The sequence below is a fragment of the Physella acuta genome, unplaced genomic scaffold, assembly GCF_028476545.2.
Source record: "Physella acuta isolate Inbredline_101_S28 unplaced genomic scaffold, ASM2847654v3 ptg001429l, whole genome shotgun sequence".
Taxonomy (NCBI): Eukaryota; Metazoa; Mollusca; class Gastropoda; family Physidae; genus Physella; species Physella acuta.
The window spans coordinates 1-116,340 of NW_026732944.1; the positions used below are offsets into that span (position 1 = coordinate 1).

Below are 116,340 nucleotides of genomic sequence, written 5' to 3' on the forward strand. Positions count from 1 at the left end.
GGGGGGGGTTCCAATTTCTACCCGGGGACAAACTTTCGATTGGCAGCCCCCCCCCCCTCCCGCCCCCAGACTTTTGATTTCCATGCACCCCCCCCCCTCAAACTTTCGATTTTAACCCCCCCCCCCCTCCCCCCCTCAAACTTTCGATTTGCACCCCCCTCTCATACTTTATATATATATATATATATATATATATATATATATATTATATATATATATATATATATATATATATACCGAGGGGTTTATGGGTGCCTACGCCACTGATCGTGGTGTTACCCACAGTGCGGTGCAGTTTCAACCCCCCCCCCCCCAATTTCTCCCCCACCCCACCCCTATATGACTATTGTGACGATACGGCTCCTACGCGATGGATAGCTGGTGGGAAAAGAACAAATTTAAATACAATAAACATAATGCCTGTGGATATTGTGTCATATAGATAGGCCTAAATATTGATCTATATATACTGGATATTTTTCAAACATTTACTAGGCCTATCGTGATATCATATCAATAATATCATGTATCAATCATTCTACTAACACACCTTTCCCGGCTCGAAGCGTCCATCACAACGCCAAATGAGCTGTCACGTGACCTAAATATTATTGACATCTGCTAGGCCTACGTCGCACCGGTTGTCGCTTCAACCGAGTGTGTGGAAAGAGACGCTTTGGAAAAATTGCTTTGTTGTTCTTTTTCTTTTAGGATGAAACTTGTGTAACATGAGTCTAGATCTAGATCCAACTTTGTAGAATGTAAGTAGATAGATCTAGAATTCTACCTAGATCTAGATTCTAGTCTTTTTAATTTTTATCATTTTAAAATAAAAATATTAATTTTAATTTAAATTTTCGCCGTAATTCGTCCTTTTTGTTTACTAATACTGTTAGATCTATTTTTTTTAAATTTTTACGGATCACAGAGTAATAACTATCTATAGATCTAATAGTTCAATAATACTACCTAGGCCCTAGATCTAGATCTAGAAATCTAGATGTAGTCTAGATAATAGGCCCCTAGCTCTAAAAATCGAGGCTAACATGTTGAATTTTCAGAATTCGTTTTTCATGCTCGTGAACGTAGTGTTACCAGATGACTCATGTGTGAATCGATGAAAAATGATTCATGGATCCAGAAATCTAAATCTATTTTTCTATAGAATCTAGATCTAGACTAGAGTAGATATCTAGATCCCGACGTTTAACAAAATTCTTTGACAAAAATAATAAAAATTTGGATTTAGATTTTAGATTCTAGATCTAATTAATTACTAATAGATTCTATATGGCAGGAAACAGATTCAACCCTCAAGCATCTACTTTTAGGGTCGATTTTCGCCAATTTTCAAAGTAACAATTATTGACATATTATATATCAATTTTGTTGCTTAACAATCGAGGAATTCAAAAATATAAAAATTAATAGCACTAGACATTTACATCACGTTCAAAATGTAGATTAACCACACTCACTCAACTGAGATTTTTTTTTACATCTAAATGTAGTGAGGTCTAAAAATCCACGAAATTCACAAAATTAACAATATAATTACACAGAAATGTCACTTAGGCATACATTTATTTGTAAATGTGTCAAACTTTACAAAATATACCAGTTTATAGCTTATTTCTATAATTATTCTTGAGAAAAAAAAACGACCGCCCTCCCCTTTAAAATTCTGGCTTTTAGAAACACTCTGGGGAAGAAAAAAATAACAGAGTTAAATATAGAAGGTCTATATAAAAAACATAATTAATAAAATATGTCTATATGCCAATTTTTAATATAGTTGCAGCATTTACATGGCTAATTATAATTGTTTAGTACTTTAAACATTAATTTAAAGTTACGACTCTCTGTGGCGTCTTTCAAGTGTAGTGTCAGTGTAGGAGTGTAGGTGAACAGGGTGTTAGGGCCTGATACGATTTCATTAGAATTGGTAATGAACAGAATGTATAATTAGAACTGGCATATAAAAACAATGTTGATAATAGATGCAGTTGTTTTAATGCTACTTATAATAGATCAAAATGACAAACATAATTAAAACCCAAGAATCTGGAAGCGCTGACCTCATTTTACTGACACGGTTGTCAAATAGTAAGTAGATCTAGATCTAAAAAATAGATCTAGATTTACGTAATTTTGAAAATACGCTAGATCTAGATGCAAAATCACTTTTAAAAACTGAAGTTAGTGATTAGATCTATAATGAAATTGAAATCAACAACTGATATGTAAGTAATAGTAAGTATCTTTTGATTTTAAAAAAAATACGCTTAGTTCTAAGAAAAAAAAAATTCTATGGTGTACTCGATCCCTATCCCAAAACGTGCGTAGTCAGCTACTCAGCTGCTTATCAAATCGATGAATTTTAAAATTATATAATAAAAGTAGGTCACCCTAAAAAAAAAGAGTAAATTGGCTCCCGTTTTCACGACAGCCGTCACTCGATTCATAATTTACAGAGTTATAAAGTTCTACTTTCTTTTGGCTATAGATTTAATGAAATATTAATTTGTTATTTCTCATGCGTTCCAACAATTGTACCTAATTTTAATAAACATTGGATTAGTAAGGACTCGATTCTTTTTAGAATTAGCCCTCGACATTATACAGACTATTGCGAAGAAACAGACTCGCGCAAATGTCGTGCGTAAGCTGGTTCAGTGGGCGAAGATTAGAACCCAATCAGACGGAAAATTTTTACTTTGAAATAATTACATTATCAATTAATTTCGATTTAAAACAAATGGCTTAAAGTCAAAAGTAAACTAAAATTTAAAAACTTTGTTATTCGCAGTGTACTCAAGATTCTCGTGTTTTAAAGATAAGTCTAGTTTTACTACGCGTGCGTGCATGGTGCGAATATCGATTTTCCCCGACAGAAAATCATAGAAAAAATTTTTTAAAGTATCTACGGCAAAATAATACTTATATTTTACAGAATTAAATACATTTAACTAAACTGTTATTTAAGTACATGCCTCGGAGGAAAAAAATACAATTTTATATCCGTAAAAAATTAACTGAAATCCCCGCTTTCAACGACGCCGATGTGTCGTAATTATGGCCATTCACTTTGTTCAAATTAAAGTAAAAAACACATTCAAATATACTTTTTTTTACTTTCATAATTTACAGCAATCATTTCTAATGAAAAATCCATAAAAATAATAGTTATTTTTACAAAATAGTATTTCTTACCTTATTAGTGCAGTACACGTACTTTTCCAAGTAGATCCATTCCGTCCAGATTTGCATACTTCGCATCCTTCGCCGCGGCACAAAATGTCATAAAAAACGTATTCCACAAAAATGTTGCTAACGAAGCTTGTAAAAACCTTGCTCTATTTATCAGTATAAACAAAATCCCCGAACGATGTCTGGTTAGAAAGTTTATGAACGGCGAAGATCGAATATGCATTTTCCGGTACTAATCTGTTTCCTGCCATATTCAATATATATATTCAATCTCAATATGTATCATTTCATAATATTTCATATTCATATGAGACATGAGATCTAGATCTAGTCTAGTATTAAAGATCTAGAGTATTCTAAAATCCAGATCTCTAATTCAGTTTTCAAAAGGGTTTTTGTGGGGGTGTGGTATTGTGTATTTTGCAAAAGTAAAATTTACATTAAGCCTCATTAACTTTAAGCCAAGGGTCATTATGGATGACATGCTATATTAGTATATTTTTGTCAGATTTTTCCACTACCTATTTCCAATCATTGTAACTAACAGTCAAAATGTCACACTTGTCAACCTCCCCCTCCCCCACACACACCCCCAGTTACAATTTTTCTATTTAAAACTGATTTTGTCTTGTATGTGTGGCAAGATGAGGTAGACATACACTGATCAATTCTTATTACAATCAACACAAAAGGTTAAATAACTGCTAAAATACACTACCTTAGTGTGAAGCAGAGGCGTAGCGAGGGGAGGGGGGCGGGGGTGCGGACCGCACTTGGTGACACCATTTAGGGGGTGACACCAAGGCAAAAAATAGCAAAATATATAGAGAAAAACTTGAGGGGGGTGGGTGCAAATCAAAAGTTTTAGGGGGGTGCAAATTGAAAATTTGAAAGTTTATCCCCGGGAAGGGTCGCTACGCCTCTGGGGGGGGGGGGTGACACCATTAAGTGCCGCACCGGGTGACACCCGACCTTGCTACGCCACTGGTGTAAAGTCACTCTATCTTAACCCAAACCTCATCCCACACTGAAAAAATCAACCCCCCTACTCCTAGTTGATGTTGTCTTTTATGGATGGTCAGCCCTAAAATAATTTTAAAATAGTTACAGTTGAAATATTTTACCAAATGACAGTTCATTTTTATAGTATTTGAAATAGGATTGAGATTAGAAACAAGCTATAAAATTAAATGTTGGATTATGTGTCCAATAAAGGAATTGGAATGTGCAGATTTTTACCCCAGTAGTTCTGTGCCTCACTTCATTGCATGCTCCAGTTTTCAAAAGTCCTCTTTAGACCTTGTGGAGAGAAAGGCCTAAACCATAACCCCCCCCCCCCTTTGCCTAGTCCACTGCTGTGAAGTTTGCAGTCTCCCCAAGACATCCATCCTGTCTTTAGATTTTCAAGTAGACTCCCCCTACACATGTGTCTTGGGCGCACTATCTTTCGCCTCTTCTTGGGGTTCCACCCAAGCTCCTGACCTGTCACATTTGTTTGCGCCTTTCACAATGTCTGCCCCACCCAGCACCACTTCCTCCTTAGGGGTCATCCATTTATGACGTCCACACGCGGGGGGGGGGGGGGTGTCCAAAAAAAAACTGACTTTTGTGGACGCATATGGACTTGTATAAAGAAATAAAGTGGATTTTTGTGGACAGGGGGGGGGGGGGGGTCCAAAATCCAAAAAAATTGTGGACGTCATAAATGGATGACCCCTTATCTCCAATGTCTTGGTCTTCTGTCTTGTACTTCTCCACAGTTCTATTTAATTCATTTTGTCCTGCCACCTTTATTTCAGAATCTGTCTGAGAAATGTGTCAATTGTATGTTGTCTGTGCTGGTCTTGGAGTTTCTCCATGTCTCTGGTCCATATAACAAGACCACCATAACATTGTAATTTAGAATAATAAAGTTTTGTTGTATTGAAGAAGTAAGAGATGAGTTTTTAACCCGCCTTACTTGACTCATTTAAAGTTCAATCTGTAAGAGTTCTGGTGAATTTAATTACTTTATTAGTCACACACTACCCATGTTTTCTTCTACTTTTTCTAATAAAAAAACCACCTTGCAAAAAAAAAATGTAGTGAAATGTTACAAAGCTGATACATTTTTATTTTTTTTATTTTTGTAGACTAATGATTCAATACTCAGCCACCCTCATAAAAAAAAAATTTCAATTTTTTTATAAAGCAAATTACCAAACAGACTGCTTCATTACATAAAAAAAGAATTTGAAAAACATGTACACATGTGTTGTATTGCTAAACTTAAGTATTCTTGTCAGAAACAGCATATCATCATTAGCATATAACAGAGCTGGACACACACAAAAATCATGTTCCCTACATTTTTTAACCAGCATTTTGTTAATTGCTTGAAACTATGTTTCAAGCTAATTACCACTTTTAATTGCAAAACTTGACACACAATCAATGATGATTACAGGTCTTTGCAAACTTTGTTTTGTCTACTATCTCTCAAGATGGATTCTTGAATTCATCCATGGTTTTGATGTAAGGTTGTATTTTTAGCAAAATGCATATGTCATAAAATTAATGACACATTAAACCTAGTGGAAGCTGTTCAGTGCTCATGTTCATGCCACACAGTTTAAAAAAATTCACCACTAATATTAGTTTTATTATAAATTAGTTATGAAATTTTATTATTTTAAGCTGATATTAGATCATTATAAATTGTTAAGAAAAATGTGAATGTGTTGCTTGTAAGGGTCTAAGACTTAGCCCCATCCCCATGGTCTATGACCCCTTTGCCTAGGTGAATTATGCCTGTCAATTACTCACAACACCCGTTGAGAATGCATATTATACCGGATATTTTGGCTAATAGAGTACATAATAAATTGTATTTTGTACATTGCCTAGGTGTTCTATGGAATACAACAACGGCCAACAAAAAGTGCAGAACAGAGGCGTAACAAAGAGGGGGGTGGGTACATATGTCCTCAGGCGTGACCCTAGGGGCACCAAAATGGGTTGGGAAAAAAATTAAAAGCTCATGTTAGCTGTAGTTTTGAATTAAAAACAAATAATATATAGGTGGGGCGCCAAATTGAAAGTTTGTCCCCAGGCGCCTGGAGGGGTTGCTACGCCTCTGGTGCAGAATAAGCTTATTCCATCTCAAACAATTATTAGCTTATTACTATCCCTATCCTTAACACTGTTCACAACCAATCATTATCCATTTCTCTAGCTCTAACTGGTAGGGAGGGGTTTATCTAGTTGTTTTTTACTAGTGGGGGGGGGGGGGGGGGAATGACAAATAACCAGAGGGGAAATGTTCTGCTCCTACCTCTTGTACAGCAAAACATGCCCCTTGCACAGATTTACTAGTGTATAATTTCCCCATTTTGCATTTGGTGTAGATTACATTAGATTACCTGTGTCACTTTCTATTGATCCAGCAAAAGGCTTTACCATTGGAGCTCTTTTCTGTGGAGTCTATAGATTCCCTACCTCCCTCAAGGATAGACTTATTGTTTTCATTATATAACAGATTAGCATCTTAGCACAAAAAATACATTTTCTTGTTGAACTGGTGCTAGAATATTTCCTTGATTTTATAGTTTTTTCTACTTTTTTTTGGTGACAGATTGTTAGTCCATCTGTTGAGATGCTAAGTTATAGTAGTAAAGAACCCTTTAAGGCTGCCAATAGAGCAGATGGGTGAAGTAGAGTTCATGTCTGTGTGACTCAGTGTGTGTGTATGGTCAGAGTCATGCCCAGCCACCTTTACCAACACAGTTAATGTCTGTGTGACTCAGTGTGTGTGTATGGTCAGCACCATGCCCAGCCACCTTTACCAACACAGTTCATGTCTGTGTGACTCAGTGTGGGTGTATGGTCAGCACCATGCCCAGCCACCTTTACCAACACAGTTAATGTCTGTGTGACTCAGTGTGTGTGTGTGTGGTCAGCACCATGCCCAGCCACCTTTACCAACACAGTTCATGTCTGTGTGACTTAGTGTGTGTGTGTGGTCAGCATCATGCCCAGCCACATTTCCAACACAGTTAATGTCTGTGTGACTCAGTGTGGGTGTATGGTCAGCATCATGCCCAGCCACCTTTACCAACACAGTTAATGTCTGTGTGACTCAGTGTGTGTGTATGGTCAGCACCATGCCCAGCCACCTTTACCAACACAGTTCATGTCTGTGTGACTCAGTGTGTGTGTATGGTCAGCATCATGCCCAGCCACCTTTACCAACACAGTTCATGTCTGTGTGACTCAGTGTGTGTGTATGGTCAGCACCATGCCCAGCCACCTTTACCAACACAGTTCATGTCTGTGGGACTCAGTGTGTGTGTATGGTCAGCACCATGCCCAGCCACCTTTACCAACACAGTTCATGTCTGTGTGACTCAGTGTGTGTGTATGGTCAGCACCATGCCCAGCCACCTTTACCAACACAGTTCATGTCTGTGTGACTCAGTGTGTGTGTATGGTCAGCACCATGCCCAGCCACCTTTACCAACACAGTTCATGTCTGTGGGACTCAGTGTGTGTGTATGGTCAGCACCATGCCCAGCCACCTTTACCAACACAGTTCATGTCTGTGTGACTCAGTGTGTGTGTATGGTCAGCACCATGCCCAGCCACCTTTACCAACACAGTTCATGTCTGTGTGACTCAGTGTGTGTGTATGGTCAGCACCATGCCCAGCCACCTTTACCAACACAGTTCATGTCTGTGTGACTCAGTGTGTGTGTGTGTATGGTCAGCACCATGCCCAGCCACCTTTACCAACACAGTTCATGTCTGGGTGTCTCAGTGTGTGTGTGTGGTCAGCATCATGCCCAGCCACATTTCCAACACAGTTCATGTCTGTGTGACTCAGTGTGTGTGTATGGTCAGCACCATGCCCAGCCACCTTTACCAACACAGTTCATGTCTGTGTGACTCAGTGTGTGTGTATGGTCAGCACCATGCCCAGCCACCTTTACCAACACAGTTCATGTCTGTGTGACTCAGTGTGTGTGTGTGTGTATGGTCAGCACCATGCCCAGCCACCTTTACCAACACAGTTCATGTCTGTGTGACTTAGTGTGGGAATATGGTCAGCACCATGCCCAGCCACCTTTACCAACACAGTTCATGTCTGGGTGTCTCAGTGTGTGTGTGGTCAGCATCATGCCCAGCCACATTTCCAACACAGTTCATGTCTGTGTGACTCAGTGTGTGTGTATGGTCAGCATCATGCCCAGCCACCTTTACCAACACAGTTCATGTCTGTGTGACTCAGTGTGTGTGTATGGTCAGCACCATGCCCAGCCACCTTTACCAACACAGTTCATGTCTGTGTGACTCAGTGTGTGTGTGTGTGTATGGTCAGCACCATGCCCAGCCACCTTTACCAACACAGTTCATGTCTGTGTGACTTAGTGTTGGTGTATGGTCAGCACCATGCCCAGCCACCTTTACCAACACAGTTCATGTCTGTGTGACTCAGTGTGTGTGTATGGTCAGCACCATGCCCAGCCACCTTTACCAACACAGTTCATGTCTGTGTGACTCAGTGTGTGTGTGTGGTCAGCATCATGCCCAGCCACCTTTACCAACACAGTTCATGTCTGTGTGACTTAGTGTTGGTGTATGGTCAGCACCATGCCCAGCCACCTTTACCAACACAGTTAATGTCTGTGTGACTCAGTGTGTGTGTGCTCAGCATCATGCCCAGCCACCTTTACCAACACAGTTAATGTCTGTGTGACTCAGTGTGTGTGTGCTCAGCACCATGCCCAGCCACCTTTACCAACACAGTTCATGTCTGTGTGACTCAGTGTGTGTGTATGGTCAGCACCATGCCCAGCCACCTTTACCAACACAGTTCTTGTCTGTGTGACTCAGTGTGGGTGTATGGTCAGCACCATGCCCAGCCACCTTTACCAACACAGTTCATGTCTGTGTGACTCAGTGTGTGTGTATGGTCAGCACCATGCCCAGCCACCTTTACCAACACAGTTCATGTCTGTGTGACTCAGTGTGTGTGTGGTCAGCATCATGCCCAGCCACCTTTACCAACACAGTTCATGTCTGTGTGACTCAGTGTGTGTGTGGTCAGCATCATGCCCAGCCACCTTTACCAACACAGTTCATGTCTGTGTGACTCAGTGTGTGTGTGTGTGGTCAGCACCATGCCCAGCCACCTTTACCAACACAGTTCATGTCTGTGTGACTCAGTGTGTGTGTGTGTGTGTATGGTCAGCACCATGCCCAGCCACCTTTACCAACACAGTTCATGTCTGTGTGACTCAGTGTGTGTGTATGGTCAGCACCATGCCCAGCCACCTTTACCAACACAGTTAATGTCTGTGTGACTCAGTGTGGGTGTATGGTCAGCACCATGCCCAGCCACCTTTACCAACACAGTTAATGTCTGTGTGACTCAGTGTGTGGGTGTATGGTCAGCACCATGCCCAGCCACCTTTACCAACACAGTTAATGTATGTGTGACTCAGTGTGTGTGTGTGTGTGTATGGTCAGCACCATGCCCAGCCACCTTTACCAACACAGTTAATGTTTGTGTGACTCAGTGTGTGTGTATGGTCAGCACCATGCCCAGCCACCTTTACCAACACAGATGCCCATCACGTGGACACCCCAGTTACATAAACATGAGAACCAAACTCTGAAACTGCAGGCTTCCAGTCATGCTGTCTACCTGTCTCCCACCCTCCCTGACTCAATAGCAAGATGTGTCTCTTGAGTTAGAAACGTGTGCTCACTCTTCATGTGTTTCTTTTCAGGCATTCATTTTAAAGCCTTTTACTTGCACCACTAAATAGAGTTTCACTATTCACTTCACTATAATAAACTCAACTGCTTTCCTCAGTCCATTTTAAAGTATATATAGCATACAATTTTATATAATAAAGCCAAGACCCCTCCCCAGTGATGTCAAAAAATCTCCACAAATATAACAAAATTGCTACATTTCAATTTTTAGCCCCACACCATACCCTTTGGAATTCAGAACCATCCTACTCCCCCTCTCCCCCCATGCCCTTATCCAGTTGTATGATGACATTTATGTACAGCCTCCTGATTGAGTTAAATCACTTTAGATAAAACACTTTTGTTAATTATGTTCAATGTTGTAAATAAGGAACTGTAAAAATAGTTAATGTTCACAGTAAATATACAATGTTAAACTAACACAATTGTAAGTCTTCAAGCAAATATTGACCTAGGTTCTGACATTAACTTCATCTAAAATCTCTGTTTGCTTAGCTTATAAACTATTGGTCTCAAAACTATGTGGGCGTTGGTAAATTTATTATTACAAAAAAGTACCTAGATTGTGATCAATAAAGGTTTTCATAGACTGAATTTATAACATCAGTCCTTAAATAAACAGTGTAAATCATGAAAACTGACTATGAAATTATATTTTGGTGTCATTAGTAAACAAGCAATTATAAGGCAGGGGTTAATGCAAGAAAGAAAGAATGGTAGCTGCGAGACTGTGGAAGGTATAATTGGCATTTAGTGGCAAGCTTGAAGTGTGTGAGAATTGCTGCTGTACCCTACCGTGCTGGAACCAGTACTAATCAATAAAATGATCTCATGTCCTGCCTGCCTCTCCCTTCTCTAGCCCCAACCACGTGAGATCATCTCAGGCAGTCCGAGCCTGACTAGCATAGAGAGAAGCCAACATGGCAGCATTGTTACCAGGACTTGTTTCTCTGGCCATCTTTCTACTTGTTGATTCCAGGCCTCAGGATTTGGTGAGTTGATTTATTTTTATATTTTACACACCCCTTCCCACCGCACCCATATAACTCTTTTTGTCAACATTTTTTTCATTTTGTGATGTCCCTTGACAATGGATAAAAAGCCTTTGTTGTTCCTCTATGGGTCCCCCCCCCCCCCCACAGGCTCACCTTGTTGTGTACCCAATCAATAGCTAGCTAGTTGTCTGTGTGTAAATTTAGACATTGATCATACCAGTCTTGGTTAGATGTTGATCCATTAGTGAAATGGATATTGCCTGAATACTAAATGGAGCTAATTTACTGGTTATCAAAAACCAGTAAGTTGAGTACATTTTAATGACTGTCTAAACTATTTGTTGAACTATGTTTTGATTACATTTTATTTGGCTATTGTGTGAAGTCTATAGCTGTATCTAAACAAAATTAATATTTTCTAAATGTGTCATTATACTTCATTAATCACTGACATTAAGACTAGTTGCCTTTTTAAAAATACACCACTAAAATGTTTTTCTTTTTGTGAAAAAAAAATAAGGTTGACTGCTTAAAATAATCTTACTGGACATTATTTGCCAACTTAATCAGTAATGGAAGATTACCTTACCATTTATAATGGCAATAAAATTTAGATGGTCAACCTTGGCATCAAGATTGACTTGGCCACCTATAGCATTACCAGCGGGTAATGATTGGCCAACATAAACACCACTATGATATGCTTGGCCAATTATAATATTAGGCTACTGGAATATACATGGCTACTCACAACACAACAGCAATAAACTTGGCCAGTCATTACAAAACTGGGATTTTTTTGGCCAGCACTAGCTACTGGAATATACTTTTATATATTATTTTTTATATTAATAACTGCACTGGGATACAATTGGCCAACAGTATCTGCACTGGGATAAAATCGGCCAACAATAACTGCACTGGGATACAAATGGCCAACAATAACTGCACTGAGTTACAACTGGCCAACAATAACTGCACTGGGATATAACTGGCCAACAATAACTGCACTGGGATATAAGTGGCCAACAATAACTGCACTGGGATATAATTGGCCAACAATAACTGCACTGGGATATAATAATTGGCCAACAATAACTGCACTGGGATATAATTGGCCAACAATAACTGCACTGGGATATAATTGGCCAACAATAACTTCACTTGGATATAATTGGCCAACAATAACTGCACTGGGATATAATTGGCCAACAATAGCTGCACTGGGATAGAACTGGCCAACAATAACTGCACTGGGATATAATTGGCCAACAATAACTGCACTGGGATATAATTGGCCAACAATAACTGCACTGGGATATAATTGGCCAACAATAACTGCACTGGGATATAAGTGGCCAACAATAACTGTACTGGGATAGAACTGGCCAACAATAACTGCACTGGGATATAAGTGGCCAACAATAACTGTACTGGGATATAACTGGCCAACAATAACTGCAGTGGGATATAATTGGCCAACAATAACTGCACTGGGATATAACTGGCCAACAATAACTGCACTGGGATATAACTGGCCAACAATAACTCCACTGGGATATAACTGGCCAACAATAACTGCCCTGGGATATAATTGGCCACCAGAACTGCAATTAACCTGATTAAACTGTAGTTGTAGAAAACATTGCATCTTCAACTTGGATTAGATATGTCTGCCTTTTTCAGATAATTAAAACTTAACAATTTTTTTTGTACTAACAGTGATTATTTTTATGTGTCTAAACCATTATTAATAGGTTAAGCCATACATCTTTAGTGGATAGCAATGAAGGCAATGATTTGAATGCTAACCTTAATGTAGGCAACCTTCTGAATGTTAACCTTAATGAAGGCAATGATCTGAATGTTAACCTTTATATTGACAACCATCTGAATGTTAACCATAATGTAGGCAACCATCTGAATGTTAACCTTAATGTAGTTAACCATCTGAATGTTAACCTTAATGCAAGCAACTATATACTGTCAACCATAATGTAGGCAACTATCAGATCAGATCATGGGCAACCACCATCCCAGAACAGGGACCTTAAAATGGGCAACCACCATCCCAGAACAGGGACCTTAAAATGGGCAACCACCATCCCAGAACAGGGACCTTAAAATGGGCAACCACCATCCCAGAACAGGGACCTTAAAATGGGCAACCACCATCCCAGAACTGGGACCTTAAAATGGGCAACCACCATCCCAGAATAGGGACCTTAAATTGGGCAACCACCATCCCAGAACAGGGAGCTTAAATTGGGCAACCACCACCCCATAGCAGGGAGCTTAAATTGGGCAACCACCATCCCAGAACAGGGACCTTAAAATGGGCAACCACCATCCCAGAATAGGGACCTTAAATTGGGCAACCACCATCCCAGAACAGGGAGCTTAAATTGGGCAACCACCATCCCAGAACAGGGAGCTTAAATTGGGCAACCACCATCCCAGAACAGGGAGCTTAAATTGGGCAACCACCATCCCAGAACAGGGACCTTAAAATGGGCAACCACCATCCCAGAACAGGGACCTTAAAATGGGCAACCACCATCCCAGAACAGGGACCTTAAAATGGGCAACCACCATCCCATAGCAGGGAGCTTAAAATGAGCAACCACCATCCCAGAACAGGGAGCTTAAAATGGGCAACCACCACCCCAGAACAGGGAGCTTAAAATGGGCAACCACCATCCCAGAACAGGGATCTTAAAATGAGCAACCACCATCCTAGAACAGGGACCCTAAAATGGGCAACCACCATCTGATAACAGAGACCTTAAATTGGGCAACCACCATCCCAGAACAGGGACCTTAAATTGGGCAACCACCATTAAAGAACAATAACCTAAAATGTGCAACCACCATTAAAGAACAATAACCTAAAATGAGCAACCACCATCCCAGAACAGGGACCTTAAAATGTGCAACCACCATCCCAGAACAGGGACCTTAAATTGGGCAACCACCATCCCAAAACAGGGAGCTTAAAATGAGCAACCACCCTCCCAGAACAGGGAGCTTAAAATGAGCAACCACCATCCCGGTACAGGGAGCTTAAAATGGGCAACCACCAACCCAGAACAGGGAGCTTAAAATGAGCAACCACCATCCCGGTACAGGGAGCTTAAAATGAGCAACCACCATCCCACAGCAGGGAGCTTAAAATGGGCAACCACCATCCCAGAACAGGGACCTTAAAATGGGCAACCACCATCCCAGAACAGGGAGCTTAAATTGGGCAGCCGTCAGTAAACCTGATATGACCATGCCTCACAATGACGCGTGGCTGACTCACGCGGCGACACGGCGTTAAATCGATCGCAGCATTCCTAGACCGCTACAGACAGACACGGTGTTGTACACCCCTGCGCCAAAAAAAAAACACCTCATTATAATCACATTGACCTTTACACAGCCTCGCCTCTAAAACAATCTGTCAGCTCAAACAACGGCTTATGCTAATCTAAAACTGGCTGGCGGCAGTTACTAAAACTCTGCTGTTGGTAAATGTTGGCGTGTGTACCACAGACATACTGATGCACACACGGCGTAACTGTGAAACTGAACCATCCGCGTCGCACCTTCTCTCTACCCCTCGTCCCCCGCTCCCCGGTGAAAAATATTGAATTATTAAACCTCTTTGATTGACGCCGAGACTCAGCCAGCTCGATGTTGTTATTACTACAGTGTTTGGCGTTGGGCTGTGTCTACGTGATGTTGTGGGGAAGATGTGGTGTGTGGTGGTTGGCGTTGGGCAGCAGTCTATTGGATGTTGTGGGGAAGATGTGGTGTGTGGTGGTTGGCGTTGGGCAGCAGTCTACTGGATGTTGTGGGGAAGATGTGGTGTGTGGTGGTTGGCGTTGGGCAGCAGTCTACTGGATGTTGTGGGGAAGATGTGGTGTGTGGTGGTTGGCGTTGGGCTAAGTCTACGGGATGTTGTGGGGAAGATGTGGTGTGTGGTGGTTGGCATTGGGCAGCAGTCTACGTGATGTTGTGGGGAAGATGTGGTGGTTGGCGTTGGGCAGCATTCTACGGGATGTTGTGGGGAAGATGTGATGTATAGAGGTTGGCGTTGGCAGCAGTCTACTGGATGTTGTGGGGAAGATGTGGTGTGTGGTGGTTGGCGTTGAGCAGCATTCTACTGGATGTTGTGGGGAAGATGTGATGTATAGAGGTTGGCGTTGGGCAGCAGTCTACTGGATGTTGTGTGGAAGATGTGGTGTGTGATGGTTGGCGTTGGGCTAAGTCTACGGGATGTTGTGGGGAAGATGTGGTGTGTGGTGGTTGGCATTGGGCAGCAGTCTACGTGATGTTGTGGGGAAGATGTGGTTGTTGGCGTTGGGCAGCATTCTACGGGATGTTGTGGGGAAGATGTGATGTATAGAGGTTGGCGTTGGCAGCAGTCTACTGGATGTTGTGGGGAAGATGTGGTGTGTGGTAGTTGGCGTTGGGCTAAGTCTACGGGATGTTGTGGGGAAGATGTGGTGTGTGGTGATTGGCATTGGGCTTAGTCTACGGGATGTTGTGGGGAAGATGTGGTGTGTGGTGGTTGGTGTTGGGCAGCAGTCTACGTGATGTTGTGGGGAAGATGTGGTGGTTGGCGTTGGGCAGCATTCTACGTGATGTTGTGGGGAAGATGTGGTGGTTGGCGTTGGGCAGCAGTCTACGTGATATTGTGGGGAAGATGTGGTAGTTGGCGTTGGGCAGCAGTCTACGTGATATTGTGGGGAAGATGTGGTGTGTGGTGGATGGCGTTGGGCAGCAGTCTACAGGATGTTGTGGGGAAGATGTGGTGGTTGGCGTTGGGCAGCAGTCTACGTGATGTTGTGGGGAAGATGTGGTAGTTGGCGTTGGGCTGAGTCTACGTGATATTGTGGGGAAGATGTGGTGGTTGGCGTTGGGCAGCAGTCTACGTGATGTTGTGGGGAAGATGTGGTAGTTGGCGGTGGGCTGAGTCTACGTGATGTTGTGGGGAAGATGAGGTTGTGGTGGTTGGCGTTGGACAGCAGTCTACGGATGTTGTGGGCAAGATGTGGCTGGCGTTGGGCTGAGTCTACGTGATGTTGTGGGGAAGATGAGGTGTGTGGGGGGTTGCGTTGGGCGACAGTCTATGGGATGTTGCGGGGAAGATGAGGTGTGTGGTGGTTGGCGTTGGACAGCAGTCTACGGATGTTGTGGGCAAGATGTGGTTGGCGTTGGGCAACAGTCTATGGGATGTTGTGGGGAAGATGAGGTGTGTGGTGGTTGGCGTTGGGCAGCAGACTATGGGATGTTGTGGGGAAGACGAGGTATGTGGTGGTTGGCGTTGGGCAGCAGACTATGGGATGTTGTTGGCAAGATGAGGTGTGTGGTGGTTGGTGTTGGGCGTAGTCTACTTGATGTTGTGCTGTGTGGTTGAGATATCGAGTACAATGACAGAGCAACAGTGTGCCCTTTAACGGTGGGCCTGTCCAATATTATCATAACACAATTGATCCTTCCCGCGGCAGGGCTAGTCTAGCGAGAGACTGGCGGCTGCCATTGACAGCTACCCAAGGGCTGGGGGGAAGGGGGGTTAAATTTCTAGTAATGCTAAGGAGCTATTCATCCGGTATGACTGGTGATATATCTGTATGTGACGGCTGGAACAAATTAGAGATAACACTTAAACTTGAGATTGGAAATATTTAACAAGACAGTAGCAACACTTTACACGGCAGTAGCAACACTTCAGTAGCAACACTTTACACGACAGTAGCAACACTTTACCCATCATGACAATAGCGATACAGAGCGGCCTCTGGTTCTAAAGGTTTCAAGCTACGAACATGGTATAGATTCCCCAAGTTACTTATTGATCGTTCACATATTATAGCATGGTTTATCATTGTGTTGTTTGGGGTAGAATGTTGGTATAGCGCTATGTTTTAGAACACTGCTTATTATTTATTTATGTGTAAGTTGCCGGAGGAATCAGTGGACAAACATTTTTGCTTTCTTTCTTTTAACACAATCTAAGTCTTTTAAAATTTGTGCAGTCAAGTCATAAGAAGAACCCTTTTTTTTACCGTCTCGTATACGTAGTATAGAGGAAGTATTGAAATCGTGCAAAAAAATCGAAATCGAGATTTTCAGAAATCTCGACGTTTTTACACCTCCATGAGTCGGGAAAACTTACTTTTGCAATTTTGTCCGTATGTCTGTCTGTGTCTGTGAACACGATAACTGAAGTACCGTTACAGCTAGGCTGTGGAAATTTCATATTTAAGTATTATATCAAATTTGTAGTTCTGTATCACCTTTTCACAGATTTCCGGTAACCGGAAGTGGATCTTATTCTACTATTAGTTTTTCAAAAGCCTATAACTTTAGTACTCTTTCAGATAGATAGACTCAATTTCTTATATTAGTAAAAGATCTAATTTTCTGCCTTCTTTCAAATTTTGAGTAATTTCCGCTGACCGGAAGTAGTACTTAACGCTATTTTCAATTTTTCAGAAAAAAACGCATATGAATATGTAACGTACTAATATTCAGCACTTTTATACACACAATATTTGCTGTTCACTTGATGCGCAATTCATTTTTCTACCATATTCTATTTTATAATTTTAAGTAATTAAAATTAGTCTATATCCCAGGACATAGACGCCTGGAAAGCTCTGTCTTGTCAGCGGCCTATGTCCCAGGAGGGGCGACAGGCAAACCTAACCTAACGTATACCCTGAGTTGCCATCCCCCATTGTCTGATCTAAGTATGTTCGAGAAAGTTTAGAGGAGATCACTCCCGCTTTTTTCTTCTAAAAATGATCTGATTTCCAAGATGTTTTAATCTAGTATTTATTGTGTCGTGTTTTATTAGCGGGGTGTTGGGCAGGGGGTAGGGGGTGTGATAACGTTTTGATTGAGGGGCTGTGAACTATAGAAATACTCTACAAGCATATTCGGGCAGAGTGTTGGTAAAAAGAGTTAAATTTGTGAACATGCCACACAGTGTGCGCATGATCCTTAAGGATACAAACAATGCCTCGGGTTACGAACAGCACAGCCTATCGATTGTGAAGACATTGTAATTGAAGGCGTCTCGTTTAGAAAACAATCGTCAGCACGAGAACAATAGCTGGGCTAGGGAAAGTTAAATATTTGTCGTCACTTGTTACGAAATCTATCCGTTTGTGGTGGTAAATTTGTAATCACCTGACCCTAGTTAAATCCTCAGTGATACTCTTCGGTCATCGTCTGTAAAGCTTATGATTGCTAAACCGTAATGTCCCGAGTTCGAACCCCGTTCAGATTAGGCTAGATTGCAGGGGACAGCAACACATCTAGGGGAGGAAAACAAAACTAAGCAACTGCTTTTTTTTTTTTGGATTGACATAGGCTATAGATCTAGAAACAAATCCAAAATAGAAAAGCAGGCTGAAATCGGAGTCAACGGCTTCTATGGCGCATAACAGGTTGACACGTAGTACTTGATTGTATTGGAGAAAATCACGTCCAACATTACAATTAAGACCGCAGAAGACTTAAAATTAGAACACACCTGCTGACCAGAAAGCCAGTTCGGTTCCCAGACCCCCGGGCTGATGACACAGGGTGACTAAAGACCGTCTAAGCATCATGCGAAGTCGGACACCACGGGTCATAAGGCGCATAACATGCTGGCACGCAATACTTTATGACGTCGTAGGCTAAACAAAGTTGTAGGACATGTACTTTGATCCAATGTTACCCTGAAGAAGAAATAAGAGGATAGACTTACCCTGTTGTACAGCTACAACATGAGGTCTGCTGTGCTAAACGGAATGTGTACATATTATTTTAGCAACAGCCTCGGTTTCATTGTTGTAACATTTATCGATTTGTTGAAACAAAACGTGCTTTTTACTTTTTAAGCTTTCCAAGTGTAATAAACACGTTCTAAAATTCATGTTGTAAAAAAAAAATATTTTCTAAACTTCGCGCGCGTGCCAAAGAAAAACACGTGCATAAATAACTTAATATTGTTTTCATTTCTCTGCCGACATGCAGGCCCGTGAGAGTATAATTGTGTCCATGCTGTGAACATAATGTAATGATCCAGACATTTTTGCCGTGTCCGTGTAATTGAATCCTACATCAGCAAACATCACATTAACAACCCACCCACTGCTTTATGTCACTTGTTGAATGGACAACTTCAGATAACAGACCATGTTTTAGTCAGGGTTACCCTAATATCAATCCATTGAGTTGTACATGTCACTTACTGAATGGGCAACTTCAGATTACAGAACATGTTTTAGCCAGGGTTACCCTAATATCAATCCATTGAGTTGTACATGTCACTTGTTGAATGGACAACTTCAGATAACAGACCATGTTTTAGTCAGGGTTACCCTAATATCAATCCATTGAGTTGTACATGTCACTTGTTGAATGGACAACTTCAGATTACAGACCATGTTTTAGTCAGGGTTACCCTAATATCAATCCATTGAGTTGTACATGTCACTTACTGAATGGGCAACTTCAGATTACAGAACATGTTTTAGCCAGGGTTACCCTAATATCAATCCATTGAGTTGTACATGTCACTTGTTGAATGGACAACTTCAGATAACAGACCATGTTTTAGTCAGGGTTACCCTAATATCAATCCATTGAGTTGTACATGTCACTTGTTGAATGGACAACTTCAGATTACAGACCATGTTTAAGCCAGGGTTACCCTAATAGCAATCCATTGAGTTGTACATTCACTTGTTGAATGGACAACTTCAGATTACAGACCATGTTTTAGCCAGGGTTACCCTAATGTCAATCCACGAGGGGGATCGGGGTGGTCAATTCGATAAAGCTCATGGTTGTTAAACCGAAAAGTCTCGAGTTCGAACCCTTGTAGTTTGTTCTTGACTGAACAAAACCTATGGAAGCAAATCCACAAAGAAAAGCAGGCTGAAATCAGATCAATGGCCTAAATGGCGCATAACCAGTTGACACGTTAATTGTGTTAGAGTGGATCCCTTCCAACACTAGAATTAAAAACGAAGAAGAAAGAAGACTCTACGAGAGTTACCATAATATCAATGTACCAGGGTTACCCTAATATCCACTAAATGTCAATGTGTTAAATGAACTACAACCAACAGTGTCACAAGCCCGAGGGGCTAAGAGTGTAGAAGATGTCACAGTTTGAGACTGAAATGAAATGTAAATGTTTAATGCATTTGGGCTAGTAACTAATAGTTAAATATAGCTTCAAATGATCAAGCACCCCCCCCCCCCCCCCCTCCGGTGTTGTAGACACGTTTACCCTAACAACTTCATCCCTCTGTTAAATGTCACTATATTGAATGAACAACTTGATAGACTACACAAGCACTTATGTAAATCACCAAATTTTTTAATATCCACCCTCCGGCCGTGTACTTATAACACAGTACGTTCTAAGATTTAAAAAGCCACGATTTATAATACCCACGTTGTATGCAGTACCATTAACATCTAGAATAGAACGTTTTAAGCGGCTTGTTCTAAATTCTACTCCAAATTTCAACAGCTACGATACCCACAATGCATGCAGTACCATTTACATCTAGATATTTTTAAGCAGCTTGTCCCGAATTCTACTCCAATTTAACAGCTATAATACCCACAATGCTTGCAGTACCATTAACATCTAGAATAGAACGTTTTAAGCGACTTGTTCTAAATTCTACTCCACAATTCAACAGCTATAATACCCATGATGCATGCAGTACCATTAACATCTAGAAAGTTTTAAGCGGCTTGTTCTAAATTCTACCCCACAATTCAACAGCTATAATACCCACGATGCATGCAGTACCATTAACATCTAGAAAGTTTTAAGCGGCTTGTTCTAAATTCTACCCCACAATTCAACAGCTATAATACCCATGATGCATGCAGTACCATTAACATCTAGAAAGTTTTAAGCGGCTTGTTCTAAATTCTACCCCACAATTCAACAGCTATAATACCCACGATGCATGCAGTACCATTAACATCTAGAATAGAACGTTTTAAGCGGCTTGTTCTAAATTCTACTCCAAATTTCAACAGCTACGATACCCACAATGCATGCAGTACCATTTACATCTAGATATTTTTAAGCAGCTTGTCCCGAATTCTACTCCAATTTAACAGCTATAATACCCACAATGCTTGCAGTACCATTAACATCTAGAATAGAACGTTTTAAGCGACTTGTTCTAAATTCTACTCCACAATTCAACAGCTATAATACCCATGATGCATGCAGTACCATTAACATCTAGAAAGTTTTAAGCGGCTTGTTCTAAATTCTACCCCACAATTCAACAGCTATAATACCCACGATGCATGCAGTACCATTAACATCTAGAAAGTTTTAAGCGGCTTGTTCTAAATTCTACTCCATAATTCAACAGCTATAATACCCACGATGCATGCAGTACCATTAACATCTAGAATAGAACGTTTTAAGCGGCTTGTTCTAAATTCTACTCCACAATTCAACAGCTATAATACCCACGATGCATGCAGTACCATTAACATCTAGAAAGTTTTAAGCGGTTTGTTCTAAATTCTACTCCATAATTCTACAGCTATAATACCCAAGATGCATGCAGTACCATTAACACCTAGAAAGTTTTAAGCGGCTTGTTCTAAATTCTACTCCACAATTCAACAGCTATAATACCCATGATGCATGCAGTACCATTAACATCTAGAAATTTTAAGCGGCTTGTTCTAAATTCTACTTCACAATTCAACAGCTATAATACCCATGATGCATGCAGTACCATTAACATCTAGAAAGTTTTAAGCGGCTTGTTCTAAATTCTACTCCACAATTCAACAGCTATCGCTTCTGGGATATTTTTTTTTTCTCCCTGAGTGCCGATGACGTAATACGCTGACTGCCTCGCAGGTCGCAAACGTGACAACAGAGTTGGCGTCGGATTCAATTCACTGGTGGCAGCCAGGGTGTCAGTACCCGCCGAAGGGGATAAGCTAATCTAGACTAATCCAGTGGGCTGTGCTCAATTAAGTAGAGGATTTTAATTACTGCTGCGGACTAACGAGGGGGGAGGGGGTCTAAATACTCCAACACTTATTGATACGTTTAAATTAAGGTCATACATTTGGAACGTTTTGTTGGGGGGGGGGGTTGTATAACGAAACACAAAGGGTAAAAATAATAATAAAAAAACACTCGCCATATTCATTCAAAATCGCGGCAATTCTATTTCCAACTGTCTTATTTTTTTATTTTATTTTTTTTTAATTAAAGCTTCTAGTTTCCTTTTTTTTCTGATAATGTATGCTTAGTATTTAGATTTAATCAAATTTAATTAAGTAAATGTTCGTGTATAAATAGTATTACCAGCAGCGAAAGACTTGCGAGAGGAAAAAAATAGTAGCCTACGTCCTAAAAAATTTTTTGTTCTCAAAGCGCTACCATAGACGTCAAAAGCTGGGCCGACTGTTCTTAGATAATCTGTGTGTCTGTTGTTTAAGCTACCGTCATTATTTGCATTAGCATAAACTAACCGTAAAACCTAGTTTTTTTAGTAGAAATGAACAGTCTTCGGTCGTCTTTTGAGCTTTATTATTGAAATTATGAATCTAGCCCGTTCAGCTTTAAGTTCTACGGAACAGAAAAAAAAAATTGCTGCTAGAAAATCTAATCTTCAACGATGATGTAAATGTGTTCTAGATTTACGAAGAAGAAAAAAACCATGGGGAAAGTAGAGATCAGATTCCGCTCGATGGACGCCGATTTACCTAAGCGGTTTTAACATTGATAAACTGCAGCTAATGAAGCGATATATTCTTATGATCTGGACAGCCATCAACATTTACTGCCACTGGCTTCTTCCGCTATTCATCCTCCCCGCTTGTAATTTAATAAGCCAAAACTGCAAATAACACAAACATTTGAAACGGACGAGATGAAGTTTATTAGACAAGTTTAAACTTTTTTTTTTAAGTCCATAGTTAGAATGTTAAATAGGCTTTTTTCTGATGCGTTATTTTCGCTAACTTCTAAATACATTTTTTTTTCTATTGACGAGAAAATGTCTTCAACATAGCCCAGAAGTTTAAAGATGTTTAATATTGTGTAATCACTTGGGTCGGTGTAGTTAGCAGAATTAGGATAATTACCCGAGTTCATTTTTTAGTATCTCATCAGGCCTGTGCACAGGTGGTGTAGTATTAGACATGGGGTTGTTAGTTGTTTTTGTGTTGTTGTTGTTTTGTTTTGTTTTTGTTGTTGTTGTTTTTTTTTTCATATTAAGCCCGAATAACTATCAGTTCTTTTGCTTTTTGTTGTTAAAGAAATCTTTAATACTCTCTTCGAAGAAAATTCTCCACACAAAAATTGTGATAAGAACGCTTAGTCTAGTAATATTTTTTAAAAATTAATTTCCGCCTGGAAATACCTTTGTTTCAGGAGGCTTAACGTCGTGTTTCCGGAAACGGATTTTTGTTTTGGCCACTTAGGCCCTTCATCTGCTTTGGTTTATAGTGATGATTAGGTTTGCCAGTAACGAATTGATTTAGTTGTACATCAATAATTTCAGTATCAGCCTTACGGACAAACACATTGATAGTTTCAATATTAGCACAACAAACACGTACATTTGGTGAACCGCTGTATTAGATCAGAGCTTAACATGTTCTTTGTATTTCACGTGAATTAATTTTATATTAGCCCGTGACATTTTCTTTGTGTGTTTTATATGAGCCCCTACATTAGCCCTTCACATATTCTTTGTTTTTATTTCATATGAGCCCCAACATTAGCCCTTAACATATTATTTGTTTATTTATTCTTTGTGTGTATCTTGTGTGACCCGCTGTATTAGCCCTTGAATTATTCTTTGCTTTTTCGAATGAGCCCTTATATTAGACCTTGGCATATTCTTTGTGTGTGTTTCACAAGAGCCCCAACCTTGACATATTCTGTGTGTGTGTGTGTTTTGTGTGACCCTGACATATTCTTTGTTATTCGTATGAGCCCCAACATTAGCCCCTAACATATTAGCCCTTGGCATATTCTTTGTGTGTAGCCCTTGGCATATTCTTTGTGTTTAGTATGAGCCCCAACATTAGCCCCTAACATAAAAGCCCTTGACATATTCTCTGTGTTCCGTATGAGCCCCTACATTAGCCCTTGACATATTAGCCCCTGACATATTAGCCCCTGACATATTCTTTGTGTTCCGTATGAGCCCCTACATTAGCCCCTGACATATTAGCCCTTGACATATTCTTTGTGTTCCGTATGAGCCCTTACATTAGCCCTTGACATATTCTTTGTGTCCCGTATGAGCCCTTACATTAGCCCCTGACATATGGCCCTGTGAACGGACAGCAACCTCTGCCGTGTACATGCCTTGGCTACTGGCTAGATCAATGAAGAAATAAACAGCTCTCTGTTCTTGTTGCTACTCGATCGATTTTCTGCTCGCTATTCACCCTGCCCTGGCTTACGGCAGGGGGGAACTCTGACCTTGTGCTCTCCATCTTCGTATCGTGCCGTGTGCGGTGAATACGTCTCCCAGGTTGACTCAATCACTGGTCACGGTCCTAGCCTGGGTGGTACCAGCACGTGTCCGGTGTGTGTGTGGGTGGGAGCAGGGGGGGGGGGGGGGGTAACATGCTGGTGCAAGTCTTGAAATAGCGGGGCGTTGATAAGAGTGTCTGAATCGATAGTCGTATATATTCATTTATTTTTTTTCTACTCCCATCGTGAGGGTTAATGTATATTCTATGCTTGAGCCAATAGAATAATGTATGCTACCCGGAAATTTTTTTTTTATCTCTCTTCCATATTCCAACTTGGGGAAAATGTCCCCCGCCCGTTGAAACAAAAGCGGATGTATGATGTAAGACCGCCGTCTTGCTGGTCCGAGCATCGATCCGCCCCCCTAATCTCCCCATACACCATCACGCAATCTAACCATCTATACCCCGGGGGGCCGGCAGCCTTTTAAAAAACGCCCAGGCGTACTGAAACTAATGCTTGAGCTATACACTTATCAGGCCCTAAGTATCTTCCATACTCCGGGGGTAAAATGATCAAAGATTTTTTTTTCCTCCTCGCATTTATAGGCTAACATCTTTTTAGGATCACACAGTTAAAATTGTTGTAGAGAAATTTTCTTTTAAAGTAGTACATACAATCTTAAGTTATTTTTTTTTGTGAATAACAGTTTTTAGTTTATTGGTTTATATTTTTTAATTAAGGGAAATACCGGCGAGTCCTCAGACGGGCTGTAAGTTCCTGTTCGCTCTCCCCGCGTTTAATTTAGAAAAGGTCATCTCGTTAGTGGACAGTCAGCTGATATCATAGACGTCATCTCTTGACGTTAATTGTGAAACCTACACTGTCACCTGACACTGGTGCTGTCTCTCTGACGGCTAGAGGCGGACGGACGTTGGCACTGTGCCGTCTGCTGCTGTCTCTCTGACGGCTAGAGGCGGACGGACGTTGGCACTGTACCGTCTGGTGCTGTCTCTCTGACGGCTAGAGGCGGACGGACGTTGGCACTGTACCGTCTGGTGCTGGCCAATCAGTGTGAGGCCGAACACCCAGTTTATGATGTCTATGTGTACAGTGCAGAATTTACTAAGGCATTCTACCCTGTTTACATTTCTGAATATACCAAGGCCAACCACCCTGTTTATGATGTTTCTGTGTATATTGCTAAATATACAAAGCCTTCCACCCTGTTTACGATGTTTCTGTGTACATTGCTGAATATACCAAGGCCCTCCACCCTGTTTATGATGTTTCTGTGTATATTGCTAAATATACAAAGCCTTCCACCCTGTTTATGATGTTTCTGTGTACATTGCTGAATATACCAAGACCTTCCACCCTGTTTACGATGTTTCTGTGTACATTGCTGAATATACCAATATAAACACTGATGATCTTATGCTGGGTATAGATTTGAACTGAGTAGACATTGATGATCTTATGCTGGGTATAGATTTGAACTGAGTAGACACTGATGATCTTATGCTGGGTATTGATTTGAACTGAGTAGACATTGATGATCTTATGCTGGGTATAGATTTGAACTGAGTAGACACTGATGATCTTATGCTGGGTATTGATTTGAACTGAGTAGACACTGATGATCATGCTGGGTATTGATTTGAACTGAGTAGACACTGATGATCATGCTGGGTATTGATTTGAACTGAGTAGACACTGATGATCTTATACTGGGTTCAGATTTGTACTGAGTAGACACTGATGATCTTATGCTGGGTACAAATTTGAACTGAGTAGACACTGATGATCTTATGCTAGGTACATATTTGAACTGAGTAGACACTGTTGATCTTATACTGGGAGTAGACATGAACTGAGAAGACATTGATGACCTTATGGTATTGTAACACAGAAATCTAAACCAGCTGAGTTAAACTCATGTGGCAGCCACATTTGCTAAAGTTGGAGTTTTATTTAATAAGTTTTCCAGCCAGTGTATTTGCCTGCTTGCTGTGCAACTAGTGGATTTGAACCACAAGTACACCACTCTCCCACAGTCACATACAGGAGAGTGGATCTGATTCTAGTAAATGATAACAGTTGGCTTGTAGACTCTCACTATTTTGAAGTATATTTGTGAAATTCATACAATTGATGTTAACTGTTTGTTTGTTTTTATTTATTTATTTTAGAGTTCAAATCCAACCAAAACAGAAAATGAGTTGTGGTGGAAACCTACATCAGACAAGGACAAGTGGAGGGCTTTTGAACCCATAGTAAGTTGATTATATGTTGACTACTTATAGCAAGTCATAACATAATGTTGTCATCATTTTGACTACTTATGGCAAGTCAGTACATAATGTTGACTGTATATAACAAGTCAGAACATAATGTTGACGGTATATAACAAGTCAGAACATAATGTTGACTGTATATAACAAGTCAGAACATAATGTTGACTACCTATTGTAAATCAGAACATAAATCATAATGTTCACTACCCAATGTATTAATACAATTTGTAGCTACTGATTCATTTAGTAAGTTAGAATGTAATGGTGCCTACTTTTAGTAAGTTTGATTATTGATTGTTTCAAATTACTTTGGAATATTTTTACATGTGGTGTTATTGAAATTACTTGTAACTGCTTACTGCTATAAGTATAAAGTGGGATTAACTTTGCAACATCCAATGTGTACAAATACTTTTTTTCTTAGCCTGAAGTCAGCACCACAAAATGGTGGGAGCAAAAGTTGGATGATAATTTATGGGACCCAAAGGCTGCTGACTCCAAAGAAGACAGCAGTGAGGAATCAGAAGGTGAGGATGATTCTGTAGTCACTAACATAGTTACCAGCACCACTACTCAGGCCCCAGTCACTGAGACCAGCACTGAGAAAACAACCAGTGCCACCACGCGTGCTGCAGACTTCTCTGGGGGCCTCTACAGGCACGATGAGATGAACGCTTTTGTGGAGACGGATAACAGGATTTACTACAGTCCTGATGACGCGTTGGATACACGGATAGACGACAGCTCGGAGGAAACTCTGGAGAGTAAGAGCACGGAAGCGAAGCCTGAGAAAGTTAAAGGGACTGAGCAGGGGAAGGATGGGCCGGAGGTTAAAGCTGATGAGCAGGTACAGAAACAGGAACCTGATCTGGTGAAGGATGTTCAGGAGGCTAAGTCAGAGGAGGAGAAGCCACAAGGTGACATGCCTCAGGAGGAGAAGCCTAAGGAGGATAATTCACAGGTGGTCAAGCCACAGGAGGTCAAGCCTCAGGAGGTCAAAGTTCAGGAGGTCAAGCCTCAGGAAACAAAACCAGAAGAGGTCAAGTTACCTGAGGACCAGCCACAGGACTCAGCTGAGAATGTGGCCATGGTGAAGGAGGTGGGGAGCATCAAGCTAACAGAACCGGCCAGCACCTCCTCCACCCCCGGCTTGACCAGCACCCCCAAGGCCGAGCCCCCCGTCACACACAAACTGGACTCCATCTACGGCAAGGGGGAGAGCATCGCCAACCCGTCCATCATCACCACCCCAGGTAAGGTTGACACAGCCTCAAGCACTCAGGCCACGCCGGACAGCACAGAGAAGAAGGTGGACTTTGTCGACTGGCCAGACTGGAACAGCACTGTGTTTGAAAATTACGATGAAGACGATGAGAATGATGAGAAGAGTGCGGAGGTGGAGAAAAAGGAGGAGAAAAAAATTGAGGTTAAAATAACAGACGAGGTGATCGTTGAAGAGAAAGTAAAACCTGTTGATGTAAATATTGATGATATTGATGATGATGGCGATGATGATGATGACGAAGAAGATGAATACTATTCCGATGTAGGTGATGAGTGGGATGATGATTTGGATGATAAGATAACTAAAAATGAAGAGAACTATGAGGTCGTCGAGTCTCAGGATGGAGCCATCACCATTTCACCTCTGAAGAACACAGTCTCACCAGTAAAGAACACCGCCTCACCAATAAAAAACACCGTCTCACTATTAAAAACCCCCCTCGCACCAGTGAAGAAAACAAAGGTCAAGTCCAAGTCCAAAGAAAATAAGAAAAAACAAGTGACCCCACTGACCATGCAGGCCGACGACCCCAGCAACCACATTGACAACTCCCACTACAGCAAGGGTGTCATCTACGACTCCAGCGCGCCAGCACACAAGCCATCGGTCAAGAAAGACTTGACCAACCCAGCTGACAACAAGGCCAAGTTCATGGACACTGAGGAGGTCAAGGTGACCAAGCCGGCCGAGGTGGTCAAAAAACAGGCGGACGTCCAAATCTCTAAGAAAGAGGTGACCCACTACGAACCCAGCCAGCTGAACACAGAGTCTGATGTGTCGACCAGCCCCAACCCACCCCCTCCAGGGTCCTCGTCTTCATGGGACAGCACCACCACCACCCCTGGGCCTAGCATGCAAGATTCCACCAGCACTAAGGCTGTCGAAGATGATGGATATATCGTGTCATTGCCAATAGGTATTTTCATCCTTGATGTTGTCCATTGATGTTTTCCAGTGAACGTAGCTGTCTGTTGATGTTGCTCCACTGATATAAATGTTTGGTGATTTTAATTTTTTTTAACACTGCTTTTTTACTTTCTCGTATATACGTAGTATAGAGAAAGTATTGTAATCGTGCAAAAAAAAAAAAATCGAGATTTTTACAAATCTCGACGTTTTACACCTCACTGATACGGAAAAACATAATTTTGCAATCTTGTCCGTATGTCTGTGTGTGTGTGTGTCTGTCCGTGTGTGTGTCTGTGTGTAAACACGATAACTTGAGTACCGTTACAGCTAGGTTGATGAAATTTCATATATAAGTATTTTATCAAAATCGTAGATCCGTATCAACTTTTGAGCGATTTCCGATAACCGGAAGTGGTACTTTTCCTACTTTGAATTTTTTAAAAGCCTATAACTTGAGTACTATTTCAGATAGATAAATGAAATTTCACATGTAAGTAAAAGATCTAATTCTCTACCTTCTGTTAAATTTTGAGTAATTTCCGTTGACTGGAAGTAGTAATTTACGCTACTTCCGATTTCTCAAAAAACTAATGTAAATTTTAAAAGTACTAATAATATTGCGCACTATTATGCGCTTTTTTTTATTTGCGTTCACTTGGTGTGCAATTAATTTGTCTACGAGATTTTATTCTATTTTTAAAACTTTAAGTATTTAAAATGGATTAAAAATCATGTCTATATTCCGAGTTCCCATCCCCTGTTATTTTATATAAGAATATTCGAGAAAGTTTAGGGGAGATCACTCCCGGTTTTTTTTATTTTTATTGATCTCACTCCAGTTACACACTACATGGCTGATTGATTAGTTTCTTTGAATTTTAGATCTTCATTAATGTTTATTTATACTAGATTTTATGTAGAGTTATTACTTTAAACTTAGACAGCTATTGATGTTATCTTATTTTTATTTGATGTTATCTAGTGTCTTTGAATTTATTGTTTTTACTGTATTTATATTAGGTGTTATATAGTTTTTGTCTCTGAATATAAATATTTATTTTATTTATCTTATCTGTTAATAGTTTTGTGTCTTTGAATATAGATGTTTAATTGATGTTTTCTCATATGCTACATGTTTGATAGCTCTGCTTCTTTAAAGATTTATTGATGTTTCTCTACTTGCTTGATAGTTAGCTCCCTTATATCTAAGCTCCATTAATAATAGCTGTGGTGCAGCTTCATTGAGCATTAGACTATTTTCTCTTTGCATGCTATTTTGGTTAGATCAATTATTGTTTTTGATGGATGTATTATTTTTTAGGATTTTATATAGTCTGTGTTAGAAAGATGTTTAGCTGTATGAATTCATAAGTAAATGGTATTATTGATATCAATGAAAACAATGTAGATGAAGGAGGTGGAATTTATAGTGGAAACCCAAACATATTGTTTTACATTCAGCATTGTTTTTTGTTATCACTGGTAATCTAGGTTAGGATTTAAATTTAATGAGTGAAAAAATATCTAGGTAGCTGGTACAAATTTATTTTAGCTAAAGGTTATGTGTTGACCTGCTTGGTTTTAACATTGTTTTCTAAAGCGAGCAGCATCCCAGTTATTGGAGTGTAAAAAACAAAACTGGGAACTTTAAGGAAACAAAGTGCTCATTATCCAGATTTAAGTTTTCTCTGAGGTAGGATTATCACTAAAGCTGGTGGACTGTGTGGAAGTCTAAAAACATTTTTTTTTACTTTTTTTATTGAGATTTCTGGTTCCATGTGTAAAAATAATGTGTTTTCTTGACCTGATTTAAGCATAACAAAGTAATAAGGAAAAATTCTAAAAAAGCTGCCTTGCTAAAAATAGTTACATGGTCTTTTAAAAAACACAACACGAGTAAACCAAAATGAAAAAAGTGATCTTTGATCTGTTACTTTTCAAGTGAACCAGCTACATTTACATAGTGTATTGCTAGAACTGAAATGTGTGCAGTGCTGTGAAAACAGTGGAAAGCTCTATAACTTAATTGCTTCTGTCTTGTCAGATTACACAAAAATTATCAGTCTATAAAGACTACTAAATTGTAAAATGAAAGTTTCCTCTGCAATTAAATTATTTGTCTCATATTATTTATTTATTTGAAATAAAATAATTTTTAAAAAGCATCAGTAACAAAACCACTTGTATATACTTGTAGTTTACTGTTGTTGTTTCCTCCTAATTTCCTCCTAATTTTTATATTAAGTGTCATGTATTTTTTTATATAGAACTCAGGCTGAAGTTGGTGAAGCTAAGTGCACATTTTTTGTGAGAACTTGCTCAATAAATTTTTTAACATTTTGTTGTTTCTTGTTGTATTTTGTTATTGTTGAAAATGTTAATTTCATTACAATGTTTACAGATTTCTAAAATAAGTTGTGTTTTTAATTTCATATTGTAATTAGTTCAATAAAAACTTTAGTTATTCCTTGTATATTTTTAACTTCTTCAGAATAATATTTTTATAAAGCACAGACTTATTTAATTATTAGAATAAGACACTTAAAACTGTTTAATATTATACTACAACAATTCAGTTATATTTGAAACTTTTATAATTGTAAAGATTCCTATTAACTTATAAGGGGAAAAATTATTGTGAGAAAAATAAATTTTATTTTAAATATCATTTTTTTTTTACCTTCAATACAAAACCCCTAGTTTATCTGTTTAAAAAATAGTTTTTTTATAATTACATCTTGTTAATTTCATGTCTATAACTTGCTTACAGAGTTGTGTAAAGTTGACTTTGAGTGCCGTGCTGGCCGTATCTGTGTGAGTGGCATGTGCAAGTGTGTACCCCAGGAAGCCTGCGCTGGTCACCACAGGCCAATCTGTGGCTCTGACGGCGTCCAGTACCCATCCCACTGCCAGCTGCACCGGACTGCCTGCATCAACAGAGTCCACATCAGGGTGGACAGGCTAGGCAGGTGCTTCAAGAAGAACATCCAAGAGAAAGGTAGGCCCTACTTATGTTTTGTAATGGTTTTGTTGAATCTTGTTTGGTTGTATGGGATTTAACAAAAAAACTATCATGGTGGGTTGGAACTTAAAGAAGTTATTTTTTAATATTGAGTATATTATTGTGGGAGCAATACACTTTTTCACCAATAAATGCCACTCAAAATAATTACCCCTGAACATAACCTCTGCACCCCCCTCCCCTCAAAGTAAAACTCCCAGGCATATATAGATAGGGATAGGTTAAAGTAAGGAATATGGAGATGGGTAGGAGTAGGGGTCAGGAGCTGAATAAAGAATTATATTGATAATTATTCTGGGGGTGGGGGATTAATTACCCATTGGGGTATTATGCAATGATGAGAGGTAATTTCCTAGACCCTAGTTTATAAAACTGTTTTTGTTTTTTTTACTGTTGTACCATGTTGGAAATAGAAACCCAAGAGAACAAATAAAGAACTATTCATTTTTACTTTGTAGTGGATCATGACTGTTTCATTATTGAGAAAACCAAAAACTTTATTATTGTAACCCACAGAGAAAATGTGGCTGGCTGAACAAGAGAAAGAAAAAGTCAACATCCCCTCCAAAGAGATTTATCAATTTCCCCAGGACATTCAAAAGGGTAAAGATAACCATATTGATGTTTTAATTCCCACATACTCTTAACATTTATATAGAGAAATGCCATTTCAAAACTGGCTTCTTTTTTTGTTTCACTTCCATTACTAAATGATATACTACTAAATGGGATGGCGTGGCCTAGCAGTAGACTGCTATACTGCTAACCCAAAAATCTCGAGTTTGATGGGTACTTAACTTACATTAAGGAAAGTAAAGGCTGCTGGGCATAGGGCTGACCAAACCATCCCTTTATATGCCAAGGTCACAGAAACAGGTGAACTCTACTTCGCTTGCCATAAGGACCGTCAGAATCAAAAAGGGAACTTTAACTAAATGATCATACTTTGATGTGACCCTTGCGTGTTTCCCCTCTCAGCTGCTGAAATGACCCACTATGTGAAGAAAGCCCAGCCCCCAGTCAACCAATCTTCTTCCACCACTAAATCTTGTTCATCTTTTTTTACTGTGTGTCTTGCATGTTTTCAGCTGGTGAAGTGACCCAGGATGTGAAGAAATCCCAGCCCCCAAACAACCAAGCCCCTGCTTTGAAGAAAGCCCAGCCTGCAGTGATCCAAGCCCCTGTCGTGAATAAAACAGAGAGCGCCCCAGCCCCCAAGGTGAACTGCACCTGGGAGGAGATGAGTGCATTCAAAGAGCAGCTGCTCCTGTACTACTGCCAGAAGTTTGTTGAGCCCAACTGTAAGCTGGAGGTCAAGACAGGTAACTACACCTTGTCTGTTTCATCTGCTAAAAGTATAGTATGTGGGTCAGGGGTCAAAATAGGTAACTATACCTTGGCTGTTTCATCTGCTAAATGTATAGTATGTGGGTCAGGGGTCAAAATAGGTAACTATACCTTGGCTGTTTCATCTGCTAAATAATATATATGTAGGTCAGAGGTCTAAACAGGTAACTACACCTTTGTTGTTTCATCTGCTAAATGTTAAATATGTAGGTCAGGGGTCTAAACAGGTAACTATACCTTGGCTGTTTCATCTGCTAAGTGTATAGTATGTAGGTCAGAGGTCAAAACAGGTAACTATACCTTGGCTGTTTCATCTGCAAAATTAATAGTATGTTGGTCAAGAGGTCAAAACAGGTAACTTCTTCTTACTGTTCTAAATATGGGTTGTATAACATGACCAGGAGGTTGACACAAGAAAGATGGGTTTCCACTGGAGACATTAAGAGTTGCCTGGAATATCTTGTCAGCCTGTCATCCCACTAGAACACTAGGCTATTTAACTACTATTTATACTTGAGTAGTTCCCAGTCTTGAGTCTGTTTCAGTTCCCCTTATTAAAGTCCATGAAAAATGTGGCCACACAATCTCATCATATGCTGAGATTAAAGTAATAAATGAACTTTACTCCATCTGCCCTATGGTGGACTGAAAGATAACTTTATAAAACTAGAAATGTTATAAATCTAATAAAATGTTGTTTATGCCTGAGTGCTGTGTATGACATAAACCCTCCCCTCCCCAGATCGTGAGTACCTGTCCATGTTGATGTTCAGCTACTATGACCAGAACTTCGACTACTTCCTCACTGCCAATGAGTTGGATGACAAGGAGAGGGAGGAGCATTTCTCCAGCAAGATAATCAAAGCCTGCCACCTGCATGACTTCATCGGCTACGCGGACACATCAGATGCTGATGGGAAGATTACAGTCTCAGAGTTCACTCATGCTTTTGGTAGGTCACGCATGTGTCAGGTTGTGTGAGGTTTTTGGTAGGTCAAGCATGTGTGAGGCTGGTTTGTATGAGGTTTTTGGTAGGTCATATTTCAGATGTGTGAGGTTTTTGGTAGGTCATACATGTGTGAGGTTTTTGGTATGTCATACATGTGTGATACTGTCTGTGTGAGGTTTTTGGTAGGTCTTACATGTGTGAGGTTTTTGGTAGGTCATATTTCAGATGTGTGAGGTATTTGGTAGGTCTTACATGTGAGGTTGTGTGAGGTTTTTGGTAGGTCATACATGTGTGAGGTTGTTTGAGGTTTTTGGTAGGTCACGCATGTGTGAGGTATTTGGTAGGTCTTACATGTGAGGTTGTGTGAGGTTTTTGGTAGGTCATACATGTGTGATACTGTCTGTGTGAGGTTTTTGGTAGGTCATGCATGTGTGAGGTATTTGGTAGGTCTTACATGTGAGGTTGTTTGTGTGAGGTTTTTGGTAGGTCATACATGTGTGATACTGTCTGTGTGAGGTTTCTTTTAGGTCATGCATGTGTGAGGTTGTTTGTGTGAGGTTTTCGGTTGGTCATATTTCAGATGTGTGAAACTTGATGTCACATTCAAATAATTGTGAATTTCAGTAGGTTACATTTAAAATGTGTAAATCTGTCTACTGCTATGGTATTTCACACTAAATAATGTTAATAGTAGATTAGCTTATTTAACACTAGTAAACATATATTTTATAATATTTTACAACCATTTTTAAAAATAAATTAAATGTGATATGTACACCATTATAAGCGTCATGAGATAATGTCATTAAAATGTCACTATGTTAACAGAACTGCCAGCAGCAACAAGCAGCCCTAAGGAGGAGGTAGAAGTGATCTCCACCCTGGCATCAGCAGGAAATGGTCTGGAGCTCAAGTGTGGCATTGCTGCAGAAAACATTGTGTGGAAGAGACATGGCGCCCAGTTGGCTGATGATAAACACAGTCACCAGCTCATGGTACAACATTTTATTTTTACATTCCCTTTTTCACTGTGTCATTTTGGTAGCCTTTTCATCTGTTTGATTGCTACACCTACCTGTTGATTTGCTAAGTTGTTGACATAACTTCAACTTTCTTGTGATATTTTCCAAGCTGGCTTAATCATTTTAACAAAATATCACTCTACGAAAAGATTTTTCTTGTCCAGTTATAAATGTCATCCAACAAAAGCATTGAATCTTTGCCCACTCTGTTTATCAGATATTTGATGACGGAGCTTTGTTCTTCAGTAAAGTTGGCCTGCACCATGTTGGAAATTACACCTGTGTTGATGCTGAAAATGAAACTAAAATGCAACTTCATCGCCTGCGAGTACAAAGTAAGTTGCTGAAAATTCAAAGTAAAACTCTTAGTAACAGAAAAATTTTTAATTTTGCTAGAGGTATTACAGCCCTGCCTTATGCAACATTGAACCCAGTAACACAGTTGTGGAACTCAATTAACTAATGTATATCTACTGTCAGCCAACTAACCTAACACAAACTGTTGGTGTCCCCAGCCCTGCCTGTTGTGACAGTGAACCCAGTAACACAGACCCATCAAAGTGGCTCAGATGTGGAACTCAAATGCCATGCTGATGGTGTACCAAGGCCCAACATCTCATGGAAGCTTGGAGGAGAGTCCATCGACACGTCTTCTCATGTCACACACTACTGTAAGCCCTAGCATACAGACATATTTCTTTTATTATGGGAATCATATTGTACATTTTATCCAGCCACTTTTTTTTATCAACATAGTATAAAGGGATTTATATATTGAGAAAAAATGACATTCTATTACCACAGTCACAAGTCAGATACTGAACCACAATGTAGCAGTAAAAAGTATATTATTCGTGTATATACACGATCAATGCACACCTGTAATGGTGGTTTTGACACAATTTGCTGTATGTATGTCATGACATCTAGATTTCCCCGATACAGAAATTTAACAATACCAATGTGTGTTATCTATCTCTGTCACACTTTATTACCATGTTGTGCTGTCATATTTCAACTGGCGTCAGCCACGGTCGCTAGTTCTAAATCCAATCTCAAACATATATGTCAACTGTGTGTCTCGAACCCCTGACTCACCAAACCCCTGGGGTTCAATTGAAACCCAAGTTAAGAACCACTGACTTGGTCCATACACTGCAGCATTTTACCTTCCTTATTTTATTTATATTTATTGCACTTTTGGTTATCTAATTTAATGAAATTTATATATACAATTTGTATGTAAACAATTTTATAAGATGGTATGGTCTAATGTCAGTTTCAACTTCCACAGCTGGAGGTGGCCACATAGTGATCCACAATGCTCAGTTTGATTCTGATGCTGGGACTTACACATGCAGCGCTCACAACCAGGCCGGGACTACAGAGAAGTCCGTCTCAGTGTCTATACTGCCTCCATTGTCCCCATCATGTGAGTTTTATTTGTTGGGACAGAGAAGTCTGTCTCAGTGTCTATACTGCCTCCATTATCCCCATCATGTGAGTTTGGTTTGTTGGGACAGAGAAGTCTGTCTCAGTGTCTATACTGCCTCCATTGTCCCCATCATGTGAGTTTTGTTTGTTGGGACAGAGAAGTCTGTCTCAGTGTCTATACTGCCTCCATTGTCCCCATCATGTGAGTTTTGTTTGTTGGGACAGAGAAGTCTGTCTAAGTGTCTATACTGCCTCCATTATCCCCATTATGTGAGTTGCATTTATAGAGTCTATACTGCCTCCATTATCCCCATTATGTGAGTTGCATTTATAGAGTCTATACTGCCTCCATTATCCCCATCATGTGAGTTGCATTCATAGTGTCTATACTGCCTCCATTATCCCCATCATGTGAGTTGCATTCATAGAGTCTATACTGCCTCCATTATCCCCATCATGTGAGTTGCATTCATAGAGTCTATACTGCCTCCATTATCCCCATCATGTGAGTTGCATTCATAGAGTCTATAGTGCCTCCATTATCCCCATCATGTGAGTTTTGTTTGTTGGGACAGAGAAGTCTGTCTCAGTGTCTATACTGCCTCCATTATCCCCATTATGTGAGTTGCATTTATAGAGTCTATACTGCCTCCATTATCCCCATCATGTGAGTTGCATTCATAGAGTCTATACTGCCTCCATTATCGCCATCATGTGAGTTTTGTTTGTTGGGACAGAGAAGTCTGTCTCAGTGTCTATACTGCCTCCATTATCCCCATCATGTGAGTTGCATTCATAGAGTCTATACTGCCTCCATTATCCCCATCATGTGAGTTGCATTCATAGAGTCTATACTGCCTCCATTATCGCCATCATGTGAGTTTTGTTTGTTGGGACAGAGAAGTCTGTCTCAGTGTCTATACTGCCTCCATTATCCCCATTATGTGAGTTGCATTTATAGAGTCTATACTGCCTCCATTATCCCCATCATGTGAGTTTTGTTTGTTGGGACAGAGAAGTCTGTCTCAGTGTCTGTACTGCCTCCATTATCCCCATTATGTGAGTTGCATTTATAGAGTCTATACTGCCTCCATTATCCCCATCATGTGAGTTGCATTCATAGAGTCTATACTGCCTCCATTATCCCCATCATGTGAGTTGCATTCATAGAGTCTATACTGCCTCCATTATCCCCATCATGTGAGTTGCATTCATAGTGTCTATACTGCCTCCATTATCCCCATCATGTGAGTTGCATTCATAGGGTCTATACTGCCTCCATTATCCCCATCATGTGAGTTGCATTCATAGTGTCTATACTGCCTCCATTATCCCCATCATGTGAGTTGCATTTATAGAGTCTATACTGCCTCCATTATCCCCATCATGTGAGTTGCATTCATAGAGTCTATACTGCCTCCATTATCCCCATCATGTGAGTTGCATTCATAGAGTCTATACTGCCTCCATTATCCCCATCATGTGAGTTGCATTCATAGAGTCTATACTGCCTCCATTATCCCCATCATGTGAGTTTTGTTCATTCAGATGGAGAAATCTGTCTTATCTATACAGCGCCCATCTCATAAGTTACTTTCATTTAAACAAAGAAATCTATCTCAAAAGTATTAGCCACCATGTAAATTTCTTTCTTCGCCCTACACCCAAAGCATCTTTTACAACAAGAATCATGCAACTACTGATTTTACACCAAAGCATGATAAAAAAAAATACACCCCATACACTCTAAGTAAAAAATAAAAATTATTTATTTACACTGTAGCCACACCTTTTGACTACTAGTGATGTTACAATTACAGTACTCTCTACATGATAACACGACTATAAAGTAAAACTTTTAGAATGCTACTGATATTAACATGAGTAATTTATAGAGAAGTCTGCACAACAAAATGAGTACCTGTTGTTGAATTTCCATTTTGTGAAACCTGTTATAATAACCTTTTAAATCGTTAATTTATTTTAGTCATAATAATCACTATAATTACTGCATGTTTATAACTCCCGTAATGTTAATTTAGCCAAAGATACAAGAAAAGAAACAGGAACATTCTTAATGTTCAACGCCAACGGTATCTACGCCTACGACCCCCTCCACTGTCTTCTCCGCCACCACATCCCAACAGACTTTGGTAATTTTAAATTCATCCCTGATGCCCTGGACGCTCCAATGACACTATGTGTGGGTGGCAAGGACTGTCAGTGGGGCGGGGCTGTCCAGGTGGGCACCAAGTTTATCTACGTCAGTCAGCCAGATCAGAACAGAGTTGTCATCATAGATGCTGATAACGCATGGAACCCTCTCCAGGTTAATCCCTTTTCTTTATCATTAACTTGGATTTAATCCTTTCCAGGTTAATCCCTTACCTTTAAGCTAGATTTAACTATCTCCTGGTTAATCTCTTTTCTATATCTTTAAGCTAGATTTAACCATCTCCTGCTTAATCCCTTTTCTTTATCTTTCACTTGGATTTAACTATCTCCTGGTTAATCCCTTTTCTTTATCTTTAAGCTAGATTTAACTATCTCCTGCTTAATTCATTTTTATTTCTTTTTAACTTTGATATAACCCTCTCCAGGTTAAATTAAATTGCTCAAATAAAATGATATAAAAATGTCTTAAGCCAGAAGGTACATTTTAAGCCCAGATCTGGTAATGTGAATGTAAAATTTGACCTGCCCAGGTGGTAGAGACAGACAAAAAGCCAGAGAAACTGTGGTATGTGAAGCACCTGGACCAGGTGTGGGTGCTGTGTGCTAACCAGGAGGACACAGAAGGTGGCAAGACAATTGTGGTGATCAGGGACGCTTCACAGCAGATCCAACACAGAGCTGTACACACTAGACCTGTGGGCAATCATTTTGATACAGTCAGTTGAACTTTATTTTATATGAACCTATACTGAACTTTTAGAAATCATTTTGATACAGTCAGTTGAACTTATTTATTTTATATGAACCTATACTGAACTTTTAGAAATCATTTCGATACAGTCAGTTGCACTTATTTATTTTATTTGATATGAACCTATACTGAACTTTTAGAAATCATTTTGATACAGTCATTTGCACTTATTTATTTTATTTTATATGAACCTATACTGAACTTTTAGAAATCATTTTTGATACAGTCAGTTGAACTTATTTTATTTTATATGAACCTATACTGAACTTTTAGAAATCATTTTTGATACAGTCAGTTGAACTTATTTTGTTTTATATGAACCTATACTGAACTTTTAGAAATCATTTTGATACAGTCAGTTGAACTTATTTATTTTATTTTATATGAACCTATACTGAACTTTTAGAAATCATTTTTGATACAGTCAGTTGAACTTATTTTATTTTATATGAACCTATACTGAACTTTTAGAAATCATTTTGATACAGTCAGTTGCACTTATTTATTTTATTTTATATGAACCTATACTGAACTTTTAGAAATCATTTTGATACAGTCAGTTGCACTTATTTATTTTATTTTATATGAACCTATACTGAACTTTTAGAAATCATTTTGATACAGTCAGTTGCACTTATTTATTTTATTTTATATGAACCTATACTGAACTTTTAGAAATCATTTTTGATACAGTCAGTTGAACTTATTTTATTCTATATGAACCTATACTGAACTTTTAGAAATCATTTTGATACAGTCAGTTGCACTTATTTATTTTATTTTATATGAACCTATACTGAAACTTTTAGAAATCATTTTGATACAGTCAGTTGAACTTATTTTATTTTATATAAACCTACATTGAGCTTTTAGAAATTATTTTGTTACAGGCTAATATTTTAATTTATATGAACCTACATTGACCTGTTAGAAATCATTTTGATCCAAACAGTTGAACATAGTTAAACATTAAATATTGAAAATAAGTTAAACTGTCTGTATTAAAAAAATGTATTTTATATGAACCAACATTGACCTATTGAGAATCATTTTGATACAGGCAGTTTATCATATATCAATATTTTATTTTATATTTAGTCCCTAGCCTGTTGATTAAGAGTTGCTTGTTGGCAATGACAGCTGAGTTTTTAAATGTGCTTAAATGGAATAAAATATTTGAGGATAAGGTTAAATTAAAAGAAATTAGTTTACTAACATTATGAAATACTAAGTGGCTTTGTACAAAACACTATGCACTGTATCTAACACTGCTTTCGTATGTGTGATCCTTGCCAGTTATAATATGGAATAAAAATGTGTCTACAGGTTCAGGATTTGTTTATTCCTCAAGTCAATGACCTGGAGCATGAGTTTGACTTTGGTTACGTGACCCACGCTGCATTGAATGGGTTGTTCAAGTTGAGCCTGGAGGACATGAGCTACACCAAAGCCATTGATCTCACTGCTTATGCCTGTGTACCCAAAAATATAGACTTTGTATCCATTGGTCAGTAACATTATTTTCTTTGAGGTTTTTTTAAATTTCAGTTTCAGCTATAAATAAGCTAGATATAAGTTTCCCTTTCAGAGCAAATTATCCATAGAGCAGATGAAGTAGAGTTCTTGTTTTTTTTTACCTCGATATATGAAGGGATGGTGTGATCAGCACAATGGTTTGTGAGTCAGAGCTGTGTTGATGCATGGATATCCTGCAGTCCCGAGTCTAGGCCGAGATCCAAAATTTAGACCTTTGGGCTAGCAGTCAAACACTCAACCATGCACATGCTAGATATTCATCATCATCATTTTTCCTTTGTAGCCCCTGAGGGCTGCAGTTTTTCAGCAGACTCGGTTTTGAACTGCTCCCTTTATCTGTGCCCACATGAGCCCAGCTGTCTTAGCCTATTCCTCTACCGTTCTTCTTCTTTGGCCGACCAACTTTCCTTTTTCCCCGAGGATTCCAGTCCGTAGCATTTTTTTTTGCAATATTTCCTTCTTCCCTTCTTAGCGTGTGACCAATCCATCCCCATTTACGGGCCTTGATATCCTTCTTTATTGGCTGCTGTTTTGTATTTTGCCACAGGTCTTTGTTTGATATTACATTGTTTAAAAGAAAATATTAAAATCTTCTAATAAATTGTGTTTTGTTAATATATTTTTTGCAGATAATAAAAGTACATTTATATGTTATTTTATGTTTAAAAAATGTAATAGATGGCTGTAATAAACTGCTTGTGTTTGTATCTTCAGGTGGTCACATTGTGATCCAGTGCGTCTCTGACCACCACACTGTCCAGCTGATCATGGACTGCCTCACTGACACAATCATATCAACAGCCTCTGTTTCTGGACAGCCAATGACCTCACCAGACTCAAGGCACCTGGTCACTGTGGACAACTTGACTGGCAAGGTCACGGTCACATCCATCTCAGAAGAAGGTAAGGTTTAGTACACATGCCACGGGCAACTGGGTGGAGTTATTGATGTTGTTTACATTTTATAGGCAGTTTATTGCTTAGCTGATTGTAAAATATAATCTGTTTGAGTTGTATACAGAGTATGACACCTCAATAAATAAAAAGTTAAGATTCTGCTGTGACCCTATGGTTTATAAATTGATCTGTTTCTGTGCTAATAGTATTATAAGAGTGACTAAACTATCACAGTTAAAAATCTTATGCTAAATAAATTTATGTACGCAAAATGTTGAGTACGGTAGAACTAATAAACTTTCCTTTTAAATAGCTAAATTTTTAATGTGTACTAGTAGGTATTGTAGGACAGTGTGGTTGCCAACCCTAAGTCTAGAGTTCAGATACTGGGCTTAACTCTACAGGATGTCCAATAAACTCTGATGGGTACCTGATTCTCTTTATAGAAAGCAAAGGTGGCTGGGTATAGAACTTACCACACTATCCCTTCATATCCAGAAGAAAATAGATGAATACTTTATCTGTGGTATCTCCAGCATTTATTACTCTTTTTTATTTACTATATTTTTCATCATTCCGCAGGTGTCCTAGAAACTACCTATGAGGTGACAGTCAGTGCTAGCATTAGTGATGTAGCCTTCATCCCAGCCAATTCACACCAAGGCTATGACTTGGCCTTGACCTCTGCAGATGATGATGATGTTATTTTGATGAATCTAGTCACAGGAAAAGTTGAAAAAATTGCAGGTAAAATTTGACATTCATAAAATGTTTAAAAACTTTTTTTTTTAATTTTACATCATCGGTGATCTTAGATATTGCCTTTTACGTGAATGGCTAATATATGTTTAGTCTCTTCTCATATATTTATTACTGAAATTTAATTTTAATTTCAAACAATTTACTAATTAAACAAACTTTGGTTTAAAATGTTTATATTTTTCATTATAATTTTATATAGAGACCTGCATTGTTTCTATGGTTATGTATAGACATGTATTCTATCTATAGCTATTTATAGACCTTCAATATGTCTGGTCACATATAGACCTTCAATGTGTCTGGTCACATATAGACCTTCATTATGTGTAGTCGCATATAGACCTTCAATGTGTCTGGTCACATATAGACCTTCATTATGTGTAGTCGCATATAGACCTTCATTATGTCTGGTCACATATAGACCTTCATTATGTCTGGTCACATATAGACCTTCATTATATATAGACCTTCATTATGTCTGGTCACATATAGACCTTCAATATGTCTGGTCACATATAGACCTTTGATATGTCTGGTCTCATATAGACCTTCAATATGTCTCTTCACATATAGACCTTCAATATGTCTGGTTACATAATAGACATTCAATATGTCTGGTCCTATAGATCTATATTCTCTATCTGCAGGCTCACACTCAACTGAATCCTCCAAGAAAAGAAACTCCACAGATATCAAGCGTACAATCGCCCCAGCCAACACCATGAACAGCTACCTGATGACACCTTCCAGGACATCCCTGGCCATTCTGGACGTGAAATACAAGCAGGTGCAGTGTGAATTTGCAGACTTAGCAGGAAGCTCCGTCATGCTGTACGTGGCCAGCTCAAAGACCAGCTAACTGGTCAACCAGGAACTGACTTCTTCATACCATCGTCAGACTGAAAGTGCCTGAGTGAGATATAACAGTTAGCATACAGCGTGTGGGCTACTTACCTAGGTCTCATTGATTGTAGTCGGAAAATAAAATTCACTTTTTTTTTTAATTAGTACCCGGTAGTAATTAATTTCAACTGTATTATGCGTAATTTTAATCCCGGACCATATAGCAAAGTCTGACATGTTTGTTCTCAAGCAAGTGAACAAAGCCAATTAAGATATTACCTGATGGTTCATTTTGCTACTGAAAAACTCCATGCTAAACTTGACATCCACCAACATTACCATAGTGTCTGAATGCTTTAAACAAAGGTGTGTGCGAGGGATGCGAGTGTGGGGAGTGGCTACTTAGTTTCTGCATGCTGCTTAAATGCTGTTTGAGTTTAAGTGAATGCTCAACCATCTCATTGTGTGGCATTCAATCCTTGTTATGTGTAGCCTTGTCTGATTATCTTTCCTACTGTCTTAGTCATGTGCTCTTTCTAATGACACATCTTTTTTTTTTTAACTCATCTCAATCATCACACAGGGGTTTGAATACACTACAGTTGTGTGCATAGAAACTCCTGCAAAAAAAAAAATTGTGGTGGTATCTTTCAAATAAATATGTACATAGAGCAACTTGTTACACTATAAATGTCTGCCTAATCTTATGTGGCTGGTATGTTTTTTTTTCTTTCTGGTTATTCTTTGTGATATTACAACTTGAAGCAACTCCCGTTTAGAGTTAGTCTTGTCCAGCTTTAGGTGGTTATATTTTTTTCTTTCAGGCATTGGTTTCTCAACTGTGCCTTTCTATTCCAACCCACACAGGCTCCTGCTGTTTACATCAACTTGAATCTCTGTCCCAGCTTTACATGTGCTCCGTCTAAAGCTAAAAATTCACGAACAAATTAATTTTTTTTTCTGTGGTAATATTCGTTATCTTAATTATTGTACTGGATCACGCTATTTAACTCTAACATAACAGAATTAAACTGTTGGTAGTATGGCACTGCCTAAGGTTTGTTCGACAAAGAAATGTGTAGATGGAATACTGAGGCATATATTTACTAATGTAACAGCTGAAGGATATGGTTGGGGCTAGGGTGCTGTGAAGGAGGATTTGCTGTAGTGATGTTGAATGTCATTCATTTTTTTAGCTCTCTGTGAGGTTATCATATAACTGTGATATGTTTGATGTAGCATGTGTCTACCCAACCATCAACTCAAAGATCACAGTCCACATGTGTTTTATTTATTTTTCTTGTAGCTATATTGTGCACCGGTTTAACCCTCATGATTTCCAATGCATTTATTTCCAGTCAGCTTATGTTGTTGCGCTTGCATATATTTTGTTTATGTTTCAACCTAGTGAACTGTTGTACAATCACCCTGTGTTAGACTGGAGCTACGCAGGTTTTTTTGTAGAGGTTTTTTTCTTCTGCTTTTTTTACTCCATGCATTTTTTGTTCCATCTGATAGCTTCAGACCATAGACTGCATTTTTTTTTAAAGAATTTTTTTTTTCAAAGACTGAAGAGTCTACAGCTGGTTGTGTGTATTCTAACATTTAATGAGAGTAATTAACGAGGACAAAGCTGGTAAGAAATTATGATGCCCTTTGATACATTTCATTTCAGAAATCTCTCGGCTTTTGTGACAACATTTCTACCAATAGCTGTATAGTTTTTTCATCACATAAACATTCCAATAGTTTAGGTAAATGGATCGACTTCTATTTTTGATTATTGTAATTTTGTTTGTTTTTTTGCCCATTGATGTATCACTTGATGTTTAGTCTTTGATTATAAACAAAATTGTTCAATCCAAATGGGCTTCAGTGTTCCTATATTTTCCAAATGCAGTTTCGATATTAAAATAATACACATTACTTTTTTTGTTTTTCTTTCTTTCATTGGTGTTGTTTTTATTGCAAACATTTTTAGATTAGAACTTCACTTTAGGGGAACTTTATAGCACAATCTATAAATACAAATAAAGATCTTGCAGGCTAAATTGGAAACATGCCTTAGGCTATAGAAACAGATTAGACAGATTTTGAAATTGATGTGGCAGGACAAAGTGCAGAACATAGAATTATGGAGAAAAGCAAGGCAGGAGCCTATGACTGTGCAAATAAGGAGGAAGTGAAGCTGGGTAGGACACACTGGGAAAGGCTCATTGTAATGTGAGTGGCACCCCCAGGGAAAGAGAGTGCGCCCAAGACAGACCTGGAGGCGGAGTCTTCTCAAAGAACTGAAGCCAACATGGATGTCTTGGGAGATTGCGAAATTAATAGCCGGGGATCGAAGGTAATGGTGGTTCATCACGGAGCAAAGAGTACTAAATCAAGGTTATAGAATCAAAGTAAGCATACAGGCCATCTTTACAACTGAGAACCCGAAGTTACATTGACAAACTGCATGTTTAAATTGGAGTATGGTGTGTCTAACTTAAGTATGATAAAAAAAAATGTCACATCTTTAACAAAAAATTGCCATTGTATACATGGGGGGGGGGGGGGGGGGGGGGCTTATTTCCAAGTGTTTTCAACATGAGGCATCGCGTAAGACTTCACTTTCTTTAAAGATGTCTGCTTGGATTATAAGAAAGGAGAACAAAAACGCTTTCATACTTCGTTGCATATTTCAAAAATATTTATAAACTTTTGGAATGATGCAGTTACAAAAGTTATTGATTACATTGATCATTATTTTCCAATAAAATAACATCATGCTTTAAACAGCTTTCAATTGTTTCCTTGTTTTAGCTTTAGGAAAATAACATTCACTCATAACTTAACGGATGCAAAGGTAATGTATTCGAATATAGTGAAGATAACATTAAAATAGATAAGAGTAACTTTTGTTTAACGTTAAGAAAACCGGTAGAAAATGTAATTGCATTCTTAAAGTAAATCATCGGTTCTCAGAAATTTTTTTAAAAAATGCGCTGAAACAAAAGGCGTAACGGAAAATTTGGCAAACAGAAATGTGCTCAAACAGATAATATACAAAAAGGAAAAATGCTCACACAGACAAATGCGCACATAAAAATATGCGCACACAGAAGAGGCCCTATTTAGGGATACTGTGAGCTACAAACGATGACTAAATCGAACCCCTGCGGTAGTTTAATCAGTGGCGTGTATATAATAAACATATCTGGGTGGGGGGGGGGGGGACTCGCTGCAAGTTAATGTTATTATATGAAAAACTATTTCCCGCGGAACATATATACTAACTTACTGCGAGTGGTTTTTTCTCCTCTAGACATGTGGAGGATCTATGTTCCATAAGGACCAAAGAGGACTAAATCAAGGTTATAGAAACAAAGTAGGCATACAAGTCATTCTTTACATTCTGAGAACCCGAAGTTACATTGTATAGTATACATGTTGCAAGTGTGAACGCGGTATTATATTCACTCCGGAGATCTAAATGCTGACAGCCATACAACCCGTTTTGATAATTAGTGAATTGGTTATGATTTACCATAAGAGCTCTGGAAAACCCCAGTTTTTCAGAAAATGAGCTTTAAAAATGGGGGAGGGGGGTGCACAATGAAATTTTATGACAGGGTGCTGGGCCAGGTCGCATATATCCAAAACACTTGGACAAAGCCATTTGACTGAAAGTTGACGACATAGTCTCCGAACCCCCACGGACGGGATGTGTATCATGCTCTCCACTCGGCAATGACGTCAAGTATCAATTTGTCAAAATTTAGTATTTATATCGCGAGGCGGCTTCATCACGACCAGTGTTTTTCCAGACTTTTTTCTTGGGGGGGGGGGGGGGGGGGGGGCTAAAATTTCCGGGGGGGGGGGGCGGCGGGCATTGTTAAAAGTATATATTTTGTATGTAAATTCCATTTCGTTCGGGGGGGGGGGGGGGTAGACTTTCTTCGGGGAGGGGGGGGGGGGGAAGAAACTGTTCACAACTCGACGAGTTAAGTTATGAGTTAAGTACTCTCAATGGAAACCAAAATGCACTGGAAAACTCGCATGCAACGTGGCACAGAAGACAAAATAGCTTTAAGACAAGTGGTGCAGCCTGCAAGGGACCCAACGCATGGCTCCTGGTTCCTACCCCAACGCAAGACTGACCAGCGCAAGACTGACCAACGCATGGCTCCTGGTCCCTACACCAACGCAAGACTGACCAACACAAGACTCCTGGTCCCTAGACCAACGCAAGACTGACCAATGCAAGACTTTTGGTCCCTAAACCAACGCAAGACTTCTTGTCCAAAGACCAACGCAAGACTCCTGGTTCCACCCCCCTCCCCCGAAAAGATGCCTGGAAGTAACTCTGCCAGGCCAACACAAGACACCTGGTCCCCAGACCAACACAAGACTCCTGGTCCCCAGACCAACACAAGACTCCTGGTCCCCAGACCAACACAAGACTCCTGGTCCCCAGACCAACACAAGACTCCTGGTCCCCAGACCAACACAAGACTCCTGGTCCTGGTCCCCAGACCAACACAAGACTCCTGATCCCCAGACCAACACAAGACTCCTGGTCCTGGTCTCCAGACCAACACAAGACTCTTGGTCCTGGTCCCCAGACCAACACAAGACTCCTGGTCCTGGTCCCCAGACCAACACAAGACTCCTGGTCCCCAGACCAACACAAGACTCCTGGTCCCCAGACCAACACAAGACTCCTGGTCCCCAGACCAACACAAGACCCATGGACCCAGACCAACACAAGACTCTTGGTCCTGGTCCCCAGACAAACACAAGACTCCTGGTCCCCAGACCAACACAAGACTCCTGGTCCTGGCCCCCAGACCAACACAACACTCCTGGTCCCCAGACCAACACAAGACTCTTGGTCCTGGTCCCCAGACCAACTCAAGACTCCTGGTCCCCAGACCAACACAAGACTCCTGGTCCCCAGACCAACACAAGACTCATGGTCCTGGTCCCCAGACCAACACAAGACCCATGGACCCAGACCAACACAAGACTCTTGGTCCTGGTCCCCAGACAAACACAAGACTCCTGGTCCCCAGACCAACACAAGACTCCTGGTCCTGGTCCCCAGACCAACACAAGACTTCTGGTCCCCAGACCAACACAAGACTCCTGGTCCCCAGACCACTTGTAGAATGGACAGTAGCGTAGCGAGGGGGGGGGGGGGCGGGGGGACATATGTCCCCGGGCGCCGACCTTAGGGGCGCCAAAATGGGTTGGAAAAATAAATTGAAAGGTTGAGGGGGGTGCAAATAGAAAGTTTGAGGGGGGGGGGGGTGCAAATGGAAATCTCGAGGGGGTGGGGTGCAAATCGAAAGTTTGAGGGGGGGGGGGTGTAAATGGAAATCTCGAGGGGGGGGTGCAAATCAAAATCTCGAGGGGGGTGCAAATCGAAAAGTTTGTCCCCGGGCGCCGGGAAGGGTCGCTACGCCTCTGAGAATGGATGAGACTATAATTAAATTGGCTTGTCAACGACAGGTGGAAGGCTGGAGAGACTGCTAAAATGTTCATCAAATGAGGAGATGCAAGACGTACTTTTCACCAGCGCTTTTCAAAAATCCTAAAACGCCTCTTTAGAATTCTATGTTTAAATATCGTTGGGAAAAAAAATTGATTACTGCTTACTAGATCTAGTTGTCTGCATAAACCCATTTCAGATATCAATTTGGTGGTTATTATCTTTGGTTAAAATTAAGGAAATATATTCATTTATAGTTTAATGCATTCCTGAAAATTGTACATTGATAGAGAGCGATCTGCGTGGCATTAGATAAATGTGCAGCCTAGATTTTTCTATTCTTGGCGTTTAGCCATGTCTGCAATATTTTATCCTTCCTTTTCTTTCCCCACCCTTATTTTAACAATAAGTTTCTATCCAATGTTAATTCATATCTTTATCCCGTAAGAATTAAGCTATTTGGGGACAAATATATAATTCCTCGTATAAACTAATTATTTCAGTTTATTAATTTTTTTTAAAGTTCACGGATCTGTTCGCCCATAAATGAAAATATCTTCAAAACGACATTATTATTATCCATGCCTATGGAACTCCCTGGGCTATTTTCGACTGCCGGAAATTCTGTTTGCGCATGTCCATTTTAAAAATAAAAAGTTCGATACAAAATTTGTAAAATAGGAGAACGATTCTTGGATTATGTAAAAAGAAATAACGGTATATATTATTCTTTATAAATTTAAACAACATATAATTAATAATGTTTAGAAATACTTAAACATTTTAGTATATCATTTTATTTATCCATTTTATTATAGTATATAATATATAATATCGATACTTAACCGGGATAACAGACATCTACGATACTTCATTTCTAAAATTAGATTTCTTCAGGGCTGTTTAGAGACCACTGGTAGAGGAAATATCCAGAACTTTTAATTCATAATGGCAATGAAAAGGATCCAGAAGGTACATAAACTTTAGAATAAATATGTACACTACTTCGGAATGTCTTGTATTGTGCGTACCATCGCCTTAATTCATTCGGAAATGTAATTAATTGTAATTCCCAGCACCCAATCTAGCCTGATTTTGACTTCTTGTTCTTTCTATCCTGTTCTCCACTGATACTAGAAGATCTAGAATCTAGATCTAGATCTAGATCTATTACCAAACCCACCAGCCAGTCAAGTCACTAGATCTAGAATCTAGATTAGAATTTAGAAGGATCACGAGATTAGATTCTAGAATCTATATTATCTTTCTCTCTTCTCTTCTTAGAATTATCTCATGAATCTTTTACTAGATCTAGATTCTATGTCAAAATCAGCGAGCATCCAAGATTAAACAAGTGTTTTTGATTTTGAAGTCATTTTAATTTTAAGATTTTAGTAAATTTAGTCAAGTACTAGTACTAGTAGGGATTTAGGTAAAAACACAAATTTCATCATATTAAAATAAAAATTATATGTTCTTGTAGATCTCTCTCAGGAGAAAACAAAACAGAAAAAAATTTCTTTCTATCCCAAATAGTTTTTTTTTTATGAATTTTTTCGTGGGGGGTACAAAACCCTCTTCTTAACATTGGCCACTTGTGACAAGTCATCATAGGGTATCTATAAATGAGTATAGTTTGGTTAATTTCAGTTGGATTTTGTTCATATTTGCAGAGTTTGTCTACAATGTTATAGGGAAGATATATACATGGTAAAACTGAAGAAAAAAAAAGAGATAGTATACTTTTGATGAAATATCTACCCTTACATTAAAAAACGCACTATGTTCTTTTACATTAATTTATAGGTATTGTTATTTTTAGAGTAATGTTTGATATACATATATAATAGATAAAGGTATTTCATTCTAAATATTTGTATTTTAAATATCCAAATATGAAAAAAGGTTAGTAGAATTAGTAGACCGTTAAACTCAACCGAAACTGCATGCACAGAATACTTACCTCAACTGCGGAAATGCATTTTACTAAAACTGCATTAGCCTTATCTTATACTTACAGGGTATTTCAAAATACAACTTATTTATTTTTTAACTTCTAGTAGAACATAAACTACTTAGCAAAGAAGATGCATGCACCAAAGATAAATTGATACTTTTATGATCAACAAGCAGGGTTGTATCAATTTTATTTGTATCGTTACCCACAACAGTGAAACTCCTCCGGCTGGAGAAAACTAGATCCCATACTTTAATAATAATACCCTGCCTGTGATCATATAAATAACAATCTGAAATAAACAATAAATCAATTGTTTTGACAAGCAAATCAAGATTTTTTTATAATCATCATCACAATTTTTTCCATTTTAGTAATTGATTGGGTTTCCATTCATGATTGGTTTGATTTTGTTTTCATTCACAGGACATTATTTTGTGGAATGTACTTCTTACCCAGACATTTAAAGAATACTCAGTCGAAGAACTCAATATCTAATTGTTCACATCAAATTTATATTTACACAATTTACAACTTTATAACTGAAGTCATCAATGTTTCAATTATAAAAATAAAAAGATTCATAAGAATACAAATATTTACAGACAGCTTGAGATATAAATGTTTAAATTAACATTAGATCATGTAAAATTAGATCAGTTAAAAAATCTGTCAAAATGATGTTGTAATCAACAGATTCATCTTCTACTTCATCTGGCTTCCAGTAGGACACTGTCAGATATTTCTCAGGATTCTTCTGCCCTTTGAAATATACATCAACAATTCTTCCATTATACAAGACATCTTTGCCTTCAACATCCCATAAATGATTAATTTGTTGGCCAATTAAAAATGTCGGCAGCTCAGAAGTTTTTGCAGTTATCAAATTAAACTGATTGGCTATTTCAAGAGAACTTCTTTTAAAAATTTCTGAGGAAAAATCATTAGTTTTCAAAGCTTTCTTAATTTGTTTATTTATCATTTTTCTATTTTTCTTATCAAACAGCTTTTCTGTTTCAACTTGTCTCTCCAACGCTTCTTTCTCATTGGCCTTCATTTTTAGATGATTCAATTTTCTTAATTTGTAAGCTTCTTTCATTGAAAAGTTGATGGTCTTTTTAAGCTCATCCTCTGGTTTTTTTAACAGCCATGACATGGTGTCATTAAACCTGCTCTTAACTTTTCCAGAAATAAACATAAATGTGGAATTTGGTGCCCGTCTCCACAGGTAATCTGTCAAACCTAGAGCTCTTTCAGAGGCCATGTTATGTGCTGGTGCTGATGAGGCTTGTTCCATCATTTCGCTACTAGGGTTTGACAAATTTCCTTCAATGTAATTGTACAATTGCCTCTTAAAAACTAAATAAATACTCTGTACTGCAATTGGAATGATGTTTTTAATTAATACTGTTGTTTCAGGGTCTAAATTGCTTATAAGTGATTTTAATACAGGATCAATTTCTTGATTAATAGGCTCACCAAAAATATTTGATTTAAGAGTAAGAACTTCTAAAGGGCTTGAAACAAAACGTTCAAATTCAGACTGGCAGCCTTGAATAACAGGAACTAATCCTAAATTTGATTGATTTGAATAAAATTTGGTCATCCAAGGCCCAGTAATTGATTTTCCAATTAGAGCAAGGGTAGTGAGTTGTGCTACAACAATTGGGTCTTCTAGATAACTTTTGATGTTTCTTTTTAAATTTGAAGCTTGATTTTTGGATACATATGTGAGCAGATTTTTTCTATAAAAAATAATAATACCAGATAAGTGGAACAAAATATGCATTCTGTTTCCTACGTATCTCATGAACATTCCAATAGGAATGTCAAATTTTTTACAAAATAATTTAAAACCAGGTGGATCTCCAGTCTTCATTGAGTAACGTAATTTGGAGACATCCATTAAACAGTGAACAGCTTTTGGGTGTAAAGATGTGGATGAAGATAAGCCAGATGATTTTTCGTATTCTAAAATGGATTTCCTTGCAGCAGATGCAAAGCCATCAAGGGGATGTACATTGCAATTCAGCTCTAAAATTTGAGTGTCAAATAAAATATTTAATTGTTGGACAACGCAGTGGTTAACTGGAGCTCTGTCAGTTACTGTTGAAGAAATTTTCTGGATCAATGATTTACAAAATATGGAAACATTGGCCTCTGGAATTTTTTTATGATTAGCATATAAAGATGTAACATGTTGTAAAGACTGAAAAATGTGTTGTGCATAGTCACTAGCCTTAGCACCAGGCAATTCTCTGACATCCAAAATTAGGGGTTTATCTGGAGCTGTTGAAATATGTATTTCATTGACATGGGCTCCATCTACTGGGGTGGCATCCCAAGACAAAGTAACATTTTTATTTAACATCAGTGCTTCACCTATTTGGATATCTGCTAAGATGCCCAGTTCTAGAGACATTTGGGCTACAGTTGTTTGACTAGGCACAGATGAAAGCTTTTGACCGGTCATTGTTTCAATAAAAAATTCTAGCAGGTCACCAGCTGATGCCACAGACACATTACAGAGCAGGGACTTGTACATGCAAAGTCTGGTGTCTGTGTCAAATTCTTTGCCTTTTTTTGTAATTATACGTTCTTTATTTGTAATTTCTTCAAAGCGACAAGTTAAATCATCTATCACTTGATTTAAGGACACAATTTCTTTAGATTGGTTTGAAATCATCAGTTTATTATTTTTCAAAGTAAGTGTATTAGAATCAATTTTAGACTTCAAAATTTTATTTCTTCTCTTTATGTATTTAATTTTTTGCTTTTGTTGAACATAATTATGTACAGGAAGAGCCTTGATTGTATGTTTTAAACTTATGATCTCTTGCTTCTTTTTATGCAGACGTTGTGTCATTCTTTTTAATTTTTGATTTATTTTTCTTACTTGGTAGAGCCTTTTTAATGCTGCATGTGCTTTCAGGAGTGAAAGTTTTTCTTGTTTTAGCTTTTTATTTTCTTTCAAAAGATTCTCATTTGATATTCTTTTGAATACACAATTGGCACAATCTGAACGAAGTTCTTTGTCAAATGTTTGAACTTGAGCATGTTTAACAGGTGACGGTTTTGAAGGTCCAGGAATAGAAGGATACATTTCAACTTCAACAGATGTTTGCTTCCTATCTAAGGGATAACGATAAGCTTCATTTAAAAAACTTGATATTGCACTCCAGTTGCTGCTAATGCTTTTTTTCAGGCCTTTAAATTTCTTTTCAGCATTGAAAATTGCGATCTTTAGTGCTTTAACTTCTATGTCACAATATCGAGAGGTCAATACATCACTATTCTTTATTTCTTTTAAAAGTGACAGTGCTGCTTGATGATTATTGTTACTAATTTTAGAAAACCAGATTAAATTACCAACTTTAATAAAATCTTGTAAACATTTATAAGAATCAATTAGATTATTGAGTTCTTCTAAAGAATGAGTAATTTCAGTAGGTCTATCCATAGCTGGGAGAAACAAAATAAGCAAATAGTTATTAGGCCTACTATTATTACTCATTTTAATAATTGTCATTCTTATTGTTCTATTGATTTTGACTACTTACAAATGTTTGCTTATACAATACATTGTATAGTTTTGTATACTGAATTATAGTATAGCAACAGACAGGTTCAGATAATCAATGTCTGATGTCTTATGGCTATGCAGTAGTGAGGTCTAGTCTAACGAAATTACAATCAGGGCTAATCAGGGGGAAAACAAATGAAACATATTAGGAAAAATATAAATCTTCAAGCAAAACTAAATTTAGAGCTGAAAAGGGAAAGATAGTTCTATAAAATTATTTTTAAAACAACAATTAGGAGAGTTGTTTACATAGTACTATTACACAAGAGTGTATTGTGTATCAAGACTAAAAGCCGGCAGATCGGGATGAAAAAATATAACAATGGTGGCACCGCGACCTACATACAGTGACTACTTTCAAATGAGTATATCTAATTTCCAAGTCAGAATATCCAAAAACAAATATCATATCTATAAAATAGAGATGTATCTGCTTTGGAAACTTTCTTTAACTAAATGGAAACTTTTCAAAAATCGAGTTTTTGAAGCATTTGAAACTAACCTTTATACAGGGGTGAGACCAAAGCAGAGACAGCATGCAAACAGATCGTAAAACCATTAAAACAAAGGGAAAAGCATCCAACTTTTTAATTAACATTAGGAAATGACCTTTTAAACTTAATTAATTACCATAAATTAAAAACTTATTAGTATGCAAAACCAAATCTCGTTTGCCCGGTATCAGAAAGTAATGGGCGATTTCGGGTCATGTTTTTACCGCGAACTCGGCCGATGCCGACAACCCTAGTACTAGCCTACATAGTTTACTGTTTACTAATTTATTTAGACCTCTATACCAGTGTCCGATAATAGAATCTTGTTAAAAAATAGGTGTTAGGTTACTGGTACACATATCTGTCCGATCGATATTTCAAGTCGAATCGTTATTTCTCAAGCAGAACATCTCCCAGGCCTGGCCTCAACTAACTGGCGGGCTCTTTGCACGTGATAGTGTTATATATAAACTCAAAACATTAATATAGGCTAAACAATCTCATTTAAATAGGTCTGGCCACATACCATGATCACTTAGTGTTGAGTGTCGTGCCTTAAGCATAAACAAAAATAAATGATCTCCCTTCATTAGCGATTATTATCTAATTAGTTCCTTGATATTCATATAAAATATAGGCTTGTATAAGTAGGCTTAATCACCAATAACAATATGTTAGCTGAGAGGTTGGCTTATAATGGGGGTTGATGTCACTGTCCCTCTTTTGTCAGATATGTGGATACTAATTATTAGGGGTTGTCCATAAATGACGTCACACTCGTAGGGGGGAGGGGGTCCCTACTTTGTGATGGTGCGTGATGAGGGGGAGGGGGGGTTCAGATGGTGCGATGTCACACTTTTGCATTATAAGAAAGCAATGTTAGAAAAAAAAATTTTAGACGTTGTTTCGCGTTTTAGAAAATTATAATAGGAATTGATTTAAATACTCTATTTGACAGAGTTCAGACAAGATTTTGGAAAAAATATTGATGTTTTAAATAAATTCAACTGCAATTTTGAGGGGGGGGGGGTTGTAGGCTGAAGTGTGACATCATTTTAGGGTTTAGGAGGGGTCCGGCTTTTTTTGAGACGATGTGTGATGGAGGGGAGGTAGGAGGTAAAAATCATCAAAAAAAGCGTGACATCATTTATGGATGACCCCTTAAGCATAACAACTGCTATTTAAGTAGACTAATACAAAACTTTATCAAAATAAAAAGGTCTGCAGTGTATTTGTAAAGTTTATTTTGCCAATGAGACTATTTTCACTTTGGGAATATTTGATGATATAGGGGCCTAGCCTATTTATTTTTTACCAACTGTTTTTTTTGTGTGTTAATTTAAAAATGTTAAAATTAGCCTTTAGATTTATAAAAAAGTTTGATTTTCACTTACTTTCTCTGATTTTCAGGAATTATTAGACTTGGGCAGAGATCCACCATGTAATTGCTCAGCTGGACCAGTCGGAGATGACAGTAAGTTCTGATTTTGTTGGTTTATATAAGCCATTAGGTTAGTGTTTTTTGTCACTGTTATAATTATGGCTAATGCCTAAGGGAATTACTGCTGACATTTTAATTTGAGTAAAAAATAACTATTTTCTTTAAGTTATTTAAAAACCAACTTTTTTTTTCTAATCCTTTATTGTTTGTTTAGTTTTCCAGTGGCAAGCAACAATTCTAGGTCCTGTAAGTATTTATAATATTTATTTACTCCTATTGTTTCTTGTGAGTTTTTTGTATTTTGAAAGTGAAACTAACTAAAGAATTTTTAGATTTAGAGAAGTACCTGTAACTTGTCTGTTCTAAGATTTGTATTTAATATGAATTATATTTTACTTAATTGCAGGCAGACAGTCCTTATCAAGGTGGTGTGTTTTTTCTCACTATAACTTTTCCTTCAGATTATCCTTTCAAACCCCCTAAAGTAAGTTGATTTGCTTTATTAAAAAATGTATTTGTTTAATCAGTTTTGCCAGATTGACATTTAATTGTAGTGTTATTACAAGATACACATTTATAAAGTCCTTAGGCTCTGTATTTTCTTAAGGGAAACACTACGTAGTAATTAATTTATAGAAAAGACAATACTTCTACAGTAATCCATTTTTTTAAAACTTTCTGAATGTTAAATATTTTTTGTTAGCTTATAGTTTATAGAAACACTAACAATAAATATATTAGTATTTTATTTAAATCTTTATAAAAGATAACAGTTGTTTATAAGCAATATGTTGATATATTTCAGGTAGCTTTCTCCACCAAAATTTATCACCCAAATATCAACAGTAATGGCAGCATTTGTTTAGATATTCTAAGAAGTCAATGGTCACCTGCCCTCACAATATCAAAAGGTTTGTTCTTTTTTAAAAACACTTTTAACTTATAGTTATAGCAGATAAAATAAAATTTCCGGCTTTTAAGCTTAGCAAGTCAGCATTGGAAAACTTTAAATTTTCTTATGGTTCTTAAAATAAGATAATTCCTAAGGTTAATATGCAGGAGGTAAAACAATCAAATGGTTTTATAACGGGCTGAAATCCTATTTAGTTTTTTGTCTCCCTTTTGTAATTCCATTGTTATTCATTTATTTTGTTCTTGTTTTAAATATTTTTTGGCTGTCTGACTTCTGTGTAACTTTTTAGTTTTAAATTTACTATTTTATTTAAAATGTTGCTTGTTATTTATATTTTAAAAGTATCAAAATCAATTTATTTGGCTCCATACCATAAACCTTATACCCAAATCCTCTTAGATTACTGTTACTAGTGCTACTGCTGGTAATGACACTCCATTTTTTTTTTTTACATATATGCAGTTCTACAAATGTGGGAACCAATTGCTAATTAAAAATAATAGTGTACATTTATTTGTCTGATAACTTCACTAAGAGAAAAGAATTCCAAAAGTGTATCTATTGTAAGAGTAAAATGGGACAAAAAAAATACAATAGCCAGATACAAGTCAAGTGCTGCAGTAGGTTTTTTCTGTACAAATTCCTATAAGCTGTACAATTATCTTTCCAGTTGAATTTTCCACATTGTGTTGTGTATGGAGCTGTGTGTTGTGTATGGAGCTGTTAACTAAGGGCATTTTCAGCCATCTGTATCCATGAGCTTATTAAATGAAACAATATAACATTTACAACTTGCTACAAGATCATACTTGCTCTTGAGAAATGATAGGTTTTGTGTGTTGTTGACTTACACCTTTGAAAATAATAAGTGTTTGCATTTGCTCTACCAGGTTTTTGAGTTTGAGGATGATATAACTAAAAGGAATGTATTTTGATTAATAGCCATACACATGACCTTACAACAGCCCATCATATTTTTATTTTAAAACTATCAATTAAACTATTTTCTCCCAACTCTATTTTCAGTGTTTGCTGTTGGTCTATGCTACTGTAAAGGGAATGTATTTTGTTTAATAGCCATACGCATGACCATACAACAGCCCATCAATTTGATATTTTAAAACTACCAATTTTTAAACCATTTTCCCCAACTCTATTTTCAGTGTTGTTGTCAATCTGCTCACTACTGACAGATCCGAATCCCGATGACCCGTTGGTCCCAGAAATTGCCAGAATGTTTAAAACAAATCGCACAGAGTACAACAGACTAGCCAAAGAATGGACTGCAAAATATGCAGAGTGATGTCAGAGTGCAGCATTGTTTGTTGATGCTGCTTCAGGAAAACACACCATCTAGCATACAGCAGGACACCATCTTTTTATTTTGCTTTCCTTCCAATATTATTGATTGTACATAAAGTATAATTTGAGACAGAAAGATATTTTTCTAAAAGCTAGAGTTCTCCTACTTACACCATATTATATATCTTTCTATGTAACGTTAGGGTTTTTAAAAAAAATTATCACTTTTAAAGGATTGCAGCAGTTTGTTTTTAAAGTTTTTATTTTTAGTTCTGTTCACTTACTTTCGGTGTTGGGGTGGTGCCTAACACTTGTGTTACTGTTAACTAGTACTGAAATTGTTTCATTTAGCATCCCATAAATTTCTACTTGCTGTGTGAATACAATGAAAGCTTGACAATGGGACACAAGTCTATTCGTATGTACATTTGATTTGTGATTCATTTCATGGTCCTATTTAGCTTATTTTTTTTATGAAGGTTTGTTTCCTATTTATTGCTCTTATTAAAATGGACATTGATACAAAACTTGGCACTTGGACACTGTTTATTTGAAATCCCATTCAACCACCCATTGACTATATTTTTGTTATGGCATACAACAAACATTCTTGATTTCCTGATGATCAACAGCACACAAAGAATTTGATCAGGTTTTAAAGATGATGTGTTGGCTTTGGGCTGATGTTGATTTTCTCGACAGGTCTGCAGCTATACATTAAATCCTACGCTATGCATGAACAGATGTCGTTTATTATCTCTCCCCCATGAGAAATGTCACCTGCTTTTTCATCCTCGCATCTGAGATTTTTTGGCTCTATATTTATATAGAATTAGATAGTTAAATTGGTGTGAGAGTTGAGTGATGTGAAATTTTTTTTTCAAAGTATAGTTCTGTTAAATTAAAAGTTAAATTTAATACAAACATCTAACCTCTAGTCTGTACTAAGCTGGGCTGTTTTTATGTGTAGTTCACCACATGAACCTTTCATTAATTCCTGTACTAAATATGTTTAAATTGTCTGCAGTCACTGGAAATACTGCATAAAAATCATACTTATGGCAAGGATAAATTTATTGTGGAGAATAAAATACATGTATATAATAATATCTTTGACACTGTAAAATTCTATGGTTTTTAAAATACATATTACTCCAATGAAGAGAATGGTTTCATAACTCAATTTACAAATACAAACTGACACAATAGTGTGTAAGAATGCTTTAAAAAAAATAATGGTGTATATATTAGCATTCAGTCATGCCATTCATATTAACCAGATGTTGTTGATCAGATATAAATAATAGAGGATTAAAAACTAAAAATCTGTATAAGACTCACCAGAGGCTTGATGCACTACAATAGGATGTATACTTTGAAATCGATTGGGGTAATGTAGTTATCAGGCTAGCTCCACAACACATTTCATTAGAAACCTGAATGTTACCTAGAGTGTAATGCACAATAGCCTCACCAACCCTCCATCTACCAACCGCTGATGATAACAATTCAAAATGTTAACTCAAGGTTAAGGCAGAGCGTTGTCGGTTTGATTAGTGTGATGATTGAAAAATCCAAATCTTTAGTTTGAATCCCCTAGATGTGGAAAAAGGCAATGTAAGCAAATCTAGACAGAAAAACAGTATTTTATGTTAAGCGAAATTGATATTATGGGTTGTTAAATACTAAAGGTAGGTAGATTTTAATCCAAGCTTTAGAAGTGTTGCACAGCCAAGAAACGTTTCAAGCAATCGGTTAATCCAAACACAAATCACGGTACAGTACAATAGGCTACTTTAATATCAAGAAATGGATGCAGACATATAACTCATTACATTTGTTGTTTGAAAAGGGGGGGGGGTCTGGTTTATTTTCATGAAAGGAGAGCTAATTATGTATGGAGAATGCTAATTATGATCATGGAAGATATATATATATATAGTATACAGATCGGATCATCTGACAATGGATCGCTTGGTCTAAAAAAAAAAGGAAGATACGATCTTGAACTAGCAAGTTAACCAACAGGATTTTTCGCAACTGATTTTTCGACTATAAATATTAAATCTAAATAAATGCATATCATTGTTTTGTGAAAGGTTTGTGTTTAAATGTTAGCATAGATAGAAAAATATTTCGTGTTAAAATGGACTGTAGATGTTTGCAGCGCAGTTTATATTAAAAAAATCCGGTATAAGGCGAGACCTAGATTCTATATAATACACTATGGTAGCTGAAATGAATGCGTGAGCTTCCTGATTTAATAGCGAGAGTTGCCATATTGGTCACATTTAAAAACTCTTGCTTTTTCGGTTCAATTTTGATCCATTTATGTAATGATAAATAGATATTGATCAGTATATCATTAGACCACAACACCACAACATTTCTTATTATGGGGATCCAAATCGTGACAAATTTCGGTACTACAAATACTGGCTGTTGAAGATTCATTAGGAGAATCTCAATCTCATCATTTTGAAAGAAATAACTTTCACGGTTGCATTCACAATTTCGTGTTAAACAATAGAAATAAGTAAACCAGTTGTGCCAGTTTATTTATTCGAAATAATAAACTAGAAAAAAGGGAAGAAAATTGACGATAGAGGATGCAACCTCTCTATTCGAGAATATATCTAAAGGCCTATTATTACAATACCAAACCACATCTACTCCTTCATGTAATATAATATGAGGATGATTACCACACAATAAACAAACTAGGTTTTATTAAGGAGGCAGTATTTTAGATTAGCGTGCATTCTTTTTCTTTAGATAGAATATACTATTTTTGTACTGCATTAATTAAAAAAAAAAACTCCGAATGTACTAAGAACTGAATAGAAATACCTGACAACACAATGTCTATTTATTTTGTGACAAGTACAGACACTGCTCAAATTTATTTCTTTAAACTTTAAGCACAAAATAAGTAATGAACTTAAATTTTAACAAGAAAAATCATTCCTGAATAGTAACCAGACAATAAAGACTCAAACAGTCGCGAGTTTTGTATTAAAAATACACTATTCAATTTGAGATTGGCGGCTTGGAATTTCTTGAACCAATTTTATCTGGCAATCCAGTCAGCTATTAAAAAAAATACAGTGCTGACTTAGGCCTAGTCTCGGCTTGAAATACGCAAAGTTCACCATGGCTCAGAAGAGAATAAAAAAGGTATTTTGAATCATTTTCACAATCTATTCACCAAAAAAGTAGTGTATACTATTTTAAAAAAAGGCTATAATGATGTAGATCTACATATCTATTAGATCTAGATATCTAGATCTTTATCAAGTGGTAAAAATGAAAAAAATTTCACAGGATTTTAATAATTTTATTTTTAAAAAGAAAGCTCACAAAAAAGAAGGGGGGTGATTTTGTTTTGTATTTTATTATTTTTAGTAAGCCAACTGTTATTGACGGATTGTATTGTTTATTTTTAGACCTAATCTATAGATCTAGAGGTAAAACTCCACTTTAGCGTATTTTATTCCCCGCTTCACGTTCACCTCCAGTTGAGCGTATTTTATTATAAACACACTCACAACCAAAACACACAAAAACGTTAGGAAAACCATAGATCTAGTCTACTTATTTTTTTATGAATGTGATATTTAATTAGAAAAGAAAAAAAAATATAAAAAGCATTAGAACTGTTCCAATTAACTGTCGTGTGATCGTCAGCGGGAGAAAAATCCTTACACTGTCGCAGGTTCACCGTGAGTTCACATTAACTTTAATTATCAGCATGAGCATACATCATAGCTCAGGTAATAGCTATTTGAAATTGTGTTGGCCTCAGTTTTGGGGTCATTGTACGTTCATAAATGTTTATTTATAGTATCATGCCTGGGAGATACTTGTAATAGCTAGTCTCATAACGCGAGTTGAATTACCTCCCCTGACCCGCTTTTTTATGGCCACTTTCTAGTTCGTTTTTTTCGATCGCGTCTCGGCACTGTTGCTAAAAATAGCATTCGCGCAATACCATACGGGTAAATCTGTTTGGCGTCTGCTACACGTGATAGATCGTTGAATGGCCGACAAGCTGATATAAAAATTATTGCGACCGGATGCGATTTTCGTGGAAAGTGAGCTAGATTTAGCAAAAGACAGCTATATTTGTGTAAAATATTATTATTTATACTTCTACTTACACAGATATTTTGATAACTGCAGTTCAGCCGTCCATTTTTCTTTTAAAATGTATCTTTAGAATTTCTGTACCTTTTGGCAATCGGTCAGGAGCATTTGCGCACTAAACCCACCCCCCTACGGCAGTTCCGATTTTTTTCCCAGTGAACTCGTACTGACCTGCCACATAGCTAAGATAGTACATTGATACTGATGGGAAAGCCTCTAAATCTGTATTCCTACTAGAGATCTAGAAATAAATCTAGATCGTGGAGTTTTTATAATGACTTTTAAATTGAATGTCTCCAGTTTAAGATATTTTTTTTTCAAAACATAGCTACTTTTAGTACTATATTTAAGTATTTCAAACCCTTTTGGTAGTTTTTTCTTAAACTTAGACCTAGATCTAGTGATTAGGCCTAGATATCTATATTTTGTACTTATAACTTGCAGGCCTATTAAAATAATAATAAAACAGTTTGCTTGATAACTTCATTAGGTCATTTCATAAACACAAATGTTATAAACATATAAAAAATCACAAAACCATAGGTAATATCTGAATTCTGTAGCCTACCTTACATTTAGGCTAATACTGAATTAAAAAGAAATTACATTAAGGTTTGAAATTAATACAACTTGTAATTAAGAAAGAAAGCTTCAATTCCAAATACTACAAGATATAATAACAAACAATGAAACAAATTCAAAGCTTTTTTCAACCCATTTAGTCGAAAAGATTTTTATTTTTTCCGATATTGACCAAAATAAGTTTTTAAAGCTTAGGCCTAATGTTTTTACAAACATAACTAAATTTTATTAGGCCCCTGTAAACATTAATTAAGATTCCTCTGTAGACAAAGCAATCTATTTGGCAGATGAAGTAGAGTTCATGTTTCTTGACCTCGGCATATGAAGTGATTGTCCGTGTGGTCAGCGATATTCACAGCCGTCTTTACTTTTTACCTTTAATTTCCCCAATGTATATCAGGTACCCATCAGAAATGGGTGGACTCTAATTGAATTTTATTAAACAAACATTTTGATATAGGCCTAGATCTATAATCTATAACATTCCAAACAACATCTGTTCTGTAGAATTTACCTTTCTGCTTCCAAATGCGGTATTTTCCAATTGAAAATTCATCACAAAACATACAATAAATTATATAAATGGCATTTTATAAATTTATATAAACTATTTACTTTCACCTTGGTGTAAAAAAATGTAGGTATAAGCAAACTGATTTCAATAGTAAGAAAGAATCATGTCTTTTCTTGCTTACTAGCTTTAAAACAAGTGAATTTGACTTTTTACCTGCGTTTTTGGTCGCGTTTCTATATATTTTATTTGCGACACTAAAAAAATTATATTTAATCAACCGATTATGCTAAATTAATAAAATTGGTACTGTTGGATTGCATTTTTAAAGCTCTACAATTATATGCTATTCTTTTTATAATTTGAAGAAAATTGAATTTTTATGAGACTAACTACTTGTAACAATACAAACTTAACTGCCTTGCAACTGTGAGTTACGTTTACGTACTTCACCCATTGCCATAAAATTCCTAACTGACACACGAACATAGCACATTCAATATTCTAAATTTGGATTTTTCTCAAGTTTTGACAAAAATAAATTATCAAAATCTAAAACAAAGTCAGTCTCTTTGTTTTTTTATTCATTTTTATTATCTAGATTCAATCAGAAATAGGCCTACCATGATTCTCATTTTATTTAACCTAACATTAAATTAGGCCTACCAAATTAAATTATTAGGCCTACACACACATTAAATAAAACTAAAACATAGTAGATCTAGGTCTAGTAACATACAGTCATACATGATACTGATAGACATACTAACTACAGAACTACATACTGTGCATATATTATAGAGTTGTAGATCTTGCTTTAGTTAGAATTAGATCTAGTATTCTAGTAGAAGCTAGATTAGATTCTAGAAAGAGTAGAAATTAGAAGGTATTTTTCCAGCCTGCATCCTCAACGGTAAGAAAATAAAGATCTGTGTACTGAAAGTAGAAGTATGGCTTAATTTTTATTAAATTTTATCAATGTCTGAAATTCATCTAATAGGCCTACCATGTTTCTTTTAAAAGCACATTTTTGTGATTGAATCTGTTAGGCCAGATTTCATTCCTGAACTATTAGAACTTTGGCCTGAGGGGCATTACATCAACATCACTTCATTGCAAGTCCGGCGCTACATATAAGGCGAACTAGGCGGCAGCGAAGGGCGCTGTCTGTAGGGGGGTTCAAAATGGGCTGGAAAAACAAAATGAAAGTTTGAGGGGGGGGGGGGTGCAAATAGAAAGTTGGTCCCCGGGCATAATACGGGGAGCACGAAAAAAATTGCGGGGGGGGGGGGTGCTTTTAATAATTTTTGCCTAGGGCGCTAATTAATCTGGCGCTGGCACTGCTCATTTGAACTATACAATTTTCTACTGACTTAAAGTTTAAAAAAAAAATTGGCTGTGTGCCTGTAGTTTAGAGTTATATTTCAAGCATGGTACATTATTTAATCTAGTTTTTGAACTCTTTTTATTAACTGAGGTCAAACTTCTTTTTTGTTTCAAGGAGTTGCTTGATTTAGGTAAAGATCCACCCACAAATTGTTCAGCAGGACCTGTAGGAGATGACTGTAAGTAGTGTTTTGATGGGGACAGGTTAATGACTTTAAAAATAATTGTGGTAGTATTCTTTTAATTCATCATCGTTAATTCCTGCTTGTGCCCAAGCCAAGACACATGGGGCAGATGAAGTAGAGTTCGTCTGTTTCAGCAACCTTGGCGTAGCAGGGGAAGGTATTGTATTCAGCACTATGCCCAGTTGTCTTTTGGTTTATCAGGCAGTCATAAGCTCTACCATCCAACCATGTCATCCCTTTTTTTTTAATTACCCCAGATTCACAAATTGACAGTAAAATTGTGATTTAGTAGCATGGTATTGCACACAAATTGCTGTTTCACTACTTGATGCCTACATCTTGTTTTAGTTTCAATTAATCCAACTGTCCTGATAGTCAGTTTTTTAATGTTTATTTTCCTCTGGTGTTTAAATGCTCATTATTTCTTTCTTATATTTTTCCTCAGTGTTTCAATGGCAGGCAACTATCTTAGGACCAGTGAGTTACATGTTGTCTCAGAATAGATTGATAAATTAACTGATACTATTAACAGAACTAACTGAACTTGTACTTAGATAAGGAAATGACTAACTTGTACATACATTTTTTTTTCATTTCAACAGACAGACAGTCCTTATGCTCAAGGAGTTTTTTTCCTCACAATCAACTTCCCTACAGATTATCCATTCAAGCCTCCCAAGGTAATAATAAATTTAAAATCTTTACTGCTGATTTAACTTGTAAACTATGTCTACAAGCGCAGTTTAAAGCATAATTTTAAATTTGTTTCTTTAAGTCAGCATCATAGGATGGCTGAGAAAATACTGTTTTCAGGTTCTAAAGATGTCATTAAAAATAATTTTTTGTTAGGTGGCCTTCACCACCAGAATCTACCATCCAAACATCAACAGTAATGGTAGCATTTGTTTGGATATACTTAGGGGACAGTGGTCACCTGCACTGACCATCTCTAAAGGTGATTGAATTTTGGTTCTTTTCCTGTAATTGTAAACTAATAAGTACCAGTAACTAGCATGACTTGACCACTCTTCTAGCTGTCAAACTTAACGTTTACATTTATTTTGGTCCAGTCCTTTTGTCCATCTGCTCGCTGCTCACAGATCCAAATCCTGATGACCCTTTAGTGCCAGAGATTGCTCGCATCTACAAAACTGACAGAGACAAATATTATAAAGTGGCCAGAGAGTGGACACAGAAGTATGCGCAGTGACAAAAAGGAGTTATGAAGTTGTATGAAGATATGATCAAGTACTAGACTGCATGATTATTTCTGAAACCTTTCACTGATGTATTCAACTGTTACTCATTGACACACGCATGTAGAAATTATAAGTCATAGCTACCCATATGTAGTTGAATGTTTTGGCCTAATGCTCACTTTAAAAATTTCTAATAAAATTCTTTATTTGATCATACATTTTGTACAGGTGTATCAGTACAGGCCTAGACTTGTCTTACCTTCAGTTTTGAAAAAAACTTTTGTTATCAAGCAATAAATGTTTTTTTTTTCCCTGTAAGTTTAAAAAAAATGTTTGGGACCAAAGTCATGAGCATGACAAGTGTGGTCTGTCCATGTCTGGTCATGAGTGTATGTGGAGACTTGTAAATACAACTATGTATTATCAATGTAAAATAAACACTTCAAGAATCTAATTATCTTGCTTCTGTTTGTTTTTAAAGCATTACAATTTTTGTGTGTGTCAATTAGTGGTTTTTGAGTAGCTGTTCCATTGTTGAAATCCTGGCAGCATTTTGCAGATAATTTTAAGGAATATTGTTTTGATAGAAATCATTCTTATATCAGATTTGATTTGAACAAGTAACTCAGTATGGTCATTATTTGCCATGAGTTAAAGTGAAGAAACCCATGAACTTCATTTGCAATGTACCCAAAGGGTAACTTGTCACAAGCTTATGCATTATTAAAAAAAAAATCACATTAAAAGACAAAGAATAATTTGCTTCTCTTTTTGTATACAAAGTCAAACAAGTTTACAAATGTGAGAAAATACAATGCATTTATTACAAAAAGTATGAAACCCAAATAACAATCTACTTTGCTGATGCCTCTTGCCACAATACAAAAGACAATGTTTCATCCACTTGACTTAAACACCAATTCTGTGGGGATAAAAAAAGTCTTTTAAATAAAATTCTCTTGCCAAAAAAGGAATGAACAGAGCCTTCTTCTAACAGTGAAGTGACATTTTCCTACCTTTATGTCTGTTGCTAGATGCCCCTTCCAATGGTTCCAGTGATACAATTCAGCCATGCTTAAATTACTTGTCTGGTTCTGATTAATGAAAAATTAAAGTGAACAGCATTTATTTATTTATTAAAAATAATTCAAGGTAACTAAAATTATTTAAAAAAAAAACTAAAAATTCATCATCACTGGCACTTCTTTTTTTGTGTTGATGCTACTGTAATATAAAGACTGATTTAACAGCACAAGCATTTCAAATAGTGAAGGTTACCTTTTATGCTAATTATACTGGCTGTAATTTAGAGCTTTAAATTTTTTTTTTTTAAAAATGAGTAAAATATAAAAATTATTTAGGCATGGTGTGTTGCAGAGGATGTTCTGAACATTGGCTATCTACTGATCCAGTGCAGTTTGTTCTGTGATGTTCTTAGGACATAACAGGTTTGTTTGTCCGTTTTACTTGCTGATATTGCTAACTTTCTGCATTTAAAAACTTCCTACGTTCTAAATGTAAACACACCTGTTTGTTAGTTTTCTACGGACACTTCCTACATTCTAAATGTAAACACACCTGTTTGTTAGTTTGGCCTAGTTGACATTGCCTTTCTTCAGCAGATTTTTCCAGCTGGATTTCCTTAACGTGTGTGGGGTCACCATGACACAAACATCCAAGCTTTGAGTGGGTGTAGCACTCAGTGGTCTCGTCCAATGAAAATAGGTCCTGTAAAAACATAAAAAATGTTTTGCCTCAGTTTCTCACAGCTTTACTCGATTAAGAAAATTACCAGAAAATAAAATCACATAAATATCAGTTCTTAATGTAAGAAATGTTTAGAATCCATAAATGGTGGTCAACCTAAAATACATTGTTGTCTGATAACACTGGGGGAGGGTGGACTTAAAACATTACCTTGAGATCCTCTGGGGAGAACTGGACACTGGTCATCTTTTCATTGTCCATGACAGCCCCACTGAGTCCCTGTTTTGTTATCTGACGCTGGTAAATTTTTTCTTCTATTGTCCCCTGGTAACACACAAATGTTTTTTGTTCAAGAACAACAAGGTAAATTTGCAGACCATTTTTGAAAATCTCCATATTGTATAACAATAAAAATATCATATTTGAATATTGACATGGTATTTAATAAGTGTGGACTTTGTGGTCTGATAGTAGAGCTCATGAATGCCAAACCAAAAGTCTCAAGTTTGATCCCGGGCTCCAGTCTGTAGGATGCCCCTGATTTCACCCAGCTCTAATAAGTACCTGACTCACATCAGAGAAACTAAGGTGGCTGGAAATAGTACTGACCACACCATACCCTTGTAATGCTGTGGTCATTGTAACAGATGAAATTATTTCATCTGCCCCATGTATCTTGGGAATGAAAGGGATTGGATGATTATATAAGAACTTCCTATGACTTTTGCTGAAATATCAATGTAAACAGAAAGTGATATTCCAACGGCAAGGGTAGACAAAGGTACCTTTGTCTACCCTTGGCGTTGGAATATCACTTTCTGTTTACATTGCTATTTCAGTTACAACGCCTGCTTCCACCCCTCACCATGTTATGACTTTTGCTGAGAGTCAAGTTAAAACTAGAGAAATGATCTGAAATGAAAAAGTTGTTAAAGTGGTTAGATATTGTGTTGAATGTAAGTAAAAGCTTACTGTAGTCAACAGCCTATAGATGTGTACCCTCCTCTTCTGGCCATCTCTCCAAACACGCGCCATGGCCTAGCCAGTGAAAAAATGTATACTTTTATTACATGTGATGGGAAATATATCTGATAGGACTTATTATATGTGATAGGAGTTATTGAAGTAAATGACAATGTAGGTTTCAGATTTATTTATTTTTACAAGGGACTTACAAATTATTTTTAGCTAATAATACATTTTAAACAAATGAGTAGGGTCTCTTAACTATAGATACTTCTGTTAACAGGCCTATAGACTCACCTGTAGGTCATTAGCAGGATTCCAGTCAATATCGTAGAGTATAAGCCTGGAGGCACCAATCAGGTTGAGCCCTACCCCCCCAGCCTTGGTACTCAGAAGGAAAATTCCTGCAATGTTTCAGACATTTTCAGACACATTTCAATACTAAACACAATGTGACAATAAACACACACACTAAAGAATAAGGTAGAATTGTTCTGAGAATTGTTCAAAAGTCTCGAGTAAGGAGTTTGATTCCAGGTTTAAGTCTGTAGATATCCTTGAGCCAACCCAGCTCTGATGGATACCTAACTCGGGATAGGGAAAGTAAAGGTGGCTGGTCATTGTGCTGACCAGACTAACGCGTCATATTCAAAGGTCAAAGAAACAGTGGAACTCTACTTCACTTGCCCCATGTACCATCAGGTTCAAAAGAGAGAAGAGGAGAGAAGATATAATGAGAAGAGAAAAGGTATAAAGATGAAGACTGAAAAGAAATGGATGAGGTAGAATAAAGAGAAACAGATGTGGTAGCATAAAGAGAAAGCATAGCTATAAAGAAAAAACAACTGACTGTGGTTAGAGTACTGGTTGTTGAACTTGTTGACCAAATCCTGCCTCTGGTTGGTTGGTGTCTGGCCGTCTAGACGGACAAAACTGTAGCCAGACGTCCTGAAGAACTCTTGAAGCAGATCCAGGGTCTAGATAAAACAAGAGACACAGTGGGATGACAACAGCAGCTATGGCAACAATTATAAAGATACATTTTTCTAGCAGTAGAGTCTGGACAATCATCTCATTTAAAAATATCAAGTAAATCAATAAGTAGCATATAATTTAAACCAGGCTTATTAAGCCATGTTGCTACATAACAACTACACATTTGTAAGGCTTCAGACTAAAGACTAGCACCTTACCTTGTGTCTTAAGATTAGCACCTTGGCTTGTGTGACTAAAGACTAGCATCTTGCCTTAGTGCGACTAAAGACTAGCACCTTAAAGTGACTAAAGACTAGCACCTGACCTTGTGTGACTAAAGACTAGCACCTTACCTTAGTGTAACTAGCACCTTACCTTAGTGTAACTAGCACCTTACCTTAGTGTGACTAGCACCTTACCTTAGTGTGACTAGAACCTTACCTTAGTGTGTCAAAGACTAGCACCTTAGTGTGACTAAAGCCTAGCACCTTAGTGTGACTAAAGACTAGCACCTTACCTTAGTGTGACTAGCACCTTACCTTAGTGTGACTAGCACCTTACCTTAGTGTGACTAGCACCTTACCTTAGTGTGACTAGCACCTTACCTTTGTGTGACTAGCACCTTACCTTAGTATGACTAGCACCTTACCTATGTGTGACTAGCACCTTACCTTAGTGTGACTAACACCTTACCTTAGTGTGACTAACACCTTACCTTTGTATGACTATCACCTTACCTTAGTGTGACTAGCACCTTACCTTAGTGTGACTAGCACCTTACCTTAGTGTGACTAGCACCTTACCTTAGTGTGACTAGCACCTTACCTTAGTGTGACTAGCACCTTACCTTAGTGTGACTAGAGGCCAGCACCACCTTCTCTTGTGCTGTGTCGTGCCAGATACTAGAGAGTAGGGCAGACAGGACATGAAGTTTCCCAGAATCCTCAACACTCACTTCAAAATTTTCAGGCAAGTAGGCGGAGACACCATCATAGAGGGAGTTCTGTCAAAAACAGCAAAAGCTGTTAGATGTATGCAGTATGGCCCACCCACGAAGGCTGTTATATGTATACAGTACAGTGTGATGGCTGACCAATGAAGGCTGTTAAATATATCCAGGTATAATAGAGTGCCTTGGCCCACCCTTTGTGTGTTCACCAGAGTTTGAGGCAATCAGATTGGATTGACAGCTGTGCTATTGTGTTGGTTTAAAATGTGCTGGAAACCTCATTGTGATATTTAACAATGTTTGAGCCTTATTAGAGCTATAACATATGAATAGATAGAATATCTTTGTAGTACTGACACATCTTGTTGTACACACATTACATGTACCAGTGGCGTAGGCAGGGGGGGGGGGTCATAATCCCCCATAGACCCCTCGGTATATATATAAAGTATGAGGGGGGGGGGTGCAAATCGAAAGTTTGAGGGGGGGGGGGGGGGCGCAAATCGAAAGTTTGAGGGTGGGGGTGCAAATCAAAAGTTTGTCCCTGGGTATAAATTGGACCCCCCCCCCCCCCCTTGAGACGATCCTGGCTACGCCACTGACATGTACACATAAAATTTTTGTAGTACTGACCTGCTGGTCTGATGGCTGGCTGATCTTGTTGAATATGAGAGCTGGGTGGTTACACAACTGCTTGAGGGCGCCAATACAGACCAGGTGTGGTGAGCCGGCCACTTGCCTGCTGGACATCAACTGGCTGACCACTTTGGACTGGATCAGGTGTTTGTACAGCAACAGCTGAAGGGGTGAAGGTCGGCAGAAGAGAACTAGTTCCACTGAAATTTAGGAGGAGGAGGACACTTTAAAACAGGCCTGATATTACACCAAAAAGATGGGCTGAAGTCAGTCCAAACAGAGTTGATCTACCTCAAATACTGATTTAAAGTTTTTTTACATCCATACGGTTGATAAGTATCTCATGCTTCATAAAAGCTAAATTGTTATCTTAAGTTTTTTAAAAGGGTTGTTATATTTAATTTCAGGGTTATCATATTAATTTTTTTAATGGTAATTATAATTTTTTGAATTTCACTATTATGTATACATTTTATACTGATAATTATAGTTAGATGAATTTTAGTATTTTGTATACATTTTATACTGATTATAATTAAATGAATTTTATATAATGTATACATTTTATAATGAATATTATAATTAGTTTAATTTTAGTCAGACGTGGTCATGTGGGTAGAGTGCAGTGTTGATCAAGGGCTTACAGTTCAAACACTAGCAGTATTTTGTCTTGCATCTAATATTTCCACATGCCACCTCATGATGTTCAACAAACAGATGATATTCATAGCACCAGCTTACCTTAAAAGGGGTAAAAAGTCCTGATTCATTTCCTGGGTTCTCAGCAGGAAAAACATTTACCTTTAGGGGGTAAAAAGTCCTGATTCATTTCCTGGGTTCTCATCAGGAAAAACATTTACCTTTAGGGGGTAGAAAGTCCTGATTCATTTCCTGGGTTCTCAGCAGGAAAAACATTTACCTTTAGGGGGTAAAAAGTCCTGATTCATCTCCTGGGTTCTCAGCAGGAAAAACATTTACCTTTAGGGGGTAAAAAGTCCTGATTCATCTCCTGGGTTCTCAGGAGGAAAAACATTTACCTTTAGGGGGTAAAAAGTCCTGATTCATTTCCTGGGTTCTCAGCAGGAAAAACATTTACCTTTAGGGGGTAAAAAGTCCTGATTCATCTCCTGGGTTCTCAGGAAAAACATTTACCTTTAGGGGGTAAAAAGTCCTGATTCATCTCCTGGGTTCTAAGGAAAAACATTTACCTTTAGGGGGTAAAAAGTCCTGATTCATCTCCTGGGTTCTCAGGAAAAACATTTACCTTTAGGGGGTAAAAAGTCCTGATTCATCTCCTGGTTTCTCAGGAAAAACATTTACCTTTAGGGGGTAAAAAGTCCTGATTCATCTCCTGGGTTCTCAGGAAAAACATTTACCTTTAGGGGGTAAAAAGTCCTGATTCATCTCCTGGTTTCTCAGGAAAAACATTTACCTTTAGGGGGTAAAAAGTCCTGATTCATCTCCTGGGTTCTCAGGAAAAACATTTACCTTTAGGGGGTAAAAAGTCCTGATTCATCTCCTGTGTTCTCCTCAGCAGGAACATTTGTGTGAGCCTGGCCAGTTCCTGCGACCTCTCAGCACCAAGCTCCTCTTGTTCTGGTGTGGCGTTGGGCTGGCGGGACGCTAGGATTGTGTCCTCATACACGCGGCTAAAGGATGCACTGGTGCCTGGGTGAACACAGTCACAAAAACTATTAGAGCGCACGGAAAGTTAAGTTTCTTCACTCCAAAACAATTAAACAGCTACATACATTGTTCTTTTAAATGATAATTAGCTACAAATGAGAGTTAGAAAAATAATTTTTTGTCTAGAGGTAATTTGTCTTGTCAACCTCATAAGCCAAAGGTTAAAAACAAATGGTAGCTGCAGTGAGGTTAATGCAAGTAGTAATAAAACAGAGAGTGTTAGTTACCTCACAAGTTAAAGACTGTCTTTAACTTGTGAGGTAACTAACACTCTCTGTTTTATTATTACTAAGCCAAAGGTTAGAAAAGACTGAACAGTGATGTTGTAAAATGATGAACAGAACCCATTGAGTTTCCCAAAGGCTGCAAAAATACAGGACCAATTAGGCCTCTAATATTTCACCACTTGTTTCTAGAATATGAAACCTCACCCTACTGGTACTGCCAGTTGATGTGAGCTCTTTAAACCTTGCCTTTAGTAAGTCAGTATAATCCAGTCAAAAATGTTAACTCCATGATAGTTAACATGTCAGTGTGACATTGTGAATGGTAGAGTAATTACTTTTTTGTGAAAACAATTCTCAAAGCGGCAAGAATACAACATTTTTAAAAAGTTTTTTCCATAGGGGGATGAAAAAGCTTTTAGGCCTTTGGAATATTATAATATAAAGTTACATTATTATTTTTTTCAAGGAATCAAAATGAGGTGCTCATGTAGAGTGTATTGAAAAAGTTACTGACCCAACACACCCGGGTTACAGAAGTTGACCAGTGTGTAGAACTCTTGTAGGTCATTCTGTACTGGTGTTCCTGTCAATACAACTCTTCTTTGGCATGCTAGGTTCATCATCAGCTGGTGGGGTAAACAGAAACATTTACAGCTGGTTGGGTAAACAAAAACATGTACAGATATAGATTCATCATCAGCTGTTTGGGTAAAAAAAACAAAACCATAACACAAATTACATAATCCATTTACTGAAAACACAAAAACAAGTACAGGAATGTAAAATATAAAACATTCTTTCACTTGACAGAGAAGGGCCATAACTCACAGAAAACAAACCACAAGACAGACCAACAGACACACAGTGCAGTACACAGACCAACAGACACACAGTGTAGTAGACAGACACAGTGCACTAAACAGACACACAGTGCACAAGACAGAGCCACACTGCAGTGACTTACTGCTGTAGTTCTGGTGGCTGTGTTCTTTAGCCTGTGTCCCTCATCACAAATGACCAAGTCAAACGCCAGCTCTTCAATCAGCTGGTAGGACCTGACCAGCATCTCATACGAGATGACCAGCACAGGGTGAATTCTGGACTTGACAAAATCCTTCAGACAAAACACACTGTATCAGCAATGTTAAGTCTAGTCAATTCATTTCACTAGAATGTCTGGTATGATAAATCTAGGAGATAACTCAGTCTAGCCAGTTCTATATGGGACAGTGTGGTGGAGTGTTAGAGCATTGATAACTAATCTGACAGACTCTAATTCAGTTCCCAGGATTGAGACCTTATGACACTTCAACCCACCCAGCTCACATTGTGTAGTCCCACTTTTGAACTTGATGGTCCATGGGGTAAGTGAAGTAGAGTTCACCTGTTTCTGTGACAGATTGTCACATGGATTGTCACAGGGATTGTCTGGTCAGCACTGTGTCCAGCTACATTTACTTTCCCTGAGTAAGGTACCCATTATAGCTGGGTGGACTCAGGGTACTTGATGTAAGAAAGTAAAAATGCAGACAGCTGAGTATTGTACTGGATACAGAGGGATTATTACATCTGTCCTGGGTCTTGGACATTCATTCATGTCAATTACCCTTCCACCCCCACTTGAAGTGGACAGATAGTACAAAATAAATGCTATTTCATCCTTTGCCTAGGTATTCTATATAGTACCAAACAGGTTATCCAGCAAAGTGTGTTCCCTGGTGTAAACTTCCTTTGCCTATCCCTAATCTCAGCTTTAACACAAACTATATCCATAAGGTTAGTTAGGATTAGGGTTAATTTGCAATCAACTTGGGAAGGGGGAATGTAATACTTCAGTTTTTTGGTGGTGGGGTGGGTAATATACTAGGGGATAGGGGGGAATGTCCAGGGGTCATTGGAAAGGGGATGTCCAGCCCCTTTAGTGGCCTTTAGAGTTAGCAGTTGTGTGCTCTACCACCCAAACACACAGTCCGGTTTAAATATTGTAGAGTACTTTTACTTTCTGCATGGAGAGACTTACATCAGCCCTGTGATCAGTACTGACAGCATAGACATTCAGCCTCTCTGTGCCCAGCCATTTCTTAAACTCCTCGTACCAGTTCTGAAAAGTAATCAGTTTAATGATCATAAACACTGGCTGTTAATTTAACCTCTTTTTAATTACTTCAACCACACAGCTTACTTCACTTACAACCACAGCTTACTTCAAACACACAGCTTATTTCAACCACCTACAACCACAGCTTACTTTAACCAACTAAAACCACAGCTTACTTCAACCACCTACAACCACACAGCTTACTTTAACCACCTACAACCACAGCTTACTTTAACCACCTACAACCACAGCTTACTTTAACCACCTAAAACCACACAGCTTACTTTGACCAAACTTCCAGGTGTGACTATCAAAACTTTCTTCAGCACAGGTTTCCCTCCGTATGGACCTTGCTTTAACAGTGTCCTGTTGAAAAACACCAAATACATCTATACAGTTAACAGTCACCAAATACATCTATACAGTTAACAGTCACAGCGCTCAAGTCTTTTTTCTAAACCATTGAATCAAAATCATTTAAGTTTTACAATAAAGTGTAGCCAACCAGTTCACACAAATGTCTAGTCTTGAATCAACAAATTATGTCCATTTTTACTCAACCATGAATTAAACTACACTCTGGTTAGCTGCAGTGTATTGTGATATGATCAACAAAGCTTGTTCTAAAATGATATTAAAATGTGACTTTACCAAATGAGAGCTATACATTGAAGTGTTTTACCAAGTCCCATGTCATCTCTGAGGAAAGAATTTATAATTTAAAAAAAAGAAATTGATATAACATTCATTCACTGATGAAAAACTTTCTAGAAATGGTCTCCATAAAAAAATCTCAATAAAACACAACTAAGAAAATCTTAAATTTTTATACTTTGTACAGCCATGCTGAACTTGATATACAATGATCTTACGCAAGAATTGCTCCAAGCCCTTCATAATTCCTCATTCCCATAATGCATTCGTACAAAAAGAGAACTCCTTCCCTTTGATGTTGTCTGAGATAGGATGAGAGGTAAGGGTCAACTACAACGTCCACTATAGGCAGGCCTTGTTTATTGTGTTTCCACTGGCAAACAGGAAGTTTTCTTTTAAACACAGTATTTAATACAATAGACATTCAAGTACCATAACTCCAACCTACTAGATGGAATAACTATAAATATATATATTTATTCTATAAGCTAGCAAAATGGGACAGAGTAGTCTAGCGGTAGAGAATCCGGGTTCAAGTCAGTAGACCGTCCCTGAGTCCACCCAACTCTGATGGATACCTAACTCATGTTAGGGTAAGTAAAAGTGGCTGGGCAAAGTGCTGACCACACTATCCCTTCATATCACAGAAACCAGTGAACTCTACTTCAATTGCCTCATAGACCGTCAGGTTTGAAAGGGAACTTTACTTACTTATAAGCTAGCAAAACAGTACAATATAGTTGGCATAGCTCAATTTAAATATCTATCAGTAGAAATTAGTTACAAATAAAAAATTCTAATAAAAATTACTATGTGTATATTTATAATCACGTTGATCAGTGAAGTCATCATAGTTTAAAAGCTAAGAGCTGTGACCATATACCTGGTGTTCAGGGCTGGGGCGTGGCATGACCAGTGCTCCAGGTGTGGTGGGCTCATGTCTAGGGCACACCTTCAGTGTTTCAACAGACTCAGCTTGGGCCTGTAAGATCAGTCAATATTTATACAAGGTGCCATTACAGAAGGATACACTATAGAAGAGTAAATTACAGAAAAATAGACAGATAGAGGGATAAATCAATTTTTCCAATCAAAACCACATTTGAGATGTCATACAATTTACAAGCCATGAGAATAAGAAGATATTCTTGATAACTGTTTATCATTTGCAGTATTATAACCATAACTAAAAACAAAAATATTTACTTTTGAAAATGAATCATTTAGTGTTAAGAGTTGGTTAATTCAATATGACTGGAAATAGACCTGTACATGTATTGTAGATTCCCAGCATCCCTAATCACATTTTATTTTAAAGTTGGGTTTGTTTTAAATTACGTTCAAGCTCAGTTTTTTAAATACATTTTTTAAATATTACTTTGTGACTGTGCTAATGTTACATTTATCTCAATACTCCTCTCATCAAGTAGTTTCCATGGCAATGACACACCAACAATATGTTGACCTACAAACTCACTTTGAGGCTGCTGTTGTTGGAATGCATCAAAGGGCTGATGAAAGGTTTTGAAGCACCTGTAAAAAAAATTTAAAAAATCACATAACATTTACAACAGGTGTCTACATCAAGGTGTGATCTACTGCAAGTTATTGTTGATCCAGGCAGCAGGTTTTGCAGAAAAAAATAATATACTTTATGCTGTACTTGATTGTGTTAACTCTTAAGGTTTGCCTATACATAATGTTGTGAAAGGGGAATTTTACTATACTTTTATATTATCACTTCAGCCCCCCCCCCCCTATATTTTTTATATTTATAATGCAAAACTGCAGCTAACATGAGTTTTTAATTTTTTAAAACCCATTTTGGCGCCCCCTATGGTTGGCGCCTAGTGACATATGTACCACCTACCTCCCCAATACTGTTAGTTACAAATTCTTATCTCTTTGGTGCTTTAATTTAGGCCTAAATACATTTTTTTTTATTATTCTGCAATATTAATCTTCATCATTGACTTGATTCAACCAAAATATTTATTTGCCTTTAGATAAAAGAAGGCCAAACATGTTTTACCTAGCTTGGTTGACTTGGTGCTAACATCGCATGTTTGTTCAGCTTGTGTGGACAAAAAACACTGGCCAGATTTAAACTTGTCTTCTGCCAAAACTGACAGAATCTGACAACATAGAAATGAGACAGCGGTTAGAAGTTTTTTTTAAATAAAACATATTCAGGGGTTAAAAAATAATGAATGAACAAACCCAGCTTTATAGAAATCTCAAAGTGTAAAAAATAATGAATGAACAAACCCAACTTTATAAAAATCTTACAGGTTCAGTTGTCTATAACATAAACAGTGCAGCCTCACAATGACTCACCTGCACTTCTTTACCTCCCACAACAAGAGTTCCATCAGGTTCCAAAGCATCTAGAACAGCAGCCTTATACCCACTGCCTTTGGCTATCCTGCACATTGATAGGCAACAAAATGTAGCTTTTCTATTATTGTAAGACAATCGCATAATTCCAAATATTAAAAGGACAGCATGAACTAATCGTAGAGCATTTGATTGCTAACTTGAAAGTCTAGAGTTCTTAGGACATCATGAGTTCACATAACTCTGGTAAGTATCTGGCTCACATGGGAAAGTAAAGATGGCTGGGCATAATGTTGACTACACTATGCCTTCCTATGTCAAGGTCAATGAAATTGATAAACTCTACTTCATCTGCACAATGTTTGAAAGGGTAACTATGACTGCCCAGGCCAGCCAACTTAACTTTACAGTACTGAACACACAGGTGTAACAGAGACATACAGGTTGAATCAACCAAGTTTAAAGTACACCTTGGAATTGGACCAGCAAAGTCTTGAAAAAGTTTAAATACTTTAGAAATTTGGCTGTGTTTGTCAATGGAAAAAAAAGTTGTATGTAAATCTTAGGGCATGACTTGAAACTTGTAAATCAGTAAATCTCTGTAGAAAATGATACTTACACTTTTCCCTCGGTATCATACAGTGTCACGGACTTCCCAGAAGTCACCAATATAGCTGCAAAAGTTCAAAGTTTATGTTGCATATTTAATTAACATACAGACTCATCAACTAATTATGTTACAGTCCCAATACAGAATGATTTAAATTAGTATGTGACTAACAGACCCAACACAGACTGATTATGTGACATATAAAACCAACACAGACTGACTGATTATATGACAAACAGACCCAATACAGACTGACTGATTATGTGACATACAGACCCAATAGAGACTGCCTTGCTGAGCATGTGACGACACTTACCGTCACCTTCCCATGTTTTGTGTTTCTTCTTTGAGAGTTTGCACCAAACAACACTAAAATAGCTGGCTCCTGTTGTAGCTAGCTGACTCACTGCAGCTGACTGGTCTGTAGTTTTGTGTTTGGCTGGGGTCAGTTTCATCTAGGGTGAAAGAGTGGTAAAAGAAATGTGAACATAACATTGCCACCTGGGACATGGCTTAAAGTTAACAAAAAAAGCATTTTCTCACTAATATACCAGAGCTGGACAATGCAACTCAGCTCTGATGAGTACCTGACTCAAGTTGGGGAAAGTAAAGATGTCTTTGCATAGTGCTGACCACACTATTCATTCATTTGATGCCATTGAAACAGATCTGCCCCATCAACTATCAGGTGTAGAAGGGAATTTTAATTTTTACATAGCACAGCCAGTCAGCTCATTCCTTTACGTAGCACAGTTAGCCAACTTGTCCCTTTACATAAAACATTAGCCATATCATTCCTATACATTCCAACTCATCTCTTAGCTTTATTGCATTAAAAAACATCTTTAAAAAAAAAACAGAACAGAAATTGAACAAATCCTATGGTAAAGCATAAACACAGATTTTAACAGAACTAATGATATGTATAAGAAGAAAAATCAATACATTTTCTTTGAGGTTTGAGTGGATAGTGTGGTGGGTTGCAACTGGTCTTATCGTGGAGAAAGGTTGCTGTTCATGTCTAAAGAGAAAAAAAAATTTAAACATTAAAATTATTACTTTAATTTTTTAAGTTTTACAAAGAAAAAGATAATCAACATAAAAATCTAATCAATTTATTCAGTGTTAAAACTAGCTGCATTAACTTTACTAATATTTTTTTTTTAAAAGCATTAATAAATGTGTAGAGTTTAAATAGAACAATAAGTTATGATTTGTTCATACCTGTCAACATTTCCATCTTTTAAACTATTAGAAACTTTTGGTTGCCAGTTTGTAGAAGTGTTTTTGTGAATGGATGTTGTTACACTGTTTGAGATTATGTCAATGCTTCTATACCCTAAACTGTTTCCTGTTGGTGGCACAAAAGTTTCATTGTGTTTGGTTGGGCTGATATACTGAACATCACAAGTTTTTGAATGTGTGTCTAACATGTTTAAGTTCTGAATATTTTGTGAACTGGGAATAATACTGCCATGGTCACTTTTCAATGCTGGTAAAAGAGGGGCAGAGAATTTGGTGCGTTTCAGTGGATTTCCAGCAGCTGTTTGGCTAGGTGCGGCAGATCGTCTCATGTTGAATGATCATAAACTTGCAGACTCCAATCTCATTTTTTTTTTACTTTGCCATGTTTCTTCTTATTTCTTTTCAATATGCACGTCTGTAGATTAATATAAAGAATGCCAGTAATCAATTAAATAAAAATTGGACTATTGTAAGTAAATGACTATAAGAGTAAAGTTTCCCTTCTAAACCTGACGGTCTATGGGGCAAGTGAAGCAGAGTTCACCTGTTTCTGTGACCTTGACATATAAAGGGATAGTGTGGTCAGCACTATGCCCAGCCGCCTTTACACTCCCTAACGTGAGTTAGGTACCCATCAGAGCTGGGTGGACACAGGGATGGTCTACTGGTTTGAAACTGGATTCGAACTCGAGACTTCACCTATTTCTGTCACCTAGGCTAATGAATGGATAATGTGGTCAGCACTATGCCTAGCTGCCTTTACTTTGCCTAACTAACTATGGGCACTATGGCTAATGTGCATCAGACACCCAAGTGGACTCAGGGATGTTCTATGGACAATAATGGACATGAAACTATTCTAAATTTATTATTTAAACTTGATTTGTGGATTTCGGGTTAGCCATTGCTACTAGCAGTGGTATGCAGTATGTGGCCTTGCCGATATAAATGAATTTTTTGTTTATATCATTGCATTGTTTAACATTGTTTTGAGTTTATATTTAACAGTTAACTCAATGCAACAAGCCCACTGATTGGTTGAGGCCTGGACAGAGGTCGTTCTGCTAATAAGTAAGTAGGATACAAACAAACTTACAAACAAAGGGTCTACTCAAAATTTGAAAATATGGCCCGAGTATTATATAATATTTGAGTTCAAGATCTAGTGAGTAAGTTATAGACTCTAGATCTAGATTTAAAATTAAACTTTTAAATAATCTCGTCAGTGTGTACTAGTGTACTCCGTGTGTGTAGTCTGTAGACTGTAGGTAGTCAGTCAAGTTACAAAGTGCGTAACAAAGTTAGTAAGATCGATCTAATTCTAGATCTAGTCACTAGTCTAGCACTAAACTTAGCTAGATCATAGATTTCTATCTAGAATCTAGATCTAGATTCTAAGTTATTAAATTATTAAAATTAATTAGCCTAGTAGAAACCAGCTTAAATGCACAGCTTTTTTTATTTACCCTACTTTATGCCTTTTTATTTACTTTTATTTATATTTTTCCGCCATCACAATGGGCGTGTTTCCGCTTTTGCTACCGGTAGGACTAGGGGACACAATTTTAGAAATAGGCTACATTACATTGATTTACTGAAATGGAAATCTAGTCTAGAATTTAAAATGGTAGCTCGGTCGTATTTTTTGTTGTTGCTATTTAGATTTACGAAACCGTTGCTGTATGAAGCATTGTAAATCAGTGGTAAATCGGTGTCCTTAAACCAGTGGCGTAGCGAGGTCGGGTATCACCCGGTGCGGCACTTAATGGTGTCACCCCCCAGAGGCGTAGCGACCCTTCCCGGGGACAAACTTTCAATTTTCAATGCACCCCCCCCCCCCTCAAACTTTCGATTTGCACCTCTTAAAACACTATTTAACACTCGAATCAATCACTTAATTAAGTGGAATTATCATTTTTCTCTATATATTCTGCTTTTTTTTTTGCCTTGGTGTCACCCCCCTATCAGTGTTTCTTCCAGACTTTTTTCTCCGGGGGGGGGGGGGGGGGCACTTGAAATTTTCGGGGGGGGGGGGGGGGGGGGGGGCGGTAAACTTTCTTCGGGGGGGCGGACACTGTTAAAAGTATATATTTTCTAAATAAATTTCATTTCGTTCGGGGGGGGGGGGGGCCTGGAAGAAACTCTGCTCACTATATGGTGTCACCCGGTGCGATCCGCACCCCCCGCCCCCCCCCCCCCTCGCTACGCCTCTGCTTAAACACCAGCTGTTATAATTATGTCGGCTAAAGAAGTAAATCTAGATCTAACTCCTTCTGCTTGGACTGCCATCATGCTGATACTACTGTATCTGGGAGCTTTTAGTTTAGTAAAAAAAAAAAAAAACAAGTTAATTAAAAAGTCTAGTGACAATTTAAGCGCAATTTCCTTATTTTTGTACCCTATTAATTTATTTATAATTTATATGAGAGTGATAGGTTACAAGGTTTTGTTTCGCTAGGCCTAATCATTTTTTTCACATTTTTTAAAAACAATAGAGTTATATGACTAAAAACCATTGCGCGCCTACTGAACGTGATGGCGCAGCCATTGAACGTGATGGCGCAGCTATTGAACGTGATGACGCGTGTGGTGTGGTTGGATAAACATGCCTACTAATTCGGTCCAAATTGCTATATAGTAATGTAGTGTATTATGTATAATGTAAGTTTAAAAATTTTTTGTGACCGAAGAAAGAATATTTTTGAAAACTTTCTTCGGCAATATTGTTCTAAATTATGGCAGGAATCGATTGGTAGATGTTTCAAGTCGCTAAGTTGTCTGGTTGCCGAGATATGGGCCAAAAACTGCATTTTTTCGAGGTTTTTTGGCTTTTCCGTGAAATCCAGGAAGGAATTCCGGAATTTTTTTGGCCCACTATCATCCTCGTAACTTGCTTAACATAATTGCTTTTGGAACTAGTCCTCGATATTGCTTCGTTGAGGAGGAGATACGACTTAAAGCTGCGAACACACATCCATACATTCATACATCCAGAAACGACGGGTTAATAAACGCAATTCTCCAGAATGCAAATTGCGCTAAAAATAGCATAACATTAACAATGGGATCATCCATTTTTTAGCGCCTTTTTTGACGATTTTTACCTCCCCCGGCCTATGTCCCAGGATGGACGAGAGGCAAACCTAACCTAACCTCCCCTCCTTCATAGTCACAAAAAGCCAGAACCCCCCTCCCTAAATGACGTCACACCTCTGCCTACAACCCCCCCCCCCCCCCCCTTAAAAATGCAGTTGAATTTTTCTTAAAACATCAATATTTTCCCAAAATCTTGTCTGAACTCTGTCAACAGAGTATTTTAATCAATGCTTATTACAATTTATTAAAACCGTTTTCTAAAACGCAAAATAATGGCTAACGTTGCTTTTTTTTTATAATGCAACAAGTGTGACGTAACACCATCTGAACCCCCCCCCCCCCTTCCGCCTCGACCTCATCACACACCGTCACAAAGCTACGGACCCCCCCCCCCCCCCCTATGAGTGTGACGTCATTTATGGACGACCCCAATGCAAATTATCACATAAGGAGTCGTCCATACTCCATAAATGATATCAAACTCATAAGGAGGATGGGAGGTCGAACTTTTGTGACGGGTCGGGGGGGGGGGGTCAGAAAATTGCACCTATTTATGCACTTTGTTAAGGGTTAAGTTAGAAAATTTCATTTTAGACGCTACATTGCGTTTTTTAAAAGATTTTTCTTTTGATAAAAAGCTTTAAAAATGGAGCAATATACCTATGCTGACCGATTTCAGTAAATGTTTTAGAAATAAATCATTGTTTTTTAAAATGCCCGGGGGGGGGGGGGGGGTGGACTTACGAGTGACGTAATTTTAGAGAATCGGGATTTTTGTGCAGATGGGGAGGGTGTGAGCTAAAAATCGTTTTAAAAAGCGTGGCCTCGTTTATGGATGACCCTAAGATAAGATCTAAAAGGCCTACTTTATAACCTTCAAATCAATGCATTATCTATTTAAACATGTAGGCTCTCTTTTCCACATATTTGTGACGATGTAGGCCTACGTCGTTTGAAGAAGGTGGATCTATTAGTGGGAGTAACTGTAGGCGTATATGGGGTAGCCTGACAGGTTGTTCGGGTGACCTATTGTAGTCTTTTTTCTATTTTCAACGTCCTCGAAAATGTAACCCCCCCCCACCCCTGAAAAAATGTATGGAAGACTCACTGGATTTGGGCCTCTTCAGTAGCATCACGTGGGTGGGGGTGGGGGGGGGGGCGGCGGTCCGTACTGGGTGACACAATTTTGGAGGTGACACCAAATTTAAAAAAAAATATAATTTACTAACTTACTTACATAACTATGTTTTATCTAGTTAAATTAATGAAAACAGTATGGGGACGAGTTAACATTAACCGAAAAAGCTGAATTGTTGGAGCGAGATTGGTTGAAATCCACAGTTATCGCATAGGGTGATACCCGACATAGTGAAGCCACAGGATCTGTGGCCTAAGGACCACTGCACTTTGCACGCAATACCGAGGCCTAACGTGACATGTCTGATTTTAAAACGCTTGGCAGTATGGGAAAATAGGCCGGGTTCAAGTTCAAGGGTTGTTTACGTCACTACCATAATCACTTTGATAAAAAGCCACTGAACTTTTATTTCAGTTCGCAGCTACAATCAATAATATTAAAAACTAATTAAATCTATAATGTCGTCGTTGTTGCTGTTCGTTTTCTGTTTAAATTAATGAAACCCATTAGGCCTACTTTTAAATAACGTTTTCCCTGTCAACGCCATGGAGAATGTCTGTATAGGCCTGTTAACTCTGAACACATCAACAAAAGCGAACTCACGTCCCTTTTATTTACCCCATCGTAGTTTGTGCCCTTTAGAATCAGATGCGACTGATTGTCCGGATTAAGGTACATACGAAAATACATCTACGTTTGTCAGATTAAAAGTATCTGTTGTTGGCAGATGACCAAGTCTTTGGTTTTGATTACTAATCGAACTGTTTTGTTTTGTGAAATATTTCTACGATAACAACTGGAACACTCTGTTGCTATGTGCCCTTACTTACTAGATCTAGATCTATGTGTGTTCAATTATTTCTTTATTGGATATAGTAAACCCAGGCAGCTTGAAATATAAAGTTATCATAAAAAGAAGACAACAGTAGTCACGAGATGGCTTCAGAACGGGTAAGCTTATAGATATACAGGACCTATATATATAACTTATATGGGGGTCGTCCATAAATGACGTCACATTCGTAGGGGGGAGGGGGGTCCGTAATTTTGTTACGGTGTGTGATGAGGGGGAGGGTGGGGTTCAGATGGTGCGACGTGACACTTTTGCATTATAAAAAAGCAATGTTAGAAAACGAATTTTAGACGTTATTTCGCGTTTTAGAAAACTGTTTTAATAAATTGCAATAGGAATTGATTAAAAGACCGAGTTCAGATAAGATTTTGGAAAAAATATCGATGTTTTCAGAAAAATTCAACTGCAATTTTGAGGGGGGGGGGGGTGCAGGCTTAGGTGTGACGTCATTTTAGGGGGGTCTGGCTTTTTGTGACGATGTGTGACGGAGGGGAAGGGGGAGATAAAAATCGTCAAAAAAGCGTGACGTCATTTATGAATGACCCCTATGCAGAATTTCTTTCAGTTTCTTTTCAGCCCACCCCCCCTCCTCGAAGCAGAAAACATACTTTTACCAATTCGCCCCCCCCCTTCCACCACACATCGTCACAAAAAGCCAGACCCCACTTATAATGCAAATATGTGACGATAAACCATCTGACCCCCCACCCTCTCCCTCATCATACACCGTCACAAAATTACGGACCATCCCTCCCCCTACGAGTGTAACGTCATTTATGGACGACCCCTTTTTAAAAAAAAAAAAAGTATTGCGTCGTTTTTTTTTGTTTTTTTTTTAAATTGGATAATTTCCATCGCTGCTTCAGTTTTTTTGGCGCTCCCGGTTTATATTCTTTTCCTACCTATATCTAGATCTAGACTATATCTATAATATAAATATCGATACGAACGCATTCTAAAGAACATTCGTGGCAGAGTTTCATCCAGGCATCTCTTCGAACGAAAATGAAAACGAAATGAAATTCATATAGAAAATATATACGTTAAACAGTGTCCGCTACCCCCCCCCCCCCGAAGAAAGTCTACCCCCCCCCCCCCCCCCCCCCCCCCAAAAAAAAAATTTCAAGTGCCCCCTCTGGAAGAAACACTGATTCGTGGTATTTCAGAATCTAGCAAAAATTATAACCGATAATTTCAAATTTATCATCACTCATGAGATGCAGGCTTGACATATAAATACAGTAGGCTAGTAGACTCTAGAGTTAATAATAGTAGGCCTATAAGTAGACTAGAGGCATATTAACAGTCTAGGCCGCTTCCCCAGACTTTATAAATTTAGAATTCAGAGTAGGCCTATCGTGGCATATTTATTATTTATATGATAGACCCAGTCTAGCATCAGATCTACTCTACCATTCCAGGCTAGACTTTGGCTAGGCCTAACGTGCAGCTCTTAACATGATGATGTTATAAAATAGACTAGATCTATAATCTAGATTCTACAACTCAGATTATTTCACGGCCGGACTGGAGAGATTTTGTAAAATTTTAATGTTAATCTAATCTAGGCTAGATTTCTAGATCTAGATATAGATCTAGTAGATCTATTCTAGATCTAGATTCTAGCTACTAAGTTACTAAGTAGTAAGTAGCTAGATCTAGACTAGATCTAGACTTTCTAGATCTAGTCTAGAACTTTCCTTTTCTAAAACTAAACAAACTTACAAACACATAGGCCTACAAACTGGCTTAAAAACTAACAGGCCAAGCCTCAAATTAATTATAATTAAAGGCATTAAATTTAAAGTAGAAGTTTTAAAAATAAAGCAAAACCAGACTATTGTAATACAGTAATTGGCTACCTAACAGGGCTAATAGACTAATAATTAATAATAGGCTAGTAATAGCTGAGTAATACTCCAATACTATCTATGATCTATTCTATAGTATTCTATACTACTCTATAGGTCTACTAGTTAGATCAACATGATTCAATCATTTTTAATTTTTTGTACTAATGATAGAGTCTAGTAATAATAGATCTATAACTCACTAATACTAATGACTATTAACTCTTTAAGTTCTAATATTTATATTGGACCAGCATACCAGTCACATGTTGCTGCAGAGTAATGAAACATTTTTAAGGGTTTCATCATGGTACCAATTGTGTGATTTTGGATGTGTTACCTTTTTTCTAAAACTGAGTTTCTAGATCTAAATGTAACATAGCCAGCACATTATTTCTTGGATCTTAGTTGTTGGCATGTGGTTTTGTCCCCACTACCGCCTAGAATCCCCTGGTCAGGCAGTATGAAGGCCTTGAGTGTATGTTGATAATCATCCTCTTTAAAAGTAAGGTAGAATAACCCTTGGCGAACACCCAGGTATCAGTGGCGCTGCAGGGTGCTCATTGAAGCCACTAGTTACACTACCACAGAACGAATATATGACCTCTTGTTCTGTTTATTATTTGAATGTAGTAGCCCATTGTGTCAGTAGGGTAGGGTGCTCTTTTAAACAGATATAGGCTCCTGGAGTCTCTGGGTCTCATGAGTGCACATGACAGAGCCAGGGGTACACCAAGGTATACAACTGGAGAATTAGCCTGGTGCAATTGGGCTTTTCAACTCAAATGTCAAGGCAGTGCTGCTCTATGGCTTGGACACTTGGAGGGTTACGAAGACAAATACTGATAAGCTACAGGAATTCGTAAACAAATGCTTACGGCATATACTTAAAATAAGATGGCCAGACAAAATATCAAACAAAGACCTGTGACGAAGTTTAAAGCAACAGCCAATGGAGACAGATATCAAGGCCCGTAAATGGGGATGGATCGGACACATTAAGAAAACATTGCAAAACACGCTTTGGACTGGAATCCCCAGAGAAAAAGGAGGGTGGGCCGGCCAAGAAAGACATGGAGAAGAACGGTTGAAGAAGAGGCGAAAACAGCTGGGCTCACATGGGCACAGATAAAGGGAGCAGCCCAAAACCGAGTCCGATGGAGATGTGTGGTTGCAGCCCTTTGCTCCCCAGGGGCCACAAAGGAATGATGATGATGAGTTTGACCATTGAATCAAATAGTACCCCTGACCCTCCATGTAGGATGATCAATCAACGGATCCCAGGTGCTAAGTTAACTGTTGGGATATTCTGGACGCAAAACCGCACCCTACTGCTGGGACACCACCCATCCAAATTTTTTTAATCTCAGACACCTTCCCAGGAGTATTCTCTACAACTTCCTAAAGAGTCATGGCAATAGGATGAAAGATGTATAAATGCATAAAAGACAAATAGATACATATATACTTTTATTTTTGTATATATAGATCTAGATATTATTTTATTGTATGCTAATTTAAACTAAATAGTATTCTAATGTTATGAACTACTAAACCCTAATATAGAATGATTAGCATATATTATTGTAAGCTTAACAAGTCATCATTTATTATTTAATATTTATTAGGCCTATAACTAGATCTTATATTTAGTCTAGTTTAATTTGTAGTTTTTAAACTAGGAGGCTAGGGTTCAAAAGGTTAATGTACCACATAGCTGAACAATTATATTGTAACATTGTAGGGAGCTACAACAGAAATGTAACTAAATCTGTAGGCTTATAATGGCTTTTATATATATATATATAATACATATTTCCATGCTAAAGACATTCATTGTTACATCATGTCAAAAAGGTGGATAAGATAAATTGTTGACATTTAATTAACAGTTTAACACTCTTAATAGTCTGCATTGTTTTACTAACTTTTGCTGATAGAGGTCATGACAGCCTAATTGCTTTTGCTAGAGACATATCTCAAATTGCTCACTAACAAAGCTAGTTGAAGCCCCATGAGTGTGCACAATTTATTTGAATTGCAGGTATAATTAGATGTAGTAATTATCTTCAACCCTTAATACATCTTAAAGGGCCTAGAGAGGCTGATGGCTCAGGTATCATTATTTGCTATACTAACGATTCAGTTGTATATTTCAAAACCAAAGTAGTCATCTTTTTAAAAGAAAGATAGATCGTTACTTTTCTATAAATCTAAAAAAAATTTAATTTGCCTTTTATTGAGAAATGTTCATCATTGATGGTTACGAAAAGTTCTTTAATGCAGTTTTTAAAAAAACATTTTTTAACATATAAAGTTTGGAAATTAGTTGATTTAATAACTGTTCAATTTTTAATATTATTATTCTAGTTAGAAAAATAGTTACAAATACAATGCAAATAGTGAACTAGCTGTAGGAAGATCAAGTTGATTTAGCCTTTCAAGAAACAAGACAATTAAAAAAAAATTGATATGGTAAGATTTTTGTTGGTAACCAGTCAATGTGAAGTATTTTTGTTCTTTAATAGATTTTAATTGATTGTTAAATAAACGTGTAAAAAACTAGGCCCTATTTATTTATAAATTTGAGTCTCTAGATCATATTCAGGATAGATTCTAGTCAAATATATATGCAATGCAGCTTCATTAAAATTGTTCATATTTTATAACTTTATATAGCCTATATGTATTTACATTTTTAATTATCATTAAATAACAATAAATCAAAATAAACTTAATTTATAATCTTTTTTGTATTGTTAATAGACATCTATATTGGCCTATATAAATGTAGTACATAACAACAAATATAGAGGATACTTACAATTTATTTACAAAAATCTATATATAACACATTTTTTAATGCTCTATTTACATTCTTGAACATCTTTCAGTAATCATTATAGTCTCTCATTTTAAAAAGTCACTGAATTATGATGCACCTGTTAATGACAAGATTATGAATTGGAGACCTAGTCCTAGCTTTTATTCATTAAAGATCATTTACATTTTACAAATGACATCTCCAAAGTTTGCTTTTAATTAACAAAGTATCATCAATATGTCTAACTCCATGTAAAAGAGTTACTGTGTGTCCAAAGATTTAAAGCAGATAAAGCATATTTGATTGGTGAAGTACTGCTTGGAGGTTGTGTCATTACATTTTCTACTTTTCCCTTCTTGACCTTGGCATGAACATTTCCGTTAACTCTTTCAATCCATTCCAGTTTTTTCCATGAATGGATAATTAGGCTAGAAGGTGAATATAAACAAATAAATAATAATTTTTTTAATGCTTAAAATATTATTCTAAGATATAAGACAAATTCTATAAAGCTAAAATAATTCTGTAAAGCTATTATTATTATATAATGCTAAAAAAGTTCTGTATGCATTTAGATTCAGATTAAGATGCTGCTGATTGTAAATAAATTTAGGTACTTTTATTACCTTACTTAGTGCGCATGGACTTGTTTCTTGTATTTATCTTATCATATCATTCACCTCATTGCAAACACTAGAAAAAGTTAGAATGAAACGTTTAGTTCAAATTTCTACAACCAAATACACACTTGACGTTATCAGCTTGACCTATTTTCGTTCTCGGTCTCGCAGCTAAAAATATTTTAAAACAAATTAAATTGTTATAAATATTAGCTTGGCTCTAAATGCCCTATAAAACAATCATCACAATAATGGAGCAGACAATCTTTTTATGAAACAGTTTAATTTTTATTTTCTGAGATCCATGAATACATTGAAGCTTGACATTTCTGTGTAACAAGTTATTGACATAAGTGTGTGTTTAAGTAGTTTTGAACAAACAGCTTCAGCGTTATCTGTACTGATAAAAAAAGAAAGAATAGAGTCAACCTAAACTTAAAATGTTATTGTAGCATTGAACTAAAAATCTAGCCATGTTTCAGTCGGATACTAACACTCTCTCTCTGGATAAAATTGTTAATCATTCTGATACTAGAAAAGAGGATGGAATAGCTGTGTCAGTCATCAGTTACATCAAGCATCCTGTGAGCTAACAGTGTCTATTTTGTCCATATACTGATTTAACTTCTGACAGTTAAGACATTTTCTTTTTGTCTGCTGCTCTGTTACAGAGTAGGTCATTGTGTTGACATTTTCTCTGTCAGAGTAGGTCATTGTGTTGATTGACACTTTCTGTCACAGAGTAGGTCATTGTGTTGGTTGACATCTGTGCCATAGAGTAGGTCATTGTGTTTACATTTTCTCTGTCAGAGTAGGTCATTGTGTTGGTTGACATTTCCTCTGTCATAGAGAAAGTCATTGTGTTGACATTTCCTGTCACAGAGTAGGTCATTGTGTTGACATTTTCTCTGTCACAGAGTAGGTCATTGTGTTGGTTGATATTTTCTGTCACAAAGTAGGTCATTGTGTTGGTTGACATTTTCCCTGTCTTCTGCCCTGTCACACAGTCGTGGTTGCTAACTTAGCTGTTTGCTGTCAAGTGCTTTTGACCTGGTTGTTATATTGATAATGTTTGGTATGTAACTTGATAGTAAGAGAAAATATGAATAGAGTATTTTAATATTTGGATTATGTTGCATTGTGTTGAATGCTGAAAAAAACTCTTTTTGGTAGTTAATTAATAGTATGGGTTAACTGAATTGTTCTGTTTTAAAATCACATTTTCTATGTCACTATCACTCTAGGTTTTAAGTTTACCATTAGAATTTTGTTGAATTACCTCCCTCCTTCTATTAGTGAATCTCTGAGTCTTACTAATGTTGAAGGATTGATTAAGTAAATCAAAGGTTGCCCATTTTTTCTGTTTGCGTTTTACAGACAGCTGCTGTTATTTTACTGATGCATCTATTTATTGTCCACAGGAAAGTCTGCTAGGGAAGAGAGCTGAAAACGTGGTTGAGAATGGGCAGGATGAGTATGGCGCCACACACAACTCCTCCAACAACCGGCTGTTTGACAGGCAGGAAAACGCCAGGCTGCGGGCGGAGCGCCTGTCCAGCCAGGAAGGTCAAAGTTCAAGCGTGCTCAGCTTTCACAGCATAAACTATGAGGTGGATGTGAAATTGACAGCCTGCGGGAAAAGTGTGAAAAAACAAATATTGAAGGATGTCAGGTAAGTTCTTATTTCTTCATTTTGTTACAGAGTTAAGTTCTGTTATTAAAAATAAGTTTAACATATTGAATGGTTTTCTTAATGAAAAAAGTTAACTGTTTCTAATCTTTAAAAAAAATTATATATTTCAGTGGGATATTTAAACCTGGCATGAATGCCATCTTAGGACCAACAGGAAGTGGCAAGTCATCGTAAGTTTTTCAAAAACTTCAACTTCAAACATTGAAACAAGTTTTATACATAAATTTAGAACTGAAATGAATGTTGCTTGAAAGGTTGAATTTTAATTGACAGACTTTTAGATGTGCTTGCCGGAAGGAAGGACCCCAGGGGCTTGACTGGTACGATACTTCTGGATGGATTACCTCCCCCTGATAACTTCAAATGTCTTGTGGGTTATGTTGTACAGGTAACCAGCTCATTTAACATGGTGTTCTTGTGTCACATTATGTGGTTCTCTTGTGGGTTATGTTGTACAGGTAACCAACTTATTTAACATGGTGTTCTTGTGTCACATTATGTGGTTCTCTTGTGGGTTATGTTGTACAGGTAATCAACTTATTTAACATGGTGTTCTGGTGTCATCTCTTCTGTTGTTGTCTTGTGGGTTATGTTGTACAGGTAACCAACTCATTAACATGGTGTTTTGGTGTCATCTCTTCTGTTGTTGATATACCAGTTACACGGAAAACAATTTTTTTTCTTAACTAACATTTAGTTTGGTAAAAGAATGATGTTCACATCAGATGTAAAGCACATTTTTTTTGGGACAGCTTGATTAACGTTTGATTCGGTAAATGAAGGATGTTCATATTAGAGGCTGAATTTACCTTTTTTTGGATATCTTAATTAACCATGTTGACTTTGGAAAAGAACTTTGTTCATATTAAATTAAATCTTCTTTTGTTTATGGCACAGGATGATGTTGTGATGGGCACTTTGACAGTGAGAGAAAACTTTGAGTTCTCAGCAACACTGCGTCTGCCCAAGTCTGTTAAAAAGTCTGAAAGGAGAGAAAGAGTGAATCAAACCATTTACGAGCTGGGTCTGACCGAGGTGGCTGACTCAAAGGTGGGCCATCAATTTTTCATTAACTAAATTCACAATTAGGTCAGGTTAGGTTTGGCTGTCGCCCCTCCTAGAACATAGGCAGCTTACAAGAGCTTTCCAGGCAAATTGACAATTAACATTAATAAATAATTTATTCTACACAGTATTTCTGTTGATTCCTATTTGCGAGCAATGTAATAATAGATTGCTCTCTATGATGCAGGTGGGTAATGAATTCATCCGAGGGGTGTCTGGAGGGGAGAGGAAGAGATGTAACATAGGCATGGAGCTGATCATCTCTCCACCTGTTCTCTTCCTGGATGAGCCAACAACTGGCCTAGATGCTAGTACAGCCAATGCTGTCATGTTGCTCCTTAAAAGGTATGTCGTCAAAACATTGTGTTGGTTTCAAAAGGTATGTTGTCAAAACATTGTGTTGGTCTCAAAAGGTATGTCGTCAAAACTTTGTGTTGGTCTCAAAAGGGTATGTTGTCAAAACTTTATGTTGGTCTCAAAAGGTATGTTGTCAAAACACTGTGTTGGTCTCAAAAGGTATGTCGTCAAAACTTTATGTTGGTCTCAAAAGGTATGTTGTCAAAACATTGTGTTGGTCTCAAAAGTTATGTTGTCAAAACATTGTGTTGGTCTCAAAAGGTATGTTGTCAAAACATTGTGTTGGTCTCAAAAGGTATGTTGTCAAAACATTGTGTTGGTCTCAAAAAGTATGTTGTCAAAACATTGTGTTGGTCTCAAAAGTTATGTTGTCAAAACATTGTGTTGGTCTCAAAAGATATGTTGTCAAAACATTGGAGAGAGTGTGTTGGTCTCAAAAGGTATGTTGTCAAAACATTGTGATGGTCTCAAAAGGTATGTTATCAAAACATTGTGTTGGTCTCAAAAGGTATGTTGTCAAAACATTGTGTTGGTCTCAAAAGATATGTTGTCAAAACGTTGGAGAGAGTGTGTTGGTCTCAAAAGGTATGTTGTCAAAACATTGGAGAGAGTGTGTTGGTCTCAAAAGGTATGTTGTCAAAACGTTGGAGAGAGTGTGTTGGTCTCAAAAGGTATGTTGTCAAAACATTGGAGAGAGTGTTGGTTTCAAAATCAGCATCAGAGTATCACCAGACATATTGCTAACACTGTCGCAAGTTTTATTCTGGGCCTGAATTTGTTCAATTCTCTGAATCCCGAAAGCTCTGATAGGTACCTGTTCAGTTATGAAAAGTTACGGTAGCTGAGCACTAACTGACCACATTATCCCTTAAAAAACAGAGGGCACAGAAGCAAGTGAACTCTACTTCATCTGCCCTTTTAACCCTTTATGACTAAAAACGGTGCAAAGCAAGTTAGAATATGGTACCATCTACAAAACTAGTATCTTGCTATATTCTATTGCTTTTTACGACCATGCTACTGTAGGATGTTACATTTGATACACAACAATTAATATCATGCTACAATTGGTACCATGCTATAATTAATGCTATCACTATCATCTAAAGTTTACAAATTAGATAATTCTATTGTTTTAATTAGATAGACTAACATTGGTATACAACTCTTGTTCTACACAGACTAGCAGATGGTGGAAGGAATGTGATTTTCTCCATCCACCAGCCTCGCTACTCAATCTACAGACTCTTTGATTCTCTCATGTTGTTGTCTCATGTGATATTTCTTGTTCTACACAGACTAGCAGATGGTGGAAGGAATGTGATTTTCTCCATCCACCAGCCTCGCTACTCAATCTACCGACTCTTTGATTCCCTCATGTTGTTGTCTCATGTGATATTTCTTGTTCTACACAGACTAGCAGATGGTGGAAGGAATGTGATTTTCTCCATCCACCAGCCTCGCTACTCAATCTACCGACTCTTTGATTCCCTCATGTTGTTGTCTCATGTGATATTTCTTGTTCTACACAGACTAGCAGATGGTGGAAGGAATGTGATTTTCTCCATCCACCAGCCTCGCTACTCAATCTACCGACTCTTTGATTCCCACATGTTGTTGTCTCATGTGATATTTCTTGTTCTACACAGACTAGCAGATGGTGGAAGGAATGTGATTTTCTCCATCCACCAGCCTCGCTACTCAATCTACCGACTCTTTGATTCCCACATGTTGTTGTCTCATGTGATATTTCTTGTTCTACACAGACTAGCAGATGGTGGAAGGAATGTGATTTTCTCCATCCACCAGCCTCGCTACTCAATCTACCGACTCTTTGATTCCCTCATGTTGTTGTCTCATGTGATATTTCTTGTTCTACACAGACTAGCAGATGGTGGAAGGAATGTGATTTTCTCCATCCACCAGCCTCGCTACTCAATCTACCGACTCTTTGATTCCCACATGTTGTTGTCTCATGTGATATTTCTTGTTCTACACAGACTAGCAGATGGTGGAAGGAATGTGATTTTCTCCATCCACCAGCCTCGCTACTCAATCTACCGACTCTTTGATTCCCACATGTTGTTGTCTCATGTGATATTTCTTGTTCTACACAGACTAGCAGATGGTGGAAGGAATGTGATTTTCTCCATCCACCAGCCTCGCTACTCAATCTACCGACTCTTTGATTCCCTCATGTTGTTGTCTCATGTGATATTTCTTGTTCTACACAGACTAGCAGATGGTGGAAGGAATGTGATTTTCTCCATCCACCAGCCTCGCTACTCAATCTACCGACTCTTTGATTCCCTCATGTTGTTGTCTCATGTGATATTTCTTGTTCTACACAGACTAGCAGATGGTGGAAGGAATGTGATTTTCTCCATCCACCAGCCTCGCTACTCAATCTACCGACTCTTTGATTCCCTCATGTTGTTGTCTCATGTGATATTTCTTGTTCTACACAGACTAGCAGATGGTGGAAGGAATGTGATTTTCTCCATCCACCAGCCTCGCTACTCAATCTACCGACTCTTTGATTCCCTCATGTTGTTGTCTCATGTGATATTTCTTGTTCTACACAGACTAGCAGATGGTGGAAGGAATGTGATTTTCTCCATCCACCAGCCTCGCTACTCAATCTACCGACTCTTTGATTCCCTCATGTTGTTGTCTCATGTGATATTTCTTGTTCTACACAGACTAGCAGATGGTGGAAGGAATGTGATTTTCTCCATCCACCAGCCTCGCTACTCAATCTACCGACTCTTTGATTCCCACATGTTGTTGTCTCATGTGATATTTCTTGTTCTACATAGACTAGCAGATGGTGGAAGGAATGTGATTTTCTCCATCCACCAGCCTCGCTACTCAATCTACCGACTCTTTGATTCCCACATGTTGTTGTCTCATGTGATATTTCTTGTTCTACACAGACTAGCAGATGGTGGAAGGAATGTGATTTTCTCCATCCACCAGCCTCGCTACTCAATCTACCGACTCTTTGATTCCCTCATGTTGTTGTCTCATGTGATATTTCTTGTTCTATACAGACTAGCAGATGGTGGAAGGAATGTGATTTTCTCCATCCACCAGCCTCGCTACTCAATCTACCGACTCTTTGATTCCCTCATGCTGTTGTCTCATGGCGATGTTGCCTACCATGGCGTGGCGCGCGAGGCCTTGGATTATTTTACTTCTATTGGTATGTAGTGTTGTAACATTTGAATTTATTGTGTCATTGTTTAAAAAATGTTTTATGAGAAATAGAACATTAGGTTGCTAGCTACCTTCAACATATTTTAATTTTGTCATCTCACTATTATCATCTGACTGAATGATTGTTTATAGTGACCACTATTCTGTCCACATGACTGCCAATGTGTCACCACTGCCCCATCTAAATAACTGCCAATGTGTCACCACAGCTCCATCTAAATAACTGCTAATGTGTCACCACTGCGACTATTCCAGGGTACATCTGTGAGGAACACAACAACCCCTCAGATTTCTTCCTAGATGTCATCAATGGAGACTCTACAGCTGTCTCCTCCACACAAGACAAGCATGAGGCTGTGGGAGATGGGGCACTCTCATCTAGTCATGCTGATGATACAGGTATCTCTTTACATACACCAAACATTCACACACAACACACACACACACCAAATGTATTCACACACAACACACGCACAAAATGTATTCACACACAACACACCCACCAAATATTCACACACAACACACCCACCAAACATTCACACACAACACACACACACTAAATATATTCACACACAACACACCCACCCAACATTCACACACAACACACACCACCAAACATCCACACAACACACCCATCAAACATTCACACACAACACACCCACCAAACATTCACACACAACACACACACCAAACATTCCCACACAACACACACACACCAAACATCCACACACAACACACACACCAAACATTTACACACAACACACCCACCAAACATTCACACACAACACACCCACCAAACATTCACACACAACACACACACCAAACATCCACACACAACACACACACCAAACATCCACACACAACACACCCACCAAACAGTCACACACAACACACACACCAAACATTCACACACAACACATCCACCAAACATTCACACACAACACACCCACCAAACATTCACACACAACACACACACCAAACATCCACACACAACACACACCAAACATCCACACACAACACACCCACCAAACATTCACACACAACACACACACCAAACATTCACACACAACACATCCACCAAACATTCACACACAACACACCCACCAAACATTCACACACAACACACACACCAAACATCCACACACAACACACACACCAAACATCCACACACAACACACCCACCAAACATTCACACACAACACATCCACCAAACATTCACACACAACACACCCAATTTTATTTGTTCTCATCTCTTCTATTAATAAACACTTGTTTTTTTATTTTACTAAGATTAACATTTGTGTCTTTTGTAGGTGCCTTGACAGATCATGTAGTCGGTATAGAAGGTAAGAATAAAGATGTACACAGTTTACTACAGGCATTTTAATTGTGTTGAATAGGTTTAAAGCTGGTCCACTTAACAGCCCACCACACAGTTTATTGTACTCTTCTTCATTCTCTAGAACACATCCTTGTTTTATATACCACTAAACTCTGCAGCATGTTAATTATCAAGTTTTGTAAACATAACTTAATTCTCCTAAAGCAGAGCTACCTTAAATTGATGTTGTGTGTTACTGATCAATGATTTGTTTTCCAGACAATCCATTGAAGGAAAAGTTCAGACAGTCATCATGGTTTCAGTTGTAAGGTTTTTAAAAACATTCTATAAATTATTTTAATTCTACCTAACAAACACTCTTTCTTTTACTATTATGACGTTGATATGTATCTCCAGGTGAGTTAAAGCCTTTGTAACAAATCATATGTCTTGTATGTGTACAGAATAACAGATGAGTTAAAGCCCATACTAGACAACCATAAACAAGATGTAAACAATGGAACTGTCGTGCGAATAAGAAAAGTGGATTACAAAACATCTTTTGGGGTTCAGGTACACCATTCATAAGTTTTTGTGCATCTGGCCAATTTTTGTGTGTGTATTTTATTTTGTTAGCCTTGTGGACCTTTTTTTTTTTTGTGTGTGTGGAATTTCTAAAATTAGTTTTATGTATGGATCTACTTGTTCCATTTAGTTTTGTTTGTTAATGAGCTAGAATGCTGCTGCTTATTAATTGAATAAAATGTTTCAGCTGTTGACAGTATCCAAAAGATGTGTCAAGAATATTGCCCGCAACCCTCAAGTTTCTATCATGCAGGTATTGGATGAATTTTCAAATTGAAATGACTGAAATATTTCATTACAACGCATTACTTATTGTCAGTAGTAGATATCTTTCTTCCTTGGCAAATTCAATTTTTCTTTGACATAATTTATACTTGTCATACTTAATCCTTCTCATATATTGACAAAAAGGCAGTCTGTCTTGACAGACTAACGTGTGACCTGTTGTTTTGTTGTAAACCTTACACCTCCCCACACCCCACTGATAATTAACTCTAATGTTGCAGTTTGTTGTTATTGCCATTTTTGCTCTGATTGTTGGGGGTGTTTATTTCAACACCAGTAACTCAATGGATTCTGGGATACAGAACAGGTGACTTACTTGAAAAGAAATTAAGAAGCCATGTACTACAAAAAAACAGCCATCTATACAACAAACAGCAGCCATCAGCACAAAAATTAAAAAAACATGCACTATACAGAAACCTTTTTTTTGTCTAAATTAGTTCTTATACACAACAAGCTGTCACAAGAGTATTAGAGCATTTTGTTGTTATATTAATTCCACCAGTGTTCAAGCTATTGCCACATCCAACGGTTTTATTCTTGTTCTAGAGCTGGAGCTTTCTTCTTCATCATCATGAACCAGGTGTTTGGTAACATGTCGGCTGTGGAGCTTTTTATCAAAGAGAGGGCCATTTTTATGTAAGTTTTATTTCTGATGTTTTTTTATGGGAACTTTTTATCAAAGAGAGGGCCATTTTTATGTAAGTTTTATTTCTGCTGTGTTTTTATGGGAGCTTTTTATCAAAGAGAGGGCCATTTTTATGTAAGTTTTATTTCTGTTGTTTTTTTGGGAACTTTTTATCAAAGAGAGGGCCATTTTTATGTAAGTTTTATTTCTGATGTTTTTTTATGGGAACTTTTTATCAAAGAGAGGGCCATTTTTATGTAAGTTTTATTTCTAGTGTTTTTTTGGGATGGAATGGTAGGGATGATAGAGCAGACAGCTGCTAACCTGAGGGTCTGGAGTTCTGATCCTGGCTCATGTGTATAGGACATCCCTGTCCACCCATGTTAGGGAAAGTAAGTTCATCCGGCATAGTGCTGACCACACTATCTCGAGGTCACAGAAACTGATAAACTCTATTTCATCTACCCCATAGATCTCAAGCTCTGATAGAGTAGTTTTAATTATATGTGGTGTTTTAGTAGATGTGTGGTCTTACACACAGCAGTAAATGTATTTGGTAGCTAAATGATTTAGTGACAGTGGTAGTAAGTTGACATGTAATTTTCTAAATGAATTACTGACAGTGGTAGTAAGTTGAAGTCTAATTTTCTAAATGATTTAATGACAGTGGTAGTAATTTGAGGTGTAATTTTCTAAATGAATTACTGACAGTGGTAGTAAGTTGACATTTAATTTTCTAAATGAATTACTGACAGTGGTAGTAAGTTGAAGTCTAATTTTCTAAATGGATTAGTGACAGTGGTAGTAAGTTGACATGTAATTTTCTAAATGAATTACTGACAGTGGTAGTAAGTTGAAGTCTAATTTTCTAAATGAATTAATGACAGTGGTAGTAAGTTGACATGTAATTTTCTAAATGAATTACTGACAGTGGTAGTAAGTTGAAGTCTAATTTTCTAAATGAATTAATGACAGTGGTAGTAAGTTGATTTGTAATTTTCTAAATGAATTACTGACAGTGGTAGTAAGTTGACATGTAATTTTCTAAATGAATTACTGACAGTGGTAGTAAGTTGAAGTCTAATTTTCTAAATGGATAAAACAACCTGTCCCCAGACATGAAAATGTGGGTGGATTCTACAGGGTATCTGCCTATTTCCTAGCCAAAGTTTTCTGTGATGTCATCCCTCTAAGGATGATCCCTGCACTCATCTTTTCCTGCATTGTTTACTTTATGATTGGTGAGTGGGTTAAGTTATGATTGGTGAGTGGGTTAACTTATGATAGGTGAGTGGTTTAGTTTATGATAGGTGAGTGGTTTATCTTATGATAGGTAAGTGGTTTAGTTTATGATTGGTGAGTAGTTTAGTTTATGATGGGTGAGTGATTTAGTTTATGATAGGTGAGTGGTTCAGTTTATGATTGGTGAATGGTTCAACTTATGATAGGTGAGTGGTTTAACTTTTGATAGGTTAGTGGTTTACCATTTATCTTGTTTATCATAGGCTAGTAGTGTATTTATAATAGGTAAACTGTTTATATTGGCTGAATGCTGCTAAACTACAATATTACAAGTAACTCATTAAACAAGGCTGGTTACCCTTAAGTTATATTTAAGCCTGTACATTTATCATCCCTCCCCTGATCTACATGATCATGTCTTATTATTTGTTTACTAGGTCCATGCTAATTGTTTTCAGGACTTCGACCTGGGGTAGATCATTTCTTTTTTTTCACCTTGAACTTGTTCCTGACGGCCCTGGCAGCCTCAGCCTTGTCATTCGCCATCAGCTCAACAGTCAGGATATTTGCCTTGGCCAACCTGTGTTTGGCTTTGTGTTATGTTTTTATGATGGTAAGTTGTGTTTCACTTTGTGTTATGTTTTTATGATGGTAAGTTGTGTTGGGCTTTGTGTTATGTTTTTATGATGGTAAGTTGTGTTTGGTTTGTGTTATGTTTTTATGATGGTAAGTTGTGTTGGGCTTTGTGTTATGTTGTTATGATGGTAAGTTCTGTTTGGCTTTGTTTTTATGATGGTAAATTGTGTTTGGCTTTGTGTCATGTTTTTATGATGGTAAGTTCTGTTTGGCTTTGTGTTATGTTTTTATGATGGTAAGTTGTGTTTGGCTTTCTGCTATGTTTTTATGATGGTGTTTTGTGTTTGGCTTTGTGTTATGTTTTTATGATGGTAAGTTGTGTTTCACTTTGTGTTATGTTTTTATGATGGTAAGTTGTGTTTCACTTTGTGTTATGTTTTTATGATGGTAAGTTCTTTTGGCTTTGTTTTTATAATGGTAAGTTGTGCTTGGTTTTGTGCTGTTTTTATTATGGTAAGTTGTGTTTCACTTTGTTATGTTTTTATGATGGTAAGTTGTGTTTTGCTTTGTTTTTATGATGACAAATTGTGTTTGGCTTTGTGTTATGTTTTTATGATGGTAAGTTGTGTTTGGTTTGTGTTATGTTTTTATGATGGTAAGTTGTGTTTGGCTTTGTTTTTATGATGATAGTTTGTGTTGGGCTTTGTGTTATGTTTTTATGATGGTAAGTTGTGTTAGGCTTTGTACTACGTTTATGGGTGGTAAGTTTAGAGATCTGAGTGTCTAGGCTTCTGTTTCCTGGCTGGTGTCTAAAGACTGTTGTGGGGTTACTTTTTTTTATTTTTACTGCTTGACATTTTCCTTCACCACCGACTGTGATTTAAATAACAATTTTTGTTTCTGTTTGCAGCTGTTTAGCGGTCTGCTGATCAATGTTGGTGATCTTGGCGACTGGATTAGCTGGATCAAGTATCTTAGTATATTCAGATTTAGTTTAAATGTAAGTAGAATTTTAATCACTGAAAATAATAGTTGGGAAATGGACAGGTTAAGTATACCAGAGGGCCACCTATGACTAGTCAAATTGTTTTGGAGTTGAAAACCAATCACAAAATCTACATTTAAGTTAGGGATACATGTACAGGTGATCTCTTCTTCGTCTGATGCTAAAAAAGTATAAGAAACTAGCTTTAGACTTAAGGTTTATTTATTCAGAACTTGTATGAGTTATTTATTAATAAATCAATGAATTTACTCAGGTATTTTATTATTCCCCAGGCCCTGAGTGTAAATGAGTTGAAGGATCAAGTGTTCTGTAACAATGCAACACAGTGGTAAGCTCTCTTGTACAGTCTAATATGAATGTTAGGATGGGTTTTTTGAAGTCAAGCCATTTACTTTCCTCCAAGCACTTAGTCTTGTTACATTAATATGCTATGGGAGTGCGATGAAGTATATCAGGCAACTGTAGCCAGATAAATTTTAATAAAAATAGCCATATTGATGTTCACTAAGTTGTAACTCATTCATGTCCCCAGTATATCAGGCAACTGTGGCCAGATCAATTTTAATAAAAATAGCCATATTCTTTTGGTCACCAAGCTGTAACAACTTTTTCATGTCCCCAGTATATCAGGCAACTGTGGCCAGATCAATTTTAATAAAAATTGCCATATTCTTTTGGTCACCAAGCTGTAACAACTTTTCTTGTCCCCAGTATATCAGGCAACTATGGCCAGATCAATTTTAATAAAAATAGCCATATTGTTGGTTACCAAGCTGAAACTCATTTATGTCCCCAGTATATCAGACAGATATGGCCAGATAAATTTAAAAAAATAGCCATATTTTTGGTTACAAAGCTGTAACAACTTTTTCATGTCCCCAGTATATCAGGCAACTTCTACCTAGAGCAGCAGAAAATCCCCTACCAGACAATCTGGGACCTGTGGTTGAATGAGGCAGCGATGGGCATCATGATCTTCTGTTACCTCTTTCTGGCCTACATCCAGCTTAGGAGGATCAAAAAACTCAAGTAGACACACTTGCAACATCAAGTAGACATCCCCCCTGCAACATCAAGTAGACATCCCGCCCTGCAACATCAAGTAGACATCCCGTGCAGCATGTAAACATCCCTTCAAACATTCACGCTGCATCGATTAGACATCCCTCTTAAGTAGACATCCCTGTAACATTCAGCAGACATCCCTGTAACATCAAGCACACATCAGTGAAGCAATCAACTCTATAGTTGAATGACATCCAGCCACCATTCCTCTCAGTATTACTGGCCTCTGAGCCCCACTAGTCTGTGTGTGGATGTCAGTGTATGGACCATCTGTCAAGCCTGTGACCTTTGTGTGGAGGTCAGTGTATGGACCATCTGTCTAGCCTGTGACCTTTGTGTGGGGGTCAGTGTATGGACCATCTGTTAAGCCTGTGACCTTTGTGTGGAGGTCAGTGTATGGACCATCTGTCCAGACTGTGACCTTTGTGTGGAGGTCAGTGTATGGACCATCTGTCAGCCTGTGACCTTTGTGTGGAGGTCAGTGTATGGACCATCTGTCAGCCTGTGACCTTTGTGTGGAGGTCAGTGTATGGACCATCTGTCAGCCTGTGACCTTTAGGGGTCAGTGTATGGACCATCTGTCAAGCCTGTGACCTTTGTGTGGAGGTCAGTGTATGGACCATCTGTCAGCCTGTGACCTTTAGGGGTCAGTGTATGGACCATCTGTCAAGCCTGTGACCTTTGTGTGGAGGTCAGTGTATGGACCATCTGTCAGCCTGTGACCTTTGTGTGGAGGTCAGTGTATGGACCATCTGTCAAGCCTGTGACATACTCTAATGTTGATTGATTCTAAACATGTATTTTTATTTAAATCTTGCACATTAAGTTAAGTGCCAGTTCAAGTTGTTCATTCCTTCTATGCAACAGAGTAGAAATGTCATATATTATGGCATTAGAAAAGTATGACATTGAAAGTCATGTCACATGATCTTTGATGTAATAACATGACGGTAACATGAATAAATTATCTTTTTACAGTTTTTTTTACATAGTTGTTGAGGTTTTATTTCGTAGCTGTGATGGTTTTTTTTTTATAGTTGTTGAAGTTTATTTTCCATAACATGTAGAGGTTTTATCTCAGGACTGATGTTGCTGTCTCCAGCTAAACGCCCCTTTTACCCCGCGGGTCTGAAGTTAGCACATATGAACTCTCCCGCAGTCACATTTTACCAGTTCAACTAATTGAATTTAATATACTTAAGTAAGAGGGGGGGGGGGGGGAAGGAACCATCAAGACCGCAATCTGGTAGTTACAGAGACAATCCACAGTTTTATTAATAATTTAACGGGTCGTCATTACTGACACCAGAGCACGCCCACTGATACCATTCACGAAATATATTTAAAAAAAAAATTAATGTAGAATTTCTATTAGAAAATTTATATATATAATTCTCTTCTTGGAGACGCTAGAAAACAAGCTGTAAGCGTCAGTGGCGGAACTAGAAAAAAAGGGCCACCCCGCAAAAAAATTTTTTAGGCCCCCCCCCTATATATATATATATATATATATATATATATATATATATATATATATATATATATATATATATATATATATATATATATATATATATATATATATATACAAACACAAAATACGAACATAAGATACTCATTGCTGGCCTGTTCGGGTTTTGAAAAAAAAGTGTTTTTTTTTCCAATTAAAGCAAATTACATCAACTTGTCATGTATGTGTGCGCATTAGTCTATTTGAAAAATCAGCTTATATTTATTTCTGCTATAAGACATAGTCACCTATAGTCGGTCAAAAGTATATAAACCGTGAAAGCTTTGTAAAAGTAATGGTGTCTCGTGTTATGTTTATTGTTATTTTTTTTCGTATTTATATTATTAATTCTAAAACATTTCCTTTTTATACAATGGTATTCTTTAGTAAGTACTTTATAAAAAAATAATAATTAGGAGAAGTAATTGTTTTTTTAATTTGTTTAGTACAAATTTATTAAAAGGATCGTATGAGCACCCCTATTGACAATTTAAAGAAGGGAAATAAGTCATGAAAGTGGTTTGAACGTTTGCTTATCTTTGCTAAGTTTTATTATAGGAGAAAGAGGACTTGGCTTTCACAGTGGTTTAAAAACAAAGGGGAAAAGAATATACAAGAGCATGAGAAGATGTCTAAAGATAATCCAACCGCAGATCTTTTTACATTACAACCATCAAGTCAAAAATGAAAGAAATTTTTTAAAAATGTTAACTATAAATTTTTTTATTATGGTCGGCTGTGGGCCCCTAAATGACGTGCCCCCCCCCCCCCCCCGCATTGCGGGGTCTGGCGGCACTGTAGTTCCGCCCCTGGTAAGCGTGCTCCCTACCACACCACCCCTACATGGTCTGGTGAGCTGTGGTTCACGCTAAATATTTACCATCGTAGAGCCGGGTTTAGTGACGGCTATTAGGGGCAGATAATTTAGTTTGAAACGATTTTAAACTTAGGGAAGGTAACTAAGAGGAGACTGCTTTCACGGGGGGGGGGGGGGGTAGGGTAGGGTTGGGGTAGTATAGTTCTTAACGACCTACTGATAGTGTTTTAAAGCAAATATTTTCTGTGGCAGCATTGGTACTGTCGAATTCACAAATTATGAATAACTGAAAAGTAGAAAATAAAACGACTAAATAGCGGCGTATGATACACAGCGGGTCGGCTCGTATATATCTAACCCGTGTCCCCGCACCCCGGAAGTTTCAAGTACCACCCAGGAGGAAAACGTCTAAGAACCCTATCGCTTTTATATATCCGAGGTACCGCACAGCGTGACACCCGACCTAGTCACGCCACCGATTCTATCTTCCTCAGACCACACGGTACCCCTGTTTATCTAGTAGGTACAGAACTAAAGAAAATACACCAGGTAGGAAACACAGTAACCGGATACGTGGATGGACTCGCCTGTCTAGCGGTTACTGCCACAGATTGTTTGGGTTGATGTTCCATCTTCTACGTGGACTAGAGATGAGTAGGTTGGAGCGCAGAGAAAAAAGAATAATTAAGTTGGTGAGTAATTAAAGGGGATGGCCCGTGCCATGTGTGTAGAACACGCAGTAGCTCTGGTATCCCAGCGTATCCTTATAGAGCAGCGTCCATCACGTGTTCATGGCACCAGTTGTAGTACCCCTGTGACGTCACAAAGATCTTCGAGACACTCGTTTTAGTACCCCTGTGACGTCACAAAGATCTTCGTGACACTCGTTTTAGTACCCCTGTGACGTCACAAAGATCTTCGTGACACTCGTTTTAGTACCCATGTGACGTCACAAAGATCTTCGTGACACTCGTTTTAGTACCCCTGTGACGTCGCAAAGATCTTCGCGACACTCGTTTTAATACCCTGTGACGTCTCAAAGGCCTTAGTGACACTAGTTTGAGAACACTGTGACGTCATAAATGTGTTTGTAACACCGAATGAAGTACTCCCCATACAATATTATCACACCAACCGCCACGTTTTGAGTTAAAACTAACTTTTGAGTAACGTATAATATGTACACGACACCTTTTGAGTTATATAGAAACAAAGAAGTATATTATACATTCAGGTAGCATCGTCCAACATACAAACCTACGTGTTCAGTACCGTTCAACACACCCTCCAACATACCCTCTAACACACCCTCCAACATGACGTCCAACATACCGTCCCACATACGGTCCAACATACAAACGTACGTTGCTGACACGTGTTAAATACCATCCAACATAACGTCCAACATACCGTACAACATACAAACGTACGTTCCTGACACGTGTTGAGTACCGTCCAACATACCGTCCAACATACCGTACAACACGTCCAACATACCGTCCAACACACGTCCAACATACCGTCCAACATACCGTACAACACGTCCAACATACCGTCCAACACACGTCCAACATACCGTCCAACATACCGTACAACACGTCCAACATACCGTCCAACACACGTCCAACACGACGTCCAACATACAAACGTACGTTGCTGACACGTGTTAAATACCATCCAACATGCCATCCAACATAACGTCTAACATACCGTCCAACATACAAACGTACGTTGCTGACACGTGTCGAGTACCGTCCAACATACCGCCCAACATACCGTCCAACATACCGTCCAACATACAAACGTACGTTGCTGACACGTGTCGAGTACCGTCCAACATACCGTCCAACATACCGTCCAACAGACCGTCCATTATACAAACGTACGTTGCTGACACGTGTTGAGTGCCGTCCAACATACCGTACAACACGTCCAACATACCGTCCAACACACAGTCCAACATACAAACGTAAGTTGCTGACACGTGTTGAGTACCGTCCAACACACAGTCCAACATACCGTCCAACATACAAACGTACGTTGCTGACACGTGTTGAGTACCGTCTAACATACCGTCCAACATACCGTACAACACGTCCAACATACCGTCCAACATACAAACGTACGTTGCTGACACGTGTTGAGTACCGTCCAACACACGAAATGCCGAACTCACACGATACAGCTCTACCTTTCTACACAAACACACGGGGTGGGTGGGGGAGGTAGGGAGAAGGGGGGGGGGCGGGGTAGTTTCAACTGAGGTGAAGATACGAGGGCAGGTTGCTGAATCGCTCGGCTTTAAACTAAAACGCTTAACTACTCACTCTGAATTCGGTCGAAATGTGAGTAGTAGTTTTGTGTGTGAGTAAAGAATGAAATGCATTTCTTGATGCGCGTGGGTTATCATACCTGTAGTACAGGTTATATTTCATATCGTCTTTTTAAAAAAAAATTGTTTGATTGTTTGATCGGCCTCAGTAATGACTCCATTTCATCGGCCTACATTCCTTATGACTCAATTTCATCGGCCTTCATTCCTTATGACTCAATTTCATCGGCCTACATTCCTTCACAATATATCGATGTACCGTAATAATTAAATGTCGTTCATTGAAGTTCACAAGAGAGTGTGTATGGAATGTGCGGTGGATTAATTTAATGACTTCCCGAAGGTCCGAATATTGGTCGAACCTGTTTGGATCCAGGTTTTAAAGTGGTCACCCGGGCTAATGAACTCGAAATTAATTAAACAAGCAAGCCCCACCCCCACCCCACCCCGGACGAAATAGAAAAATATATAATTTAAATAGAAAACATACTTTAACCAGTGTGCGCAGCCCTCTACGGAACTTTAAGCACCCTCCGGAAGTTTCAAGCGCGCCTCTGCCCGGAAATTTAAGCGCCTCCGGAAGTTTCAAGCAGACCCCTTCACAGATATTTAAGCGTCTCCCCCCCGCCCCCGAAGTTTCATGCGCACTCTCCCCGGAAATTTAAGCGCACACTGAAATTTTCAAGTACCCACACCTCCCCGGAAACTTAAGCGTCCCCACACCCCCTGAAAGTTTGAAGTGCCCCACCCCCCTCGGAAAAGGAAAAAAAAATGTCTGAAAGAAACCCACGGCGATTGATGTTGGTAAAATGAATCCATTCTCGAGGACGCCTCACGCCAAACGAGGTGAGTGCAACGACACCATCACTCAAGGATCGGCCCTGATGTTCACCAACAGGCAACATGCCGCCACAACCTGACTCGCGGGCTGCCCTTTTGGTAAAAGGCTGAAAAATTTCCCAGAAAATACGGAGCAGGAACCCTGTGCTATTCCTAGACGTCCCTCTATAAATACCGCGCTACAACCCAGGTGTCGGTTACTTCCCCTTCCCCCGTGTTTTGTCAGGCTAAATTGCTACAAAGTGTCCTCTCCCCTCCCATCCCCACCCTTCCCAAAAGCACTTTCTCTAAAAACCCCGACTACTTGTTCACCTTTGATTCGTCTGACACATCACTTCAGCACCCCCCACCCCCCCGCCCTTCTCCACACTTTCCGCGCATCACCGGTGCGTCTATTTTTAGCCCTGTATTTCCCCCTCTCCTCACTCCCCCCCCCCTTCGCACGTGTCTTGAATGTCGGCCGTAGTTCCAGAACGGGCTCCGAGTTCGGCAAATGAGAAACTTCCCCTCAGTCATCGCGTGTAAATAAAAGTCCGCCATATTTGAATGACACAACTTCCGGTTCTGTTACAGTGTGTACTTACGTTTCCAAAATAGAGGAGCAAGTTGCAACCCAGTCAGCTCTTTTTCAACCGCCCCCCCCCCCCCTATTTCGTTCCTCCCCATTTATTTTACGCACACTTTGATAGAAAACGCGAAAACGACATGTAAAAAAAAACTTTAGAAATCTGCTTATCTTTTTACTCAACTCGATGTTAACTTCTGGTATCAGCGAATCACCCGCCAACCACTTACAGTTAATCTAGATCTACATGGGCAACGGATTTTTGTGTGCCTAGCGTCTCGTTGTGATGAGCAAAATTTAAAAAAAAATGTAAGAAACATTAAAATTAAAGCTGACATATTTGTTCAAACTTCTAAGAGTGAGTTAGTTTAGCCGAATTGTTTTTTGTTAAAATAAAATGGTTGTTCTGATATGATCACGTGATATAGGACTCTCTAGGCCTACAACCAGTACCCTGTCCTCCCCTCTATGTTGTTCTGATGTGATCACGTGATATAGGACTCTCTGTTGTAGGCCTACAACCAGTACCCTGTCCCCCCCCCCCTCTATGTTGTTCTGATGTGATCACGTGATATAGGACTCTCTGTTGTAGGCCTACAACCAGTACCCTGTCCCCCCCCCCCTCTATGTTGTTCTGATGTGATCACGTGATATAGGACTCTCTAGGCCTACAACCAGTACCCTGTCCTCCCCTCTATGTTGTTCTGATGTGATCACGTGATATAGGACTCTCTGTTGTAGGCCTACAACCAGTACCCTCCCCTCCCCTCCCCCTCTATGTTGTTCTGATGAGATCACGTGATATACGACCCTCTGTTGTAGGCCTACAACCAGTACCCTGTCCCCCCCCCCCCCTCTATGTTGTTCTGATGTGATCACGTGATATAGGACTCTCTAGGCCTACAACCAGTACCCTGTCCCCCCCCCCTCTATGTTGTTCTGATGTGATCACGTGATATAGGACTCTCTAGGCCTACAACCAGTACCCTGTCCCCCCCCCCCCTCTATGTTGTTCTGATGTGATCACGTGATATAGGACTCTCTAGGCCTACAACCAGTACCCTGTCCCCCCCCCCCCCCCCTCTATGTTGTTCTGATGTGATCACGTGATATAGGACTCTCTAGGCCTACAACCAGTACCCTGTCCTCCCCTCTATGTTGTTCTGTCCGGGGCACAGACAGGGCCGGCGCTACCTATAAGGCGAGCTAGGGGGTCGCCTAGGGCGCCATCCTTAGGGGGGCGCAAAATGTTTAATCGCTATTAGGAAAAAAAAACCTAATAATTAATAACTTTTTTTAAAGGAGTAGCGATCTATTTCGGCACCCAGGACGAACTATCAATTTTGCACCACCACACCAAAATTAACTCTATGTAGGCCTATATTAATTTGCGATGGTGAAAATGTAACCCCACCTCCCTAATTTGGAAAGTTCGGGGCGCTTTTTACCAGTCACTTTGCCTTTTTAATTTGGTGTCATATAATTGATGTAGAAAACGATTAAATAAGTTCGTAATTTAAATTTCGAACATTTCAAAAGGTTATCTAATTTTAATAGGGCCTGTAAGTCTCGTTTTCTCTGACTTTGAATTAGAAATCTGTCCTGGGGTATAGAGTTTTGTAATGACGGGGTGTTCAAAGTATTGTCACTTGTTTGGTAAGTTTTGATGACTCGTTTAGATTTGGGATCAACAGCGGAAGGCTGTTGCTGATATGGTTTCGTAGGTATAAAGTATCGAAGTGTTAAAGTGTCATAATTTTTATTCGGCTGTTTTGTAGTTGAAGGTCTAATGGAATTTGATTGATAATAGAGAAGTGGGAATGCAGGTGATGACGTATCGTAATTCTGGAGTTCGGGAGCTTTAATTCTTGTGTGCAGTGGCGTAGCCAGGATCGTCTCAAGGGGGGGGGGGGGTCCAATTTTTACCCGGTTTGGACCTCCCCCTAAAACTTTCGATTTGCACCACCCCCCCCCCCCCTCAAACTTTCGATCTGCACCCTCCTCCTCAAACTTTTGATTTGCACCCCACCCCCCTCAAACTTTCGATTTGCAACCCCCCCTCAAACTTTTTATATATATACCGAGGGGTCTATGGGGGGGGGGGGGGGTTTATGACCCCCCCCCCTAACCCCCCCACTGCCTACGCCACTGCTTGTGTGTGGTATTAAGGTATCGAATTATATTGACTGTTAAAGCGTAGTAGTAGGTCCAGTGAAATTGATGTTGATTGGGAGTTGAGCTTGGTGAAGTTAAACGAGTTGGTGTCGTGGTTCTGGAGCATCGAGTCTAGTTATCTTTAGGTATCGAAGTTTGATATGTGTTGTGAATGTAGAAGAGTATATCAAGTAGTCTAGTTTATCGTAAGTTAGATTATTTCAATTCAGTACCGAACACACTACAAGGAAAGGCAGGCTTTCTCTAGTTGAAAATATACTTTAGTTTTTTAGGAATATATATTACCACTCTTAAAGTATTAATATATAATATTAAATAGGATGGAATTTATGACTAACCGTAAACTTTGTTTGTCAAATTAAGATTTTTTATATTTATTCAATAATTCTAGCAATGTCTAAAACAGTTACCCGTGTTTGATTTTTTGAAATACGTCCCTTTATTTAGGGGATCCAAAATTTACTATATTAGTGTCGTTTTACATAAGCTATAAAATATGTCATCAAAATTGAATAGAAGTATGTTAGAATAAAGCTACCGTTTTTAGACTTTCAAACAAAACCTACAGTTAAGTATTCAATAGGTAAAATATATTGTTTTTACAAGATTACATAGCTAATATAAAAGATTCGTTATTATTATTACGTAATAAAATTTAGAGCGTTTTATTATTTTTTCAAACATGTCTTAGTTACACTTGGTTAATTTAGCTATTCCTGTGAGTTATTTCCCTTGAATAAAATTTGTTATGTGGATTTTCAAATGGGAGATAATTCGTTGCTTAACTTTACATTCCTTTCAAATTCCTGCATCCTAGGTTGACCGCTTACTTATAAATACAACTTTAAGTTATTATTTGCTATTGCAAAAACTATATAGAGCTTAAGTTCTAAACAAAATAGTTTGGTATGTATTTTTAGCTTTATCAAATTGAAAAACAAATACATCAGTAGCCGTTGTAGATTGCAATACTTAATGTTAGTAGACATATTAGTCTTGTCGTAAATAAAACATCTAATAAATTGTCTTTTCATATTTTCACCCTCTCCGTTTTGGAACTCACCTTGGGAGGACTGCAGAGATTTTTTCCCCAGACTTTTTTCTCCCGGGAGTGGGGGGGGGGGGGGGGGGTGCAAGTAAAATTTTACTTCTATGTCTACTTATAATGTGTATCCAATTGATAATAAATTAATGTCACTTTTTTAATTAATTGTTTTCTTATTTTCTTATACATGTGTTTTAGTAATTAATTTGTGTGGAAGGGGCGTTTTAATAAGTTTTGCCTAGGGCGCCGGCACTGGGCCAGAGGCGTAGCTAGGGGAGGGCGGGGAGGGCGGCCGCCCCGGGCGCCGACCCTAGGGGGGCGCAAAAATGGGTCAAAAATAATTTTAAAAACTCATTTTAAACTGCAGTTTTGAATTATAAACAGTCAGAGTAAAGAAATTTAACGTCTGAGAGCCTTTGCATACTGATTTAACTGTTTTCTACCTTGATTGCTAACTGTAAAACATATATCCTTAAGAAACAGTGACCGGAAAAATCGCGTTCCAGCTTTCCTAGATTGGGGAGGGGGGGGTGCTTTTTCGAAGACTAAAATCAGAAAAACTCACTCCGGATTAAGGAATAAATAATCGATATCACTCAGAAAAGAAACCCATTGAACTAAAGCGTATTTTACGATTGTGTTACATAAAAAAAGAGTTGACAAAATCCGATCGTGAATCATATGAGTCGGCTGTGTGTCTTGACTTACGCGGAAGCCCTGAGACTGAATAACCGAACCTCTCGGGTTCGATGGTACCCACTGTTCTAAGCTCTTTTGATTTTCTTCTTTTTATTCGTTTTGGCTTCCTAAGAACATAAGCGTAGGAAACACTTCGTCAACTTATGTTTATGAAGATAGAACCCGAATAATCCAGCCTCCTCCTTCTCTAATTCAAACGATTTCCTTCTGGACTTAGTATTTTTCTCTTCCACTTTCCACATGGACTTCACACAAGCACCTGCATAATGATATTATTTTTTGTCTTCCTCATATTGTGTCCTAACCACCACCTTTTCATTCTCCAATGTCTTTAACCTAGCTACGAGCCATACAGTAAAAGATACATCATATTCAGCTATAGGTCCTGATTGAATTTTTTTGACAATGCATTTGAATTCCACATCGACTTAGAATGTTAATACGCATTTTATCGTATTCCATTGTGAACAATAATTTGCTATTGTATGTCAATTGAATGACCTTAATATAACAAACTTAAAATCCAAATATGTACTATAATATATCATAACAGAGACTGTTCCAAAGATAAAATATAAAAAGAAAATCATACAGCGTAATTATTTTTTTTCCAGACTGCCCCACATACACACACACACACACACACACACACACACACACATATATATATATATATATATATATATATATATATATATATATATATATATATATATATATAGGGCCTATATGGGGGGCGCCAAACTGATAATTCGCCCCGGGCTACGCCTCTGCACTGGGCACAGGCGGGACATCTGCAGAACATGTGACGTCATGAGTGGCTGGCTGACATTCTACGATAGTTCTTTCCCTTTGTAGTCAGTTGACATGACTTTACGGTCAACATGTGCGCCACCATTACACTGCAGTCATCCTTACAAGGCACCATTACACCGCAGTCATCCTTACAAGGCACCATTACACCGCAGTCATCCTTACAAGGCACCATTACACCAAAGTCACCCTTAGAAGCTACCATTACACCGCAGTCATCCTTATAAGGCACCATTACACCGCAGTCATCGTTACAAGGCACCATTACACCGCAGTCATCGTTACAAGGCACCATTACACCGCAGTCATCCTTACAAGGCACCATTACACCGCAGTCATCCTTACAAGGCACCATTACACCACAGTCATCCTTACAAGGCACCATTACACCGCAGTCATCCTTACAAGGCACCATTACACCAAAGTCACCCTTAGAAGCTACCATTACACCGCAGTCATCCTTATAAGGCACCATTACACCGCAGTCATCCTTCCATGCCGTCTTTAGGCTGTAGTCAGCTTACATAATACTGTTACACTGTAGTCGTACTTACATTACACCATTACAATGTAGTCAGCCTACATGCCTCCATTACACCGCAGTCATCATTACAAGGACCATTACACTGTAGTCAGCTTACACCATTACACTGTAGTCAACATACATAGCGCCATTACAATTAACATTACATGCCGCCATTACACCGCGGTCATCATTTCAAGGACAATTACACTATATTCAGCTTACATTACACCATTACACCGCAGTCATCCTTCCATGCCGCCATTACACCGCAGTAATCCTTACTTCAGGCCATTACAATGTAGCCATAATCACAAAAAAATAAACCCTCAACACCACCCCACCCCCCATCCCCTATAGACAACTCTACATACCATGCCGACAATAAAACCAATGATCACAAGGCAGGTAGACACACACACACAAACACAAAATATTACCACCAAAAGCTACTCACACACACACATATACACACCTATTGTTTCAAAGCTACGAAAACAAGACACCTACAAACAGGTACCCGAGCCAGGTGAGAATTTTTTTTTCAACCTGCAAGTAAACAGAGACGAAAATGCAACCCTAGGACCCATCCGACCCGAATAGGTCAAGGTTAGTCCCTAAAGACAAAAGTCCTATTTTCGGCGCCGTGACATA

The 116,340-nt window shown here is 38.0% G+C and overlaps 5 protein-coding genes and 1 long non-coding RNA gene across 9 annotated transcripts; 4 read left to right on the plus strand and 2 right to left on the minus strand.

The window, feature by feature from the left end:
• The first annotated feature begins 637 nt into the window (after positions 1-637).
• Positions 638-45,605, plus strand: LOC131927685 (follistatin-related protein 5). 2 transcript variants are annotated; one of them, XM_059283446.1, is made up of 18 exons: positions 638-761; positions 10,829-10,961; positions 26,643-26,726; positions 27,172-28,948; positions 31,712-31,939; positions 32,480-32,566; positions 33,052-33,285; positions 34,053-34,262; positions 35,088-35,254; positions 35,499-35,616; positions 35,797-35,952; positions 36,576-36,713; positions 38,758-39,044; positions 39,421-39,606; positions 40,968-41,148; positions 41,892-42,080; positions 42,657-42,821; positions 43,484-45,605. In XM_059283446.1, exons 2-18 carry the CDS (start codon positions 10,890-10,892, stop codon positions 43,693-43,695), a joined length of 4,491 nt encoding a protein of 1,496 aa, XP_059139429.1. In that variant the 5' UTR covers positions 638-761; positions 10,829-10,889; the 3' UTR covers positions 43,696-45,605. The 2 variants fall into 2 exon arrangements, with proteins under 2 accessions (XP_059139429.1, XP_059139430.1); XM_059283447.1 differs by lacking the exon at positions 638-761 and adding an exon at positions 5,676-5,724.
• On the minus strand, positions 1,334-3,448 carry LOC131927686 (uncharacterized). The gene is made up of 2 exons (XR_009383674.1): positions 3,214-3,448; positions 1,334-1,702 (listed from the first exon to the last, which is right to left on the minus strand). It is a non-coding gene; the product is annotated as an uncharacterized LOC131927686 (long non-coding RNA).
• Positions 45,606-50,029: 4,424 nt separating the features above from the next.
• On the plus strand, positions 50,030-59,954 carry LOC131927687 (ubiquitin-conjugating enzyme E2 2). Its single transcript, XM_059283448.1, has 6 exons — positions 50,030-50,127; positions 56,600-56,663; positions 56,845-56,876; positions 57,037-57,114; positions 57,436-57,541; positions 58,707-59,954. Exons 1-6 carry the CDS (start codon positions 50,104-50,106, stop codon positions 58,844-58,846), a joined length of 444 nt encoding a protein of 147 aa, XP_059139431.1. The 5' UTR covers positions 50,030-50,103; the 3' UTR covers positions 58,847-59,954.
• A 1,958-nt stretch (positions 59,955-61,912) lies between these two features.
• Positions 61,913-67,304, plus strand: LOC131927689 (ubiquitin-conjugating enzyme E2 D3). Its single transcript, XM_059283449.1, has 6 exons — positions 61,913-62,022; positions 65,586-65,649; positions 66,101-66,132; positions 66,258-66,335; positions 66,505-66,610; positions 66,726-67,304. Exons 1-6 carry the CDS (start codon positions 61,999-62,001, stop codon positions 66,863-66,865), a joined length of 444 nt encoding a protein of 147 aa, XP_059139432.1. The 5' UTR covers positions 61,913-61,998; the 3' UTR covers positions 66,866-67,304.
• A 356-nt stretch (positions 67,305-67,660) lies between these two features.
• Positions 67,661-82,487, minus strand: LOC131927692 (DNA repair and recombination protein RAD54B). 3 transcript variants are annotated; one of them, XM_059283454.1, is made up of 25 exons: positions 82,435-82,487; positions 80,924-81,359; positions 80,645-80,720; positions 80,016-80,154; positions 79,709-79,763; positions 79,090-79,177; positions 78,785-78,887; positions 78,230-78,285; positions 77,636-77,734; positions 76,971-77,125; positions 76,750-76,797; positions 76,383-76,464; positions 76,021-76,101; positions 74,965-75,114; positions 74,515-74,626; positions 73,576-73,755; positions 72,085-72,287; positions 71,350-71,505; positions 70,378-70,504; positions 69,825-69,931; positions 69,534-69,599; positions 68,772-68,885; positions 68,433-68,582; positions 67,871-67,948; positions 67,661-67,776 (listed from the first exon to the last, which is right to left on the minus strand). In XM_059283454.1, the coding sequence occupies exons 2-25, from the start codon at positions 81,271-81,273 to the stop codon at positions 67,708-67,710; spliced, it is 2,844 nt and encodes a 947-aa protein (XP_059139437.1). In that variant the 5' UTR covers positions 81,274-81,359; positions 82,435-82,487; the 3' UTR covers positions 67,661-67,707. The 3 variants fall into 3 exon arrangements, with proteins under 3 accessions (XP_059139437.1, XP_059139439.1, XP_059139438.1); XM_059283456.1 differs by having other exon boundaries at positions 82,416-82,470; XM_059283455.1 differs by having other exon boundaries at positions 82,411-82,470.
• A 9,211-nt stretch (positions 82,488-91,698) lies between these two features.
• On the plus strand, positions 91,699-105,353 carry LOC131927690 (broad substrate specificity ATP-binding cassette transporter ABCG2). The gene is made up of 19 exons (XM_059283450.1): positions 91,699-91,909; positions 92,747-92,997; positions 93,129-93,188; positions 93,292-93,406; positions 93,916-94,068; positions 94,271-94,428; positions 97,494-97,645; positions 97,915-98,058; positions 98,973-99,005; positions 99,260-99,305; positions 99,445-99,553; positions 99,753-99,818; positions 100,072-100,157; positions 100,400-100,489; positions 101,595-101,719; positions 102,179-102,333; positions 103,207-103,296; positions 103,575-103,630; positions 104,185-105,353. Exons 1-19 carry the CDS (start codon positions 91,799-91,801, stop codon positions 104,333-104,335), a joined length of 2,151 nt encoding a protein of 716 aa, XP_059139433.1. The 5' UTR covers positions 91,699-91,798; the 3' UTR covers positions 104,336-105,353.
• Positions 105,354-116,340: the final 10,987 nt, after the last annotated feature.

Coding starts and splice junctions, on each gene's coding strand:
- LOC131927685 (XM_059283446.1), top strand. CDS start 10,890: ATGGCAGCATTGTTACCAGGACTTGTTTCTCTGGCCATCTTTCTACTT. Junction 31,940..32,479: donor GAAGAACATCCAAGAGAAAG/GTAGGCCCTACT, acceptor TGTAACCCACAG/AGAAAATGTGGCTGGCTGAA. Junction 36,714..38,757: donor GCCTCCATTGTCCCCATCAT/GTGAGTTTTATT, acceptor ATGTTAATTTAG/CCAAAGATACAAGAAAAGAA.
- LOC131927687 (XM_059283448.1), top strand. CDS start 50,104: ATGGCAATGAAAAGGATCCAGAAG. Junction 56,877..57,036: donor AAGCAACAATTCTAGGTCCT/GTAAGTATTTAT, acceptor ACTTAATTGCAG/GCAGACAGTCCTTATCAAGG. Junction 57,115..57,435: donor ATCCTTTCAAACCCCCTAAA/GTAAGTTGATTT, acceptor GATATATTTCAG/GTAGCTTTCTCCACCAAAAT.
- LOC131927689 (XM_059283449.1), top strand. CDS start 61,999: ATGGCTCAGAAGAGAATAAAAAAG. Junction 66,133..66,257: donor AGGCAACTATCTTAGGACCA/GTGAGTTACATG, acceptor TCATTTCAACAG/ACAGACAGTCCTTATGCTCA. Junction 66,336..66,504: donor ATCCATTCAAGCCTCCCAAG/GTAATAATAAAT, acceptor ATTTTTTGTTAG/GTGGCCTTCACCACCAGAAT.
- LOC131927692 (XM_059283454.1), bottom strand. CDS start 81,273: ATGAGACGATCTGCCGCACCTAGCCAAACAGCTGCTGGAAATCCACTG. Junction 80,721..80,923: donor AAAGATGGAAATGTTGACAG/GTATGAACAAAT, acceptor TTTTCTCTTTAG/ACATGAACAGCAACCTTTCT. Junction 73,756..74,514: donor CTGTAACCCGGGTGTGTTGG/GTCAGTAACTTT, acceptor GTGTTCACCCAG/GCACCAGTGCATCCTTTAGC.
- LOC131927690 (XM_059283450.1), top strand. CDS start 91,799: ATGTTTCAGTCGGATACTAACACTCTCTCTCTGGATAAAATTGTTAAT. Junction 92,998..93,128: donor CAAATATTGAAGGATGTCAG/GTAAGTTCTTAT, acceptor TATATATTTCAG/TGGGATATTTAAACCTGGCA. Junction 97,646..97,914: donor GGATTATTTTACTTCTATTG/GTATGTAGTGTT, acceptor CGACTATTCCAG/GGTACATCTGTGAGGAACAC.